A 144,179-nucleotide genomic window follows, 5' to 3' on the forward strand; every position below is an offset into this window, starting at 1 on the left:
GATAAAATGAAACAATGTCAGGTCTGGAATAAAGACTTAAGCTGTAGAAAGAGAAATTGCAACATAACGTAAGTTTGGCTGCTCACTGCTTAACAGCCAGTATACTGAGGTGCAAGCTTCAGTAGAGAAAAAAGGTAATTAATTCAGGAAATCTGGCAATCTGGGGGAGATGGTGGATATCCAGAGACCAACTCTAAAGATTCTGCTCCATCATGACAATTTTTAAAGGAAAAAGGGGAAATAATCTCAGTTAATCATTACGGCAGGAGGACAGATTCTTAATTTTTCCATTGCTTGCAGGCCTAGATGTAATGGTCATCTGAATTAAATTTGCCCCTTCCATTTCATTTTAGTTCACTAATTCCTAAAATGTTGATGATAACTCTTTTCATCTCCTGTTTCAGTTCAGTTTAGTCTCTCAGTTGTGTCCAACTTTTTGCAACCCAATGAATCACAGCACACCAGGCCTCCCTGTCCATCACCAACTCCCGAAGTACTCTTAGATTTATGTCTATCGAGTCGGTGATGTCATCCAGCCATCTCATCCTCTATCATCCCCTTCTCTTCCTGCCCCAAATCCCTCCAAGCATCAGGGTCTTTTCCAATGAGTCAACTCTTCGCATGAGGTGACCAAAGTACTGGAGTTTCAGCTTTAGCATCATTCCTTCCAAAGAAATCCTAGGGCTGATCTTCAGAATGGATTGGTTGGATCTCCTTGCAGTCGAAGGGACTCTCATGAGTCTTCTCCAGTAACACAGTTCAAAAGCATCAATTCTTCGGCGCTCAGCCTTCTTCACAGTCCAACTCTCACATCCATACATGACCACTGGAAAAACCACAGCCTTGACTAGATGGACCTTAGTCGGCAAAGTAATGTCTCTGCTTTTGAATATACTATCTAGGTTGGTCATAACTTTTCTTCCAAGGAGTAAGCGTCTTTTAATTTCATGGCTACAGTCACCATCTGCAGTGATTTTGGAGCCCCCCAAAATAAAGTCTGACACTGTTTCCACTGTTTCCCCATCTATTTCCCATGAACTGATGGGACCAGATGCCATGATCTTTGTTTTCTGAATGTTGAGCTTTAAGGCAACTTTTTCACTCTCCTCTTTCACTTTCAGCAAGAGGCTCTTTAGCTCCTCTTCACTTTCTGCCATAAGGGTGGTGTCATCTGCATATCTGAGGTGATTGATATTTCTCCCGGCAATCTTGATTCCAGCTTGTGTTTCTTCCAGTCCAGCGTTTCTCATGATGTACTCTGCATATAAGTTAAATAAGCAGAGTGACAATATACAGCCTTGACATACTCCTTTTCCTATTTGGAACCAGTCCGTTGTTCCATGTCCAGTTATAACTGTTGCTTCCTGACCTACATACAGATTTCTCAAGAGGCAGGTTAGGTGGTCTGGTATTCCCATCTCTTTCAGAATTTTCCAGTTTATTGTGATCCACACAGTCAAAGGCTTCGGCATAGTCAATAAAGCAGAAATAGGTGTTTTTTCTGGAACTCTCTTGCTTTTTCCATGATCTAGCTGATGTTGGCAGTTTGATCTCTGTTTTTTCTGCCTTTTCTAAAACCATCTTGAACATCAGGGAGTTCATGGTTCATGTATTGCTGAAGCCTGTCTTGGAGAATTTTGAGCATTACTTTACTAGCATGTGAGATGAGTGCAATTGTGCGGTAGTTAGAGAATTCTTTTGCATTGCCTTTCTTTGGTACTGGAATGAAATTCACCTTTTCCAGTCCTGTGGCCACTGCTGAGTTTTCCAAATTTGCCGGCATAATTTTCTGTTGATGGTTGGGTTTATGTTCCCTCCTTATTGTTTTGCCTGAGGCCTAACTATGGTAGGGGTAGTGGCAACCTCCTTCAAAAGGACTTATGTTGATGGTTGTTCAGTGGTTAGTTGCAATTTTGGAGTTCTCACAGAAAAAGATGAGCATGCCACATCTCCCAGGAATGTTGTATTCAATGCCTCTGACCCCACAATAGGTCACTGTCGACCCATGCCTCCAAAAGAGACTCCTGGACACTCACAGGCAAGTCTGGCTCCATCTCTTGTGGGATCACTGATCCTTTCTTCTGGGTTCTGGTGCACACAAGGTCTGGTGCACGCCAAGAATCTGTTTCCCCAGTCATGTGGAAGTTCTGTAATCAAATCCCACTAACCTTTAAATTCAAAGTCCGTGCAGTTTTAGTCCCTATGCATGATATCCAGGTTGGGAAATCTGTTGTGGACCCTAGAACTTTCACAACAGTGAGAGTAGTTCTTTGGTATAATTGTTTTCCAGTTTGTGGGTCATCTGCTCAATGACTCTATAGTGGGGCTAATGGCGACCTACTCCAAGAAGACTTTTGTCTCATGCTGCACCTCTCAGGTCTGCTGCAGCCAGAGCCCCTGTCCCTGCAGCAGGCCACTGTTCACCTGTGCCTCTTCAGGAGACACTCAAATTCTCAAACGCAGGTCTGGTTCAATCTCTTCTGGGGTCCTTGGGTCCTGATGTGCACAAGGTTTTGTTTGAGCCCTCTGAAGTTCTCTGGTGGGTATGAGGTTTGATTCCAAGTGCAATTTCTCTCCTCCTACTGTCTTGCTGGGCTTCTCCCTTTGCCCTTCGATATGGGGTATCTTTTTTTGTGTGTGTGTGGGATCCAACATTCTCTTGTGGATGGTTGTTCAGTAGTTAGTTGCAATATTGGAGTTCTCACAGGAGAAGATGAGTGCACATCCTTCTACTCTGCCATGTTAGCACCACATCGGCTATATATAAAGCTACATATATAAATGAACATAGTTCATTTTCAAAAAGCTACATATATATATATATATAGCTAACCCTAACCCTAACCCATATATATACGTAGCTTTTTGAAAATGAACTATCTTCCTGGGTTACTAAATTATTTCTGATCTTATAAAAATGATATTGATTAGGTAATAATTATATAGGACATGCATTAAGTGAGAGAGTAGGAACAGATTATTTGACAAGAAAAAATAACCTCTTCATAAAGTGAACATCGCTCAGTCATGTCTGACTCTTTGTGACCCCATGAACTATACAGTCTATGGAATTCTCCAGACCAGAATACTGGAGTGGGCAGTCTTCCCTTTCTCCAGGGGATCTTCCCAACCCAGTGATCCAACCCAGGTCTCTGGCATTACAGGCAGATTCTTTACAAGCTGAACCACAAGGGAAGCCCAAGAATACTGAAGTGGGTAGCCTATCCTTTCTCCAGGGAATCTTTCTGACCCAGGAATCAAACCAGAGTCTCCTGCATTACAGGCAGATTTTTTTTTTTTACCAACTGAGCCATCAGGGAAGCCCTAACCTCTTCATACTTAATATTCATTAAAAATTAGTTAATATTAATCATATTTTAAAGAACATACATGTATTTGCAGATTTTGATCAAATTACTATGAATTTTCACTATACTATATCATAAAATACACAAAACACAGAATTTAAAGGTGGTAAAAAGTCCTAAATATATAGCACTAATTAGCAAATTATGTTTTTTTGTTTTGCCTGATAATAATCCTTAATTTAGAAGTTCACCAGTAAACTATACCCTCACACTTTTTTGTATATCCCTACAGCATACTTTTAGTGACTCTATTATCTGCACATTGGCTTGTTTAATAAATTATTTTACGTGATGTTGATGGTCAATCCATTTCATTCTAATGGCTTCTCATTGCTGCCTCATTAAAATATAGCATTACAGATCCATTATATTCCAACGGCCAGTCATTGATTTCCTTCTTTTATTAAAACCACTCAGACTCAACAGGAAGCCTAATCAGTATGAATCATCTTATCCTCTACAAAATGGGATGGAATATTCCTAAATTTATTTTTGCACTTTGAGAACACACTGTACCCTCTAATGGATGTAAAATTTAAAAATATTATAAATAAAAAAGTTTTCTTCTTTTTAAAAATGCATACATCCTGATATGAACAATTTTCCATAATTATGGTTCCTCTTTGTCCCTTATGAAATTGATATGCTATACCAGTGAAAAGAGAGATTGTAGTTTTTACTATTGTGTGTAGAATCTAATTCTTATTTTTGCAGAATTTATTTCATGGTTTATATAATCAAAACATATACTTTGATTTCTTAAATGAGAGTCTACTCTTCTACTAAACATTATATATATCTGCATATTTATACATGTGCCCACAGAACTGCATTACTCTAAAAATAACTTCTTAATTATCATACAGGCTTCATTCATTCTTACTAACATGATTATAAAAGATCAGCTGTGAGTTTTCTGGTCTAATTTTGAAAGCTATTGATAGTGGTACTTCATGTAATCTCTACTATTCCTTCCTAAACTTTAGTCTATAGCCTAAGAAAGTAAAATATATGTAATTTTTTTTTTCATTTAAGAGAAATAGATGACCTGATTATATACTCTTAAATGTGCATTGAGTTTACCTGATTCTTTATTATAAATTCAAGTTATTAAAAAAATCAAATATATTAAAATATGTGAAACTATCAAAAAGTAACAATAATTAAATTCTCAGTACAAACAGGAAGGTTTTCTCCTTATTCTTTTTCCTTTAGCTATTATAAACTAATCCTAATTGTATCTTCAAATTACTATTCAAATTTTTTTTTTCAAATAACCCTTAGCATTATCATATCTAGGCTGGTAACATTCTATGCAACTCAGGCCATTTTGGGACCACCTGTCTTTACAGGGCTTTTTAATATCTGCTTTACTTTTCTATTCAATACCTTAATTTTAGTCATTTCCAGGAGTCAATTCTAATAAATCTGTGACCATAAAATTCTATGAAAAATAAGTAAAATCTGGCCCAATTCTGATGCCCATTCTAACACTAATACCAATATTTGTATTTTTCCACATCACCAAGAGATGAATTCAATTCTGACAGTATCTGGAAATAGCATCTGATCCTAGAGGCTAAGAATTCAGTCCCACAAGACTGAGTCTATAAGAGATATGTTTCTTAATAAAGAGTAGAGTTGGTAAATTGAGAAAATGAAGTCTGTGGACATACCATATAATTTGTACAGTTACTTTATACAGGTACCACAACAGAAATATATTTCAGAATAGAGCCTGAAAGTGAGTAGCCCCTGGGTTTCTTTGTCAGTGCTCTGAAGTCATCTTCAGTCTGTTCGAAAGAGATTCCAAATTGTTCCTGTGTCTCCAGACTTTTGAAGACTGTTCTTGTGTCCATGTTCCATGTGGTAGTCATACATTTAGTCATCCCTATTACTCTCCTAATTAAAATGCTTGTCTTTTCAGCTGTTTATGGACAAAGTCAGATTCTCACCTATTTTCCTCAACTCCCACATGCTTATTTTTGCTCTTGCTTTGCCAATCTATTTTTGAATTCCATGGTAGTAGCTAGCTCACAAACACATCTTGGCTTCTGTTCCTTCCCTCCCCACCTTCCTCACTTCTCTGCCAGTGTCTCCTGCACTTGAAGCATGGTCTACCTGCACTGAGGTACTTGACTCAGAGCTTGCTTCTTATTGTACTGTCTCCTTCAGCCCAGTGGTTGCCTCAGATCTGACCTCACAGGCTGAATTAAGATTTTTGTCCTTTTTGACCTTCAGCCCTGTACCAACTTTAGTTATTTCTTTGTGCATGTGTTTAACTATTTCCCCCATTTTGTGGTTTGAATTTTTTAATTATTACATTGTAAATATCACCATAGATATTTAAATTAACAGTCATAAAGTTGGATAGTATATCAGTCTACCATTAACAATAAAAGGGTTTTAAATAGCTTAGATTTGATCTTTTCTCTCCCAACTGAAATATTATAGCATGGAGATCTCAGTAGTCATACACACACACATTTTTATGGCATACTAAGTCACTTCAGTTGTGTCCAACTTTTTACAACTGTATGGACTGTGTCCTACCAGGCTCCTCTGTCCATAGGATTCTCCAGGCAGGAATACTAGAGTGGGTTACCACACCCTCCTCCAGGGGATCTTCCTGACTCAGGAATTGAACCCACAGCTCTTATGTCTCCTGCACTGGCCAGCAGATTCTTTACCATTGGTGCTGCTTGGGAAGCCCATATACAAAATTAATATTTGATAAATGCAACAATGAAACATTATATATGATTGAAAAAAGTAGTTTACTACAGAAATTAAAATAAAACTAGATGATTAAACAAATTGGAAAAAAAAAAAAAGCAACAGTTCCTGACATTGAAGAGCTACATTTTGGTATTGCTGTGAGCTAGCTTCTCACTCAGGCTTTGGTGTTGATGTTCTGTTGAAAGTAAACAATTAAACAAACAAGTGTCAGGTAAGGCCATTCTGTGATCGTGACAGCTTAAGATAAAAGGAAGATCATGCCATAACCATGTTTCTACACAGATAAATAGATGGACATTGTTTACACCACAAAAGTAATTGACTTCTTCCATTCCTAATTAAAATGGTCCACTGTGTTTTGTATTCCACTTATGGTTTTATCCTCACTTTATTCTTTACAAATTATAGATAAGTTTTGGTGTAATATTCTATCATGGTATCACCCCACCCTCCTAAAAGCACATAATCAAGAGCTTCCCGATCCATTTATACCTTCTTCAAAATCATCTAATATATGCCCAAATCTTATGAGCCCAAAGATCCTTTTATTGGCATGCCCTACTATTTTTCAAAATGAGCTGTCACTTATTTAAGCAACCTGGTACATTATATAAAAGAGATCATTTCTGTTACATTGGTTTTTATTTCTATCTTATCTTCTGTTTCTTTCTTAGAATGTCTATTGTTCATCTGTCTTTATATGTTGCATATTTTCTTCCATTAGTCTTTAACATATTTACCATAGTTATTGTAAATTCCCTTTTTGATAATATCAACATTTTGATTCTTGCTTTGCATCTTCAGATTTCATCTTTAACCACATTGTCATGCCTTAAAATTTTTTGTTGAAAGCTCCACATTTTGTGTCTGGTAATAGGAATTGAGGAGGATATGTATATTTTGTTGTTGATCTGAAATAAATAGTCTCCAGCAAAGAAGAGTTTATTTGGAATCAACTGCTGTTGCTGTTGCTAAGTCGCTTCAGTAGTGTCTGATTCTGTGCGACCCCATAGATGGCAGCCCACCAGGCTCCCCTGCCCCTGGGATTTTCAAGGCAAGAACACTGGAGTGGGTTGCCATTTCCTTCCCCAATGCATGAAAGTGAAAAGTGAAAGTGAAGTTGCTCAGTCATGTTTGACTCTTAGCGACCCCATGGACTAAAGTCTACCAGGCTCTTCCATCCGTGGGATCTTCCAGGCAAGAGTAATAGAGTGGGGTGCCATTTGGAATCAATAGAGAATTGTAATTCAAGATCTGGAACCATGATGCACTACATGCATGTCCCAACACTGCAAAGTAAGGAGAACCCATTCACAGAGGGGAAAAGGAAGTTGACATGGCTATACATTGCATTATTTATAGCAAACATTCACAATAAACTGTGGAAAATTCTGAAAGAGATGGGAATACCAGACTATCTGACCTGCCTCTTGAGAAACTTATATGCATGTCAGGAAGCAACAGTTATAACTGGACATGGAACAACAGACTGGTTCAAAATAGGAAAAGGAGCATGTCAAGGCTGTATATTGTCACTCTGCTTATTTAACTTATATGCAGAGTACATCATGAGAAAAGCTGGGCTGGAAGAAGCACAAGCTGGAATCAAGATTGCTGGGAGAAATATCAATAACCTCAGATATGCAGATGATACCACCCTTATGACAGAAAGTGAAGAGAAACTAAAAAGCCTCTTGATGAAAGTAAAAGTGGAGAGTGAAAATTTGGCTTAAAGCTCAACATTTAGAAAATGAAGATCATGGCATCTGGTCCCATCACTTCATGGGAAATAGATAGGGAAACAGCGGAAACAGTGTCAGAATTTATTTTTTTGGGCTCCAAAATCACTGCAGATGGTGACTGCAGCCATGAAATTAAAAGACACTTACTCCTTGAAAGGAAAATTATGACCAACCTAGATAGCATACTGAAAAACAGAGATGTTACTTTGTCAACAAGTCCATCTAGTCAAGGCTATGGTTTTTCCAGTGGTCATGTATGAATGTGAGAGTTGGACTGTGAAGAAAGTTGAGCACCTAAGAATTGATGCTTTTGAACTGTGGTGTTGAAGAAGACTCTTGAGAATCCCTTGGACTGCAAGGAGTCCAACCAGTCCATTCTGAAGGAGATCAGTCCTGGGTGTTCTTTGGAAGGACTGATGCTAAAGCTGAAACTCCAGTACTTTGGCCACCTCATGTGAAGAGTTGACTCATTGGAGAGTTGACTCATTGGAGAAGACTCTGATGCTGGGAGGGATTGAGGGCAGGAGGAGAACGGGGTGACAGAGGATGAGATGGCTGGATGGCATCACTGACTCGATGGACGTGAGTCTCAGTAAACTCTGGGAGTTGGTGATGGACAGGGAGGCCTGGCGTGCTGCGATTCATGTGGTCACAGAGTCGGACACAACTGAGCGACTGAACTGAACTGAATCGCCAAGAAAGAATCCATGGTTTTTCAATGTCTGAGTCTTTGCCAGAAAGGAAGAGGAGTCTTTCTTTCTGTCAGGTTATGCTATTATAACAGAGCATAAGAACTCCTCCGTCTGGTCTCCCAACTCTATTTGAAGTTTCTTTTATATATATATATATAGTTTTGTTTTTTTCCTTTTACCATTACCCCCTTTGATCTAGATATTTCTCTTAAAGTGTCACTGATCAAGGATCAGATTTTCTAGTTTCAGTGTCTTTTTGTCCTTCTAGCCCAGGAAGAAACTTTCCTGAGTATAGTGTCTCACATTGGAAGGAAAATACACAGACTGGTAATCATGAGGTCACAGTCAAGTATCAATAAGTGGTAGGAGGGAGAATTCACTGATACCTTTTATCTAATATCCATATATTATCAAGATCAAAGATGTTAGGTATCATCATTATGTCATCATCAAATGTCTGGTAACAAACTTCCAACAGACCTGCTCTGGATATCTTGGGAAACTTGTCTCATCAGATGTTGAATGCTTCAATTCTGGGAAATCTTTGATTTAAGGCATATGTCTAGTTAGAATTTGGTGCTTTCTTTAGGTGTGTCATGCGAATCCAAGAGTTTGTTCCCTGGAATTTGGCAATGTGAAGGTGGGTTAGCAGTGTCTGCTAAGGATCCTCCAGGTAGATTGAAAAGGGCTCTTCTATAAGCATCTTTTCTAATAGAATATTCAGGTTGTAAGGTACAATACTTTACATCATTGTCTCCTGAGAGTGCACCATGAAAAGACTGCTCTTGCATGCTGGAGTATCTCTCCTTTCATCAGTTGTAGGTCAAAAGAAGCAGAAGCCAAGTGTTTCTATGGCCTACTGTGACTATTTCAGAGGGTGAGAATTTACGAGATCCAAAAGGAATAGATCTGAGATTTAGAAGGATCAATGAAAGTGCTTGTGGCCAAGGTATTTGCAGAGATTCTGTAAGTTTCCAGTTGAGTCTTAATGCTATCAATTCATTTGACTAAAGCAGAAATTGACAGTGGTAAGTACAGTCAAAATGTAAAACTGATCAAACACTGCATACTTGTCAAACTGCCTAACATTAACATGGGTTTCTTAATCTCTATGAAGCTTGAAAACCATTTCCCAGATAAGGATGATCTTTCATGAAATGAATTTAACCACAGAAGAGATCATAGCCTATCTTCAAAGGAAGGCTTAAAGTCCAATAGGAAAACATACAGACCATGATTAAAACATATGTGCATCCATGAGACAGAAAAAATTATTGAAATCTATTTTCCAGGCCTTAAATTGTCCATTAGGCAGTTTAAAATGTTCAGAAGCACTAAAAACAGGCTTCTCTGTGTGGTACTTCAGATAAGTGGGGAAAATGAGGATGATACTTTTTGAGGCTTTGTTAATGTTTTCTCACCAATATTGAATCATGAGTACAATGATTTTGGCACTAGACCAATAGTTGAATGCACGTACATAGTGAGGAAAGGGAATTTTAGAGTCTCTGATAGGACTGAGTTGTTATTTGGTCCAAAGAAGAACTTTATTTTTTAAACAAACAAATCATTGTATTCTCAGTCTTGTTTTTCTCTGAGCCATTATACCCAGTTTTTTGGCTTTTGCAACCAGATTTTCTAAGATATCATTTGGGAAAATATCCCTTTGGAACATGATAGAGGTTTGGCTGCTGTTGGTTCCTTCAAGGGCAGAATTCTTTGCAGAAATATCAGCAAGGTGATTGGCCCTTTGTTTCCAGAGAGCCAAATTTAGAATACTTGAAAATTTAATAATAGCTAAAGCAGCAGATATACTTATGGCATTTTCAACATATAAGACATTTTAAAATTTATTTTCTCTGGATGTAAGGAACCCATGTGGCTTCTACAACATTCCGAAATCATGAGCTATTCCAGAAACACATCTACGATCAGTATAAATATTGGCAGTTTTTTCTTTGTCTAAACTACAAGCCCATGTAAGAGAACATAATTCAGCCAAAGTAGTCATAGGGCCCAAAGGCCAAAGATAAAACTACAGCCTCAGCGACATCAAAAGGAGTAGCGAAAGAAAATCCAGCACAGTTTTTACCTCTGTCACCTTTAGGTAACAACTATCAGTGAACCATGAGAAATCATCATTACCCAAAGACCTTTCTAGTAGATGACTGAAAGGAGCCAAGAGGTAGTTCGTTAAGCAGTCCTAAAGGACTTTGTCCATGGCAGACAGGAGAAGAGTAGCTTGGTTAAGGTTACTACAACATAGAAGAGTTCTGTGAGGTTCAGTTAACGAAAGGACTTCTTGGCTGTGAGGTGGCTGACTGAGAAATGTTTAGCGTGATGAGAATTTAGGAAAGCATCTACTGCATGAGGTACAAAAGTTGTTAAAGGAGATCTCTTAATGATTTTCCCATTGGCCTCAACCAAAATTACAGTGTCTGCAATGGATCTTAGCCAGAAAGGCCCATTTGCTGGCTATAAACATTCTATGGGTTGCTGCTGGTCTTCATATTTTTGTGAAAGTACTCCAAAGGCATTCTTTTCTCATAAACAAAAAGAGAAAAGCAGTGCCCAAGGACAGGTGGGTTCATCAAACCCTCTCATAAGGCCTTCAAAGCTATTTTTCCAGTTATTCCTATAAAATTGGATAGGGGTTGTTATTATCTAGAACAGAAAAGATTTGGCTGTAAGAGAAATTTAGAATCCACTTTTGGCAATAACTAACTAAGCCAAGAAAATCACACAGTTGACACTTTGTTTAGGGTATTGGAAACTTAGGACACCAGGAACTTTATCTGGATCTACCTTTAGCCCTTGATATAATATTAATACATACCCTAAAAATAGAATTTAGGTTTGGATAAACTGTAATTTTTATCTGGCAAACCTGTATCCCTTTAAAGCTAAAAGGTTAAGCAAGTAGATGCTGACTTTCTGTGAGGAGGCTTGAAAAGGCTTGCCGCATTATTGTAGCAAAATAAAACCTCTTGGGGACATAGATCAGATTCCAGGATTTGTTAGAAATAAGAAGGATTCTCAAAGAGGCACTGAGACATTACTGTCCAAGTGAATTGTTCCTCTCTCCAAGTAAAAGCAAAAAAGTATTGGCTAGCTTCATCAACTTTTATACTAAAGAATGCACCCTATATCAACTACAGTAAAGTATTTGCTTCAGTGGAAATGGACGTTAGTAACTTTTGAGTTTTAAGGGCAACAGGATGTTGAAGTGTAACGACGCCATTTATTTATTTTTGTAAATCTCTTCTTTTATATTTTTAACTGAAAAATAACTGATTTAAAATATTAGTTTCAGATATATAACATAGTGGCTCAGTATATTTATAGATTATATTTTGTTAAGTTATTAAAATAGTGTTTATTTTTCCCTAGCTATACAGTGTATTCTTTTTACTTATTTGTTTTATACATAGTAGTTTGCATCTCTGAATCCCCTACACCTATTTTGCCCTTCCTGCTTTCTGTCTCCCCACTGATAACCGCTAACTTGTTCTTTATACCTATGAGTCTGTTTCTGTTATGTTATAGGCAACTTTGTTTTATTTTTTAGATTACATATATAAGACATAACATGGTGTATCTATCTTTCTCTGCCTGAATTAAATCAATGAGCATACTATACTGTAGATCCTTCCACATTGTTTCAAATGACAGAATTTCATTCTCCTTAATGGCTAAGTAATATTCCATTGAGTATATATATCATATCTTTATTATTTCATCTATTAAGGGACACAGTTTGCTTCGATGTCTTGGCTATTGTAAATAATGTTGCTAAGAACATTGTGATATATGTATCTTTTAAAATTACTTTTTATTCGTTCTTCAGATATATATACAAGAAGTTGGAATGCTGGATCTTATGTTAGTTCTGTTTTTAGTGTTTTGAGGAACTTCCACATTATTCCCATAGTGGTTACACAAATTTACATTCATACCAACATTCTGCTAGTGTTCCCTTTTCTCCACATCCTTGCCAATATTTGTTATTCATAGACATTTGGATGATAGGCATCTTGACAGGTGTAAGGTGATGATCTCTCATTGTGGTTTTGATTTGCATTTCTTTGATGATTACAATTGTACACATCTTTTCATGCACCTGTTGGATTTCTGTGTGTCTTCTTTGGAAAAAAAAATGTCTATTAAGGTCTTCTGCCCATTTTTAATCATTTTTTTAAATATAGAGTTATATAGCTATTTATGTATTTTGGGTAGTAATCCCTTATTGGCCATACAATTTAAAAATATTTAATCTTATTCAGTAGATTGTCTTTTCATTTTGTGGCTGTTTTCTTTGCTGTGCAGAAGCTTTTAAGTTCAGTTAGGACTCGTGCATTTATTTTTGCTTTTGTTTCTTTTTCCTTAGGAGAAATTAAAAAATATACACATATGGCTATAATTCATGTCAGAGTGTTCTGCATATGTTGTGTTCTAAGGACTTTGTACTTTGGCCACCTGATGAGAACTGACTCATTTGAAAAGATCCTGATGATGGGAAAGATTGAAGGCAGGAGGAGAAGGGGATGACAGAGAATGAGATGGTTGGATGGCATCACCGACTCAATGGACATGAGTTTGGGTAAACTCCGGGAGTTGGTGATGGACAGGGAGGCTTGGCATGCTGCAGTTCATAGAGTCACAGAGTTGGACACAACTTAGCAACTGAACTGAACTGAAGGACTTTATGATTTTAGGTTTTGTGTTTTGGTCTTTAATCCATTTTGAGTTTCTTTTTGTGTATGGTATAAGAAAATGTTCTAATTGTACTCCTTTGCATGTAGCTGCCCAATTTTTCCAGCACCAGTTATTTAAGAGACTGTCTTTTCTCCATCATATATTCCTGTCTCCTTTGTGATCAATGAATTGCCTATTAGTGCATGGACTTATTTCTAGGCTCTCTGTTCTGTACAATTGATCTATGTATCTGTTTTTGCACCAGTACCCTTCTGTTTTGAATACTGCAGCTATGAAGTATAGTCTAATGTTGGCGAGTATGATATCTCCAGTTTTGTTTTTTTCCCCCATGTTTGCATTGGCAATTTGGGATCCTCTTGTGGGTCCATATAAATTTTACATTTATTCAGTCCAAGTCTGTGAAATATGTTTTGGATGTTTTGATAAGTGTTGTATTAAGTCTGCAGATTTCTCAGGGTATTATGAACATCTTCACAATATTAATTCTTCCAGTCCATGAACATGAGATATCTTTCCATTATTCTGTGTTATATTAAATTTTCAGTTTTCAGAATATAGGTTTTGCACCTCCTTGATAAAGTTTATTCCTCGGTATTTTATTCATGCTAGTGTGATTTTAAATAAGACTGTTTTCTGACATTCTCTTTCTGATAGTTAATTATGAATGTGTAGAAAAGTGATACATTTCTATATATTAATGTTTTAATCTTTCAATTTTACTGAATTTATTAGTTATAATAGTGTTTTGGGTAAAGAATTTAGGGTTTTCTATATAGAATATCATGACATCTAAAGACAGTGATAGTTTTATTTCTTCCCTTTAAATTATGAATATCTTTTATTTCATTTTCTTCTTTTATTACCATGGCTAAAACTTTCAATCGTATATGAGAAAGAAGTGATGAGAGTGGGCACTGTTGTCCTGTTCTTGATTTCAGATGAAAAGCTTTCAGCTTTTCACCACTGAATATGATATTAACTATGGGTTTGTCATAATGGCCTTTACTATATTGAGATAGGTTCTATACCAACTTTGAGAGTTTTTTTCCTCATAATTGATATTGAATTTTATCAAGTGCTTTTTCTGTGTCTTGAGAGGATTGTGTGACTTTTTATTGTTTCTTTTGTTAATGTGATGTATCACATTGATTAATTAGTGGATTTTGAAACATTCTTGCATTCTGTAATAAATCCCACTTGATCATGGTGTATGATTCTTTTTATATATTATTGAATTTAGTTTGGTAATATTTTTTTGAGAATTTCTGCACCTATATTCTTTGATATTGGCCTGTTACTTAATTTTTTTGTAGTGTCTTTGTCTGGTTTTGGTATCAAGGTAATGGTGGCCTTATTGAATGAGTTTATGAGTGTTCCTTCCTGTTTAATTTTTTGGAATAGTTTTAAAAGGATAGTTATTAACTCTTCTTTAAATGTTAAGTGGAATTCCCCTGCAAAGCTCTCTGGTCCCAGAGTTTTGTTTGCTGGAAGATTTTTTTTTTTTTTTTTTCAACAGACTACTGTTAACATTTCACTACTATTGATTGGTCTGTTCATAATTGCTTATTTCTGCCTGAATCAGTCTTTTACGGTTGTATGGTTCTAGCCCATTTCTTCTAGATTTTCCAGTGTTTTTTTTCTGCAATTATATGTTTTTTTCAGCTGTTATATCTGCACTTTCTTTTCATGTTTTGTTCATAGTCCTCTCTCTTTTTCTTAATATACCTAGCTAAAGATTTATCCAGTCCATTCTAAAGGAGATCAGCCCTGGTGCTGTTTGGAAGGAATGATACTAAAGCTGAAACTCCAGTACTTTGGCCACCTCATGCAAAGAGTTGACTCATTGGAAAAGACTCTGATGCTGGGAGAGATTGGGGGCAGGAGGAAAATGGGATGACAGAAGATGAGATAGCATCACTTACTCGAAAGAGGTGAGTTTGAGTGAACTCCAGGAGATGGTGATGGACAGGGAGGCCTGGGGTGCTGCAATTCATGGGGTTGCAAAGAGTCGGACACGACTGAGTGACTAAACTGAACTGCACTGACTGAAAGATTTATCAGTGTAGTAAATCTTAAAAAAAAAAAACAAAAAACCTCTCGATTTCATTGGTACTTTATTTTTTAATCTCTAGTTTATTTATTTCCTCTCTGATTTTTAATATTTTCTTCCTTATAATGACTTTGTGTTTTGTTTGTTCTTCATTTTCTATTTTCTTTAGATAGTAGATTAGATTGTTTATTTTAGATTTTCTTGGTTCTTGAATTGTCTCTATTACTATAAACCTCCTTCTTAGAACTGCTTTTACTGAATCCAGTTGACTTTAAAAAGTCTTTTATTTTCATTTGTCTTGAGATGTTTTCTAATTTACTTTTTTATTTTTTTATTTCTTCATGGACTCTTGTTTGTTTGTTTTTCTTAAGTAGCATATTATTTATTCTGTGTCTTTTATTGTTGTTATTTGTTTTGTTTTTTGTATTTTTCCATTTTTCATCATATAATTGATTTCTAGTTTGATACCATTGTGGTTCAGGGCGAAAAAAAAGCTTGATATAATTTCTGCTCTCTTAAATTTGTTGAGCTTTGCTTTGTGGCCTAGAATTATTTTGTGATCTATCCTAGAGAACATTCTATTTGCAGTTGAAGAGAATGCATACTCTGCTGTTTTAGGATGTCCTATAAAAATGTATTAATTCCAACTGGTCTCATATTATTTAAGGTTAAAATTTCCTTACTGGCATTCTGCCTGGATGATCTGTTCATTGGTTCCTGTTATTGTTCTACTACTAAAATACTTCCCTATATGTTTATTCACATTCACTTTGTATATTTAGGTGCTTTTGTGTTAGGTGCCTGTATGTTAATGAATACAGTATCCTCTTTTTATATTAATTTTTAAAAAAATCTTTATATAATGCCCTTCTTTGTCTTTTGATAGACTTTATTTTGAAGTCTATTTTTTTCTGATTGGAGTATTGCTTACCCCTACTTTCCTGTTGTTTCTGTTTGCATGAAATTTTTTTCTATTTACTCACTTTCAATATTCATATTTCTTTAGCTCTAAAGTGAATCTTCTGAACAGCATATTAATGGATTCTATTATTTTATCCTATCAGCCACCCTGTGCCTTTTGATTGGATATTAATGTGATTAACATAGGTATGTACTTATTGTCATTTTGTTAATAGTTTTCTGGTTGTTTTTGTTCTTTTCTCTTCATCTTTTAGTTTTTTTTTTCCCCCCATGTAGTTTGATGATTTTAGTAGTATACTGTGTACCTGCCTTTTTAAATATTCAATATGTATTGTAGATCTTTGATTTTCAGTTACCATGGGGTTCATATATGTTCACATATAACTATATATATTTTAAACTGGTAATCATTGAGTTCAGACTCATTCTAAAAGATCTATATTTTTTCCTCTCCTCCTTCATATTTTGCATTTGTGATGTGATTATTTTACATCTTCATGATTTTTATCATGATTTATAGTTGACTTTACAGTCTTTTTGTCTTTTTTTCATATTATCTTTTTAAAATTAGTTTACTCATTTTAATAGGAAGCTAATTACTTTACAATATTGTGGTGGGTTTTTGCCATATATCAACCACCTTTTTAAGTGGTTGATCCTAACCTTTATTATATATTTGCGTTACCAGTAGAATTTTTTCTTTCCTACAGATGCTTACTGTTTATTATGCTTTTTTTCTTTTATCTGGAATCTGAGTACCAAATTTTCTAATTAATGTAATTTTTATTGACAGTTGATTTATAGGGTTGTGTTAGTTTCAGATGTACAGCCAAGTAATTAAGATATATTTATATACAGATATAGATATATTTTTCTTCAGATTATTTTCACTTAAGGTTATTACAAAATAGTGAATCAAGTTCTCTGTGCTGTAAAGTAGGCCCTTGATAGCTATCTTGGTTATCTACTTTGTATTTAGAAGTATGTGTATATGTTACTTCCAAACTCTTAATCTATCCCTCCTCCCATTTCTCTTTTGGTAACCATAAATTTGTCATCCGTCTGTGGGTCCATTTCTGTTTTATGTTAGGTTGGTGCAAACATAATTGCAATTTGGACTATGAATTTTAAATCAATATAACTAGGCTTAAAATCTTAACTAATCAAAATAGGAACCATTCCAATCAATACATTTTGGCCAGTGAGAAATAAGTTTGTTTATTCCTGTAGTATAAAAATCTTCCCTGGGATTTGACAAACTCTTGCAAAGCATTTTCTGCCTTCTGCTGGCTTTGGAAGTATTCTCCCTGTAAAAAGATGTTGAGATGCTTGAAGAAGTGGTAGTAAGTTGGTGAGATGGCAGGCTGAGTATAGCAGATGAGGCAAAACTTTGTAGCTCAATTTGTTCAACTTTTGAAGTATTGGTTGTGTGAGGAGACGTTGGACTTTGTCATGGAGAAAAACTGAGCCCTTTCTGTTGACCAATGCCAGCTGCAGGCATTACACTTTTTAGTGCATCTCATCAATTTGTTGAACATGCTTCTCAGATATGATAATGCCAAGATTCAGAAACCTGCAGTGGATCAAGCTGGCAGCAGACCACCAAACTGACCATGACCTTATTTGGTGCCAGTTTGACTTTGGAAAGGGCTTTGGAGCTTCTTTTCCATCCTACCACTGAGCTGGTCATCCCCAGTTGTTGTATACAATCCACTTTGTGTCGCACTTCAATCCAATTAAAAAAAAAAATGCTTCTTTGTTGTTGCATAGAATAAGAGAACACCATACTTCAAAATGATTATTTTTTTGATTTGTGGTCAGCTCTTGAAATACCCATTTATCAAGCTTTTTCACATTTCCTATTTGCTTCAAGTGCCAAATGGTCATAGAATGATTGACTTTCAGTTTTTTGGCAACTTCTCATATAGTTTTAAAAGGATAAGCTTTGATGATCCTCTCAGATGGTCTTTGTCAACTTCTGTGGCCAGTCATTGTGATTCTCATCCCCAGATCTGTCGATTCCTTCTTAAGACATCTTGAACCACCACTGTTCATTGGCAGTTCCTAGGCCAAAGGTGTTGTTGACATTGTGAGTTGTCTTTGCTGCTTTGTGACCCATTTTGAACTTGAATAAGAAAATTACTCGGATTTGCTTTTTCTCTAACATCATTTCCCATGTATTTGTTGTTCAATCACTAAATCAAGTCTGACTCTTTGCATTGCAGCATGCCAGGCTTCCCTGTCCTTCACTAACTCCCCCAGTTTTTCAATTTCATGTTCATTGAGCTGGTGATGCTATATAACCATCTCATCCTCTGCTGCCCCCTTCTTGTTTTACCTTCAATCTTTCCCAGCATCAAGGTCTTTTCCAAATTATTGAAGCTTCAGCTTTAGCATCAGCCCTTCCAGTGAATATTCAGGGTAAATTTCCTTTCAGATTAACTGGTTTGATCTCCTTTCAGTCCAAGGGATCCTTAGAAGTCTTTTCCAGCACCTCAATTTGAAAGCATCAATTATCCAGCGCTCACCCTACTTTATGGTCCAGCTCTTAGATCCATATGTGACTATTGGAAAAACCATGGCTTTCACTATACAGATCTTTGTCAGCAAAGTAGTGTTTCTGCTTTTTAGCATACTGTCTAAGTTTATCATAACTTTCCTTTCAGGGAGCAGGTGTCTTTTAATTTCATGGCTGCAGTCGCTGTCCGCAGTGATTTTTAGAGACCAAGAAAATAAAATCTGTCACTGCTTCCACTTTTTTCCCTTTTAGTTACCATGAAGTGATGGGACCAGATGCCATGATCATATTTTTTTGAAGGTTGCATTTTAAGACAGGTCTTTTATTCTCTTCTTTCACCCTCATCAAGAGACTTTTTAGTTCCTCTTCACTTTCTGCCATTAGAGTGATATCATCTGCATACCTGACGTTGTTGATATTTCTCTGGGCAGTCATGGTTCTAGCCTGTGATTCATTCAGCCCAGCATTTCACATGATGTATTCTGCATACTAGAGAAGGGCATAACAACCCACTCCTGTATTCATACCTAAAGAATCCCATGAACAAAGTCATATTCCATAAGGCTGCAAAGAGTTGGACATGACTGAAGTGACTTAGCACAGCACATTCTGCATATAAGTTTAATAAGCAGGGAGACAATATACAGGTTTGATGAGCTTCTTTCCCAATTTTGAACCAGTTCAAATTTCCCCTGTCCAGTTCTAACTGTTGCTTTTTGACTTGCATAGAGGTTCCCAAAGAGATAGGTAAGGTGGTATTCCTATCTCTAAGAATTTCCCACAGTTTGTTGTGATCCACACAGTCAAAAGCTTTAGCATAGTCAGTAAAGCAGAAGTAGATGTTTTTCTGGAATTCCCTTGCTTTCTCTATGATCCAATGAATGTTGGTAATCTGTTCTCTGGTTCTTCTGCCTTTCTAAATCTAGTTTGTACATCTGGAAGTTCCTGATTCATGTACTGTTGAAACCTAGTTTGAAAGATTTTGAGAATAACCTTGCTAGCATGTAAAATGAGAACAATTGTAGGTTAGTTTTAACATGCTCTGGCATTACCCCTTTTTGTGATTGGAATGAGAACTGACCTTTACCTGTCCTGTGGCCACTGCTGAGTTTTCCAAATATGCTGAAATATTGAGTGCATTTTAACAGCACCATCTTTTAGGATTTTAAATAGCTCACTTGCTCACTTGGAACTCTATCACTTTCACAAGCTTTGTTCACTGTAATGCTTCCTATAGTCCACTTGACTTCTCTCTTGAAGATGTCTGATTCTAGGTGAGTTATCATTACCATCGCGGTTAGCTGGGTCATTAGGATGTTTTCTGTGTAGTTCTGTGTAGTCTTGCCACCTCTTCTTAATCTCTTCCGCTTCTGCTAGGTCCTTACATTTCTATCCATTATGGTGACCTTCATTGAATGAAATGTTCCCTTGATATCTCTCCTTTTTTGAAGAGATCACTAGTCTTTCACATTATATTGTTTTGCTCTATTTCTTTGCATTGTTCACTTAAGAAGGCCGTCTCATCTCTCCTTGCTATTCTCTGGAACTCTGCACTCAGTTGGCTATTCTTTCCCTTTGCCCCTTGCCTTTTGCTTCTCTTCTTTTCTCAGCTATTTTTAAAGCCTCCTCAGACAATCCACTTTGCCTTCTTGCATTTCTTTTTCTTTGGGATGGTTTCGGTCTGCAGAATTCTCTTTGACATAATAGCAGCAATATCTTTTTGAATTTGTCTCTGAGAGTAATGGAAATAAAAAAAATAATAATAATAAGCAGGGACTTCCCTGGTAGTCAAGTGGTTAGGAGTTCATGTTTCCAATGCAGGGGGTATGATGGTGGCCTCACAGAATGAGTTTGGAAGTGTTCCTTCCTCTGCAATTTTTTGGGATAGTTTCAGAATAGGTGATACTCTTCTCTAAATGTTTTGTCCAAGTTCACTTTGAAGCCCTCTGGTCCTAGACTTTAGTTCGTGGGGAGTTTTCTAATCACAGATTCAATTTCAGTACTTGTAATTGGTCTGTTGTTATTTTTTTTTCCTCCAGGCTAAGTCTTGAGAGATTGTACCTTTATAAGCATTTGTCCATTTCTTCTAGGTTGTCCATTTTATTGGCATATATTAATAGCTGCTTGTAAGAGTCTCTTATAGTCCTTTGTATTTCTGTGTTGTCAGTTTTAACTTCTCCCTTTTCATTTCTAATTTTGGGCCCAAAGACCTAAAACATTTATTTCAGGATGAATTAATTCTGAATAAACTCTTTAAGTTTTTGGTTTTCTGACACTTTGTCTTTCAATTCTAAATGATAATCTTGGTGAGTTGCAGGGTTTTCCTTTTTAGCATTTTGAATATCCTATGCCACTCTCTTCTGGCCGGCAAAGTTTCTGCACAAAAATTGGCTTATAGCCTTTGGACATTCTCTTGCATATGACACTTTATTTTCTCTTGATACCTTTAGAATTCTCTATTTATTTTTAAGTTTGCCATTTTTATCATGATATGTCTTGGATAAAAGTGAATTCCACATCCTCTTATGCTGGATTTGTTTGGGATTATTTTGCTTCAGACCTTCTATGCTTTCTGTACCTGGATTTCTGTTTCTTTTCAGGATTGGGAATTTTTTAGCCACAATTTCATCAAATATGCTTTGAACCCTTTATGTCTACCTTCTCCTTCTGGGACCCCTATAATGCAAATAAATATTGGTATATTTAATATTGTCCCAGAGGTTCCTTAAACTGTTCTCATTTTTTTTAATGTTTTTCTTTTTGTTGATCTGATTAGGAGATTTCCATTATTGTATCTTCAGTATCACTTTTGCATTCTGTATAACCTAGTCTGATGTTAATTTCTTCTAGTGTATTTTCATTTCAGTTCTTGTACTCTTCAGTTCTTGTACCCTTCATAAGGGTTATATATATATATATATATATATATATATATATATATATATATTATAGTTCCTTGTTAAAATTCTCACCATGTTCATCTATTCTTTTCCCTAACTCAGTTAGCCTTCTTAGTACTAATACTTTGAATATCTAGTAAATATTTTGGCTTTATTGTTTGTTTGTTTGTTTGTTTCCCCCACGGGTTTTCTCTGTATATTTCAATTGAAACAGATTCTTGTCTTGTTATTTTAACTTTCCTTTTTTTTCTGAAATTAGGTGGAATAGTTAGTTATTTTTTACTTATGTGGTTTCAAAGGGGTGCCCTTGTGTGGGAACTTCCCAATATAGTCCACTTGTCCCCAGTGGCTTTCTTGGAAGAGCTGGATCTGATGTGAGCATGAGTCATATTTCTCCCAAGGGTATGCTTGCAGTTATCACCTTAGTAGGAGCTGGAGCTGCAGGAGTTAGGGCCAGAGCAAGATGTGCCAGGGTGTCTTCTTTGTTCAGTGGCAGCCACCACCTTATGGGATGGAGTTGGAGCCCAAGATGCTGGAGCAGAAACACTGAGGGTTGGACCTGAGCTACCTTTATTACCTTTAAATGTGTGGTCTCCCTCCTCTCAGAATCAGCAGCTTTATCCTAGAAGGGAGCAGTGTTAGAGCAAGACGGGCTGGTTTGAATACCTGGCCAGGGTCCATGTGCTCTGAACGGGGAATGTGGCAGCCCTAGCTGCAGTCAGAGTACTAGATTTCTTCTAATGTACTGCCTCTGCTTGTTTCATTAATGCCTGCTGCTTCCCCATTCTCAGATGCCACTCTGAGCCAGCTTTCCCCTCACAACTAAGTTCTCCCTTCAGGGCAACCCTTGCCCAGGATGGAGCTGTGTTGTGAAGCAAATGGTTCTTGACTTAGGCTGGGGTGCACATCAGGATGGCTACAGGAAACAGGCCAGTGTCCTTTGAAGTTTCTATCTGTCCTCTATACCCTGTTTCAGGTAAAAACAAACACATGTACACTCCTCAAGAATGTAGTCCAGGCTCTCCACAGCTCTGCTGTTAGTCCCACTGACCCTCCAACCAGCCAAGGGGACTTGTCTTCCCAGTGTTGGACACCACGGCTGGAGCACCTAATATGTGGCTCAAACCACTCACTCTTCAAGGAGAAGTTTAATCCTTTCTTCTTCTGAGACCCCTCTGACGGGCACAAGTTCCATCATGATTGCTTCTTTTCCCTTCCTACCCAATTCCATGTAGATCTTTCTTATAGCCTGGTTAAACAGGAAACTATGCTGGTCTTCAGTTAGTTTTCAGTGAAAATTTCTCCACACATAGATGTATTTTTGATTCATTCATGGGGGAAAGTGAATTTCACATCCTCTTATTCTGCCATCTTGATCTTTTATCTCAACAGTGCTATTTATTGATCAGAGATCCTAGGAAAACCTTCTCTCTTGGCCCTTAGGTTTCCTCACCCATAAAATGGGAGAGTTACAGGAACTAGTACAAGGGATCATGAGTCCTAGAACCCTAAAATCTTCTATCATGAGATTTATATCTTCAAGGCCTTCTTTACTTACATGGCTTTGATTAATTCTGGGAAGATGTTTTGAGGAATCTATGTGAGACTTGATAGGAGGTGCCTTGTAAATTTTACCAGTATCCCCTGGAGAAGGAAATGGCAACCCAACCCAATTATTCTTGTCTGGGAAATCTGATGGACAGAGGAGTGTGGTGGGCTACAGTCCATGGGATCACAAAGAGTCAGCCACAACTTAGTGACTAAAAAGAAGTAGCAGCAAGAGGCACACTGTGAATTTTACCAGTATCAGTTGGAAATTTTGCTCATAAAGAAAGTGGTAGCTGATTCATTAGAGACAAATAATCAATATTTCTAGAATCAGCTCTAGTATCATCAGAAATGGAAACATAGGAGATTCATTTGGTTAGTTACTTTGATGACTACTGTCAAATTCTAAATTTTTTTTTCTCCCTTTTGAGAGAAAGAAATTTTGATACTTCTCTAAGAAGTATACACCTAATTAATGTGTAGGAGCAAAGGAACTAAGGAGAAAAAGCTGTATATCTCTAAACAAAAAGGAAAAGGTGTATTAGAGTTCTCTACTCTAAACTCTTAGTACTTAGGTGCTGTTCAGTCACTCAGTCGTGTATGACTATTTGCAATCCCATGGACAGCAGCGTGCCAGGCTTCCCTGTCCTTCACTGTCTCTAGGAGTTTGCTCAACTAATGTCCATCAAGTCGATGATGTCATCCAACATCCCATCCTCTGTCTCCCCTTTTCTTGCCCTCAATCTTTCCCATCATCGAGGTCTTTTCCAATGAGTTGGCTCTTCTCACGAGGTTGCCAAAGTATTGCAGCTTCAGCTTCAGTATCAGTCTTTCCAATGAATATTCAGGGTTGATTTCCTTTAGGATTGACTGTTTTGATCTCTTTGCTGTCCAAGGGACTCTTAAGAGTCGTCTGCAACACCACAGTTCAAAAGCATCAATTCTTCAGTGCCCAGCCTTCTTTATAGTCTAATTTTCACATCCATACATGACTACTAGAAAAACCAAAGCTTTGACTATATGGACCTTTGTTGTCAAACTGATGTCTCTGCTTTTTAATATGCTGTCTAGGTTTGTCATATCTTTTCTTCCAAGAAACAAGCCCCTTTTAACTTCATGGCTCCAGTCACCATCCACAGTGATTTGGAAGCCCAAGAAAATAAAGTCTGTCATTGTTTCCATTGTTTATCCATCTTTTTGCCATGAAGTGATGTGAATGGATGCCATGATCTTCGTTTTTTGAGTGTGGAGTTTTAAGCCTGCTTTTTCACTTTCCTCTTTCACCTTCATCAAGAGGCTCTTTAGTTCCTCTTTGCTATCTGCCATTAGGGTGATCTTGTCTGCATATCTGAAGTTATCTTGATTCCAGCTTGAGCTTCATCCGGCCTGGCATTTCACGTAATGTACTCTGCATATAAGTTACATAAGCCTTGATGTACTCCTTTCCCAATTCCCAATTAGTACTCAGAAGAGGGTTATTTTATGGTAACAGGGTTGAGGGCAGGGAGTGTTACTCCAGTGTCAATTAGGGCTAGAAGAGATTCATTTCCAATATTGAGAAATGTTTCTCCAAGATAATTAAGAGGACAGACTGGGGGGGAAAAAAAAAAAAAAACATATTTCCTCAAAACACTATCATCAAGTATTTGAAGAACGTTGAGAAAGCTGGTTAAAAGTCTATAGGTTCCTAATATGCTTGAATTTATAATAAGTGCTTTCCCAATGTCCTGCTTTTTTTTGCAAGAATAGCAGAAAGTTTATGAATTCTGACTTCATCTAAGGGCCTTCATTTACTGGATTTGAAGACTGAGAATTGTGGGTACTTGAAGGGTACTTATCTAGAGTGAGAGAGAACTGGTATACCAGATCAACTAAATCTGGAGTGGACGATTCCCCGTCCATATTGGTCCTTTTTACTAGAAGGGAAAAATCCTGGTTCAGATCATTAATAAACATAGAGTTAAAAGCTACCTAGATAGTCAATGCCTGAAGGAGACCCAGAATTTTCTTTAAAAATAACTGGAAGTCACCTGTAATAACCATGAACAGGTTCATCATATTTTTGTGTGCAAGCCTGAATTTTGATTCAATGAAAAGACTTTGAAAAAATGCTAGGAATTGCTTGGTGAAATTACTTGGCTATTGCCCAAGCCTGATCATATGATAAATTAGTAGCTGATCTTCCCTTTACAATACTAGAGACTTTTCAGTATTTTCCCAATTCATAGTTTTCACCCAATGCTGGGCCTGGCTTTCCCTGAAAAGCATATGAACTATATAATGTAAGTCAGAGAAACTAGGTTGATAAGCCTGAATTCCTCAAACTTATGAGAAACTTTGGTTGCTTTGGGAAAAAAAAAAAAAAAAAAAAACTTCAGCAGTGGTTCACTGCTCACCTTTAATCCAGGGAATTAAAAGTTTAGCTTCTGGAACCACAGAAAGTTCAATTTTAAAAGGAAATCTTCTGACAAGTTCAGAGGAAGAGTGGGGAGAGTTTCAAAGAAAAAGAAAGCTCAGCAAGAAAATTAATGTGAGAGAGGGTACAGAGGAGGCAAAGGAAGTGTAGAAGGGAACAAGGAAGATGGTAGTGGAGGTGGTGTCTGGACATGAGGGACCAAAGAGATAGAGACAATATGGTGACAGAGGGGAACCTGAGACAAAAAAGCCAAGGAAGAAGAGCTTGAGACTGGCAGCCATTTAATAATGTGTTTGCCCCATTAATCTTAAAATCTTATTTTGTGGCAAGGCAATTTTAAACTCCAGATAACATAAAGTGAAAGTGAAAATGATATTTGCTCACTTGTGTCTGACTTTGTGACCCCATGGACTCTAGCCCACCAGGCTCCTCTATCCATGGAATTATCCGGGCAAGAATACTGGAATTGGTTGTCATTCTCTTCTTCAGGGCATCTTCCTGGCCCAGGAATCGAACCCAGGTCTCCTGCATTGTGGGCCAATTCTTTACTGTCCCAGCCATCAGGGAATTCCCCTGATAACACAGTGAAGCCTCAAACTATCAATAGAAACAAGTATTGCACTTAAGTCTGGAATTTTTTGCTATTGCTACTCAATTCAGTTTTAAGAAAATTAAGTTTGGGGATTTCAGATGTTCCCTGAAATGGCCATTGATATTCGAAATTATCTTTGATCTGGTCAGTCTGCATAGTTAGAAATGCATACGATTAAGATAAACTTTTGTTTTTTAATGATTTTCTTTCTTCTTCTTCTTTTTTTTTTTTTTTTTTTGGTTAAATTGAAGTATAGTTGATTTACAAATATTGTATTGGTTTCAGGTGTATAACAATGTGGTGCAATTATAGATATTTTTTTTTTCAGATTCTTTTCCATTATAGATTATTACCAGATATTTACTATTCAGTAAATTCTGTTCCTTTTCAATTTTATTTATAGTGGCCTGCATCTGTTAATCCTATATTCCTAGTTTATCCCCCATTTCCCCTTTTGTGACCTTAAGTTTCTTTACTGTGTCTGTGAGTCTGTTTATGTTGTATAAATAAATTAATTTATATTATTTCTAGATTCCACATATATTATATCATATGATACTTGTCTTTCTCTGACTTACTTCACTCAGTCTGATAATCTATCAGTCCATCCATGTTGCTATAAAGGCAATATTTCTTATTTTTATGGCTAAGGAATATTACATTGTGTGTGCGTATATATATGGAGATATATATACAAATAATGTACCCAACATCTTCTTTACTCATTCATCTGCTGATGAACACATATGTTGCTTCCATGTCTTAACTACTGTAAATCGAGTTGCTCTGCACATTTTAATGCAAGTATATTTTCAAAGTAGATTTTTTGTGTTCTTTAGCTATCTATATACCCAGGAATGAAATTGCTGGATCACATGCTAGTTCTATTTTTAGTTTTTTGAGGAACCTCCTTACTGTTTTCCATAATGGCTCCACCAATTTACATTGCCACCAAATGTGTGCAAGGGTTCCCTTTTACGCACACCATCTCCAGCATTTATTATTTGTAGTCTTTTTGATGATGGTCATTCTGATTTGTGAGAGGTGATACCTCTCAAAATTTATGCTTTAAATTTTTAAAAATAACTGGTGATGTTGACTGTCTTCTATGTGTCTGTAAGCTATCTGTCTGCAATTTTGGGAGAAATGTCTATTCAGGTCATCTTTTCATTTTTTTGGTTGGGTTGTTCTTTTGCTACTGAGTTGTATGAGCTGTATATTTTGGAAATTAATTTTTGTCAGTTACATCATTTGCAAATATTTTCTCTGGTCCATGATTATCTTTTCATTTTATTTATGGTTCTCTTTGCTATGCAAAAACATTTTTGGGAGACGGGATAAAGATGGCAGAGGAATAGGACGGGAAGACCACTTTCTCCCTCACAAATTCCTCAAAAGAACATTTCAACGCCGAGCAAACTCCACAAAACAACTTCTGTAGGCTGGCAGAGGTCATCAGGCAACCAGAAAAGCAGACCATTGTCTTCAAAAACAGGTAGGAAAAAATATAAAAGACGAAAAAGGAGACAAAGGAGGTGGGGAGGGAGCTCCGTCCTGGGAAGGGAAGCCCGTCCCGGGAAGGGAATTTTAAGAAGAGAGGTTTCCAAACACCAGGAAACACTCTCCCTGCCGAGTCTGTGGCGAGTCTTGGAAACACAGAGGGCAACATAACAGGAAGGAAAAATAAAGAAATAATTAAAACCAAGAGATTACAAGCCCAACAGTAACTCCCCCAGAGGAAAAGCAGCACAGATGCCTGCATCCGCCATTGGGAAGTGGGGGCAGGGCAGGGACGCGCGGGAGGCGCGGGCTGCAGTGCTTTGTAAGAATCGGGCAGGACCGCCCCACGCGCAACCAGAACGATCTAACTTGCGCTAGCAAACCAGACTGTGGGATAGCTACCGCCCGAAAAGCTCAAACATAAGACACCGCCAGGACCGAGCACAGAACAAAGGAAGGACGGAACGGAAAAAGCCGGCTGCAGACCATCCCCCGCCGGGGACAGGCAGCCAGAGCCTTAAGGACTGGAAAGGGGCAATTGCAGACCGGGAGAGACTTTACTTACCTAACTGCAAGCAGGCCTCTTTGCTAAGACTTCTGGGGGTGCTGGACACTCACAATCTGCCTCACGGGGGACGCCAGCGGTCCACCCAGAAAGCTGAGCAGCAGCGGCAGAAAAGGTGACACTCCGTGGCGATCGCGCTCGCCAAACTCCTGAGCTACTCGGACCTGGGAAGGGCACAAAACGCAGTCCCAGCCGAATCTGTGCCTCTGAGGGCGGCCTGAGCGCCGAACCTGAGCGGCTTGGACCGGGGAAGTGCACGCAGCCTAGGGCCGGCCCCAGACGGTTCCCGGCTGAGCATCGTAGAGCCGGAGCGGTTTGTGCGATGTGAGAAGGGACAGGTCAGGCGGGGCTGAGACACTGTGCACATGACAGTGCTATTTGTTTGCAGCATCACCCCTCCCCACAGGGCGACTGAACTAGTGAGCCTAAAAAACCAGCAAACAGAAGAAGTTAAACAGAGGGAACCACCTTGGAAGTGATCCCACATGGCCCAAAACATCAGAGAAGGGCCAGATATATTTTTAATAATTTTAAAATCATTCCTTTTTTTTTCCTTCTTTTTTTTCCAACTATTTTTTTAATTGTTAAGTCTTCTATTTCTCCTCTAATTTTTATTTCTATAACCTACTATTACTATTTAAAAAAAAAAAGACTTTTTTTTTTTTTTTTTTTAAGGCAAACACATATAGCCTTTGGATGGTTGTTGGTGGTTTTTCGTTTTTTGTTTTGTTTTGTTTTGTTTTTTTGTTTGTTTGTTTTTTTAATAATTCTTGTTTTTTTTTTCTTTCTTTCTTTTTCCTTCTGCTTCTTTTCTTTAATATTGTATTTTTTAAAATCCAACCTCTACTCTAGATTTTTAATCTTTGCTCTTAGGTTTCTGTTGTCAATTTTGTACATTTAAAAACCCAAACTTCACTACCCAAGTTTACCTGAGAGCGAGATTACTAGCTTGACCACTCTCTCCTCCTTTGGACTCTCCTTTTTCTCCACCAGGTGGCCTCTGTCTCTTTTCTCCCCCATCTCTTCTCTATCCAACTCTGTGAATCTCTGTGTGTTCCAGATGGTGGAGAACACCTAAGGAACTGGTTACTGGCAGGATTTGTCTCTCTCCTTCTCATTCCTCTCTCTTATCCTCCTGGTCACCTCTGTCTACTTCCTCCCTCTCCTCTTCCCCGTATAACTCCGTAAATACCTCTGAGCGGTCCAGACTATAGAGCACACATAAGGAAGTGACTACTGGCTAGCTTGCTCTCTCCTCTTTTGATCTCACCGCATCTCATTCCAGTTACCTCTAACTACCCCCTCCCTCTTCTCTTCTCCTTGTAACTCAGTGAACCTCTCTGAGTGTACCTCAATGTGGAGAAACTTTTCATCTTTAACCTAGATGTTTTATCATCGGTGCTGTATAGATGGAGAAGTCTAGAGGCTACTGTAAAAATAAAACTGAAAACCAGAAGCAGGAGGCTTAAATCCAAAGCCTGAAAACATTAGAGAACTCTTGAATTCAGGGAACATTAAGCAATAGGAGCTCATCAAATGCCTTCATACCTACACTGAAACCAAGCTCCACCCAAGGGCCAACAAGTTCCAAAACAAGACATACCACTCAAATTTTCCAGCAACGCAGGAACACTCCCCTGAGCTTCAATATACAGGCAGCTCAAAATTATTCCAAAACCCTTGATGTCTCATAACCCATTACTGGTCACTCCACTGCACTCCAGAGAGAAGAAACCCAGCTCCACACACCAGAACTCCAACACAAGCCTCCCTAACCAGGAAACCTTGACAAGCCACTGATAGAACCCCACCCTCAGTGAGGAAGCTCCATAATAAAGAGAACTCCACAAACTACCAGAATATAGAAAGGCCGCCCCAAACGCAGCAATATAACCAAGATGAAGAGACAGAGGAATACTCAGCAGGTAAAGGAACAGGAGAGTTGCCCACCAAACCAAACAAAAGAGGAAGAGATAGGGAATCTACCTGAGAAGGAATTCTGAATATTGATAGTGAAAATGATCCAAAATCTTGAAATCAAAATGGAATCACAGATAAATAGTCTAGAGACAAGGATTGAGAAGATGCAAGAAAGGTTTAACAAGGACCTAGAAGAAATAAAAAAGAGTCAAAATATAATGAATAACGCAATAAATGAGATCAGAAACACTCTGGAGGCAACAAATAGTAGAATAACGGAGGCAGAAGATAGGATTAGTGAAATAGAAGAATGGTAGAAATAAATGAATCACAGAGGAAACAAGAAAAACGAATTAAAAGAGACGAGGACAATCTCAGAGACTTCCAAGACAATATGAAACGCTCCAACATTCGAATTATAGGAGTCCCAGAAGAAGAAGACAGAAAGAAAGATCATGAGAAAATCCTTGAGGAGATAATAGTTGAAAACTTCCCTAAAGTGGGGAAGGAAATAATCACCCAAGTCCAAGAAACACAGAGAGTTCCAAATAGGATAAACCCAAGGCGAAACACCCCAAGACACATATTAATCAAATTAACAAAAATCAAACACAAAGAACAAATATGAAAAGCAGCAAGGGAAAAACAACAAATAACACACAAGGGGATTCCCATAAGGATAACAGCTGATCTTTCAATAGAAACTCTTCAGGCCAGGAGGGAATGGCAAGACATACTTAAAGTGATGAAAGACAATAACCTACATCCCAGATTACTGTACCCAGCAAGGATCTCATTCAAATATGAAGGAGAAATCAAAAGCTTTACAGACAAGCAAAAGCTGAGAGAATTCAGCACCACCAAACCAGCTCTCCAACAAATTCTAAAGGATATTCTCTAGACAGGAAACACGAAAAGGGTGTATAAACCCGAACCCAAAACAATAAAGTAAATGATAACAGGATCATACTTATCAATAATTACCTTAAACGTAAATGGGTTGAATGCCTGAACCAAAAGGCAAAGACTGGCCAAATGGATACAAAAACAAGACCCCTCTATATGCTGCTTACAAGAGACCCACTTCAAAACAAGGGACACATACAGACTGAAAGTGAAGGGCTGGAAAAAGATATACCATGCAAATAGAGACTAAAAGAAAGCAGGAGTGGCAATACTCATATCCGATAAAATAGACTTTAAAACAAAGGCTGTGAAAGGAGACAAAGAAGGCCACTACATAATGATCAAAGGATCAATCCAAGAAGAAGATATAACAATTATAAATATATATGCACCCAACATAGGAGCACCGCAATATGTAAGACAAATGCTAACAAGTATGAAAGGGGAAATCAACAATAACACAATAATAGTGGGAGACTTTAATACCCCACTCACACCTATGGACAGATCAACTAAACAGAAAATTAACAAAAAACGCAAACTTTAAATGATACATTAGATCAATTAGACCTAATTGATATCTATAGGACATTTCACCCCAAAACAATGAATTTCACCTTTTTTTCAAGTGCTCATGGAACCTTCTCCAGGATAGATCACATCCTGGGCCATAAATCTAAACTTGATGAATTCAAAAAAATCGAAATCATTCCAAGCATCTTTTCTGACCATAATGCATTAAGATTAGATCTCAATTACAGGAGAAAAACTATTAAAAATTCCAACATATGGAGGTTGAACAACACACTTCTGAATAACCAACAAATCACAGAAGAAATCAAAAAAGAAATCAAAATATGCATAGAAACTAATGAAAATGAAAACACAACAACCCAAAACCTGTGGGACACTATAAAAGCAGTGCTAAGAGGAAAGTTCATAGCAATACAGGAATACCTCAAGAAACAAGAAAAAAGTCAAATAAATAACCTAACTCTACAACTAAAGCAACTAGAAAAGGAGAAATGGAGAACCCCAGAGTTAGTAGAAGGAAAGAAATCTTAAAAATTAGGGCAGAAATAAATGCAAAAGAAACAAAAGAGACCATAGCAAAAATCAACAAAGCCAAAAGCTGGTTCTTTGAAAGGATAAATAAAATTGACAAACCACTAGCCAGATTCATCAAGAAGCAAAGAGAGAAAAATCAAATCAATAAAATTAGAAATGAAAATGGAGAGATCACAACAGACAACACAGAAATACAAAGGATCATAAGAGACTACTATCAGCAGTTGTATGCCAATAAAATGGACAACGTGGAAGAAATGGACAAATTCTTAGAAAAGTACAATTTTCCAAAACTGAACCAGGAAGAAATAGAAAATCTTAACAGACCCATCACAAGCACGGAAATTGAAACTGTAATCAGAAATCTTCCAGCAAACAAAAGCCCAGGTCCAGACGGCTTCACAGCTGAATTCTACCAAAAATTTCGAGAAGAGCTAACACCTATCCTACTCAAACTCTTCCAGAAAATTGCAGAGGAAGGTAAACTTCCAAACTCATTCTATGAGGCCACCATCACCCTAATACCAAAACCTGAGAAAGATTTCACAAAAAAAGAAATCTACAGGTCAATATCACTGATGAACATAGATGCAAAAATCCTCAACAAAATTCTAGCAATCAGAATCCAACAACACATTAAAAAGATCATACACCATGACCAAGTGGGCTTTATCCCAGGGATGCAAGGATTCTTCAATATCCGCAAATCAATCAATGTAATTCACCACATTAACAAATTGAAAAATAAAAACCATATGATTATCTCAATAGATGCAGAGAAGGCCTTTGACAAAATTCAACATCCATTTATGATAAAAACTGTCCAGAAAGCAGGAATAGAAGGAACATACCTCAACATAATAAAAGCTATATATGACAAACCCACAGCAAACATTATCCTCAATGGTGAAAAATTGAAAGCATTTCCCCTAAAGTCAGGAACAAGACAAGGGTGTCCACTTTCACCGCTACTATTCAACATAGTTCTGGAAGTTTTGGCCACAGCAATCAGAGCAGAAAAAGAAATAAAAGGAATCCAAATTGGAAAAGAAGAAGTAAAACTCTCACTGTTTGCAGATGACATGATCCTCTACATAGAAAACCCTAAAGACTCCACCAGAAAATTACTAGAGCTAATCAATGAATATAGTAAAGTTGCAGGACATAAAATCAACACACAGAAATCCCTTGCATTCCTATACACCAATAATGAGAAAGTAGAAAAAGAAATTAAGGAAACAATTCCATTCACCATTGCAACGAAAAGAATAAAATACTTAGGAATATATCTACCCAAAGAAACTAAAGACCTATATATAGAAAACTATAAAACACTGATGAAAGAAATCAAAGAGGACACTAATAGATGGAGAAATATACCATGTTCATGGATCGGAAGAATCAATATAGTGAAAATGAGTATACTACCCAAAGCAATTTACAAATTCAATGCAATCCCTATCAAGCTACCAGCCATATTTTTCACAGAACTAGAACAAATAATTTCAAGATTTGTATGGAAATACAAAAAACCTCGAATTGCCAAAGCAATCTTGAGAAAGAAGAATGGAACCGGAGGAATCAACTTGCATGACTTCAGGCTCTACTACAAAGCCACAGTCATCAAAACAGTATGGTACTGGCACAAAGACAGACATATAGATCAAGGGAACAAAATAGAAAGCCCAGAGATAAATCCACACACATATGGACACCTTATCTTTGACAAAGGAGGCAAGAATATACAATGGAGTAAAGACAATCTCTTTAACAAGTGGTGCTGGGAAAACTGGTCAACCACCTGTAAAAGAATGAAACTAGATCACTTTCTAACACCGCACACAAAAATAAACTCAAAATGGATTAAAGATCTAAATGTAAGACCAGAAACTATAAAACTCCTAGAGGAGAACATAGGCAAAACACTCTCAGACATAAATCACAGCAGGATCCTCTATGATTCACCTCCCAGAATTCTGGAAATAAAAGCAAAAATAAACAAATGGGATCTAATTAAAATTAAAAGCTTCTGCACAACAAAGGAAAATATAAGCAAGGTGAAAAGACAGCCTTCTGAATGGGAGAAAATAATAGCAAATGAAGCAACTGACAAACAACTAATCTCAAAAATATACAAGCAAATTATGCAGCTCAATTCCAGAAAAATAAACGACCCAATCAAAAAATGGGCCAAAGAACTAAATAGACATTTCTCAAAAGAAGACATACGGATGGCTAACAAACACATGAAAAGATGCTCAACATCACTCATTATCAGAGAAATGCAAATCAAAACCACAATGAGGTACCACTTCACACCAGTCAGAATGGCTGCGATCCAAAACTCTGCAAGCAATAAATGCTGGAGAGGGTGTGGAGAAAAGGGAACCCTCCTACACTGTTGGTGGGAATGCAAACTAGTACAGCCACTATGGAGAACAGTGTGGAGATTCCTTAAAAAATTGCAAATAGAACTCCCTTATGACCCAGCAATCCCACTGCTGGGCATACACACCGAGGAAACCAGAATTGAAAGAGACACATGTACCGCAATGTTCATCGCAGCACTGTTTATAATAGCCAGGACATGGAAACAACCTAGATGTCCATCAGCAGATGAATGGATAAGAAAGCTGTGGTGCATATACACAATGGAGTATTACTCAGCCGTTAAAAAGAATTCATTTGAATCAGTTCTGATGAGATGGACGAAACTGGAGCCGATTATACAGAGTGAAGTAAGCCAGAAAGAAAAACACCAATACAGTATACTAACACATATATATGGAATTTAGAAAGATGGCAATGACGACCCTGTATGCAAGACAGGAAGAAAGACGCAGCTGTCTATAACGGACTTTTGGACTCAGAGGGAGAGGGAGAGGGTGGGATGATATGGGAGAATGGCATTCTATCATGTATACTATCATGTAAGAATTGAATCGCTAGTCTATGTCTGACGCAGGATACAGCATGCTTGGGGCTTGTGCATGGGGATGACCCACAGAGATGTTATGGGGAGGGAGATGGGAGGGGGGTTCATGTTTGGGAACACATGTAAGAATTAAAGATTTTAAAATTAAAAAAAATAAAAATAAAAATAAAAAATAAAAAAATTAATTAAAAAAAACCACATTTTTGCTATGCATAAAATGTTTGATTATTTACCATCTTTTTAATTTTTGATTTTTTAATTTCTCTTGCCATATATAACTGATCTGAGAGAATTTTACTATGATTTATGACAAAGAATGTTTTCTCTATTCTCTCTTCTAGAAGTTTTATCATGTCAAGCCTTATATTTTGATCTTTTAACAACTTTTGAGTTTATTTTTTTATATAGTTTGAGGGACTGTTCTAACTTCATTGATATATTTGAGGCTGTCCATCTTTCCCAGAACCACTTGCTAAAGCGATTGTTGCCTCCTATATGTACTTTCTTGCCTCCTGTTGAAGGTTAATTGACGGTAGGTTTGTAGGTTTATTTCTGGGTGTTCTGTTCCATTCCATTTATCTATATGACTGTTTCTTTGTCAGTACCATACTGTTTAGATTAGTGCAGCTTTCTAGCAATGTCTGAAGTCTGGGAGAATTATACTTTCATCTTTGTTTATTTTTCTCAGATTTGCTTTGGAAATTCTCTCTTTTGTGGTTCCATACAAATTTCAGGGTTTTTTTTGTTCTAGTTCTGTGAAAATGTTATAGGTAGTTTGCTAGGGATTATATTAAATTTATAGGTTGCTTTCAGTAGAGTGACTGTTTTAACAATATTAATTCTTCCAATCCAAGAGTATAGAATATCTTTCCATTTCTTTGAATCATCTTCACTTTCTTTTTTTAATGTTTTATAATTCTAAGCATATAGATCTTTCATTTTCTTGGTTACATCTATTCCTAGTGGGTTTTTGATGCAATTTTAAATTTGATTTTTTAAAGTTTCTGACACTTCTTAGTGTAGAAAAAGAGCAATAATTTATGTATATTAATACTGTATCCTGCATCCTTGCTGAATTCATTTATTCTAATAGTTTTTGTCTAGAATCTTCAGAATTTTCTATACAGTTTCATGTCATCTGCATAGAATGACAGTTTTACATTTTCCCTTTCAATTTGGATACATTTTGTTTCTTTTTCTTGTCTGACTTCTGTGTCTTGGACTTCCAATGCTAAGTTGAGTAGAGGTGTTGATAGTGGACATCCATATCTTGTTCCAGAATTTAGTGAGAATGCTTTCAGCCTTTAAACATTGAGTATTATGTTTGCTGTGGGCTTGCCATAAACCCTTAAATGGCGTTTATTATGTTGAGATACATTAATTCTGTATCCTCTATGGTGAAGGTTTTCTTTTTCTTAATCATGAATGAATGTTGAATTTTATCAAATGCTTTTTCTGCATCTATTGAAATAATCATGTGGTCTTCATCTGTTCATTTGTTGATATGTTGTATCACATTTATTGTACACATGGAGACTTTTTTTTTTTTAATTCACTTCTGGTGATAAGTCTCTTTAAATTGTCTGTTTCTTTTTGATTCAGCTTTGGCAGACTTATGCTTTCAGAAACTTGCCCGTGGGTAGTCCAACTTGTTGGCATATAACTGTTCATAGTATTTTCTATGATTTTTTTGTACTATTTCTTACTTTGTTCATTTAAGTCTTCTTTTCTGTCTCCTTAATGAGCCTGGCTAGAGGTTTGCTGAGTTTGCTTATCCTCCTGAAAAACCAGCTATTGCTTTTATTAATCTTTTCTATTAGCTTTTTAATCTCTATATTATTTATTTCCACCGTGATCTTTATTACTTCCTTCCTTCTGCTGACTTGGGCTTTGTTTGTTATTTTGCAAATTCTTTTAGGTAGTAGATTAGGTTGTTTACTTGCAATCTTTCTTTTGCTTTGAAGAAGTCCTGTATTCATATGAATTTTCCAGAACAGTCTTTGCTGCATCTCATAGATTTAGTAAGGTTCTGCTTTCGTTGTCATTTGTCTCTAGATATTTTCTGATTTCCTCTTGATTTCAGTGATGATGCATTGGTTTTTTTAGAGAGCAATATGCTGTTTAGTCTCCATATAATCAGTTTTTTCTTGTTTTTCTTTGTGTAGCTGATTTCTAGTTTCTACCATTGTGGTCAGAAAATATGCTTGAAATAATTTCTATTAAATTTATTGAGTCTTTTTCTGTGTCCTTGTATGTGTTCTATCCTAGAGAATGTTCCTTATGCCCTTGAAAAGAATATGTATTCCTTTTTTTTTTTTTTGGATGTGGTTTCCTATAGATATTGATTATATTTACTGTTATATTATATCATTTTAGATTTCTGTTGCCTCATTCATTTTCTGTATGGATGATCTGTCCATTGATGTCAGTGAGAACAAAAGTTTTCTACTATTGTATTACTATCAATTTATTTCTTTATGTTTGTTAGTATTTGCTTTATGTATTTTGGTGTTCCTGTATTGTGTGCATATAGTTTAATGGGTGTAATATCCTTTTCTTATATTGATCCATTTATCTTTGTGTATTGTCCTTTTTCTTTATGGACTTTATTTAAAGTCTATTTTGTCTGATGTGACTATTGTTACTTACTCTTTCTTGTTTTTCCATTTGTATGAAATATATTTTTCCATTCCCTGACTTTCATACTATGTATATCTTTCACTCTAGGCTGGATCTCTTGTAGGCAATATATTGCAGGATCTTTTTCTTTTTAGTTTAACCTGTCACTCTGTCTTTTTTGATTGGAGCACTTTCTCCATTGGCATTCAAAGAAATTATCAATAAGTATGTATTTATTGCCACTTTAAATCTTGTTTCTCAATTGATTTTTTTTAGTTCTTCTTTGTTCCTTGCTTCTACTTTTTGTTTTGTGGTTTGATGATTTTCATTTGTATTTTGCCTGAATTCCTTTCTTTTTGGTTCCTGTGACTCTATGTATGTTTTTGATTTGTTGTTATTCTGCTTTTCAAATGTTAACCATAACTATATGTACTTGCTCTTCATCTGATAATCATGTAAATTCAAACACATTATAAAATATCTACATTTTTAAAACTCCCCTCCTCCAAATTTGTAATTTTAATGTACTATTTTATATTTCCATGTAATCCTGCTGGGTATAATATCCTAAGTTACAGGTTTTTCTCTTTATGGATATTGAATATATTATGCCACTCCCTTCTGGCTTGTAAAGGTTCTGTGGAGAAATCAGCTGATAACATTATGGGGTTCCTTTACAATTTTGATTTTCTTTCTGCCTTTGGAATCCCCTCTTTATCTTTAACTTGTACAATTTTATTTATGATGTCTTGCTATGGGTTTATAGGGTTCATCTTGTTTGAGACTCTCCGGGCTCCCTGTAGCTGGGTATCTATTTAGCTCAATTTTTCTCTCGTCAATTGAATTGACATTTTGATTGATTCCTCTTTATAGTTTCTAGGTCTTTGGTACAGTGATCTGCACTTCCATTGATAACCTTTCTTAATTCCTTTGGCATTTTGGTACCTCCTTTGGAACTAAGGGTCTAGTAGACTGGAGTTGTCTGTTTTGTTTGTTCTTCTAGGGGATTTCTCTTGTTCTTTTAATTGAGAGTGGTTCCTCTAATTTTTCAATTTACTTAAATATCTCTGATTCTATGCATTTAGTAGAAACAGTTATCCACAGTTGTCTTGAAGAGCTGTTTTATTTTTTCTGAAAGCATCCCTGACTAGACTTTGTGAGTCCAATATTTTGGTGCAAGGGCTATTTTAGGTAAGAATGCCTGAAATGTCTTTCTTTTGAATGTGTTGGATGTTTTCCCCTTTATAAGGGGAATGTTTTTGGTGTTGTGATGACCAAAACCTGAACTGGATGTTGGGCAGGGTTTCCTCTTTGTTCTGTGGCTGTCACAGATTTATTGGGAGCAGAGTCTGTGCCTCAGTTACTAGAGTATAAGCCTCCAAGTCTGGTTTTAAGTGCTATAAATGAAGTTCTTTGACTGGAGAGAAGCTGTAGCATATTATTCCTCAGGGTGTGTCCACCAGAGATATGTGATACTATGATGCTACCCACCATTTGCTGTCTGTGCCAAAAATATCCACTGCTGCTGGCTCTGCTTCTGGACCTACCTATGCTGAGGAAGCGCTAATGATGGACTGGAATGTCAGCCCCATCCTCAGCACATGTACAGTCCCAAAGCTGGCTGCCAACAAGCCACATCTCACATGAACAGGGTCACAGTGTGGCTCCTATGGCAGACCTGTGCTCTGTCCTGTGTGTGCCAGTAGTAGTGCCCCTGATCACCAGGTCCTTTGAGCTCTCTTTGCATAGCCAAACTAAGTTTGCTCTCTGGTTTCTGTCCACAGAGCCTGAGCTTCAGTACCCAGCCTCTGCATGTACTAGTAGGCACACATCTCCAACTGAGAAGTGCAGTAATGTGGCACACATCAGCACTGATCCTTCTTTACTCTGCTTGACAGCAAGCCAGAACCTGTACTCTCCCCTTGAGCAAACTCCAGGACATTCTCACACCCTCTCTGTCCTAAAAGACCTCAGGGATTGGGGGTTATAAATATAAAATCAGCCAGACTCCTTGAGTATGTGTGTTTTGGGAGTGGTGCCCTCAAAATATTTAGATAACAGGGATCTTATTCCTCAGAGGTTTTTCTTCCCGAGTAAAATAATAAAAATTTTCAAGTACCTTAAACAGCTTATAGCTCAAACAGCTCAATTCAAACCATTCCCAAGCTAATCCCAGCCTATTCCAAGATAACAGCGTAGTCCTGGAGGAGCCAGGCAAAAGGCTTTTTCAGACAGTTTCAAGAGAACAGCCCCTGTTCAAAGGGATGCATCAAAGACTGAATCAGCACACTTTCAGTAAAGCAACCCCTATTCATGAAGGAGTGGGCCAAATGCAAACCAGATTTTTTGAAATAGCCTGATTTCAAAATCAGGCTGAAGTGCCAAACAAGTACTAGCATATGAAACAAGGTCTTAACCAGAAATCAGGAACTCTATAGTAGATCTCAAATGAAGCCTGCTGCTGCTGCTAAGTCACTTCAATCGTGTCCAACTCTGTGCAACCCCATAGACGGCAGCCCACCAGGCTCCCCCATCCTTGGGATTCTCCAGGCAAGAACACTGGATTGGGTTGCCATTTCCTTCTCCAGTGCATAAAAGTGAAAAGTGAAAATGAAGTTGCTCAGTCGTGTCTGACTCCCAGCGACCCCATGGACTGCAGCCTACCAGGCTCCTCCATCCATGTGATTTTCCAGGCAAGAGTACTGGAGTGGGTTGCCATTGCCTTCTCCACAAATAAAGCCTAGGGAGCTTCAAATGCAAAGAGGGTGTGAGCTCAGATCTAGGATAAAGGTATACCTCCAAACACTAGGGTCAGCAAGAAAAGCATTCAGTAACAGATGACTCATTTGTGGATACTGCACCTTTTGCTTACCAGCCCCAGAGCCTCCGAGAATCTTGTTTACTGTTTCCCTACAGGCCACCAAAATGTTGACCTGAAGTAAATAGATGCCAGGTATTTCTTCTGCAAGGATTTTTTTTTAGAATCAGCAGAGAATTTGAATTCACTGTCTATGCAAATTACATGTATGTCTTCACCCAGCAAGGGAATGAGCATGCCTCTGTAGAGGGGGAAAGGAAATGGGGAGAGCTATAATAAATAAATAGTCCATGACCTTTCAGTGGCTGTGTCCCTGCCAGGAAAGAAGAGGAATCTTTCTTTTCCCTGTTGGGCTCTATATCACTGCAGAATGTGGGAGCCTAATCCAGTCTCCCAACTCTTTAATTGAGGTTTCTATTTATTGTTTGTTTTTACAATATGAATATGCCTGTACTTGAGCTATCTTTAAGTCTGCCCTAGCTACAAGTGCCAGTCTTTAAATTCCTGTAGTGTGAGGAGTGGATTATTTTTATTTCTTCCTCTACTGACTTCTCTGACTGTGCTCTGTCGCTCAGTTGTGTCTGACTCTGTAGCCCCATAGACTGTAGCCCATCAGGCTCCTTTGTCCATGGAATTTTCCAGGCAAGAATATTGGAGTAGTTTGCCATTTTCTGCTCCAGGGGATCTTTCTGACCTAGGGATGGAACCCATGTCTCTTGCATGTCCTGCCTTGGCAGGTGAATTCTTTACTACTGCGCTACCCGGGAAGCCCTCTTCTATTGACTTTGAGCTCTCTTAATTATTGCTCCTAAGAAAGGATCTAGGTTGGACATAGCTTTTCTTCCAAGGAGCATGAGTCCTAATTTCATGGCTGCAGTGACCATCTGCAGTGATAAGTCCAACCTAAACAGTATATTAAAAAGCAGAGACATTACTCTGCCAACAAATGTCCAGCTAGTCAAAGCTATGGTTTTTCCAGTAGTCATATATGGATGTGAGAGCTGGACCATAAAGAAAGCTGAGTGCTGAAGAATTGATGTGTTTGAACTGTGGTGTTGGAGAAGACTCTTGAGAGTCCCTTAGACTGCAAGGAGATCCAACCAGTCAATCTTAAAGGAAATCAGTCCTGTATATTCATTGGAAGTACTGATGTTGAAATTCCAATACTTGGCCACCTGATGCAAAGAACTGACTCATTCAAAAAGACCCTGATGATGGGAAAGATTGAAGACAGGATGAGATGGTTGGATGGCATCACTAACTCAATGGACATGAGTTTGAGTAAACTCCGGGAGTTGGTGATGGACAGGGAAGTCTGGCTTGCTGCAGTCCATGGGCTCACAAAGAGTTGGACATGGCTGAGGGACTGAACTGAGTTGAACTAAACTGAAGAAAGGGTCTGTGTTTTATAATTCTGTCAACTAGAGCTCTGTTGGTATAGTGGAGGGAGAACATTTCATTTCACATTCTTATGATTAAGTGTCCCTGGACTTTGACCTTAATAATGTTCCTTAACTTTCTTTCCTCCATGTCCCTATTGTGAGACAGAAAATGCTGGAAGGGTTGAATTGGAAGTGTTATTATTTCTCCAGGGAGATGGCTCTAGTAAAGTCTTTTCCCCTAGGGAGTAGGCCTTTGTTATGACAACTCCAGTGGATGTATTTTAAAGTGCTTTATTTTCCCCTCCCCCTGCTGGGACTCTAGAGGATATTACTTTGGCTGTTTATTGTGGGAACATGATGAGGTTCTTGGAGGTAAAAAACTATGAGACTGTAGCAGTCCCAGCTAAGACTGGACCCCAGTAATTCCTCGGTCTCATGTGAATCTACACTCAACCTCCAGCAAGTCATTAAAATAATATTTATGTTTTCCTACCAGTTTACAGCTCCAGGGGCTTCTGCTCCAGTAAATAGATTTGGGTTGTGACTCTCAGGATCCACATGTTTGTTCAGATTTTCAAGTGGTTGCTTGCCCTGTGACCTATGTTCTCTGATGAATCAAAAGTCATTAGTGTTCAGTTTTTTTTCCAACTATATTTGGTTGTAAGATTAAGAAAGACAGTTTCAAAGGTCTTTACATGTTGGAGCTAATACTGCAAGTCACATTTGACTACATTGTGAACACCCAATTCTCTCTGTCAAACCCACTTTCTAAAAGTCATTCTGTCTCCTGCAGTTAACCCTAAATAATTAAATAGGTAACTGATATAAACTCTGCAAATATCTAAATGAGAAATGACACTCTTTTTTTTCTTTTCTTCTTTTTTTCTTTTCCTGTTTTTCTGTCATTTTCTATCTTCAGAAAATGGCAGGGTATTCTAAAAAAGAAGTAAAAATATAATTCAGATTTCTTTAGGACTCAAAATATGAAAGGATAAGTATAAGTAAAGAAATAATTATTTTTCATAGTTCTGGTGAATTGTGTGTGTGTGCTCAGTCATGTCTGACTCTTTACAACCCTGTGGACTGTATCCCGCCAAGCTTCTCTGTCTAAGAAATTTTCTGGGAAAGAATACTGGAGTGGGTTGCTATTTCCTTCTCCAGGGTATCTTCCTGACACAGAGATCAAACCTGCATCTCTTGCATCTCCTGTGTAATCAGGCAGATTCTTTACCACTAGTGCCAGTAGTGAAATAATGTGTATGAATTTAATGTTAGTAAAAATAGAACTCAGTGTAATGACTAATATTCTGCAGGAGAAGTACCACCAAATGCGGTGATTTACAAAGGAATGTTTCCTTGCTAATCTGACTACTTCCAGGAATTTTTACATGAGAATATTCAGGTTGCCTCAAAACAGAATTAAAAACACCAGTGCCTATTAAATAATTTTAAAAGCTTGAAGCTTCCTGTAAAACTTCAAGCTAACATTTAGATAAATTAGCATTGCTGAACTTCTGAAGATAAAAATTAGGACCTAGAAACAGTATCTATGATGTAAACAGTAACCATATCTATGATGAATATATGTTTTACTCATTAAAATATGGAGGTAAAATAAATTTTAGAAGGTTACTTTCCTATATTTCTATATAATTAACTTCAGTTATTCAATTGTTTGCTATAATGAAGGAGGAAAGGAACAGGCCAAGCTGACTCCATCTTGAAAAAGAAGGAAACTCAATCTTACATTGCCAGTGAATTTTGGACTATATGTCCGCTTGCACTTTCACTGAACTTTGGACTATGTTCCTGGTAGCCATGGAGACAACATACTTATGGCTGAACTGGCCTCCCAGACTGATAAACACAAGATTCCATACCAAGATTTCCTGTTCCCAAAAAGAATATAATAATTCCCTATGTAGTCAATCACCTTTTTAGTCTTTACTGCACCCATTGGTGTAGGCTACAATGTATAACCAGCTGACCCTTCTGATTATGAATCATGGCTGTAACCTGATTGTATCTCCCTTTAACATTTTCCAGGCTAGGTTTAAAGAATTTGGGGATGTGAGCTTGAGTAGTACACTTAAGGTATATAAGGTTTTCATAAAAATCACTTAGGGTCCCTGGCTAAAGAGGAAACTCTGCCTCAGACCTGCTGGTGTAATAATAAACTGCACTCCACTGTCCACACTGTCCTTCTGAGTGAGTTTGTTTCCTAGAGCGTTTGGCTATAACATTTGGTGAATTGGCCGGGAAACTCATCACTTTGAGGAGACAATTCCCATTTGGGACTACTCTGAGGCCTCATGGCTCAGATCTTCTAGAGGGTGGAAGGTACCTCGCCCTTCTGGAAAGATTCAGTTTCTTGATGCCTGAACCTTCCATCTTAAGTGGCAGTGGATGGCAGCAGGGGAATTGAGTGCTCAGGTAAGGAAGGTTCCCACCCTGTGGGGTGGAAGAGAGGGCCTGATCAACCCCATGGAGTGGAGTAGGGGACTCACAGACTGTAAATGTCACAAGGGAGTTAGTGGAGGTAATGTCTGCATGATCTTGGGCTAAATTTGTCAGGTGGTCGTGAGAGGGCTTTTGGGGAAAGAAATCTGTTCTTTGTGTGCTTGTATTCTGCCCTCCCCTAGGTGAGGTCTCATCTGCTGTGGAATTCTTAATCCCTCTAGAATTGTCAGGCTAGAAGGAGGGGGATACCTAAGTGAATATAAATTGGCTTTTCCAGAGACGACCTGGGACCTGGGATATTTCACCCATCTGTATTTTCATCTGCATCTGATCAAACCCACCAAGGCAAAACAGACTTTAAAAGTCAAGAAACAGTCTTGGACCACATGGTGTTCTAGTTCAGCCATGCCAACTGGCAGGTGAAGATGTGCCAGTCCCCTTTCTCCCTCAGGGATATGGCAGGTAGGGCTCTTCTCACCCCAGTTAAGAAGAAGGTGGAATGGCAATTTAAATGTTTAATTGAGTGGAAATGTCAGAAGCACATAGGGTACGTAGAACTTTGTAGACAAAATAAAAAGGAAAAGTATAAGAAGGTCTGAGAAGATAAGCAAGATGGGAGAAAATAAATCTAAGGCAGATATATTAGAGTGCATGATTAAAATTTTTTAGAAGGAGTTTGGAGGAGATTATGCCTAAATGCCTCTGCGTACTCTGTGAGGTCAAATGGCCCTCTATGGGAGTAGGATGGAGAAGGCAATGGCAACCCGCTCCAGTACTCTTGCCTTGAAAATCCTATGGATGGAGGATCCTGATAGACTCCAGTCCATGAGGTCGCTAAGAGTCAGACATGACTGAGCGGCTTCACTTTCACTTTTGACTTTCATGCACTAGAGAATGAAATGGCAATCCACTCCAGTGTTCTTGCCTGGAGAATCCCAGGGGCGGGGGAGCCTGGTGGGCTGCCATCTCCTGGGTCACACAGAGTCAGAAATGACTGGAGCGACTTAGCAGCAGCAGCAGCAGCATGGGAGTAGAATGACCACCAGAATGTACCATGAACTTAAAATTTCATAATAGTGGAAACAGTCTATATAGTAGTCACTGGAGAGAGAGCTGGGGCCAATATTGTGGCAAGCCCTTTACAAGAAGGCCCAGGGCCACCCTTCAACCAAACCAATGCACCTGATGCTGGGAATTTGGTCATTAGAAAAATGAATGCCCCCCAAATAACAGGGAAAAAAGTTGGCACTGGCTTTTATACGGCTGGCCTGACTAGAGACTGAGTAGGGGTGCCAAGGCTGGAAGACAAAATGTCTCTGAGAGCCCATGGTGAAACTAAAAGCAGGGGACCAAATTATTGACTTTATGGTGGACACTGGGGCAAAATGTCAGTGGTGACTGAATCGGTAGCACCCCTCTCAATAAAGGCCACTGCCATAGAAGATGTAACCGGAGAAAAGCTGATCAGACTATTCTGTTTACGCTGGAAATGCCAAATGGGGGGACATCAAGTGACTCATGAATTCCTGTATATTCCTGAATGCCCAGTACCTCTGTTGGGGAGAGACTTGTCTAAACTGGGGGTACAAGTGACCTTTCCCCCTCAAGAAAGACCCACTCCCCAGGTGGGCTCAACTACCTATTTACTCTCCCTCCTCGTAACCCCTCAAGATTAATGGAGGTTAAGGGACCCTCTGGAAGGAAATCCAGATGGACTAGACAGCTGAGGGAGGGAACTAATCCGATGATTCCCTGAGGTTTGGGCGAAAGATACTCCCTCCATTCTCCCCCCTACCCCCACCCCGGGCTTGTCACACATCAAACTTCAGTGGTAATAGAACTCAAACCCAGTGTCACCCCAGTCAGAAAACGTCAGTACCCACTGCCACTAGAGGCTCAAGTTGGCATTTTGCCACACATAAACAGACTGAAACAGGAAAGTGTCCTGATTGTATGCCAGTCAGTCTGGAACACACCAGTCAAGAAAAAAGGGGAATAGGACTATAGACCTGTTCAGGACCTCAGACTGGTCAACCAGGCCACCGTGACTCTACATCCCACCATTTTCTAATCCCTATGCTTAGTCTCCTCCCACCAAGTGCTAAGATCTATACTTGTTTAGATCTCAAGGATGACTTTTTCTGTATACACTTTGCTCAGGTGTCTCAACCTATTTTTGCTTTGGAATGGGAAGACCCAGCAGGGGGCACCAAACAACAGCTCACCTGGACTCGCCTCCCACAAGGATTTAAGAATTACCCAACCATCTTTGGGGAAGACTTGGCTTCCAACTTGGACTCATTCCAGCCAGAGAAGTTCAGATGCTAGTTGGTATAATACATGGATGACTTGCTGTTGGCTGCTGAGAATGGGGAAGACTGCTGGGAAGGGATCAAGGCTTTGGTAGAACTGTTGATAGAGTCCAGCTCTGAGTCTCAAAAAAGAAGGCATAGATCTGCAAAGAGGAGGTAAAATATTTGGAGTTTTTTATGAGAGGAGGCATGAGGCTGTTAGACCAGTCCAGAAAAAAAGGTCATTTTGAGAACCCCACAACCAATAACCATATGACAGGTATGAGAGTTCTTGGGAGCCACTGGGTTTTGTAGAATTTGGATTCTGGGCTATGCCCAGATGGCCCAGCAGTTATATGAACTCCTAACCAAACAGAAGGAGAACCAGTAAATTGGACTGACAGACATCAACAGGCCTTTGAGGTACTAAAGCTGGCAATTATGTCAGCATCTGCCTTGGGCCTGCCAGACCTTGCTAAGACTCTTAACGTGAAAACGACAAGGTGGCTATGGGAGTGTTGACCCAGACTATGGGGATATGGAACAGACCTGTGGCTTATCTCTCGAAACAGCTGGACAATGTTGCCACCAGGTGGCCAGGACGCTTATGGGCAGTTGCTGTAGTTGCCTTACTGATATGGGAGGCAACCAAGTTGACTTTGGGTCAAGATTTGATCATAAAATTCCCCCATGAGGTTAATACTCTCCTGTGAGGAGACCCTCATAAATGGTTGTCAATATTCTGTACTACTCAATACCAGGGACTGTTATGTGAGAACCCCCATGTTACTATTGAGCCTTGTCAGGCCCTGAATCCACTCTCCTTCCTGTGGGAGAAGGTGGCCCTTCACATGATTCCAAGGAAATCCTAGAAGAAGTTTATGCGAGCAGACCTGACTTGAGAGACCAGTCAATCCCGGACCTGGATTGGTATTGCACACTGATGACACCAGCCTGGTGAAACAAGGACAGCGACTGTCGTGATATGCAGTAGTCGGAAGAATGCACCGTTGAGGCCAATTCTCTGCCATCACACTGGTCTGCTCAATGGGTGAACTATATGCTCTAATTCGGGCCCTCCAACTGTCAAAAGGTAAAAAGACAAACATTTACACAGACTCCCGGTATGCTTTTGCTACTTTACTTGTACATGGGGTTTTATATAGAGAGGTCTTCTGACAGCCAACAGAAAGGACATGAAAAACAAGGAAGAAATCTTAATTCTATTAGATGCTATATGGGAACCTGAAAAGGTAGCAGTGATAAATTGTTGGGGTCATGAAAAGGAAGACAGCCCACAAGCATGGGGAAACTGGCTAGCAGATAAAACCACAAAATATGCGGCTGAGAAATTTGACGCTGCTGGTGGGGGATCTATCAGAACCTTTGTGCTCTCAAAAATGCCTGAGTTAACTTTGACTCTCCCATAGTATGCCCTGGCCCAAGACCAACTGTGAAGCAGAAAGGGCCACCAAAAATGAAAAAGTTTGGTGGAAACTGCTGGATTGCAGGTTACTGGTACCTGAGGCATTAGCCCCCACACTGGTGTCTCAGGTTCACCAGGCAACCCATTTGGAACATGACAAAATGGAAGAATTAATTTGAAAATATTTAATTCCACGACTTTCCCCTTTATGTGGAATGGAATCTTGGAACTGTTCTGCCTGCTCACAGGTCAATACTGCCCCTGGACACAAACAAAAACCTTCAATAATACAGTTAAAAGACACTCTACCTTGTGAACATTTAGGCGTGGGCTTTACTGAGATGAAACCCTGCCGACACTATCTTTATTTACCGGTCATGGTACGTACCTTCTCAAGATGGATTGAGGCCTTCCCCACACGAACTGAAAAAGTAAATGCATTGTCTCACTGTCTGCTTTGAGAAATAATCCCCAGAATCAGGTTCCCAACCAGTATAGGATCAGACAACAGCCCTGCCTTTGTAGCCAACTTAATTCAACAGGTATGTAAAGCTCTAAATACCAAGTGGAAATGACGAACAGCATATAGGCCCCAGAGTTCCAGAATGGTGGAAAGACAACTGAGCTCTTTAGGAGACACTTTCAGAATGGGTCATAAAGACTGATTTTTCATGGGTGGACTTGCTTCCAGCAGCCTTACTCAAATTAAGGGTAATCCCACGTTCCCATGGTTATTCTCCTTATGAAATTGTCTATGGGAAGCCCCCTCCCACAGTAAGACAGATGTGGGCAAATTTGCCACAGGTAAGGGGGGATGGGATTTCACAGCAGATGAAACAGCTGGGTAAGGTAATAAAGCAGGTAACTAAGTTTGTACAAGAAAGGGTGCCATTCCTCCTTGGGGAACAGATTCATAAATTTATACCCAGTGATCAGGTGTGGGACAAGGACTGGAAACATGACTCCTTGGTCCCACATTGTAAGGGTCCTTATACTGTTGTTCTAATCACCCCATGGTAGTTTTAACTGCCATGTTACAGGTGTCACTCCCTGAGTCCACCACATAAGGGTGAAGAGAGCATACCACACAGACACAGAGAACACCAAGTGGATTACACAAAAGGACCCCACTGATCCCTGTGAAATCAAGATCATCTTAAAGAAGAAGTAGAGATGGAGCTCTACAGTCAACTGCTGCTTCAAGGACTTGCCGGTATTCTCTTGAGACTAACTATAGTTTCAGCACAAGACAACATTTTCATTTCATGGCTCACTCCTATGCTGACTGCCATAAAAACATCTAACTGCTGGATATGTGGAGCCATGCCCATGTCTGTCATGGATGGACTCCTGTGGTGGGTATCACCTCTAAGAAGGGGTGATATACCTACTTTATGTGATTTCTTGCATCAAGCAAAACAGCAAAAATAGAGTACAGAAACTGTAATCACAGCAGCCACTACCCATTCGGTTCACCTCAGTTCAGTCACTCAGTGGTGTCTGACTCTCTGCAGCCCCATGAATCGCAGCATGCCAGGCCTCCGTGTCCATCACCAACTCCCAGAGTCCACCCAAACCCATGTCCATTGAGTCAGTGATGCCATCCAGCCATCTCATCCCCTGTTGTCCCTTTCTCCTCCTGCCCTCAATCTTTTCCCGTATCAGGGTCTTTCAAATGAGTCAGCTCTTCAAGTCAGGTGGCCAACGTATTGAAGTTTCAGCTTCAACATCAGTCCTTCCAATGAACACCCAGAACTGATCTCTTTAAGGATGGACTCGTTGGATCTCCTTGCAGTCCAAGGGACTCTCAAGAGTCTTCTACAACACAACAGTTCAAAAGCATCAATTCTTCGGGGCTCAGCTTTCTTTATATTTCAACTCTTAGATCCATAAATGACCACTGAAAAAACCACAGCCTTGACTAGATGGACCTTTGTTGACAAAGTAATATCTCTGCTTTTCAATATGCTGTCTAGGTTGGTCATAACTTTCCTTCTAAGGAGTAAGCATCTTTTAATTTTATGATTGCAGTCACCATCTGCAGTGATTTTGGAGCCCAGAAAAATAGTCAGCCACTGTTTGCACTATTTCCCCATCTATTTGCCATAAAGTGATGGGACTGGATGCCATGATCTTAGTTTTCTGAATGTTGAGCTTTAAGCCAAATTTTTCACTCTCCTCTTTCACTTTTATCAAGAGCCTCTTAAGTTCTTCTTCACTTTCTGCCTTAAGGGTTGTGTCATCTGCATATCTGAGGTTATTGATATTTCTCCAACAATCTTGATTACAGCGTGTGCTTCCTCCAGCCCAGTGTTTCTCATGATGTACTCTGCATAAGTTATATAAGCAAGGTGACAATATATAGCCTTGACGTACTCCTTTTCCTATTTGGAACCAGTCTGTTGTCCTATGCCCAGTTCTAACTGTTGCTTCCTGACCTGCATATAATTTTCCCAAGAGGCAGGTCAGGTTGTCTGGTATTCCCATCACTTTAAGAATTTTCCACAGTTTATTGTGATCCACACAGTCAAAGGCTTTGGCATAGTCAATAAAGCAGAAATAGATGTTTTTCTGGAAATCTCTTGCATTTTTGATGATCCAGCAGATGTTGGCAATTTGATCTCTGATTCTTCTGCCTTTTCTAAACCAACTTGAACATCTGGAAGTTCACGGTTCACATATTGCTGAAGCCTGGCTTGGAGAATTTTGAGCATTACTTTACTAGCGTATAAGATGAGTGCGATTGTGCAGTAGTTTGAGCATTCTTTGGCATTGCCTTTCATTGAAACTGGAATGAAAACTGACCTTTTCCAGTCTTGTGGCCACTGCTGAGTTTTCCAAATTTGTTGGCATGTTGAGTGCAACACTTTCACAGCATCATCTTTCAGGATTTGAAATAGCTCAACTGGAATTCCATCACCTCCACTAGCTTTGTTCGTAGTGATGCTTCCTAAGGCCCATTTGACTTCAAATTTCAGTATGTCTGGCTTTAGGTGAGTGATCACACCATCGTGATTATCTGGGTCATGAAGATCTTTTTTGTACAGTTCTTCTGTGTATTCTTGCCACCTCTTCTTAATATCTTCTGCTTCTGTTAGGTCCATCACATTTCTATTCTTTATTGAGTCCATCTTTGCATGAAATATTCCGTTGGTGTTTATAATTTTCTTGAGGAGATCTCTAGTCTTTCCCATTCTATTGTTTTCCTCTTTTTCTTTGCATTGATCTCTGAGGAAGGCTTTCTTATCTCTCCTTGCTATTCTTTGGAACTTTGCATTCAAATGGATATATCTTTCCTTTTCTCCTTTGCTTTTCACTTCCCTTCTTTTCACAGCTATTTGTAAGGCCTCCTCAGACAGCCATTTTGCTTTTATGCATTTCTTTTTCTTGGGGATAGTCTTGATTCCTGTCTCCTGTACAGTGTCACAAACCTCCGTCCATATTTCATCAGGCACTATGTCTATCAGATTTAGTCCCTTAAATCTATTTTTCAATCCAACTCTATAGTCATAAGGGATTTGATTTAGGTTGTACCTGAATCATCTAGTGTTTTTCTCCACTTTCTTCAATTTCAGTCTGAATTCGGCAATAAGGAATTCATGATCTGAGCCATAGTCAGCTCCCAGTGTTGTTTTTGCTGACTGTATAGAGCTTCTCCATCTTCGGTTGCAAAAAATATAATCAATCTGATTTTGGTTTCAACCATCTGGTGATGTCCACTACCCATTAGTGCGATAAAAATGCCAATGATCTGACAAACAGCCATGGGATACATTTTAATTATACTCTTACATCAGAAGATGCTTATCAATATTATGTGACTGCCAACAAGTCCAAACAATCATAAATTAACTGAAATTTTGACCAATTTTACCAAATATGGGATGAATACATGTGGGTTACTCCAGAAATGGGACAATTTGTTAGGATAGCTGAAATTTAATGGGAACAATATGTACACACTATTAGATATAATAACTGAATGATAAAAATAATTTAAAACCAATGGGATTTCTACAGACAGAACAGTGCCATAAGACCTATAAAGTTACTTCTGATTCCAATCAATCCACCCAAAGGCCTCAGACAGACTGGGGATTCACCCCAGAATCAGGTGGATTGCTCTTAATGGCACCTATTGGTTATGTGGTCTATTTATGGCCTTAGCTGCCCCCAAGATGGATAGGGAATTGTACTTTAGGTGTGAAATTTGCCCATGGAAACATTAGGTCAATGATACAAGAGCCTTTAAATTTACCCATTCTATGGGCCAGATGGTCACAATCAGTTTTCCATTGGTATAATTATTTGGTTGTTATATTTATTTCCTCCTTGGGCACTACGGACATAATGATTAGACTTGAAGCCCTAACTAATTTCACCCAAAGAGCCCTAAATGACAGCCTAAATGCTATTCAAGCACTAAATACTGAATAAATACAAATGAGAAAAGCAGTAATTCTAAATAGAATTACTTAGACATTTAGATGTACTTAACAGTCGCTCAGGGAGGAACCTGTGCTATAATCAAAGCTAAATGTTGTGTATACATTCCTGATTTATCTGGCAATATATCAGCTACTCTAGATAACATGAAAGATCAAGTAAAAGCTATGTCTGATGATAATCTTCCTTTTTTGGACTTCTATCGTGGTCAAAGGGTGATTGGTGGGAAACTATATGAACCATTGTAATAGTTGTTTTGTTGATTCTGTTATGTGGACCCTGTATTTTCCAATGTTTTGTTCACTGTATCACAGAGGCTGACTTCATTTATCCAAATATATAGCAAGAAACCTAAAATCAGTACATCCCAATGAGTGATGCTCGAACTGGAAGTTGAGAGCATCAAGAGTGGGGAATGAAGCAGGAAAGGAATAGGCCGATCTGACTCCATCTTGCAAAAGAAAGAAACTCCATGTTACATTCCCAGAGAACTTTGGACTATATGCTTGCTTGCACTTTCACTGAACTTTGGACTATGTGCTCCATGGAGATAACATACCTAAGGCTGAACTGGCCTTCCAAACTGATAAACACAAGATTTCATAACAAGATTTCCTATCCCCTATTTAGTAATGTAATAATTAATGTAATAATGTAATTATTATTAACTAATTAATGTAATAATCCCCTATTTAGTCAATCACCTTTGTAATCTTTATGGCACCCATTTGTGCAGGCTACAATGTATAACCAGCTGACCCTTCTGATTATGAATCATGGCTGTAATCTGATTGAATCTCCCTTTAACACTTTCCAGGCTAGGTTTAAGGAATTTGGGGATGCAGGCTTCAGCAGTACACTTAAAGTATATAAGGTTTTCACAAAAGTTGGTTGGGATCCCTGGCTAAAGAGGAAACTCTGCTTCAGACCCGCCAGTGTAATAAGCTGCACTCCACTATCCATGCTGTTCTTCTGATTGAGTTTGTTTCCCAGAGCGTTTGGCTATAACAATAACTCAGTGGTTCATAGTATTTACAATTCTGAAGACCTCTTTAAACTTATACATACATTTAAAGGTATCTCAGTATTATGGTTCAAATGATCAGTATCTAAAACAGTGACAGTACACTTAAAGAATCTGTGAATTCAGTAATACCTCTAGATAATTTTGTAATTTCAGCTCAGTTCAGTCACTCAGTCGTATCTGACTCTCTGAGACCCCATGAACTGCAGCATGCCAGGTCTCCGTGTCCATCACCAACTCCCGAAATTTAACCAAACTCATGTCCATTGAGTCGGTGATGCCATCCAACCACCTCATCCTCTGTCATGCCTTCTCATCCTGCTCACAATCTTTCCCAGGATCAGGGTCTTTTCAATGAGTCAGCTCTCTTTGGCCACCATGAGGTGGACAAAGTATTGGAGTTTCAGCTTCGACATCAGTCCTTCCAATGAGCACTCAGGACTGATCTCCTTTAGGATAGACTGATTGGATCTCCTTGCAGTCCAAGGGACTCTCAAGAGTCTTCTCCAACACCACAGTTCAAAAGCATCAATTCTTCAGTGCTTAGCTTTCTTTATAGTCCAACTCTCACATCCATACATGACTACAGGAAAAACCATAGCCTTGGCTAGATGGACCTTTGTTGACAAATAATGTCTATGCTTTATAATATGCTGTCTAGGTTGGTCATAACTGTTCTTCCAAGGAGTATGCATCTTTTAATTTCATGACTGCAATCACCATCTGCAATGGTTTTGGAGCCCAGAAAAATAAAGTCAGCCACTATTTCCACTGTTTCCCCATCTCTTTGTCATGAGGTTATGGGACCGGATGCCATGATCTTAGTTTTCTGAATGTTGAGCTTTCACTTTCATCAAGAGGCTCTTTAGTTCTTCTTCACTTTCTTCCATAAGGGTGGTGTCATCTGCATATCTGAGGTTATTGATATCTCTCCTGGATATCTTGATTACAGCTTGTGTGTCTTCTTTTGTATTTTATTACACCACAATGGGAAGTATATACATTGAAAATGACATCACATAAACAAGTAAGCTGTACTTTTCCTCTTCATGCACAAGCAATGCTGTAATGCTTGTGTATTCATCATAGGGATAATAGGGACAAGTACTACAATTGTTGATAATATCTGTTTCTCTTTTTAATCTTAAAACAGATAATTTATTATATTTTATATGTTAGGAAAACTATTTAAACTTCTTTATAAATGCTTAATGCCTCATTCTACTCATAAGACCTTGGGCAGCTTAATAGCTATTCATAACCATTCATTTAAAAAAAAATATTTTTAAGCTCCTATTATATCTAGCACTATTATAGATGCTGTGAATGCAACAGTATGTTACTAGGTAGAAATTACTACATACAGAGCTTGCATTCCAGAGACAGAAAAACTATGTAAAATAATAAGCATACTATGTTAGAGAATAGTAAGCACAGAGAAAGATCATAAACTGAGAAATAAGATTAGGAAATACTGAAAAGGAGAATAACTTCTAGATAAGATGCTCAAGAAAGACCTTATTAGAGGTTCAGCCTTAAATAAAGTCTTAAAAGAAGTTCGCACATACATCATGCAACTTCTAGGCAGGGGAAAAGTAGTTCAAAGTTCTGAGGCAGAATGTTCCTGGAATGTCCAGGGCATCGATTGCACAGCTGTGGCTTAAGTGGAGAAAAGGAAAGAGAGTAGCAAAATAAGAGATATAAATGGAAAGTGGAAAGCATATCTTCTAGAGGAATACTACTCAGTATGCGGACTTCCAGCCAGTGCTAGTCCATGACCAGTTTGTCACTAGTCATAAAAAAATAAACACAAGAAATTATTGAGAAAATTTTGTAATGATTTGATAGAATAATAAAAAAACTATGTCTAGTAACATAAAAAATATTGGTGCACATGTTCTGTTTTTCTTCAATTTTCTAATAACTCATTTTTAGTTATTTTATAAAATTGAGTGAATATAGAGTGGAAATATAGGGCTTCCCTTGTGGCTCAGCTGGTAAAGAATCCACCTATAATTCAGTAGACCTGGGTTCGACCCCTGGGTTGGGAAGATTCCCCTGGTGAAGGGAAAGGCTACCTGCTCCAGTATTATGGCCTGGAGAATTCCATGGCCTCTATAGTCCATAGGGTCGCAAACAGTCAGACACGACTAAGCAACTTTCCCTTTCACAGTGGAAATAAAAGATAATCAACAACAAAGCCTTCACTACTAGCAGTTTGAGAAGCTATCTCTAATCTAAAGTATTGTGGACATAGTAAGAACATTGGCTTTTATCATGAATGAGATGGGGAGAAATGGAAAGGTTTTGTGTAAGGAGTGGCATGATGAGATCTGACTTTTTAACATGCTCAGCATAAACTAGAGGCAGGGACAGGAGTGAAGAAAACTGTCCAAATATTTTCCAGAAATTGTTAATGAGCTTGACCAGCAATAAATCTCTTTTTGGCTTTTGTCCTACTAGTCATTCTTGGGGGGTGTTGAAGGGTGAAAGTCCATCTTCTGTAACTACTTCCTTTTGATTTGGGATACTGTTTATCCCTGGGTAGAGTTCAGACCGTCTCGTCAGCTACCTTAAGATGTTTAAATGTCACAAGGTTTTATTTCTGTTCGTATCCTTGAGTGACTGCCATTTGTCTAACCTTCTGGAGATGAAGGTCCCCAGACAAGTTAAGATACATGGCCCAAATATAAGGAAGATAATAATGGTCACATGTCAAATTTTTTAAATGAAGGAATCAAGGTTTTTTGCCTATAGGCAAAACTGTGCTCTGGTGTTGAGGCTTATTGCCATGGGGTGAATATCCTTGGTCGCTCTTTTGTTCTTCAGAAGGGAAGCTTCACGTTAGAGAATGGTTCACACAAATAGTCAAGGGGATCGGTTGCCCCAGGTCGTCTCTCTGGAGCTTGGGAAATGTGTGTCCTCTTCATCTGAGTTTGAGGTAGCCACAGAGTTATCTCCTGCAACTTCAGAGTAAAATGGGTGGTTGCATTCACTAGGTGGTGTCTGTTCCAATTAGGAGTGAGTTGATCTGGCAGGCTGTCTTTTAAGAGCACCCAATGTCCTGGCTTGAAGGCCTGTAACCCCAGGTCAGTGGGTACAGACAGCATCTGGTTATCATATTCCAAGAGAGTTTTCACTTACTTGAAAGACATAGTAGAGTTGTGCCATTTCTAGGGGGTTAAGTTGTACTTTCTCTTGGACTTATGGAATGGGTCTATGAAGTGAGTTCAAATCACATAACTTTATCTTATCGCTTAGGGCTAACTGTATGCCAAGCAGGGCAGTCAGAAGCAACTTAACCCATTTCTTGAGTTTCCTGACATAGTTTGGCTAAGGCTTATTTCAAGCTTTGGTTGATGTGTTGTGTTTAGTCACTCAATCATGTACAAATCTTGGCAACCACATGGACTATAGTCTGCCAGGTTCCTCTGTCCATCCAGGTTCTCCAGGCAAGAATACTGGAGTGTGTTGCCATGCCCTCCTCTAGAGGATCTTCACAAGAAAGAGACTGAACCCAGGTCTCCCACATTGTAGGTGGATTCTTTACCATCTGAGCCACTAGGGAAGCCCATGGTTTGGTTGACTCTCTATATTTTGAGATCTCCAGGCTGAGTACAAGATGCATTTTATGTCAAGAATCAATTGTGACACAAATGCTGGATCATTATTACTTTGTAATGATTCTGGGAGCCCAAACCTCCGGATTATTTCTTTTAGTAATGCTTAAAATTCTCCAAGCCAGGCTTCAGCAGTATGTGAACCGTGAACTTCCAGACGTTAAAGCTGGTTGTAGAAAAGGCATAGGAACCAGAGATAAAATTGCTGACATCTGCTGGATCATGGAAAAAGCAGGAGAGTTCCAGAAAAACATCTATTTCTGCTTTATTGACTATGCCAAAGCGTTTGACTGTGTGGATCATAATAAACTGGGAAATTCTTAAAGAGATGGGAATACCAGACCACCTGACCTGCTTCTTGGGAAACCTGTATGTAGGTCAGGAAGCAACAGTTAGAACTGGACATGGAACAACAGACTGGTTCCAAATAGGAAAGGAGTACATCAAAGCTATATATTGTCATATTGTCACCCTGCTTATTTAACTTATATGCAGAGTACATCATGAGAAATGCTGGACTGGAAGAAACACAAGCTGGAATCAAGATTGCTGGGAGAAATATCAATAACTTCAGATATGCAGATGACACCACCCTTATGGCAGAAAGTGAAGCAGAACTAAAGAGCCTCTTGATGAATGTGAAAGAGGAGAGTGAAAAAGTTGGCTTAAAGCTCAACATTCAGAAAACTAAGATCATGGCATCCAGTCCCATCACTTCATGGCAAATAGATGGGTAAACAGAGGGTGACTTTATTTTTCTGGGCTCCAAAATCATTGCAGATGGTAACTGCAGCCATGAAATTTAAAGATGCATACTCCTTGGAAGGACAGTTATGACCAACCTAGATAGCATATTAAAAAGTAGAGACATTAATTATTTTGTCAACAAAGGTCCATCTAGTCAAGGCTATGGTTCTTCCAGTAGTCATGTATGGATGTGAGAGTTGGACTATAAAGAAAGCTAAGTGCCAAATAACTGATGCTTTTGAACTGTGGTGTTGGAGAGGACTCTTGAGAGTCCCTTGTACTGCAAGGAGATCCAACAAGTCCATCCTAAGGGAGATCAGTCCTGGATGTTCATTGGAAGGACTGATGTTGAAGCTGAAACTCCAATACTCTGGCCACCTGATGCCAAGAGCTGACTCACTGGGAAAGACCCTGATGCTGGGGAAGATTGAGGGAAGGAGAAGGAGACAACAGAGGATGAGATGGTTGGAATGCATCAATGACTCTATGGACATGGATTTGTGTGGACTCCAGGAGTTGGTGATGGACAGGGAGGCCTGGAGTGCTGTGCTTCATGAGGTCGCAGTGAATTGGACACGACTGAGTGACTGAACTGAACTGAAGCACTTCAGATTCCATTTCTATTCTAGCAGGAAATGCTTCTATGCACCCAGCAAATGTGTCTCCTGGAATCAAAAGAGAAATTTTCTCATATCTTGTCATGACAGTGAAATCAGTCTGCCAGTCTTCTCCAAGATATGTTCTTCTGGTCTGAATAGGTTCTATTTGAGGGCCTCTGAAGGGTCTGGTGTTGGGGTTGTTCATTGTATAGATGGGGCATGTCTCCAGTATCTGACTGATTACACTTTTCATGCCAGGGAGTACCATGACCTCAATTAACCATTTATATAGGGTTTCTGCCCCTTGGTGAGTACCTTGATGAGCCTTCCTGATGTCTTCACAAGCTGAAGTGTAGGGAAAGAATTGTTACCCATATTCATTGTCACCCATAAACTCCTGGATTTCTTTTGAAACCCCATTTTGTTGTTTTTCTTTGTGTAGGTTGAGGAATAATTGGATCAATCTGGCTTTATGAGAGGTAGTTGCCAAGTTACTGGTTCCAGGACCACCCTTTAGGCACTTGTGTTTACCTGGTTGTTTCCTTTTATTGTCTTTGCATCCTCCTTTTGGTTTTGCCTACAGTGGATCACTGCTACCTTTTTTGGAGGCTGTACTGCTTCTAAGCTTCAGTATGCTTAAACCATGTTTCACCTGTTTATTCTTCACACTAAAGAATACATCTTCCCTTCCAATAGCCCTGCATATTTGCAAGATGTTATATGCATACCAGATATCTGTGTGAATGTTTAAGATCTTCTCTCCTTCAAGCTCTGAGGCACAGCTGAGGTCTGTCAGCTCTGCTTCTGGGCAGAAGTCCTTAAGATAGTCTTGCTTCTGTGACTTGCATCTGAGAGAATATTGCCTATCTTGCCAGTCTTTTTTCCTGTCTCATAAAGCTGCCCCCATCAGTGAACCATTCCTCTTCAGCATTTGGGAAAGTCTCCCTTTCCTGAGTTTGTGTGAATGGAATAGATCCTATCTATGGTTTTTATCGGAGAAGGCTATGGCAACCCACTCCAGTACTCTTGCCTGGAAAATCTCAAGGATGCAGGAGCCTGATGGGCTGCAGTCCATGGGGTCGCTAGGAGTCGGACACAACTGAGCAACTTCACTTTCACTTTTCACTTTATTCCATTGGAGAAGAAGCTGGCAACCCACTCCAGTATTCTTGCCTGGAGAATCCCAAGGACGGGGGAGCCTGGTGGGCTGCTGTCTATGGGGTCGCGCAGAGTCGGACACTACTAAAGCGACTTAGCAGCAACATGGTTTTTATACGGGGCTTCCCTGGTAGCTCAGACAGTAAAGAATCCACTCGTCAATGCAGGACACCCAGATTCAATCCCTTGGCCAGGAAGAGCCCCTGGAGGCTACCCACTCCAGTATTTTTGCCTGGAGGATTCCATGGACAGAGGAGTCTGTGGGCTACAGCCTGTGGGTTGAAAGAGTAGGATGCGACTGAATGACTAACACTCACTCACTTTTACTTTGTTTCTATACAATCATGCAGCAGGGGCCCCATTTCTGTTGGTAGCAGAGTGGCAAGTTTTGGTGTGTGACAGATATTTGTGGTAACCAGTTCATTGTCTAAAAATATAGCCTAAAATAAATTGACCTTCCAGGGATACCCATTCTGTTCCCTTAGAATTTACCAAAGCCTGAACCTGGTGTGGAGTCCATATAGTGATTGGCTGACAAAACAACTTCTTGGCTTCCTTTAGCAAGGTTGCAGTGACTGCTCTTTCCCATAGCAAGGTGACCATCCCTTTGGAGTTGGTCTAATTGTGTACAGAAATGAGGAACCACTAAGTAAGGAGTTCTAGCTTTTGAGCTGTACTAAAAGAATAATCCCCCTTCTCTAATGAATGTAGCTAAATCTGGAAGCATCAAGATATGGCCTGAATTGTTTTTAAATTCTTGAAAGGCCCCTTCACATTCTAAATTACATTCAAAAAGCTCATTATCCTTTCAAATTTTCATATACAGGCCTAGCTATCCAACAATGTTTTGGAGTTTGTGATATATGAACCTTTTTATTGGCTACCTTATCTTCTTTATCAGCTAGGTGATTCAGAATGGCTATGGAACTTTTTCCAGAGGCTTTCTTAGTGCTGGTGGTCAAGAATGTCCTCTACACATAGGTGCAGGGCTTCCTCCTCCAGATATAGATCATTTAGGTTTTTAGCTAAAGTTTTTAGCTAAAGATGGTAGGAGAATTTTTTATTTCTTTGGGCAGGACTGTTGAACAGTAATGTTTGTGTTGCATGTTTGAGTGCTGCCACTGAAAGGCAAAAATTTCTTGTGACCCTAGGGCTCATGGAATGCAGAAGTAATCCTTTACAAAGTTTTACTCTACATATTTTATTTATTTTGATTAATTTTATTTTTAAAATTGAAGTATAGTTGATTTACATTTTTTCAGCTTCAGATGTATAGCAAAGTGATTCTTATATATACATATACAATTTCTATTATTTTTCTCTTATAGGTTATTACAAAATGTTGAGTATAGTTCTCTATGCTATACAGGAGGTCCTTGTTGGTTACTTATTTTATACATAGCAGTATGTATATTTTAATCCCAAATGTCTAATTTGTCCCTCCTCTCACCCTTTTTCTTTTTCATTAATATATCTGTGGGTCTATTTCTGTTTTGTATATATGTTCATTTGTATCATTTAATTTTTTTAAAATTTATATTGGAGTACAGTTTATTAACCATTTGTGTTAGTTTCAGGTATACAGCAGAGTGATTCAGTTTTATATATATATTCACACACACACACACATATATATATACACACACATCTATTATTTTTCAAATTATTTTCCCATTTAGATTATTAAAGAATACTGAGCAGAGCTCCCTGTGCTATACAGTAGGTCCTGTTGATTAGTAGTTTTAAAGATAGCAGTGTGTACATGTCAATCCCAGATTCCCAATCTATCCCTATTCCACTGGTAACCATAGTCTAAGTTTTTTTTTTCTAAGTATGAGAATATTTCTCATTTGTGAGTTCATTTGTATCATTGTTTTTAGATTCCTGATATAAACAATATTAAATATTTGCCTTTCTCTGTCTGACTTGCACTACATTGTATATGTATGACAATCTCCAGGTTTGTTTCCTACAATAAACTCTTTTTGTTTTGTAGATGAGTTAAGTTGTACCATTTTTTTTTTAAGATTGCACATATATCCAGTATCATATGATTTGTCCTTCTCTGACTTATTACACAAGACAAGACTCTACACATGGACATCACCAGATGGTCAACACCGAAATCAGATGGATTATATTCTCTGCAGCAAAAGATGGAGAAGCTCTATACAGTCAACAAAAACAAGACCAGGAGCTGACTGTGGCTCAGATCATGAACTCCTTATTACCAAATTCAGACTTAAATTGAAGAAAGTAGGGAAAACCGCTAGACCATTCAGATATGACCTAAATCAAATTCATTATGATTATACAGTGGAAGTGGGAAATAGATTTAAGGGCCTAGATCTGATACATACAGTGCCTGATGAACTATGGAATGAGGTTTGTGACATTGTACAGGAAACAGGGATCAAGATCATCCATTTGGAAAGGAAATCCAAAAAAGCAAAATGGCTGTCTGAGGAGGCATTAAAAATAGATGTGAAAAGAAGGGAAGTGAAAAGGAAAGGAGAAAAGGAAAGATATAAGCATCTGAATGCAGAGTTCCAAAGAATAGCAAGAAGAGATAAGAAAGCCTTCTTCAGCGATCAATGCAAAGAAATAGAGGAGAAGGAACAGAATGGGAAAGACTAGAGATCCCTTCAAGAAAATTAGAGATACCAAGAAAACATATCATGCAAAGATGGGCTCGATAAAGGACATAAATAATATGGACCTAACAGAAGCAGAAGATATTAAAAAGAGGTGGCAAGAATACACAGAAGAACTATACAAAAAAGATCTTCACTACCCAGATAATCACGATGGTGTGATCACTCATCTAGAGCCAGACATCCTGGATGGTGAAGTCAAGTGGGCCTTAGAAAGCATCACTACGAACAAAGCTAGTGGAGGTGATGGAATTCCAGTTGAACAATTTCAAGTCCTGAAAGATAATGCTGTGAAAGTGCTGCATTCAATATGCCACCCAGTTTGGAAAAGTCAGCAGTGGCCACAGGACTATAAAATGTCAGTTTTCATTCCAATGTCAAAGAAAGGAAATGCCAAAGAATGCTCAAACTACTGCACAATTGCACTCATCTCACATGCTAGTAAAGTAATGTTCAAAATTCCCCAAGCCAGGCTTCAGCAATCCATGAACTGTGAACTTCCTGATGTTCAAGCTGGTTTTAGCAAAGTCAGAGGAAGCAGAGATCAAATTGCCAACATCCGCTGGATCATGGAAAAAGCAAGAGAGTTCCAGAAAAATATCTATTTCTGCTTTATTGACTATGAAAAAGTCTTTGACTGTGTGGATCACAGTAAACTGTGGAAAATTCTGAGAGAGATGGGAATACCAGACCACTTGACCTGCCTCTTGAGAAATCTTTATGCAGGTCAGAAAGCAACAGTTAGAACTGGACATGGAACAACAGACTGGTTCCAAATAGGAAAAGCGTACATCAAGGCTGTATATTGTCACCCTGATTATTTAACTTATATGCAGAGTACATCATGAGAAACGCTGGACTGGAAGAAACACAAGCTGGAATCAAGATTGCCAGGAGAAATATCAATAACCTCAGATATGCAGATGACACCACCCTTATGGCAGAAAGTGAAGAGGAACTAAAAGCTTCTTGATTAAAGTGAAAGAGGAGAGTGAAAAAGTTGGCTTAAAGCTCAACATTCAGAAAACGAAGATCATGGCATCCGGTCCCATCACTTCATGGGAAATAGTTGGGGAAACAGTGTCAGACTTTATTTTTTTGGGCTCCAAAACCATTGCAGATGGTGATTGCATCCATGAAATTAAAAGACACTTACACCTTGGAAGAAAAGTTATGACCAACCTAGATAGTATATTCAAAAGCAGAGATATTACTTTGCCAACTAAGGTCTGTCTAGTCAAGGCTATGGTTTTTCCTGTGGTCATGTATGGATGTGAGATTTGGGTGGTGAAGAAGGCTGAGCACCCGAAGAATTGATGCTTTTGAACTGTGGTGTTGGAGAAGACTCTTGAGATTCCCTTGGACTGCAAGGGGATCCAATCAGTCCATTCTGAAGGAGATCAGCCCTGGGATTTCTTTGGAAGGAATGATGCTAAAGCTGAAACTCCAGTACTTTGGCCACCTCATGCGAAGAGTTGACTCATTGGAAAAGACTCTGATGCTGGGAGGGATTGGGGGCAGGAGGAGAAGGGGGATGACAGAGGATAAGATGGGTGGATGGTATCACTGACTTGATGGAAATGAGTCTGAGTGAACTCTGGGAGTTGGTGATGGACAGGGAGGCCTGGTGTACTGCGATTCATGGGGTCGCAAAGAGTTGGACACAACTGAGCGACTGAACTGAATTGAACTGATGACAATTTCTAGGTCCATCTATGTTAGTGCCAAATGCCATTCTTTCTTTTTTATGGCTGAGTAAAATTCCATGGTATGGGCTTCCCTGGTGCCTCAAATGGTGAAGAATCTGCCTTCAATGCAGGAGATCTGGGTTCAATCCCTGGGTCAGTAAGATCCCCTAGAAAAGTGAATGGTAACCCATTCTAGTATTCTTTCTTCCCTGAAGAATTCTATGGACAGAGGAGTCTGGAAGGCTACATATAGTGCTTGGGGCCTCAGAGTTGGACATAATTGAGGGATTAACACACACACAATATCCCATTGTATATCTGTGTCACATCTTTTTATACATTCCTCTGTTGATTGGTCATTTAGTTTACTTTCAAGTCTGGGCTATTGCAAACAGTGCTGCCTTGAACATACCCAGAAGTGGAATTGCTGGATCATATGATAGCTAACTTTTAGTAACCAGCATACTATTTTCCATAATGGTTGCAATGATTTACATTACCACTAATAGTGTAGGAGGGTTCCTTTTGCTCCTCACCCTCTCTAGCACTCATTATTTATAGAATTTTTGATGATAGCCATTTTTACCACTATGAGGTGATGCTTCATTGTAGTTTGATTTGCATTTCTCTAATAATTATATTCTTTGAAGCCAGAGATGGAGAAGCTCTATACAGTCAGCAAAAATAAGACCAGGATCTGATTGTGGCTCAGATCATGAACACCTTATTGCCAAATTCAGACCAAAATTGAAGAAGGTAGGGAAAATCACTAGACCATTCAGGTATGACCTAAATCAAATCACTTACAATAATTCAGTGGAAGTACAAATAGATTCAAGGGATTAGAACTGATAGACAGAGTGCCTGAAGAACTATGGATGGAGGTTCATGACATTGTACAGGAGGCAGTGACCAAGACCATCCCTAAGAAATGAAATGCAAAAGACAAGTTGGCTGCCTGACAAGGCCTTACAAATAGCTTCAAAAAGAAGAAAAGCTATAGGAAAAGGAGAAAAGGAAAGATATACCCATTTGAATGCACAGTACCAAAGAATAGCAATGAGAGATAAGAAAGCCTTTCCCAGTAAGCAATGCAATGAAATAGAGGAAAATAATAGAACGGGAAAGACTAGATATCTCTTCAAGAAAATTAGAGATACTAAGGGAAAATTTCATGTATAGATGAGTACAATAAAGGACAGAGATGGCATAGACCTAACAAAAGTAGAAGATATTAAGAAAAGGTGGCAACAGTGCACAGAAGAACTATACCAAAAAGATCTTCATGACCGAGATAACCACGATGGTGTGATCACTCACCTAGAGCCAGACATCCTGGAATGCAAACTCAAGTGGGCCTTAGGAAGTATCACTATGAACAAAGCTAGTGGAAGTGATGGGATTCCAGTTGAGCTATTTCAAATCCTGGAAGATGATGCTGTGAAAGTGCTGCACCCAATATGCCAGCAAATCTGTAAAATGAAGCAGTGGTCACAGGACTGGAAAAAGTTAGTTTTCATTCCAATCCGACAAAAAGGCAATGCCAAAGAATATTCAAACAATCTCACAGTTTCACTCATCTCACAAGCTAGCAACGTGATGCACAAGTTTCTCCAAGCCAGGCTTCAATAGTACATGAACTGTGAACATCCAGATGTTCAAGCAGGATTTAGAAAAGGCAGAGGAACCAGAGATCAAATTGCCAATGTCTGCTGGATTATTGAAAAAGGAAGAGAGTTCCAGAAAAACATTTACTTTTGCTCTATCGACTATGCCTAAGCCTTTGACTCTGTGGATCACAACAAACTCTGGAAAATTCTTAAAGAGATGGGAATACCAGATGATTTGACTTGCCTCCTGAGAAATTTGTATGCACACTAAGAAGCAACAGTTAGAACTGTACACGGAACAACAGACTGGTTCCAAATCAGAAAAGGAATATGTCAAGCTGTGTATTTATTGTCACCCTGCTTATTTAACTTTTATGCAGAGTACATCATGAGAAATGCTGGGGTGGATGAAGCACAGGCTGGAATCAAGATTGTCAGGAGAAATATCAATAACCTCAGATATGCAGATGACACCACCCTTATGGCAGAAAGCCAAGAAGAATGAAAGAGCCTCTTGATTAAAGTGAAAGAGGAGAGTGAAAAAGTTGGCTTAAAGCTCAACATTCGGAAAACTAAGATCATGGCATCTGGTCCCATCACTTCATGCCAAATAGATGGGGAAACAGTGACAGACTTTATATTTTTGGACTTCAAAATCACAGCAGATGATGACTGCAGCCATGAAATTAAAAGAAGCTTGCTCCTTGGAAGAAAAGCTATGACCAAACTAGACAGCATATTAGAAAGCAGAGACATTACTTTTCCAACAAAAGTCCATCTAGTCAAAGCTCTGGTTTTTCCAGTTGTCACATATGGATGTGAGAGTTTTACTATAAAGAAAGCCAAGGGCAGAAGAATTGATGCTTTTGAACTGTGGTGTTTCGAGAAGACTCTGGAGAGTCCCTTGAACTGCAAGGAGATTCAACCAGTCTATCCAAAAGGAAATCAGTACGGAATGTCAGGACTGATATTGAAGCTGAAACTCCAATACTTTGGCCACCTGATGTGAAGAACTGATTCATTTGAAAAGACCCTGATACTAGGAAAAATTGAAGGCAGAATGAGAAGGCAGTGACAGAGGATGACATGGTTGGATGACATCACAGATGTAATGGACATTAATTTGAGTAGGCTCCAGTAGTTGGTGATGGACAGGGAGGCCTGGCATACTGCAGTCCATGGGGTTGGAAAAAGTCTAACACAAATGACTGACTGAAGTGAACTGAATAATTAGTGATGTTGAGCATCTTTTTGTGCCTTTTGACCATCTGTATGTCTTTTTTTGAGAAACGTCTATTTTGATCTTTTGTTCATGTTGTGGGTTTTGGTTCTTTGCGTTTTGATACTGTGCATATTGAGTTATTTATACTTTTTTGGAGATTAATTCCTTGTTATTCACACCATTGGAAAATATTTTCTCCCATTTTGTAGGCTGTCTTTTCATTTTTATTATGGTTTCCGTTGATTTGCAAAAAGTTTTAACTTCAATGAGCTACCATTTGTTTATTTTTGTTTCCATTATTTTATGAGATGGTTCAAAAAAGATATTACAGTGATTTATGTCAGGGTATTCAGCATAAGATTATCTCTAGGAACTTTATAATAACAGACGTTTATAATATCTTACATTTAAGTATTTAATCCAGTTTGAGTTTATTTGTGTGTGTGTTGTTAGATAACGTCTAATTACATTCTTTTACATGGAGCTGTCCAGATTTCTGAAGATGACTTATTGGAGAAACCGTCTTTTCTCCATTTGTGTAGTCTTGATTTCTTTGTCATGCATTAACTGAACATATGGGCATAATTGTATGTCTTTGCTTTCTATCCTAGTCTTTTGATCTATATGTCTATTTTTGTGCAAGTACTTTACTGTATTGATCTATATTTCTGGTTTTGTATGTGTACCATACTGTTTTGATGATTGTTATTTTGTAGTATAGTCTGAAGTCAGGAAGCATGATTCCTCTAGCTTGGTTTTTCTTTCTCAACGATTGTTTTGGCTATTTGGGGTCTTTTGTGTCACCATACAATTTTCACAATTTTGTGTTCCAGGGCTGTGAAAAATGCCATTGGCAATTTGATAAAGATTGCATTGACTCTAGATTCCCTTGGGCACTATGGCCATTTTGACAATATTTTCAAATCCAAGAAAATCACATATCTTTCCATCTGTTTCTGTCATATATTTCTTTCAGCAGTCTCAAAGTTTTCAGAGTACAGATCTTTTGCTTCCTTAAGTAGATTTATGCCTAAGTATTTTACCCTTTTTTAATGTGATTATAAATGAGATTGTTAAATTTTCCTTTGGGCTTTCTAGGTGGTGCTAGTGGTAAAGAACCCATCTGCTAATTCAGTGTAAGAGACTTACATGCATGTTCAATCTCTGGGTTGGGAAGATCTCTTGGAGGAGGGCATGGCAGCTCATTCCCGTATTCTTGCCTGGAGAATCTCATGCACAGAGGAGCCTGGTGGTCTACAGTCCATAGGGTTGCAAAGAGTTGGACATGACTGAAGTGAATTGTTATTGAATGCAAATGCAAGTTATTTCTTTGTATTAATTTTATATCTTGGAACTTTACAAAATGTGTTGATGAGGCCTAGCAGTTTTCTGGTAATTAGGAATTTATGTGAATAGTATCCTGTCATCTGCAAGCAATAGCAATTTTAATACTTCTTTTCCAATTTGGATTTCTTTCATTTTTTTCTTTTCTTATCTGATTATTGTGACTAGGACCAAAACTATATTGTATATAAAAGTGACAAGAATGGACATCCTTGCCTTGTTCCTGATCTTAGAGGAAATGCTTTCACCTTTTCACCATTGAATATGATGTTAGCTGTGGGTTTGTCATATATGGCCTTTATTACATTGAGGTATGTTCCCTCTGTGCCAACTTTCTAGAAAGTTTTTATCATAAATGGATATTGAAATTTATCCAAAGTTTTTTCTTCATCTATTGAAATATTCATATAATTTTTAGTCTTCAGTTTATTAATGTGGTATATTGCACTGATTGATTTGCAAATATTGAAATCTCTTTTCATTCCTGGGATAAATCCCACTTGATTATGGTGGACTGTCTTTTTAATATATCATTGGATTTGTTTGCTAGTATTTTGTTGCACACTTTTATGTTTGTGTTAAGTGATATTGTCCTGTAGTTTTCTTTTTTTGTGTGGTATCTTTGATGTCAGGTTAATGGAGGCCTCATAAAATTAGCTTGGAAGTGTTCCTGCCTCTACAGTTTTTTGGAACAGTTTTAGAAATATATATGTTAAACTGTCTTCTAAATGTTTAATAGAATTCAAACATTCAAACCTGTGATGCCATCTGGTTCTGGACTTTCATTTGTTGTGAGTTTTTTAATCACAGATTCAATTTCAGTATTTTTCATTGTTTTCTTCATATTTTCTATTTCTTCCAGCTTCAGTCTTGTGAGATTATACCTTTTGAACAATTTGTTCATTTCTTCTAAGTTGTCCATTGTGTTGGCACATAGTTTTTTATAATAGTCTCTCATGAGGCTTTGTGTTTCTGTGATGTCTGTTGTAACTTCTCCTTTTTCATTTCTAATTTTATTGATATGTGCCCTCTCCCTTTTTTCTTCATGTACCTTGCTGAAGGTTTATCAATTTTGTTTATCTTTTTACAGGACCAGCTTTTAGCTTCATTGATCTTTTCTGTTGTTTTCTTTGTCTTTACTTCATTTATTTCTGCTCTGATCATCACAATTTCTTGCCTTCTAATAACTTTGAATTTTGTTTTTTTCTTCTCTAGTTGCTTTAGGAGTAAGTTTAGGTTGTTTGAGATTTTTCTTATTTCTTGATATAAGCTTGTATCACTGTAAACGTTTTTCAGCCTTCCATGATACCTCCTTAATTTTACAAATATTGTGACCAAGTTTGCCTGATCTGGTGTCCAGAACTAAGTGGCACTGGTGTTGACTAAGAATTTGACAGGTTTTCCACCTATGTCCATCGTTAGCCAGGGCTCAAGAGGGGTCAGTTGGAGTGCCAGCTTAGGAACCCCCTGACCCCTAATTCTTCATTTATTTTGGAGGATCTGCTTTGAGGATAATGGCCAGAATCTGCCATTTCTCTCCTGCTTATGGGGGCAGTGAGAGCATTTTCTCATCGTGTTCATCCTGTTTACATTTGGCACACTGGCCCTGCTTGGGTCCTAGTTTCCTTGGTTTGCTATCCAATAGTGTGGCAGGGGGTCACTCACGATAGTCATTTTGGCACACCTGGTGCCTTTTTCTGAACTCAGCTCAAAGTTCCTTGTTCTGTTTGGACAGGCAGTACTTATTACATGGAGCTTTTTCTGATCTTACCTCTTGGCTCACTGGGTTGGCCACTTTCCTTTATCAAACTGAAAGTAATGATTGGAGGATGCTACTCTTGACCTCTGGATGTGGACAAGAAGGTTAAAGAAAAACCCTGGTGCAATCACTGTTGTCCTTGTACAGGGGTCAAGAGGACAGTACTACTGGGAGACAGTAGCAAGACTACCATGACTCCCTGTCACCCACAGGTCCCCATTGTTCCTTGGTATCTGGCCCCATAAGGGGCAGTGGGCAGATACATGCAAGTTTTAGTCTTTGATCCCCAACAGTGCGATCCCCTCAAGGCAGCACAGTTCATATCACTCTAGGGGCTATACTGTGTTTGCACCACAACCACATATTGGGTTGCTGGGCAGAGTCTCTCTAAATTTAGCTGAAGGTTGTTGCCATTCTGCCACATCAGCGTGAACTCATAGAACAGTTAGTCATCCAAACTTGAACTTCCCAACGCTTTTGCTGTCTCCTCCCACTGAAGTCAGGGTGAACCTGGAACCTAGTGGATGGCTGTAGGCACAAAGGCCACTGTCTGTCCCACCTTTGATGCTGAAATATTATTTCTGAATTTCCTGAATTGGTCTCCAATAAAGACCTCCTGCCCAGGATTGTTTAAGGCTGTAAAAAAGGCCCAAGTTTGGTTCAGAAGCAAAGAAACCTTGATATGAGCTTGTGTTCTAGATTACACACTGTCCTTGACAGGTCTCCAGTGAAGCAGTCCTTACTGTACTGTGAGGAAGACAAAGAGGCAGAGTTCTTACTGGTCAGGCACAGTACCTATTCACATGGCCTGCCACCACTATCCTGAATTGTGTCATATATGGTACTTCTGCATATGGACCACTGAGCTGAGGTATTGAGTGCAGCTGCTTTGCAATGGGGACTCTAGTCTGAAGTACTGGGTGCAAGGCTTCCGCAGGCTGAACCCTATGAGCAAGTGAAACTAAACAAAGTATAAAGATGAAGAAAAACATTTAGATTTACTTTATCTCCAGATTCTATTTTTATTTTCTAAGAATTATTAATGGGTTTTGGCAGTAACAAGAGGAGTGCTACTGGGAAGAGACTTATCTTTTGATCTGTGGTCCCAAAATGAGATCTAAGACTAGACTTGTGTATCACATAACTAAATATATACATTATTTTACTTATTTTCTAGAGGTTCTGAATTTTGTGGTAGTTGTTTTGAGACATAAATCTGAAATTTTCAATTTAAAAATGGCTCATAGTTTTATGATCTTTTATGTTTTGGTGATACACTGACAGATAAATAAACCACTTCCTAAACATTGTCAAATACAGAACAGTAACCCAGACAGACTGTATATTACCTTAAGCATAGCATCTGTATTTTTTTATTTATAAAGAATAATATGAGCTTTCACCTCCACAAACATTACTAGAGCGATCACATCTCTAAATGTTATTTTCAATTTTATAGATTGACTTTACTATAAAATTAGATTATACTATAACTCGAAATCATTATATAATATTGTAACTTCATTGAGTCATTATATAAATTGAGCCAATGTATATAAGTATGTTTATAATAAATGTTCTCTTGAAACTTTTATCTTCAATTTTCTTATCCTATATAACATTTAAGATATTTTTAATAATCAGTTTTCAGAATTCTCCTTTTGCGTCCCTCAAACTTAATTTTACTTTCAACTGTAATTAGCTTTTTTATCTATTTTTGGCCATGCTGGGTCTTCATTGCTGCATGTGGGCTTTTTCTCTAGTTGTGGCAAGCAGGGGCTACTCTCTAGTTGTGGTGTGAGGGCTTCTCATTGTGATAGCTTCTCTTGTCAAGGAGCATGGCATGTGGGCTCAACAGCTGAAGTTCTAGAGCACAGGCTCAGTAGTTGTGGCCCACGGGCTTAGTTGCTCTGTGGTATGTGGGATCTTTTCAGACCAGAGATCGAACCTGTGTCTCCTGCATTGGCAGGTGGATTCTTTACCACTGAGCCACGAGGAAAGCCCTCATAATTAGTTTTAAGTTCTATATAAACTATGCTTTTCCTTCACCTTAAACTAACTAAAAAAATTTAAAGTTTGAATTGCTACACTATTTGTTTCACTTTAATTTTCAATATCATTTGTTAAAAATAATGCAGAATGTCAGGCTTTAAGCAAGGCAGTAAAGAGAATCTTAAAAAAATAACATTTGAACATGGGTTCTTTACATGAGACTTCCGTGGTTTAAATGGAATGAGAGGGAGCAAACCCTTGAAATGATGCGGTATATTTCTCCCCAAAGCTTGGCTAAAGGCCATGGGATGGCACCTCTAACTGCTTAATGGTAGCACGAGTGGCTTCCTGGAGGAGACAGTGTTTAATCTGTAACATGTAGGTTGAGGAGAAATAAGTTTAGAAAAAGCAAAGAAGAATATCACATGCAAAAGAAAAAGTAATAAAGCATGGCTCTTTTTTTGAAATCACAATTTAGATATAGTGTAACACAAGAAACTTTGTGAAGAAATAGGGTTTAAAAAGCTATAATAACTATAATAATGTAGCAAGAAGGGTCATGTGAAGATTTTTCCTTACATTTATATGGAAATAAATATGTTTAGTCAAGACAGACTTTAGATTTGATTTTTGTTCCTGTGAGGTAAGTAACATTTCTATAAACATAATCAACAATATTAGGTTCCATATTGTCAAACCTTATTTTTTTCATAGGAAGAGTAATCTAGTCAGAGCCATTGTGCTAGTCTTTTAAGGAAAAACAGCCTGTACTTTCATGGGTAATAAATTAAAATTATGGTAATTTTTGCAATTGTTTTTTATATGGCTTATTTTCCTTATGACAGATTTCTTGCCAGGATTTTTCAAGTTTCACCCAAATGCATCAGATCAGTGTAGCCTAAAATGCAATAAATGTTAACAAAGGGCATTAGAAAATTGATAGGATAGGATGCAATAATTAAAAAAAAAAATCTAGTTTTTATTCTCATTACATATTCAGCAACCAAAGGGCAGTAATTTTAATCTTGGAATATAGGAACATTGGTCATTTTGATATTCAAATCTATAAATTTTAGTAAAGTTTTTATATTTATTAAATCATACATATTTTCATACCCATGCAAAATTAATAAAACAAAATTGTTAACATATTAGCTATTCATTGACTATTAGTTTTAGGGTAAAAATTACCTCCAAATACATAATGTCAAAATAGGTATCATTAATATGCAAGTAGCAATTAATGAAAATCTTTACTTATGTAGCAGTTAATTCTAAAATATGAAATTATGTTTAAATATTTCTAATAAGCAAATCTAGGGAAACTAATACCATATTTGAAGTCTATAAACATAACAACTCATCTACAATGACATATATAGTACTACTGGTGAGCCTATAATATGGAAAAAAGAAATAGGGAAAATGTACTGACTGGTAATCAATAATTCAACCCAAAACAAATGAAACTTCTTTATACAATAATTATTCAATGAAAGGAAACATATGAAACAATTTAATTGGGCTTTCTAACTATAATACATTCCCCCAGTCCATGGCTTTGTGTGCATGCTTGATGTGAAAACTTTGTTGTAAGTGTGAAAACTCTTTCTTGTAAGTGTGAACACAGACTATTCTCCATATCAGTAAACAAAGGATGCATGATCATCAAGCCTTCAGTCACTGTAGCCTCCCCTGATAGTGTACCCTGAGAGGACTCAGAATGAAGAAAAACAGGATACTGGCCTTAGATAGGCTGCATATCAAAGGAGTGACTTCATTCAGCCGAGACTCTTGCATCTTCCCATACATAGAAAAGCACTAAATTCATTAAGTTTAGCCATGTGGTTGTCTTTAATTGACAGGAATCTTTCAATATTCCACTACGTAGTTTTCATTGCAAAACTTCTCTATATCCTGGTTCCTCCATTATCACTTTGGGACAGTCCCTCAGAGTCATCTGAGAAGCTGTCTTCCTAGGTGAAGTCATCAGCAAGTTTGCTAAATAAAACATAATTCTTAACTTTTAAGTTGTGCTTTTATTTTTTAAGTTAACATTTTTGATGAATGTGAAGAAGTCCAGATCTGAATTCCCTCTTTTTCCTAGAATCTATGAGGACTTGGAGCCTAGTACCATCAGAGGCCTCTTATGTCCATCCACCTCCTTGAGAGTCCAGACAAATTTTGGTGAGTCTCTCCTAGTTCTCAGATCAACCAATTTCTGGTTGATGATCTTGAGTTTTATTTCAGTTCAGTTCAGTTCAGTCGCTCAGTTGTGTCTGACTCTTTGCGACCCCATGAATTGCAGCACGCCAGGCCTCCCTGTCCATCACTATCTCCTGGAGTTCACTCAAACTCATGTCCATCGAGTTGGTGATGCCATCAAGCCATCTCATCCTCTGTTGCCCCTTTTCCTCCTGCCCCTAATCCCTCCCAACATCAGAGCATTTTCCAATGAGTCAACTCTTCACATGAGGTGGCCAAAGTACTGGAATTTCAGCTTTAGCATCATTCCTTCCAAAGAACACCCAGGTCTGATCTCCTTTAGAATGGACTTGTTGGATCTCTTTGCAGTCCAAGGGACTCTCAAGAGTCTTCTCCAACACCACAGTTCAAAAGCATCAATTCTTTGGCACTCAGCTTTCTTCACAGTCCAACTCTCGCATCCATACATATTTGGCAGTATATAATAGGCCCAGTTGAAAGATACAGCCACATCAGGCTCCCCAGCCCAGGAGTCCTGCATCAGTAAGATGAGCCCCCAGAACACCTGGCTTTGAAGGCCAGCAGGGCTTAATGTTGGAAGCTGCACTGGACTGGAGGTAATAGTCTTCACTGTTAAATCTGCTGCTGCTGCTAAGTCGCTTCAGTTGTGTCCGACTCTGTGCAACCCCATAGACGGCAGCCCATCAGGCTCCCCTGTCCCTGGGATTTTCCAGGCAAGAACACTGGAGTGGGTTGCCATTTCCTTCTCCAATGCCTGAAAGTGAAAAGTGAAAGTGAAGTCGCTCAGTTATGTCTGACTCTTAGCAACCCCATGGACTGCAGCCTACCAGGCTCCTCCGTCCACGTGATTTTCCAGGCAAGAGTACTGGAGTGGGGTGCCATTGCCTTCTCCGTCACTGTTAAAGAGTACATATAAAATCTCACATTCATTAGTACTTGGGGCAAAGGCAGAAACTTGATAGCAGATTGGATCAGACCTACCTGCTACTCTTGGAGAGCCTACCATTGAGTAAGGGGGCAGCTGTTGCTCACCCTGGGGATATAGACCCCGGTGGCAGCCATATTTGGGAATATTTTACCTTGTGCATTGCTGCTGTAAGCTGCCAAAGTGGGGTCCTTCCTCTAGGTCATTAGCACCAAAACCTGTTCTCCCACCCCAATAGCCAGGAGGAACCTACTGGGAGGCCACAGGCCAAACAACTAACTTGGAGGGAACACAGCCCACCCATCAGCAGACAGGCTACTTGAAGACTTCGTGAGCCCACAGCCACCCTTGGCATGGCCCTGCCCACCAGAAGGCCAAGACTCAGCTCTAACCACTAGTGGGCAGGTTTCCTTTCCTCCAGGAAACCTGCACTTAGCCACAGTAACAGTCTCCCCTAATGGGGAGGAGACACCAGATGCAAGAAAACCATGATCTTACAGCCTCCAAACACAGACAGATGCTTCCCTGGAACCATCAGGTCCTGAACTTGTCCAATAGCAGGCCAGTGAAGCTTTAGAACACCCTGGACTCCATAGCCAAAGCATCAGGAACCAACCCCCACTGCAGAAAATCTGAAGAGAGAGAAAAAAAAAAAAAAAAAAGCTCGGGAATCGCTAGGTCTTGCAGTCAGACTCCAGGAACTGATTCTGCCTGAAAGTCCAGCAAGCAGCAACCACCAAGGCAGAGACTAACAACCAACCAGGTTAGGGTCTGACCAAGCCTACTAGACCAGTCACCCCAACACAACAGAGGACACATGCAACCCACTTAGGAGGAACCCCTGAAACATATGATTTGGATGACAAGAGGAGATACTGCTGGGAAGCATGAGCCATCACCTACAGAAGGCATTTCTACAAGGTTAATAAAATGTAACTAACCTACCACATACATAAAAGTACAAATAACAACATAGACAGAATGAGGTGGCCTAGGAACATGTTCCAGACAAAGGAACAGGATGAAAGCCCCAAAAGAATAACGAAGTGAAGTGTAGATAGGGAGCTTACCTATGAAAGAGTTAAGAGTCATGATTGTAAAGATGATCCAAGAACTTGGGAGAGGAATAATAGATGCCAAGAGAAGTTCAGAGCTTTTAACAAAAAGTTAGAAAATAAAAAAGCAATAGAGCAAAGACAAAAGAATACAATAATTGAAATGAAAAATACACTAGAAGGAATTAGAAGTACACTGTATAGACTAAATGATTCATTCTTCTGTATCAGTGAGCTGGAAGACAGAATAGTGGAACCCATTGTTACTGAACAGAAAAAAAAAAAAAAAAAACAAGGACAGTTTAAGAGACCTCTGAAACACAATCATGTTTATTAATATTTGCATTATAGGAGTCTCAGAATGAGAAGAGGGAAAGGACCTAAGAAAATATTTGAAGACAAAATAGCTGAAAACTCCCCTACCCTAGGGAAGGAAACAGCCTTCTGCCAACTAAAGAAAGATGTACAACTTGAGAGTTGTGACTTAAGTTTTATTTTTTATTTTTATTTATTTTTTATTTTTTACTTTATGATATTGTATTGGTTTTGCCATACATCAACATGAATCCACCACGGGTGTACACGTGTTCCCAATCCTGAACCCCTCTCCCACCTCCCTCCTCGATGAGTTAAGTTTTATTAGGGGCAAAATGAGGACTGCAGCCTGGGAGGGAGCATCTCAGATAGCTCTGAGAGACTGTTCCAAAGTGGCAGTTGGGGAAAATCAATATATAAGATTTTGGTGAAGGTGGAGTTCAATACCATGAAGCACTTATTTTACAAAAGGTTTTTTGTTAGTCATGAGGAATGATGTCACATGAAGGGATTTAGTGCTTCACTAGATATGAGGAGATGCAAGGATTGAGATCATAAAATCTGTTCCTAAAAATATCCAACTATCTAAAGACCTGTCCCAACAGATTCCCTGGAGAACAGAGTGCCTCACTCCACCCTGAACTCCCTCAGGTGTTGTTGAAGGTCAACAGTTATAGCAGCGTGGGGTTCAGTCTCTCTAGAGGCAGACATCAAAGGCCTTCGTTGTTCAGTCATTGGCGATGATTTTGTTAAGTGCCAATTTGTAGTTGACACTTCCAAGTCCAGGAAGTACAGAGATTCCCACACAGGATTAACCCAAAGAATATACTAAGACACATTATAATGAAAATGAGAAAAATTAAAGACAGAATATCAAAAGCAGTAAGGAAAAAGCAATAAGTTGCATACAAGATAACTCCTATGATTTTATCAGCTGATTCATCAGCAGAAACTCTACACGAAGGGAGTGACATGACATATTCAAAGTAATGAAAGGGACAAAATTACAACTAAGAATACTCTGTCTTGCAAGGGTCTTATTCAAACTTGACAGTTGAATTTAAAATTTTACAGAAAAGCAAACACTAAAAGAATTTAGCAACACCAAAAAAGCTTTACTACAAAAAAAAGGAACTTCTCTAGGGGAAAAAAAGAAGAGGCCAGAGCTAGAAACAGACAAACTTTAAAAGCTGAAATAAAAAAGGTCACTGGTAAAGGCAGACATACAGTAAAGGTAGAAAATCATCCATACACAAAGCTAGTAGGGAGGTTAAAGACAAAAGTAGTAAAATAATCTGTATCTGACTTTTTTCTAGAAACAGGATAGTGAAGTAGAAGGATGTGAGGTCACTTCTCCCATGGAAACACCAAAATTTCAACTAACTGCTGAACAAAGAGCACCAAAAAAAATGCTAGAATTTACCAAACAGATATCCTACATCCAGAGATGAAGAAACCACTATAGATGGTAGGAAGGGTGCAATCGCAGTAAAATCAAATCCCATAACCACTGGGTGAACAACCCACAAACTGGAAAATAATTATATCATAGAGGTTCTCCCACAGAAGCAAGAGTTCTGACCCCGTTGTCAGGCTTCTCATCCTGGGGGTCAGGTAACAAGAGGGAAAGTCCCCGGGCATCTGGCTTTGAAGGCCAGTGGGGTTTGATCACAGGAATTCCACTATAGGATGGCACACACAAACACACCAGGATCCTGGGAAAAGCAGTAACCTCACAAGAGCCTGGGCCAGACAATACCTGCTGGTATTGGAGGGCCTGTGGAGGCAGGGGGCAGCTGTGACTCACAATAGGGACATGAGCTCTCCTGAAGGCCATGATTTTCTCACCAAGATCTGGCCCTACCCAACAGCCTGTGTGTCCCTGTTCTGAGACACCTCAGGCCAAAAAATGAACAGGGCAGGAACACAGCCCCACTCATCAGTTGACAGGCTGCCAAAGTCTTCCTGAAACCACAGTTTCCTATTAAATACATCCCTTGACATGACCCTGCCTGCCAGAGGGACAAAACCTGTGACACAAACTCACTATGTGTGCAGCATCCTCCCAGACCCAATCTTACCTTGCCCCTAAAGGGCAAAGTAAAAGGTAAAGGGCAAGGTAAGTGGAAAGAATCTACCTACAATGCAGGAGACGTGGATTCGATTCCTGGGTCTGGAAGATTCCCTGGAGAAGGAAATGGCAACCCACTCGAGTATTCTTGCCTGGAGAATCCCATGGACAGAGAAGCCTGATGGGCTACAGTTTGTAAGGTTGCAAGGGTCATACACAACTTAGTGACTAAACCACCAACAAAGGACTTGAAGGGTAGTAAGAAACAGTGTGGATGTGTTGCCTACTGTGATGAAAATAATTATTTGCCTTTGTCCCAGTAGTCTCATATGTTTTGCTAATATCTGTGAAATAGGAGCAGGCAAACTTGTGAAGTAAAATTTCAGACCCTTCATTTTTCTTGACATGACTAAGTTTAAGTCTTCATTGGTCTCAAGTGGGAATTTTGCATGTTTAGTAGAGTCCCTCTTCCTGAACTCCAGTGTTTATCCTCTTAGCAATGTGAGACTGCAAAAATTTTGCTCTGCTTTTCACTGACTTTTTGTTTAGCCTCTGACCCTGAGCATCTTAAGAAATCAGCTAACACTTTGAGGGGAGAAACCTGTTGAGGAAGGGTTCCTCTCTTCTCTCTGGGTCTTGTTCCCTCAAGCCTGTTCCCTGATGTCTAGAAAATCCAAATTTTTATTCTATCACTGAGAATGTTCTCAAAGTTCCCTGGGCTTTTCTATCTTTAAAGTGTAACCTTCTGTCTTAATTTTCTAATTTGAGCCTTACCCAAAATTCAGCATAGTCCCTGAGGTTAAAAGTTATTCACAGAAAGTTGTGCTTCCTTCTCTCAGGGCTCTAGGATCTTCAAGTCCTGGTTGCCTTAGCAGCTATGAGGTACTTTCAAAATAATGTTTGTTACTTTTCTTCTTTGCACTTTCCTTCACTTCTTTTATTCTTTCTCTTTCTTTCCTGACCTCCCTCCCTTCTTCTTTATGCCTTACTGCTTTTCATCTGGTTATCACTAGGAGTGTTGTTCTTCCACTGAACTCCAGCAACTGACCAGCTATATAATACTAATCTATCTTATAGATGTTTTAATCAAAATCATATGAAGTGAGCATTTGAAGTACTTTAATCAGTGCTCCTTTGAAAAGCTAATTTCCTATTTCAATAACATAGGCAGAATTTAATACCAATAGACTGTTTCTGCTACATAAATACTTCTTTGTTAAACATGTGAAGTAGATTTGAGATTTTATAGACTATAATAGTGCATATAGCACTATACAGTATGAAATTTTATAAAATTCTGCTCAGTTTATCAACCCCATTTCTGAAGCTTACAGAAATTTGATCTTGTTAATTCAAGGCAATCAATCATTTCAGCTTTAAGATTTAGATTTAGGAATGGCTAAAGGCTTAGTTCCATGTCCAGTTCTAACTGTTGCTTCCTGACCTGCATACAGATTGCTCAAGAGGCAGGTCAGGTGGTCTGGTATTCCCATCTCTCCTAGAATTTTCCACAGTTTATTGGGATCCACACAGCAAAAGGCTTTGGCATAGTCAATAAAACAGAAATAGATGTTTTTATCTCTTGCTTTTTCCATGATCCAGCAGATGTTGGCAATTTGATCTCTGGTTCCTCTGCCTTTTCTAAAACCAACTTGAACATCAGGAAGTTCACGGTTCACCTATTGCTGAAGCCTGGCTTGGAGAATTTTGAGCATTACTTTACTAGCATGTGAGATGAGTGCAATTGCGCAGTAGTTTGAGCATTCTTTGGCACTGGAATGAAAACTGACCTTTTCCAGTCCTGTGGCCACTGCTGAGTTTTCCAAATTTGCTGGTATACTGAGTGCAGCACTTTCACAGCATCATCTTCCAGGATTTGAAATAGCTCAACTGGAATTCCATCACCTCCACTAGCTTTGTTCCTAGTGATGCTTTCTAAGACCCACTTGACTTCACATTCCAAGATGTCTGGCTCTAGATGAGTGATCACACCATCGTGATTATCCGGGTCGTGAAGATCTTTTTGGTACAGTTCTTCTCTGTATTCTTGCCAATGGCATCACTGACTTGATGGATGTGAGTCTGAATGAACTCTGGGAGTTAGTGATGGACAGGGAGGCCTGGCGTGTTGTGATTCATGCGGTCGCAAAGAGTCGGACACGACTGAGCAACTGAACTGAACTAAACTGAAAGGCTTAGTTTGGGAAAGGCAATGGCACCCTACTCCAGTACTCTTGCCTGGAAAATCCCATGGATGAAGGAGCCTGGTAGGCTGTAGTCCATGGTGTTGCTAAGAGTCAGACATGACTGAGCAACTTCACTTTCACTTTCAGGTATTGGAGAAGGAAATGGCAATCTACTCCAGTGTTCTTGCCTGGAGAATCCCAGGGACAGGGGCAGCCTGGTGGGCTGCAGTCTTTGGGGTTGCACAGAGTTGGACAGGACTGAAGCAACTTAGCAGCAGCAGCAGCAAAGGCTTAGTTATGTTCAGATTTCTTTCATTCAGTATTCTCCTTATGTTTTTTCAGTATTCACATATACTGTGCATATATGCACAGACATACATACATACAGCTAGCAAGATGTTCACCACATGGATATAATGTATTAGTGATGATCATATCTCTTTTTTTAGCACAGTCAATTCATGGTGACAAATCTGGGGAGCTGAGAGTGCCATCCCTGCTGACTGATCCTCCAACCTCAACTCATATTATCACTGCTGATCTAAGTCGCAGACTTACTGTTGATCAGTTCCCACTTAGTCCATCTATTTTTACATTCTCAAATCTAGTGTTTCCTTGCCTTTTTCCCCAAAAACTTAGTAGCTCTCAATTCTAAGCAGTCTTTTATGCCCTGGGATGAATGAATATTTGAGGCATTCAATGAAGTTGGCTATATGATTCTCTCTCTACCTACCTATGATAATAGTGTGATGACCCCGTTTTGAATGGGTTATCTGAAATTACCTTCTGTCAGAAACTTAAATTAGTAAAGGGAATACATTTCACTACCCTCATAGTTTCAGAATTACCTGAAGTTTTCTCTTTGATCGGTTTTCTAAAACAGAGGCCAGGCAGAGGGGGTTATCTCTGTTCTCCTTTCCCAGACATATTAACTCTCAGGATAGGTTTCTGCTCTGCAACTGTACAGTGGGAAAAACTCTGTATGCCATTATACATTTTAGTCTGTGTTATATGATATGAGGTTTGTGCTGCAATGCCCTCAAGCTTTGATTTGAATTTGCAAGGACAAGTTTTTGATTGCCAGGTCCCTTTTTCTCTTTCATACTATTGTGTTCTAAAAGAAAAATTGCTTTGATTTTAATCTACAATCCCTGTTAGTAGTCTGAAAAATAATCTCAATATTTAACTGCTTTCTTTTAGACTGTATCTGCCCTCTCTGTAGCAATAAATGCTAATCTGACTTGGCAGTGAACTGTACCAAAATTTATGTGCCAGTGGAGGGCTAAGAGAAAACACCACTGACAAAACCTGCCAGAACTGTGCTGGTGAGCTGGGCAATAGCATTATTGGGAGGGTTGGTGGTTTCTTTCTGCAGAACATGGCTCATGATAAGTAAGCCCATAAATACTAATGGGCTTGGAGAGGCTCCATGTTAGTAGGAAGCAAGTGATAGCATTTAACCATCAGAATGCAGGAGGTCATAATTACCATAACCAAATGAACAAGCAAGAGTGCTTGATCCACACTGAGTTGTGGAGCTGGTTAATAGGGCATGGTGTCTTTGAGACAAGAGAGTAGAGCAGGCAAGAGGATTCTGTGGTGATGGTGGAGTAGGAAGTACAGGAAGTAGGAAGTACCAACTCTGTCTACATCACAATTGTTCTGGCAGAATCTGTCTGATACAACTATTTCAGAACTCTGAAGTTTAACAAAGGTGTGTGACATTCAGGGGAAGTATCACACAGTGATTCATAATTGATTTCAGTCAATTCAGCCCTTAGCTCTTTGACAGCTTGTTGTTGTGAAGTTGCTAAGACATCCCCGAATCTTTTGTGACCCCATGGATTGTAGCCCACTAGGCTCCTCTGTCTATGGGATATCTCAGGAAGAATACTGGAGTGGGTTTCCATTTCCTGCTCCAGGCAATCTTCCTAATTCAGGGATTGAATCCACATCTCCTGCATTGCCAGGTGGATTCTTTACCACTGAGCCATCTGGGAAGCCTCTCCATCGTAGCTACCCATCTCCAGATACCCAGCTCCCTAGCAGGAAGCCTTGCATACATTCCTGGAGCAGCATGCACTCTGATTATGGAAGCTAGTGAGGGCAATAAGAATCCTTTCTTCTGACAATCAGGGATTTATGCTGCAAAGATGCAGACTTAGAAGCAGACAACCAGAGTCCTGAATCTGATTAAGTCCACTGTGAACTCTCCAGAATCTTGGCTAATGTTCAGTCACAATAGGTTTACTGGATCCATGGATCCACACAGTGGTCATTTGCTTATCTCTGAGTATATTTGGTATTTATATACAGTTCATCTGTGTATTCTAGCCACCTATTTTTAATATCTTCTGCTTCTGTTAGGTCCATACCATTTATCTCCTTTATCGAGCCCATCTATGCATGAAATGTTCCCTTGGTATCTCTAATTTTCTTGAAGAAATCTCTGGTCTTTCCCATTTTGTTGTTTTCCTCTATTTTTTTGCATTGATCGCTGAGGAAGGCTTTCTTATCTCTCCTTGCTATTCTTTGGAACTCTACATTCAGATGCTTTTATCTTTCATTTTCTCCTTTGCTTTTTGCTTTTCTTCATTTAACAGCTATTTGAAAGACCTCCTCAGACAGCCATTTCCCTTTTTTGCATTTCTTTTCCATGGGGATATTCTTGATCCCTGTCTCCTGTACAATGTCACAAATCTCCATCCATAGTTCATCAGGCACTCTATCTATCAGATATAGTCTCTTAAATCTATTTCTCACTTACACTGTATAATCATAAGGGATTTGATTTAGGTCATATCTGAATGGTCTAGTGGTATTCCCTACTTTCTTCAATTTAAGACTGAATTTGGCAATAACGAGCTCATGATCTGAGCCACACTCAGCTCCTGGTCTTATTTTTGCTGCCTGTATAGAGCTTCTCCATCTTTGGCTGCAAAGAATATAATCAATCTGATTTCGGTGTTGACCATCTGGTGATGACCATGTGTAGAGTCTTCTCTTGTGTTGTTGGAAGAGGGTGTTTGCTATGACCAGTGCATTCTCTTGGCAAAACTCTATTAGCCTTTGCCATGCTTCATTCCATATTACAAGCTCAAATTTGCCTGTTATTTCAGGTGTTTCTTGACTTTCTACTGTTGCATTCCAGTCCCCTATAATGAAAAGGACATCTTTTTTGGGTGGTAGCTATAAAGGTCTTGTAGGTCTAATAGAACCGTTCAACATCAGCTTCTTAAGTGTTACTGATTGGCGCATAGGCTTGAATCATCATGATATTGAATGGTTTGCCTTGGAAATGAACAGAGATCATTCTGTCAGTTTTGAGACTGCATCCAAGTACTGCATTTTGGACTGTTTTGTTGACCATGATGGCTACTCCATTTCATCTAAGGGATTCCTGCCCACAGTAGTAATTATAATGGTCATCTGAGTTAAAATCACACATTGCAGTCCATTTTAGTTCACTGATTCCTAGAATGTTGATGTTCACTCTTGCCATCTCCTGTTTGACCACTTCCAGTTTGCCTTGATTCATGGACCTGACATTCCAGGTTCCTATGCAAAATTTCTCTTTAGAGCATCAGGCCTTGCTTCTATCACTAGTCACATCCAGAACTGGGTATTGTTTTTGCTTTGGCTCTATCCCTTCATTCTTTCTGGAGTTATTTCTCCGCTGATCTCCAGTAGCATATTGGGCACCTACCAGCCTGGGGAGTTTCTCTTTCAGTATTCTATCATTTTGCCTTTTCATACTGTCCGTGGGGTTCTCAAGGCAAGAATACTGAAGTGGTTTCCCATTCCCTTCTCCAGTGGACCACATTCTGTCAGACCTCTCCACCATGACCCGCCCGTCTTGGGTTGCCCCACAGGCATGGCTTAGTTTCATTGAATTAGACAAGGCTGTGGTCTGTGTGATCAGAATGGCTAGTTTTCTTTGATTATGGTTTCAGTGTGTCTTCCCTCTGATGACCTCTCGCAACAGCTATCATCTCATTCGAGAGTGAAAAAGTTGGCTTAAAGCTCAACATTCAGAAAACTAAGATCATGGCATCTGGTCCCATCACTTCATGGGAAATAGATGGGGAAACATTTGAAACAGTGTCAGACTTTATTTTTTTGGGCTCCAAAATCACTGCAGATGGTGATTGCAGCCATGAAATTAGAAGACGCTTATTCCTTGGAAGGAAAGTTATGACCAACCTAGAGAGCATATTAAAAAATCAGAGACATCACTTTGCCAACAAATGTCCCTCTAGTCAAGGCTATGGCTTTCCCAGTGGTCATGGATGGATGTGAGAGTTGGACTGTGAAGAAAGCTGAGTGATGAAGAATTGATGCTTTTGAACTGTGGTGTTGGAGAAGACTCTTTAGAGTCCCTTGGACTGCAAGAAGATCCATTCAGTCCATCCTAAAGGAGACCAGTCCTGGGTGTTCATTGGAAGGACTGATGCTGAGTCTGAAACTCCAATAATTTGGCCAACTCATGCGAAGAGTTGACTCATTGGAAAATACCCTGATGCTGAGAGGGATTGGCGGCAGGAGGAGAAGGGGACGACAGATGATGAGATGGCTGGATGGCATCACCGACTCAATGGAGATGAGTTTGGGTGAACTCTGGAAGTTGGTGATGGACAGGGAAACCTGCCGCGCTGTTAATCATGGGGTTGCAAAGACTCCAACACGACTTAGTGGCTGAACTGAACTGAATGGCTGATTCATGTTGAGGTTTGACAGGAAAAAAAAAAAAAAAAAGCCACGAAATTCTGTACAGCAATTATCTTTCAATAAAAAAATAAATTAAAAAAAAAAAAAGAATGCTGAAATGTGTTGCCATACCCCCCTCAGGGGACCTTCCTGATGCAGAATTGAATCCATGTCTCATATCTACTGCATTGCTTTACAAGTTCTTTACGACTAGTGCCACCTGAGAAACCCAATAGCTGTCTTTCAGAAGTCAGGAATTAAGAGGTGAGAAAGATATTACAAGTTACACAACTACATTGCAGAAACCAAGATTCATATATCTCTTTCCTTTTTTTTTTTTTTTTTTCTTTTTAACTCTTTCACACTAAAACATCCTCAGCCAGTTGGGAAGTCTAGACTGCATCTCTTGCCAGGAAGTACATGGTAATCTGACATTGACACCAGCCTCCCAGTTGATTGTCAATGAGACCATATCCCTTATCTTTTACCTGCCTCATTAAACATCGTTTGAATAAAATTCACATCCAATGAAATACATGTCTCAAGTCTAATTTAGATACATCTGACTTATACATATCACTATATCATATACTATGGTTTTTCCAGTGGTCATGTATGGATGTGTGAGTTGGACTGTGAAGAAAGCTGAGCACCAAAGAATTGATACTTTTGAACTGTGGTATTGGAGAAGACTCTTGAGAGTCCCTTGGACTTCAGGGAGATCCAACCAGTCCATCCTAAAGGAGATCAGTCCTTCATTGGAAGTACTGATGTTGAAGCTGAAACTCCAATACTTTGGCCATCTCATGCGAAGAGTTGACTCATTGGAAAAGACACTGATGGTGGGAGAGATTGGGGACAGGAGGAGAAGGGGATGACAGAGGATGAGATGTCTGGATGGCATCACCGACTTGATGGACATGAGTCAACTCTGGGAGTTGGTGATGGACAGGGAGGCCTGCCGTGCTGTGATTCATGGGGTCATGAAGAGTGGGACACAACTGAGTGACTGAACTTAACTCATATCATATACCTTAATCAACCCCAGAAAACACTTTATGTGTTTTCTTCTAGAATTTTTATCTCTCATTTTAAATACAAGGCTTTATATTCAGGACTTTAGCCCATTTTGAAGTAACCTTTGCATATGATGCAAGGGAGAGATAAAGTTATTTTTTTGTTCCATCAAAGTAATTGTTTCTTGTTCTTTGTTCTTGAAATTTCTGACAGAATTCCACTACAATTCCAGTCACTCCTTTTCATGGGCTTTAATTGTCATTCTTAAAGATATGAGAATACCAGTTCACCTGACATACCTCTTGAGAAATCTGTACGCAGGTCAAGAAACAATAGTCAAAACTGGACATGGAACAGCAGACTGGTTCCTAATTAGGAAAGGAGTATGTAAAGGCTGTATATTATTAATCTGCTTATTTAACTTATATGCAGAGTAAATCATGAAAAATGCTAGGCTGGATGAAGCACAAGCTGGATTCAAGACTGCTGGGAAGAATATCAATAACCACAGATATGTAGATGATAGCACCCTTATGGCAGAAAGCAAAGAAGAACTAAAGAGTCTCTTGATGAAAGTGAAAGAGGAGAGTGAAAAAGTTGGCTTAAATCTCAACATTCAGAAAGCAAAGACTATGGCATCTGGTCCCATCACTTCATGGCAAATAGATGGCGATACAATGGAAACAGTGACAGACTTTATTTTTTTGAGCTCCAAAATCACTGCAGATGATGACTGTAGCCATGAAATTAAAAGATTCTTGCTCCTTGGAAGAAAAGTTATGAGCAACCTGGACAGCATACTGAAAAGCAGACGTTACTTTGCTAACAAAGGCCTGTCTAGTCTAAGCTATGTTTTTTCCCAGTAATCGTGTATAGTTATGAGAGTTGAAGTATAAAGAAAGCTGAGCACCTGAGAATTGATGCTTTTGAACTGTGGTGTTGGAGAAGACTCTTGAGAGTCCCTTGGACAGCAAGGAGATCCAATCAATCCATTCTAAAGGAACTTAACCCTGAATATTTATTGGAAGGATTGCTACTGAAGCTGAACTTGCAATACTTTGGCTACCTGATGCAAAGAACTGACTCATTTGAAAAAACCCTGATGCTGGGAAAGATTGAAGTTATGAGGAGAAGGGGACAACAGAGGATGCAATAGTTGGATGCCATCACCAACTCAATGGACATGAGTTTCAGCAAACTCCGGGAGTTGGTGATGGACAGGGAGGCTTGGCATTCTGCAGTCCATGGGGTTGCAAAAAGTCAGACACAACTGAGCAACTAAACTGAACTGAGTTGTCATTTTATTATCTCTCTCTATATATAATTTTGTAATTTATGCATATTGGATATAGTTATATAGAATTAAATAACTTTATATAAACAAATAATTATATAATCATATTATCTATTCAATTATGATAATATGTATGTTGATATACATGTAATTGTTTGCACTATATATAATTAAGTACGTATTAATACATATATATAAGCTATTCAAGTTTTTTAACTTTTCAACCAGGAACTATCAACATATTTTTTTTCTGTTCCATTTTTTTCCCTTTTCTTCTTCAGTCACAGGTCTATCACTTGATATATTCCCATAAATCACTGCTCAAGTCTAATAGCATATTTATCATAAGCTCTAAAGCTCCAGTCTGCAAATTGGGACCTATTCTTTTGGTTAAATCTAGGCTCCTTCTCCCCAGAGTTTAGTGACTTCAAGATAACTTTGTCCTCCTTGTGTTTTATTAGCTTTTGTCCTCTAGTATATCTCATGGCACTGTCACTGCCTAAATTTATAACTTTCCCAGTTTCAAATGACATAGGCTGTTGACAATATTGTGGAAATGTCATTTTGGGGCTGAAAGGATTTGACTGAGAAGAAAACTTTACTTCCCTACAATAAAGAATCTGCCTGAAATGCAGGAGATCTAGATTTGATCCCTGGGTCAGGACTATCTCCTGTAGAAGGGAATGGTAACCCACTCCAGCATTCTTGCCTGGAGAATCCCATGGACAGAGAAGCCTATCAGGTCACAAAGATTCGGACATAAGTGAGAGACTAAAAGCACAGACATGCACGTGCACACACACATTATCTCCTGTAGAGCTCCAGGGGAACCTCCTAAAGCCTGATGCTTAGGTAGTTAATACTGATAGTATGTTGCAGTGGTAAACTGGTAAGGTTTCAACCCAAGTTTTTGAGTTACAATAGGGGAGGAGGGACTGGCGTCACCCAATTACGAATGCTGATTTAGAAGGAATGCATAGCTGGAAGCTAAAGACATGTCCATTAACTTCTGTAAATAACACCAATAGAGGTGTGATTGCTTACCTCCCCTATGCAGTTTAAAAGCCCTGCAACTAAAGGGCCAGAATGCCTTTCTTGGATTCCAATGCCTAGTCCTACCAGATCCTGTGCATTGTTGAAGATGTTGAAACACTGCACTTACTTCGTCTCTCCCTTGATAAGGATTTTGTTTTGTTTTGTTTTTGTTTTTGTTTTTACTATTATAAGTGAAAGTTATTTCATTAGATCAGGCAAATAGCTAGATATGATCAGAGAAAAGGGGACATAGGCCAGATGGCAGGAAATCATACAACTTGAGAACAACAGGAATCCCTAGGCATATAAAGAAAAGCAGGAACCTCTGGCCTGACAGGAAACCATATCTTGAGATGATAAGAGTCCTGAGTGAATGAATGCATGTGTGCTCAGTTGTGTCCAACTCTTTGTGACCATGGACTGTAGGCCACCAGGCTCCTTTATCCATGGAACTTTCCAGTCAAGAATATTGGAGTGGGTGACCATTTCCTATTCCAGGTGATCTTAGAAGATCCAGGGATCAAACCCATGTCTCTTCTGTTTCCTGCACTGACAAGCAGATTCTTTACCACTGTGCCACCTGGGTTAGAGTGCTAGAGGCAAAGAAAGGTGGAAAAAGACAGGAATCTCTGGTGTCTGAACCTAACCTTTTGTTCTTTACGTCCTCATTATAGTAAAATTAGCCCTCCATCAGTACCTGTCATGTACTGATGAATTGACACTTCTGATCAAGACTAAAGAAGGACAAAAATCCCACCTCCCCTTGAGAAGGTGGAGCTGGGATAAAAAATCAGGAAATTCCACCTCCAAACCCTCCCTCCTCAATGAACATTCTGTCTACTTTTACTGCTCATATAACCAGCTTGCCAAAGACATTTGGGGTGGCCACTCACCTGAGTCTGCCTGCTCTCCCCTCCACAGTGTGATATTGTTTAATAAATCCTCACTTTACTTTATTGATGAAGAATTGATGCCTTTGAACTGTGGTGTTGGAGAAGACTCTTGAGAGTCCCTTGGACTTCACTGAGATTCAATCAGTCAATCCTAAAGGAAATCAGTCCTGAATATTCATTGGAAGGACTGATGCTGAAGCTGAAACTGACTAACTGGAAAAGACCATGATGCTGGGAAAGATTGAAGGGTGGAGGAGAAGGTGACGACAGAGGATGAGAAGGTCGGATGGCATCACCGATGTGATAGACGTGAGTTTGAGTAGGCTCCAGGAGGTGGTGATGGGCAGGGAAGTCTGGCATGCTGCAGTCCATGGGGTTTCAAAGAGTTGGACATGACTAAGCGATTGAACTAAACTTACTTTACTGACCTCTGTGTCTTATTTCTGATTCTTTTCTGTTACAAGACAAGAATTTACTCTCTGGTAACACTTGGGTATTATTCTCAGATATTCAAAGAAAAACTACCCATTTTCAATTGCTTCATTTCCCCTTCCTCCACTCTTACATAATATTGATGTACATGCTTAAGTAAATGGAAACACGGCACAGAGAAATAGAGTGTAATGCAATATTTAAAATAGTCAAAGTAACAAACTCACCTTTATAGTCCAAAAGCATCCAATAACATTTACAGGGCACCTACTCTATACATCAGGTGAATCCCCAAGGGAGGCATAGCCATTGTTTGAGAGAAAGTGTTTTAAACAAAACTGTTTTTTCCTTTTGTGTGTGTGTGAAAGAGTCATTTATGATACCTGGCAGTCTGTGGTAACCATTAAATTTTATATCATTGAGTATGATTTTATTACATTTTGAAAGAGTATTTGTGTTGAACATAGAGACCAATTTTTTTCTTCTAATGATCATTTTTGCTTGGAGTTAGTCATCACATTTCCTTAAGGAGAATTACCATTTTGTATTCCTTTTCCACACCATAATGGTTGAAAGAAACTGAAATGTCAAGAATATTACAAAAGCACTTCACACTTGTTTTAGTGCAACAGTTAGCTGTTTACATAAATATAATTATAACATAAAATCCTCCATATTTCTTATATAAACTCAGTTCAGTTCAGTCGCTCAGTCGTGTCTGACTCTTTGTGACCCCATGAATCGCAGCATGCCAGGCCTCCCTGTCCATCACTAACTCCCGGAGTTTACTCAAACTCATGTCCATCGAGTTGGTGATGACATCCAGCCATCTCATCCTCTGTTGTCCCCTTTTCCTCCTGCCCCCAATCCCTCCCAGCATCAGAGTCTTTTCCAATGAGTCAACACTTTGCATGAGGTGGCCAAAGTATTGGAGCTTCAGCTTCAGCATCAGTCCTTCCAATGAATACCCAGGTCTGATCTCCTTCAGAATGGACTGGTTGGATCTCCTTGCAGTCCAGGGACTCTCGGGAGTCTTCTCCAACACCAACAATTCAAGAGTATCAATTCTTTGGCACTCAGCTTTCTTCTCAGTCCAACTCTCACATCCATACATGACCGCTGGAAAAACCATAGTCTTGACTAGATGGACCTTTGTTGGCACAGTAATGTATCTGCTTTTTAATATGTTGTCTAGGTTGGTCATAACTTTCCTTCCAAGGAATAAGCGTCTTTTAATTTCATGGCTGCACTCACCATCTGCAGTGATTTTGGAGCCCCCCAACATAAACTCAAGTGTGTAGTAAACTCTTAACAAGTAAGCAGCTTTTCTCTTACAGTGCAGGTTGGAACCCAACCACAAGAATTGTGATTTAATGAGCCTAATAACATAGGTAAAGGTGCATTTTATTTTTACTATGCAATGACTGTGTATCAGAAAACAGTTATAATAATAACAGAGTTATTTTTGTTTTATTTAAGCATATTTCTCCTCATTAAAAGATGACAAAAACAAGTGGAGACAAACAATAGAAAGCAAAGAATGAGCGTGTAGAACAACTCTGAATAATAAATACAATGCAAGTAACTGTGATAATGAAACAGTTGAATACTTATTAAGTTACTGGTAGCTCAGGTGGGAGGGGGTTCAGGATTGGGAACACGTGTACACCTGTGGCAGATTCATGTTGATGTATGGCAAAACCAATACAATATTGTAAAGTAATTAGCCTCCAATTAACATAAATGAATTTAAATTGAAAAAATAAATTAAAAAACTAATAAAATAAAATAAAATAAGAAGAATCTGCCTGCAATGAAGGAGACCTGTGCTCAATCTCTAGGTCGGAAAAATCCCCTAGAGAGGAATAGCTACCCACTCCAGAATTCTTGCCTGAAGAATTCCATGGACAGAGGAACCTGGCAGGCTACATTCCATGGGGCCCCACAATTCGACATAACTGAGCAACTAATGCTAAGAGATTCTGTATGAAGTATATAAAAATGTAGAAAAAGAGAGTAAACCTTGACATGCAAAGGAAATGTTTTTAAGTATCTGTTATTTTCATGTTAAATAGTGTTAAAATATATACATTTTTATGAATTTGGAAAGGAATTTTAAATCACATAACTTTGAGAATTTTGTTCAATGAAACACCAAATTTATTCATACAAATTCTATGTCAGAAATCCCCACTTCTGCAGGTTAGGCTGCAATCACTCCTATATCTACACAGAACTGATTTCTTTTTTAAATCTCCTTTATAAAAACCACAATGTTTCTTTAAAGCAGTAGAAAGAGCTGAACTAAAACGTGTTTAATTCAGAATATAAGTGATTTAACTGAAGTTGGCACTATCTCAATATCTTATTCTTGGGCATAAATGGGAATTCTTACTAAATTTATAATCTATTTCTTTTTCCTAATGACTGCAGTGGGGTTAGCTAGTTTAGAACGTACATGCTGCTGCTGCTGCTCATTTGCTCAGTCGTGTCTAAATCTGTGTGCCCCCATAAACGGCAGCCCACTAGGCTCTTCCCTCCCTAGGATTCTCCAGGCAAGAACACTGGAGTGGGTTGCTATTGCCTTCTCCAGAACATACATATATGCAGATATTTGCATTTACCATAGTACTTAGACATCACAAACCACTTAAACTCATAAAGTCTTTGGCACTCTTTAAACTGGAAAGCCATTTGTCCTTAGCTGCCTCCTTTAGTCCTAGGGCATTGATTTTAAATTAATGAAGAATTATAATTTACTGGTTAGCTTTTACAATTTCCAAACTCGAAAGTACATATACATATAATCCAAGGCCTTTTGATCTTGATCTTTCTGGGAGCAAAGCTGGTATTTAATTATACAGTGGGTCTAAAAGCTTAGAGGTTAACTTATACTATTTTCTTTTGTACCAGTTTATAGATGATTTGATTTACTAGGTACATTTATTTAAAGATTTTTTTAGATTTATTTTATTTTATTCATTAAATTATATTCAAAATTTTCTTAAATTTCTAAAGAACCCAATGATGAGATAATAAAATAAAATAGTTTAATATAAACTATCTTTTGATTAGTTATAAATTTAGTTTCACATTTCTTTTTTTAACTGAAAACACCTATAAAATCAATTCAGTTCAGTTACTCAGTTGTGTCTCTTTGCGACCCCATGGACTGCAGCATACCAGGCTTCCCTGTCCATCACCAACTCCCAGAGTTTGTTTAAACTCATGTCCATCGAGCTGGTGATGCCATTCAACCACCTCATCCTCTGTCATCTCCTTCTCTTCCTAAACTGGAAAGCCTTTTGCCCTTATAAATCATATTATGTTTAGTTTAACTGTGAACTGGTGTTTAAATATATACAATTCCTAGATACAGTATTCTGAAACTTTTCACAAACATCAAAGATATATAAAACAAGACTTTCAATCTAAACCTCTTCTCTTTTAGTTTTTCACATTTCTGTCAGATTTCTCTTTTTTTGAAAGTTACAAACTGGATATTTCCATTGCTTTGAATTCAGTTTTGCCATGGTATAATATAAAGATATCTTGGGGCTTCCCCGGAGCTCAGCTAGTAAAGAGTCTGCCTGCAGTTCAGGAGACCCTGGTTTGATCCTGAGTATGGAAGATCCCCTGGAGGAGGTCATAGCAATTTACTCTGGTATTCTTGACTAGAGAATCCCCGTGGCCAACAGGAGCCTAGCAGGTTACATGGACTTCTAGTCCATGGGGTTGCAAAGAGTCAGACATAACTGAGCTACTAAGCACACAAAGATGTCTTAGCATGACATGTAATATCTTTATTTACTGTCATTACTCAATTTTATCACATAATTCTTCACCTTTTTTCCCATAAATAATTCATAACCTATTTTTTTCTTTTTTCATAGTTCTCCTTACTATTCTCCAAATCAGCAATACCTTCTTATGCCTCTATTAATTTTTTGTGCTCTCTTCCCTTCATGCAATAGACTCTCCCACTATTCTGGTAGTCAGAATTTTACCTTATTAAAAAGGGAATGGAGTATTACTCAGCCATTAAAAAAAATACATTTGAATCAGTTCTAATGAGGTGGATGAAACTGGAGCTGATTATACAGAGTGAAGTAAGCCACAAAGAAAAACACCAATACAGCATACTAATGCATATATATAGAATTTAGAAAGATGGTAACGATAACCCTGTATGCAAGATAGCAAAAGAGACACAGATGTATAGAACAGTCTTTTGGACTCTGTGGGAGAGGGAGAGTGTGGGATGATTTAGGAGAATGGCATTGAAACATGTATAATATCATATAAGAAATGAATCGCCAGTCTAGGTTCCATGCAGGATATAGGATGCTTGCGGCTGGTGCACTGGGATGACCCAGAGAGATGATATGGGGAGGGAGAGGGGAGGGGCATTCAGGATTGGGAACATGTGTACACCCGTGGCAGATTCAAGTTGATGTATGGCAAAACCAATATATTACTATAAATTAAATTAAAGTAAAATTGAAAAAAGGGGAATTGAAAAAAAATTTAGAAGCTTTCTGTTCTTATCTTTAAAATTATTTACTCTCTCTTCTACTCTTTTTATCTAGACAACATTTATCACATTATAATTTCCTATACATGCATTTGTCTATTCTTTCACAATATTTTCTGGAAAATGTGATATTATACATACCACTGTCATCTGAATCATTTGATTATGTAACAAATACAGATGTAGAAACCTCACTCCAGAGAACTACCCTCATCCAAAGGTGGTGGTGGGTAATAACTGAATTGTAAGTAACTACTCCAGGTTATTCTTACATACGTTCAAAACTGAGAACCACTGCCCTAGATATTGTGCTGCTTGAGAGCAGAACAGTTGTTTGGTTCTTTGTTTACCTCTAATAATTTACCTCTATAGAGGTAATAACCTAGAGAAAATAACAATTAGGTTGTATAGGAAAAAACCTCACTCTTTCCCCTGTGTCTCCTTTACTCCCACCCTACAGCTATACTTAACAACACTTTTACTATTTTTTAAATTTAAGGATAATTTCTTTATAGTATCTTGTGGTCTTCTGTCATATATCAACAAGAATCAGTCATGGGTAAACCCACGTCCACTTCTTCCCACCTCCCTCCCCACCATACTCTTCTAGATTTTCACAGAGCCCCTGTTTGAGCTCCCTGAGTCATACAGCAAATTCCCATTGGCTATCTATTTTACATATGGTAGTGTAAATGTCCATGTTACTCTCTCCATACATCTCACCCTCTCCCTCCTGCCATCCCCCTGTGCCCATAGGTCTGTTCTCTGTGTCCATTTCTCCATTGCTACCCTGTAAATAAATTCATCAGTACCATCTTTTTGGATTCCTTGTATATGAGTCAGTATATGATATTTATGTTTTTCTTTCTGACTTACTTCACTCTGTGTAATAGGCTCTAGGTTCATCTATCTCATTAGAAATAACTCAGACACATTTCTTTTTATGGCTGAGTGGTATTCCATTGTATATGTGTACCACAGCTTCTTTATCCATTCATCTGTCAATGGACATCTAGGTTGCTTCCAGTTCCAGCTGTTATAAATAGTGCTGTAATGAATATTGTGGTACATGTGTTTTTTTCAGTTTTTGTTTCCTCAGGGTATATGCCTAAATGTGGGATTGCTGGGTCATATGGTGGTTTTATTCGTGGTTTTTAAGGAATCTCCATACCATCTTTCATAGCTGTAATTGATCGTGGCTGTAATAATTTACATTCCCACCAGCAATGTAAGAGTGTTCCCTTTTCTCCACACCCTCTCCAGCTTTTATTGTTCTCACTGCACTTCTGATATCAAATGTGTGTGAGGTTTCACATGCCAAGCAATTCTGTGACACTAGCTGGGTACTAACAATGTAACTCATTTCTGACACTATCTACCTGGAGATAGTTTCAGATCCCACAGGTTAAGGGCTCAGGCCCACAGATTGCTCCACCTCAAACTCAGATGCCAATTGCAATTTCCAGTTGTCAATTATGATTCTCACTTACAGGTGGGAGTTCCCATGACCTGCACCTTAGGTTCAATTAATTTGCAAAAGCCACTCTCAGAACACAGGTAAACAGTTTTCTGATTGTCTATGATTATATGCAAATGAACATCCATATGGAACAGATGAGTGGGATAAGTTATGTGGGAAGGGCTTCATGGTTCCCTTTGCACACACCAGCTCCTCAGTAACCTGGAAGCTCTCCGATCCCTATACTTTGGGGATTTATATGGAGGTTTCATGTATAAGAATGTTTCAACATTAACTCCATTTCTAGTCCCTCTCCCCTGACTGGATAATAGAAGGTGGGGCTGAAAGTTCCAAACTTCTGGTGACTTGGTCTTTCTGATGACTGGCCCCATTCAGGAGCCTGCCCAGAGTTGCCTCCTTAGAGCAAAAGGCACACTCTATTACCCAGGAAATACAAGGGTTTTAGGAGGTCTGTGCCAGGAATTGGGAATATATATAATATATACATAGGTGTGATAAACTCTCAATATGTCATCCCTGAATGATTAGGATTATAATACCATAAAAACAATGTCACATAACCCTTTTCAGTTCAGTTCAGTTGCTCAGTCATGTCCAACTCTTTGCAACCCCATGAATTGCAGCATGCCAGGCCTCCCTGTCCATCACCAACTCCCAGAGTTCACTCAGACTCATGTCCATCGAGTCAGTGATGCCATACAGCCATCTCATCCTCTGTCGTCCCCTTCTCCTCCTGCCCCCAATCCTTCCCAGCATCAGAGTCTTTTCCAATGAGTCAGCTCTTCGCATGAGGTGGCCAGAGTACTGGAGTTTCAGCTTTAGCATCATTCCTTCCAAAGAGATCCCAAGGCTGATCTCCTTCAGAATGGACTGGTTGGATCTCCTTGCAGTCCAAGGGACTCTCGAGAGTCTTCTCCAACACCACAGTTCAAAAGCATCAATTCTTCCGCGCTCAGCCTTCTTCACAGTCCAACTCTCACATCCATACATGACTACTGGAAAAACCATAGCCGTGACTAGATGGACCTTAGTGGGCAAAGTAATGTCTCTGCTTTTGAATATGCTGTCTAGGTTGGTCATAACATTTCTTCCAAGGAGTAAGCGTCTTCTAATTTCATGGCTGCAGTCACCATCTGCAGTCATTTTGGAGCCCCCCTAAAATAAAGTCTGACACTGTTTCCACTGTTTCCCCATCGATTTCCCATGAAGTGATGGGACCAGATGCCATGATCTTCGTTTTCTGAATGTTGAGCTTTCAGCCAACTTTTTCACTCTCCTCTTTCACTTTCAACAATAGGCTTTTCTGCCATAAGGGTGGTGTGATCTGCATATCTGAGGTTATTGATATTTCTCCTGGCAATCTTGATTCCAGCTTGTGTTTCTTCCAGCCCAGCGTTTCTCATGATGTACTCTGCATAGAAGTTAAATAAGCAGGGTGATAATATACAGCCTTGATGTACTCCTTTTCCTATTTGGAACCAGTCTGTTGTTCCATGTCCAGTTCTAACTGTTGCTTCCTGGCCTGTATACAGATTTCTCATTAGGCAGGTCAAGTGGTCTGGTATTTCCATTTCTTTCAGAATTTTCCACAGTTTACTGTGATCCACACAGTCAAAGGCTTTAGCTTAGTCAATAAAGCAGAAATAGATATGTTTCTGGAACCCTCTTGCTTTTTCCATGATCCAGCAGATGTTGGCAATTTGATCTCTGGTTCCTAAGCCTTTTCTAAAACCAGCTTGAACATCTGGAAGTTCACGGTTCACATATTGCTGAAGCCTGGCTTGGAGAATTTTGAGCATTACTTTACTAGCATGTAAGATGAGTGCAATTGTATGGTAGTTTGAGCATTCTTTGTCATTGCCTTTCTTTGGTATTGGAATGAAAACTGACCTTTTCCAGTCCTGTGGCCACTGCTGAGTTTTCCAAATGTGCTGGCATATTGAGTGCAGCACTTTCACAGCATCATCTTTCAGGATTTTAAATAGCTCAACTGAAGTTCCATCACCTCCACTAGCTTTGTTCGTAGTGATGCTTTCTTAGGCCCACTTGACTTCACATTCCAGGATGTCTGGGTCTAGATGAGTGATCACACCATAGTGATTATCCGGGTCGTGAAGATCTTTTTTGTACAGTTCTTCTGTGTATTCTTGCTAATAAAAGGCATTTAGCAGTAAACTAGGAATTTATTTTTATGTATTCATTATAGCATTCATCAGTGATCTTCAGGTCTCTTTGTTGTTGTGAAGGCCTTTGAATTAAAGAGAATTGGAGAACAGATAGATGTTGATTCACTTGGTCAGAACTCTCTTCCTGTTATCCCTCCATGGAACCCCTGGAATACCTTGGAGGCCAAATGAGACATAATGCATAGATTCAGATATTAATTGAGAACTCTTGAACAGTAAAGATTTCAGTGAATCATCAAGCTTATGTTTAGTTTACAGACACATTTTGTCTAACAAAAATGGAGTAAAAATAATCCAATATTTTTAGACCATGCATTTGAATATTTTTAAAATGTGTTTTTCAGGTTTGAGTGATTATACAACTATAAACAACAGTCTCAGCTTCTTTACTTCCTTCATCCCAGCCTTGTCCCAGTAGTTATTTTGCTTCATTGCAGTCTAGCAACTTTGTAACACTAAGGGGAGCTGTTCCTCCTACTTTCTAAGCACAATTTGACAAATAAGATGAACAAAGATATAAGGAAGGGCATGACCAGTTTACTACTTGACCATAGTTCATGATTTCCTATACTTTTTTTTTTTTTTTGATTCTTAAGTTAAAGCCTTGCTCTGACTGCTAGATTTTAGCTCCAAGATGGGAAAACATACCATCTGCCAAGATATTGATTTCTTGTTGTAGCATGGCTTTGTAAATTCAAAAGTAAACAAAGTATATTTTTCAAGATTCTTGGATTTGTATCCTAAACTCTTAATCATTCAATCTTGAGAACCATAAACAGTTAAACATAAACTTTGAAACTATGTTATAGTTTAAAGTTAGAGTTTCAGGGAATAAAGTATTGAATCAGTAATTTCAAATATATGTATCTTTTTGTGTGAAGTGTTTAAAATTGATTTTTTTTTTTACACATTGGTTTATTCTAGGAATATATAATTCTACTGATCCTGAACACCCTCACAGCAATTGTCTCAGGATACCTCTTCCTATCTTCTTATTTTTTCCCTTAATTTTCCATTTCCCAAAATATGAAATGCAAGGATGAAATTAGCCAAGGGAAGTGTTTGTGGAATTTGGATTTGGTATTTACTTTAAAAGATGTCTGAAGTGAATGCTAAGATTGGAAAAATAAGTAGAGTGGATGGGAGCTATTCCAAACAAAATGTCAAAAATGAATCTTAGACTTTATTAAGTATGCTAAGACGGAGGGGACAGTGACCTTCTTTATTAATCAAAACAGGATTTATGTTAAAGACTAGTGAGGCATAAGACATAGATATATGTGGTACAAGATCAGGTAGATTTGGGCATAGAACTTTATATATGGTATGAAAGTGAAAATATAGGCTCTAAAAGAGGTAGGGGTAATTGTTGGATGTAGGTGTGAAATTGAAAGCTGAGACTCCAAGTATTACGTCACTTGTCTAAAGGTCTGTGATCATCGTTTCTGTGCTGCACACTCTCCCGTGCTACATCATGGGGAAGAAGAGGGATAGAGAGAAGTACCTGCCTGGTTAAACAATCCAGATTTGAACATTCTAGTATTTTAATTTTGGAAGGTCAATATGTTGACTCATAGTCTCCTCAGTAAAAAAGTTTTATGCTCTCCATTCCTATGATTGTCTTGTGATTAGCATTCAAGAATTTCTTTCTCAGAGCTAGGTATATAAATAGAATCCTATGATGATAAACTATTGTCCCTGAGAGGTAGATATTCTGCTGTTCTGTCATATAATATCCTCAACTTTATCTTAGACTTTTGGGTTTCTCACAAAGTCATATATTTATTTATTTCAACCAAAATAGAGTAATTAGTATTATAATACGTGGCATTTTACTTTAATAGATTCCAGCAATAGTAACTTGTTTGATAGTAAATTTATGATTATAAATTTTTATTCCTCAAATCTGATATTGAACTTGGAAAACATAAAATCTCAAATATTTTTAAGATAGAAGGCATAGTGTTTATATTTGAATCTTTAGCATTTACTATATTTGGTGCTCAGTAAAAAAATTGATGACTGAATGAATGATAGCATGAGTGAAATTATAGTTTGGTTTCCTGCTCTGAATGGTTAGACCTAAAAGGTGTGGATAAATCAGAGTAAAAAACTTTGATTTGCTTTCACTATCCTTTTTTGTTTACTTTTTAAATACATGAACTTAATATTATAGCAATTATGAATAATTGCAAACCTTACAAACATCTGAAATTTAATTTGTTCAACACTGAACTCTGACTTCTAAACTCAACATTATATCTGTTCTTCTGTCCATTTTCCACTTGACAGCAAATGGCTTCTCTGTGTGTACTGCTGTTTAAGTCACATCCCTGAATGCTGGACATGGGCAAGGAAGGGGAGTTAGAGATAAATACCAATCGACTTCTAAATTTTGTCAGTTTTATAAAGATGTAACTGTCATTTGGTACTTTTCCATTTCCTTTTCTTTATCCTTTAAAAGTCACTCTGGTCCCTACCAGGCTTTCTTGCTGATACCTCTACTCTCTACATTGCCTCCAGATGACCATCATCTTCAATCTGTTTTTCCACACTGATATTTTCAAGTGACAAATCTCAACATGCCACTTATATAGTTAGGTTCTTTCAACTATTTCTCATTGCTGTTATGAAAGGATCCTTGACATATAAGAAATAAGGAAAGAAAGGAAGGGAGAGAGGGAAGGAGGGAGAGAAAAAGAAGGTAAGGATGAAGCAAGGCAGAGAGGATGGAGGGGGGTGAAAAGAAAGGGAGGAAAGAAGCAAGGGAGCTAGGAGAGGGTTTACATGAATTTGACTTTAGTGACCAAAACAATCCCATCTTCTATACATCTCACTTCTCATTATGTCTAAGTTACATTGGCTTTATATCTAATTTCTTCTTCATTATCTTCTAAATTTGAAGTGTTCTTTATTACTCTTCTTTTCAACTGGATTGCTTTTACTTTCTCAGAACATTTTGCTTCCTTCGAAAGGTCTACTTACCCTTTCAAATCTTACCCCTTTATGCAACTTCAAGTGTCATAAATACTTATCTTCCACAGCACTTATCACAATTATATTTTAAGTGAAGTGCATGATTATCTGATTAAATGTGTTTCTGACACAAGACTGTAAACTGATATATACACTCCCATGTGTCAAATAGATAGCCAGTGGGAAGCTGCTATATAACAGAGAGAATAGTGTTCAGTGATGACCTAGAGGGATGAATGTGGGGAGGGTGGTTGGGAGGGAGGCTCATGTGCGAAGGGATGTATATGTATAATTATGGCTGATTCACACTGTTGTACAGCAGAAACCAACACAACATTGTAAAGCAATTGTCCTTCAATAAATAAAAAATAATTGTAAAAAGATTGAAAACTGTATGAAGACAGATACACTATGCATTTGCCATTATTTTCTCCAAATTTTTACTGATGCCTCACACATAATAGCCTTTGAATAAATATAATTATTGTTTTCTTTAGAAAAGGTGTTAGTGATTGCAGCCACAGTGGTTGGCAATAGTAAGGTTAAGGATATAGAACTAAACTGGAAAAAAGGTAGTAAAGTGGCAGAGATGTCCCGATCCAAGCTTATTTTTCTATCTATAAGTCAAGAGATAATATCAAATGCTGGTATCATTTACTACACAGTAAAGTTCCCCAAAGTAATACCAGGGAATGATTTAACATGCCTTAAAAGTATACACTCTAAAGACAGACTAAGCAATGAGCATTCCTGAAATAAAAATCTTAATATCAAAATATGATATATGCAACATATCATGCCTTATGACAGTGTTTCTTAGATTGTGGTTTCTACCACCTGAAGAAGGACTAACTACAGTTCTTGATAAAATATAGATATGTGTCCTGCCATGAACATACTTGATGGGATGTTCATGGAGGAGAGAGCAAGCACAGTTTTTGGAAGTATCACAGATGATTCTTACATTTGCAATACTTGAGAAAAAGCAGTTGCTTACAATAGTTGAAAACTGACCCATTAGGAAATCTAGCTAACACATTATAAATAACTACTAGTTAATGAAAACTTGAATTCTGAACTCCTTAGTAATTATCCCATAAAAGAATGGAAACAACACAGACTGATTAAAAAAAGAAATTAGAGAATGCCATCATATCATAAATGCAAGCACTGTGGTAGAAAAGTGATTATAAAATATTGATGAACTATTGACCAGTCATAAAGAGGAAGATAAAAGCAAAGTATCTAAACATGGAGAAGTGCCTGTCTGCGTGTCAAGGAAAAGAGCTTCAATATTGACAACATTAATGAGTTACCATCAACTAAAATGCCTTTTTCTTTTTTACTATATCAAAATTATATTCACTGCAATTTCAGAGAAAAGAAACAGGTTTATTTTTCTGCTTTCATAATTATATTTTCTAAAGAGCAAAAAAGTACACTTTAGCAAGGTGATTCTAAATATAGATTTTGTGATCATTAAAGGCTAGGGTACTGTGGCCACCTGCACGAGGCCACCAAAAGTAGAGTTGTTTGGGAACTCACTTGTTTGGGGTCTGAATTTCATGTCGTTGAAGGTTTCCCCACACAACTATTATTTATGATGAAATAATTTTGGAAAAATGTGATATTTCCATTCTAGACTCTTTTACTTGGTAGTTGAGTCTTGCTAGAGAAAATTACACTGGAATGAAAATTGGTGGCATGACAAATTTATGTTTTCCAACTTAAGGTAGACTCCAAGAGTGTTCAGCAATCTATTATCATGGCATTTCACACCATAAAAAGGGAACAACAAGATAAATCAAAAAATGAACAAAAAAAAAAAGATGTGTTTATATCCACAAAACTTCTCTTAATTAAAGCTTGTTTATCTAATTTCTCTAACCCAGATATATATGTGTATATATATATATATATATATATATATATATTTTTTTTTTTTTTTCTCTCAAGATAAAGCTCAAATAGTGTGTTCAGTGAAACTTATTTTGATTTTTCCACTCTGTCTCCAGGCCTTAAGTTACGAAGCTCAGAAAGTTCAATGTCTGACTTAATATCTTTATGGAAAAGAGATTAAGTAAATGTCAATTAAAAATACAGTAAATATTCAATATAAGCATACCAAGGCAAGTTTAAGTCATGTTAAAATTGTAAAGAAAATAAAATTGGGTGAGATTAAATAATTATAGACAGCCTGGGTACTTATTATGCTTATACCATACATTGACTTCTCTTGTAATTTTCTGATTTAAAATATTCTTGTATCTATGCTGAAGAAGAAGAGTGAAGTTGCCCAGTTGTGTCCGACTCTTTGTGACCCATGGACTGTAGCCTACTAGCCATGAGGCTCCTCCATCCATCTAGGCTGAGGTTTTTAATAAGAGAGTGCTATATTGGGGCTTTTTTCAGGAAAATTTCTCTGTCTCTGAATTGAGTATTATCCTAACAGAAAATACATAATTTGACAGATAATTATATCTTAAAGTATATTTATAAAATGCATGCCTGGAAAAAATCTTAATACTTCTTTATAATAGAATTTGAGAAAAATTATAAAGAAAATGTACATTTTCATCATAATTTCAACTATGCTTTGCATATGCTTTGTTTAGGGCTTAATTGTGAAAGTGATGAAACTATAATAATAACTTGAATGAAAATCTCCCCCTTAATGGAGCACAGCCTTGTCATGGTGACGAGCCTTGCATAACTCAGTGATGCTATAAGCCATGCCATGGAGGACCATCCAAGACAGATGGGTCATAGTGAAGAGTTCTGACAGAACATGGTCCACTGGAGGAGAGAATGGCAAACACCTATTGAAGAGTCCCTTGGACAGCAAGGAGATCAAACCATTCAGTCCAAACAGAAATCAACCCTGAATATTCATTGGAAGGACTGATGCTGAAGCTGAAGGTCCAGTACCTTGGCCACCTAATGCAAAGAGCTGACTCATTAAGAAAGACCCTGATGCTGGGAAAGATTGAAGGAAAAAGGAGAAGAGGGTTAGCAGAGGATGAGATGGTTACATGGCATCACTGACTCAATGGACATGAATTTCAACAAACTGAAATGGAGATGGTGAAGGACAGAGGAGGTTGGTATTCTGCAGTCAATAGGCTTGCAGAGTCAGACAAGACATGGCAACTGAACAACAACAATAACAATGAAAATTTAATCAGCAGAAAGTATTGGTTAAACAAATTTGTGGCAGGATGTTTAGTGTTTAAAAATGAAAATCAATGTTTGTGATTTATTTACTAGTATTATAAGACAAATGTCCAGAATCATATAATTTACTTTTAAAAATGAAATTTATTAAATCACTTGTGAGAAAAGCAAAACTTTAAAAAAAGAGGGGGGCTGGACATATTGCTTTTGACTCCACTTAAATCAACTTAAACATTTTACAGACATATCTGCATAATTTTCTGTAACATGTGATGACATTCATATGATCTATTCTTTAAAATATATGTGTGTTCATAACACACATGCACATACAAAGATGCACACACATATATATTTATAGATAGAATCAGCAACATTTAACAGTATATTTCATTAAATTTTGTCATGTAAATTCCCTAACTCTTCATAAAAATGATCTATTTTGCTTCAGTTGCAGAAGTTTTGGAGCTTTTATTAAGTTACAAATACGTGTTGGTTATATCCAAACTTATGCATCATTATTTTTGAATAAAAAATGCTAACTTCTATCTCTCTGATAATTTTCTTTGCTTCTCTGGATTGTTTCAAGGCATAACTTATATTCACTTCCAGTATTAGTACATTTTGTTTTCCCTGATATAATCCAATTTGTTTTGAAATACTTTTTATTTTTATTTTTTTATTTATGTTTGTTAATTTTAATTTTTACTTTATTTTGCTTTACAATACTATATTGGTTTTGCCATATATTAACATGAATCAGCCACGGGTGTACATGAGTTCCCAATCTTGAACCCCCCTCCCACCTCCCACCCCATATCATCTCTCTGGATCATCCCCATGATAGATAATTCTCTTTGCTAGTACTTGAGTCAGTTTTAACATTGCAAATTTAGTGGGGTATCTACAGGTGAATGTTACAGAGTGAAAGAATAATATCTTAGAAAAGTATAAATATCAGGAAAAAGGTATCTATGAGCAGGAATATGCCCAGCATAGCGACAGCTGTCACTAAACAAAGAGAATGATTATTTTGATTTGATCCATAGATAAACAGATACTAACACAATCAAAATATTTGGCAAGAAATAACTTGGGAACTCCTTTTCAGCTGACTGATTTAGAGAGGGCCCAAGGAAGGGGATTTATAAGCCTGGGGACAAATTGATCAAGGTCTGGATTATTTTGTACTATAGAAGAAAAATACCAGTCAGCTAGGCCTTAATTAGGGAAGACAGTACACAGCACTAGGGGTAGGTACCTAATCTTCATAACTCATCTTCCTTGCCCTGATCCTATGCTGGTCACCCTATGATTTTGAATCCATGCTGAATTGGATGTATTGATATAAATATAAAACTGCTACACTACTCAAGGAAATTTTTAGGCTCTGTTTATTTTCTACATCCACAGTAGAGAGCAAAATGCATTGCTATTTTAGCAGACTTTTCCCAGTTTCCACCTCTTCATGTCATCTTTGTTATTCCACTCCCCTCTCCCCCTGTATCTACTCCCATTATGGAGATAATTCATTTACTAATATAACTCTAGCATATGAAAAGCTGCTTTCAATAGCTACTTTATAAATATTGCCATTACTTTATAAAAGTAAAATAAAAGTTACTTTATTAATATTGCTGACTTCATCAACAGTTTTAGCAATAACTTTTACATTAGAATTACAGCTGCCACAATATACAGTGTTTGTTGTGTCTTGTCACCAAAGAAAATTCTTGATGACACTTGCACCTGCTATAAAAGGTATTCTGAAGTACGTCATAGTCAGTGAAGCAAATAAGCAAAAGGGGTCAATTACAGTTGTCTCTTAAAATTATATACTTTATAATAATAGTAAATGTGTTTTTTTTTAATTTTACCAGTAGTTAATATTTAAGAAAGGGACTCTCAAGTCTATTATCTTCTTTACTTCCTAGAGCCATACACATTCTACTTCTTTAAAAGTCATGTAAGTGGCTAGATCTCTCAGGTAGTTGCCTGGAAAGTTAATGCAGCTAGTTTCCTAGATCACCTCAGCAAAGAAGGTGATGAGAAAGAGTCCAACATCCAGAATAGTGAAGGAAACCATCAAGAGCAACCAAGAAATTAGTGCACTTTGTGTTCATAAAATAGTAAGAGACCCTCAGAGATCATGGGATATGCTAGAAAACAAAACGAGATAAATTAGCATCAGAAGATAAAAAGATGATTCAGAAAAAAGACTAGAATTAAAGAAATTAAACTTTCTCTGTGACACTTTAATTTCCAGGGTATGTAATAAGATAGATAAGAGTAATTTGACTTTCCTTTAAGTGCTATATTTTTGGTTCTTCTAATATTTATGACTTCCTGGGCTGGTTCTATCTTCTAGGTCTCATTTTTTTCCATACTTGCACATTTTTTCTTTTTCTTTTTTTTTTTTTTTTTATAACTGTCCTTTAACTTATAGATTATTTCTTAGGTTGTACCTTGTGGTTTTCAATAGATTGCATCCTTCTTTATTTAAGCAATTAGGATTTTTTTAACTTCTCAGAACTCTTTCTCTTCTCTGGTTGCTCACATTTTTCATACAGTTTTGTTCTTGGTTTATGCATGAGATATTTATGTTGTTTATATTCTGAAAATTTCTTGGCCTTAATGAAATATGTTTCTCTTATCCAAATTGCTTATATTTTTTCTAGCATTATTTAAAAAAATATATTTCACTTAGATGGCTTTTATTTAGTTCTCATGTTTCTGATGATCTTGTAATGATTTTATATTAAGGAACTACACAGACTTTCCTAGTTGCTTCATCTACTGTGAGTTTACTCATCTATCAGTTCTATGGTTGTTGTGTCTTTGTCAATCACCTTGTCCTCTGAAGAGGAAATCTGAAAGATTTGTGGCATAGGACATGTGTATTAACTGGCAGGATTTGATTTAGCATAATTAAGAGATAAAGTGGCTATAAGACCAAGGGATTCTTAACCTATGAAACTGATAAGGGATCTTTGTCAGTCTCACAATGCAGTAGAAATAAAAACAAAGAAACGGGACCTAATCAAACTTACAAACTTTTGCACAGCAAAGGAAGCAATGGAAAAAACTAAAAAGACAATCTACAAAATGGGAGAAAGTATTTGCAAATGATATGGTAGACTAGGGCTTAATCTCTAAATATACAAACAGCTCATACAACTCAACATCAACAATAAAACAACTCAATCAAAAAATGGGCAAACGACCTTAATACACATTTTTCAAAGAAGACAGGCAGATGGCCAATAGGCACATGAAAAGAAGTTCAACATTACTAATTATTAGAGAAATGAGAATCAAAACTACAATGAGGTACTAGCTCACATCAGTCAAAATGGCCATCATTAAAAAGTCCACAATAAATGTTAGAGAGGGTATAGAGAGAAGGGAAACTTCTTACACTATTGATGGGAATATAAGTTGGTACTGCCACTATGGAAAATGGCATGGAGGTTCCTCAGAAAACTAAAAATAGAATTAACATGTGATCCAGGAATCCCATTCCTGGGCATGTACTCAGACAAAAGTGTAATTCAAAAAGATACATGCACCCCTATGTTCATAGCAGCACTGTTCACAATAGTCAAAACATGAAAACTACCTAAATGCCCATCAACAGATGAATGGATAAAGAAAATGTGGTACATTTATACAGTGGAATACTACTCAGGCATTAAAAAGAACAGAATAAAGACATTTGCAGCAACATAGATGAAACTAGAGATTATCATACTAAGTAAGCCAAAAAGAGAAAGACAAATACCATATGATATTTATATTCCACATTTATATGTGGAATCTACAACATGGCACAAATAAACCTATCTACAAAAGAGAAACAGACTCATAGACATAGAGAACAGACTTGTGGTTGCCAAGGGAGAAGGGAAGGGGGAAGGAGAAGGATGAACTGGGAGTCTGGGGTTGGTAAGTGGAAACTATTATATTTAGAATGGGTAAATATCTGTATAGCACAGGGAACTATACTTAATATACTGTGATAAACTATAATAGAAAAGAATATTTAAGAAGATGTATTTATGTGTATAACTGAGTCATTTTGCTGTACAACAGAGCTTGGTACAACATTATAAACCAACTATACTTCAATTTTAAAAAAAGAAAAAAAGACGGGAAATTTGTGCTACTCCATTTTATAACAGACTTGAGTATTCATGGACTGTCGTATTCACAGGTGTCCTAGGACCAATCTCTTATGGTTACTGAGGGAAGATTGTATTTTCTAGTGACAGAAATTTATTTCCACTCAGCAATATCCATCAACTTCATTTCTACCCCCAATAAGTCAAATTCACTTTCTCTGGAATTTGGCCTTTGTTCAATCAATAATTTGATTTTTTCTTTATGACTAAACTTCACACTGTATGACACTCTAGGTCCATCCACATTTCTAACACAACATTATGAAGCAATTACACTCCAATAATTAAAAATAATGTGATTGGTGCAGCTAACACACAGCAAAATTTTAAAACAAACCCCATCTGATTCTTAATTTCCATTTCAGACCTTGATCTTTGATCCTCTATGAGGTCACACCTGTCACATCATTCACCTCTTTAACTGTAGACTCTGCAATAGCCAGTGAGTATTTTAACTAACTCCACATTCTTAATCTCACAATATATTTCCAGTGCTTCTCCATCTTCCAGTACGCAGCACTAAAACCCCTGTGCTATGAAATCCTATTCTTGTTAGGGCCATAGTTTTGTTCTAATGTTTTAAGATATTTGTGTGGCAGTTTCAGTAAGATAACTGTGAAGCACAGGGAAACCTGGTGTGCTGCAGTTCACGGAGTAGCAAATAGTATGACACGACTTTGCAACTGAACAACAGCAATAGTGAAAAGGAGAAGCAAACACATATTCTTGGTTCACCAGCATTAGGGGAACTCAGTTATAAAGGAGAACCATTTCTTTCACAACACTTAGATATTTTTACATTAGAATATAAAGACTAAAAATCTATTAAAATCTTGGCTTGATACAAAGAAAAAATTGTCAAAGCAAGTGGAAAGGGGCAGGAACATTTTAAAATTGTACAGCAGAATTAAGCCAATTAGAAATTAACAACATTCAATAATTAACAATAATATTGTAACACTTGTTAATATTGTTAATTTTGGTATCATTAATATTGTTAACAATATTAACAATAATAAGAAATTAACAAATGAAATTAACAATAAGAAAAATGTAAAACAGATATTATGGTCTACAGATTCTGCCCCCCTCTTTTTTTCCCTTAGAAGATTTAAAAGTAAACTTTAGACCTTTATTGGAAAACAGTTTGGTTTCTTGTATATCAATTTATGCTTAAGATTAAACAAATTTTAATTTCTCTCATTCTATGTTTTTAGTATATTTTGTTTCTAACTTCAAGTTCTTGATATCTTTGCCAAGTCTTGAGTTAAATAATTCCTTAGAAACTAGATTTAGATTGACCATATGGATTGAGTGGTTCTTTTCAGAGCATTAAAGATTTTTACTCCTAGTTTGGAAACATAGGTTATAAATATTCTTTATAGAAAATTGTATAAACAGGGATTAGTCCAATCATGGTATGTTGCATTTTATCAAAAAATCTTGCAAAATTTCTTGCAAGAGTTTAGCATGTAGTTATCTATTATTAATTAATTATTCCATTCTCATTTTTAGTAAGAGGTTAATAGTTAAGAAAATAAAATTATTCTATGTATATAACATAAACACTCATAATATCTGATTTTTATTAATTTTCACTATCAGTTCAGTTCAGTCACTCAGTTGTGTCCTACTCTTAGCGAACCCATGGACTGCAGCACGCCAGGTTTCCCTGTCCATCTCCAACTCCTGGAGCTTGCTTACACTCATGTCCATTGCGTTGGTGATCACATCCAACCATCTCATCCTCTGTTATCCCCTTCTTCTCCTACCTTCAATCTTTCCCAGCAAAACTGCCTCTTTTACAAATATTTTTAATATATGTAGATTACAAGCTATATTTCATGTTACTTTAAAAGATTTATTACAGTTGCAGTATTTGATACTGAATCAAGTAGTCAGCATCAATGCATTAAGAAATGGACTTAATAATCAAATAGATTTTATTAGGTAAGAAATCATAGCAATGAATATAAATTCTCCTTAAAAAGAGTTATAAAATGATACTAGTGTAATAATACAAGCAAAAATAAGAAGCTCTGAATAGTATGTATTGCTTGGGATTGGCTAGTAATTTAGTATGGCAACTGTATAGAATACATTAAAATTTTAAATGCTTTTTAAGTCAGTCTTGAATTACAACAATTTGAAATTAATTCATCTTGAGACTACTTTTTTGCCTAATAGGTAATGTCCATATTCGTCTTCAAGCTTATTTCTCAATATTCAGTCAGCCAACAAATAATCACATATTTATTAATCATCAACTATATGCAATAAAACCTTAAGTGCATGATGCTGAAAAATGTAGTCTAGTGTTTGACACTGAAATGAATCATAACTGTTTTTGTACAACATCTAATGCTCAAAATAAGTAAGTTCAGGATGCTATTAGATGTCCCAGGAAGAGCCCTTCTCAGACTCAGAGAGTTTTTCTGAAGTACCTTCAGAGAACAGGTAAGACCTAAGATGATTTCTGAGTAGTAATTAGGTGCCATCCAATTTAGGATGCATTTGGCTGGGGCTGGAACTATCTGATAGGAGGTAGACAGATGAGTGAAAGATGACAAACTTTAAATGCATTTATATAAGTTTCATGCTGAAGTATAGTGTATTCCTGAGATTGTAATAGCATGAGAGGAAGAGGGAAATATTAAAAGCTGAATCTAGAGAGGTAAGAAAAAAAAAAAGAGGATTTTTGTATGTTATATCAATTTTATAGCAGTTCAAGATAGTTTTTCTGAGAGAAATTAAGAGCCCAGTAAGTTTTAAATATGCAGTAATCATATTTAAACAATCTTTTAAAACAATGTAGGTGTATTATAAATAAATTTGAAGAGAAACTATACTTGAAGAGCTACCAGTTATGAGACTGTTCCATAAATCAAGTGAGAGAGAATGTCAAACAGAACAAAGATAATGGCAGTGAGATGGGGAAAACAAAAAAAGACAGCCAGGCAGACGAGAAATATCAAAGAAGAAAAATCAATAAGCCCTAATGGTTGATTCAATATGGTGTGGAAGTAGAGGTGATAGTGGTGACTGGATATGAAATACAGAAAAGTCAAAAATATCTGCATTAGCAAAACTGTTCACCAAGGTAAATAGGAGGGTGAAAAGCTGAGTTTGAATAGGTTGGACTGGAACTACCTCTAGGGTATCTAATTTGAGCGTTCCTCTAGGCAGAAGGCAATGGCACCCTACTCCACTACCCTTGCCTGGAGAATCCCATGGACGGAGAAGCCTGGTGGGCTACAGTTCATGGGGTCACTAAGAGTTGGACACGACTGAGTGAGTTTACTTTCACTTTTCACTTTCATGCATGGGAGAAGGTTACTCCAGTGTTCTTACCTGGAGAATTCCAGGGACGGCGGAGCCTGGTGGGCTGCCATCTATGGGGTTGCACAGAGTTGGACACGACTGAAGCAACTTAGCAGCAGCAGCAGCTAGGCAGTTAATTACATGTGTCTGGAATTTGAGAGTGATCAGAGCTGTAAATATAGATGTGGAGGACAGCAGCACATACATGGTTTTTGAACATATGGGAATTGATGATATTACCTTGGGATAGATAATGAGTAAATTATGTTTGTTAAAAAATCCTGAAGAACACTCACCTTTGTGAGAGAAAGGAAGAGTGTGAATCGGAAAAGGAGGCTGAACAGAGGTAGCCAGGTAGGTAGGAGGAAACTCAGGAGGGTGCATGTCACAGAAGTCACAAATGAGAGTCATAAACATAATCAATGTTATTATTAGAGGTCACTTAGGTGATAATAAGGACATCCTTGGTAGCTCAAATGATAAAGAATCTGCCTGAAATACAGGAGACCTGGCTTTGATCCCTGGGTGGGGAAGATCTTCAAGAAAGGGAAATGGCAACCCACTCCAATATTCTTGCCTAGAGAATTCCATGGACAGAGGAACCTGGTGGGCTACAGTCCATGGGGTCACAAAGAGTCGGATGTAGCTGAGCAACTAACACTTTCACTTTCAAGTAAAAATAATAAACTGAAAACTGCCCATGCAAGTCAAAGACTTAGGGTTATTATAACAGTGGGATTAAATGCTTACAATAAGATGTTAGAACTCACAGTGAGATATATGGCAGAGGAAATGGAGAAAGAGGGCCAGAGAGGACCAGCTTAATCACCTCTTTGAAGTCAGTGCTGTGGTGGTCTATTATTCATTATGGAAATTACATTCTTTATGCCACCTGCCTTGCATGGGATAGCTAGACTATTTACTCTTTGGCATCTTGTTAGAATCAGTTAAGTCCCATAGCCTCCTTAACTTTTCCCTGATTCCTATGCTTATGCTACTATTTCTTTTTTGAAATGCTATATAATTTACCTCTTTGTTTAAAAGCTGAAAGTATAGGGCAAGATTAGTAGTCTTAAACAACAGATTATGACTCTAGCTTATTTGAGCAGGGAAAGGGAATTTATTGAGAGAATATAGATGTGAAGACTGGCATATCAGAATGAGATAAAGGAATAAAAACAAATAGATTAAAGTAAGAAAGCAATGCAGCCAAAAGCCACCAAGAAAAATATTAATATCTGTCTAGCACTAGTGGTCACACTTCCACCAGCACCATTGTGTCTGGATGTTTTTGTTGATGACAGCAGTTCAGGTATCCCTGGAAGCACCACCCTTTCTACCAGATAAATTTATTTATTCTCCCTTCTTTTGTTCAAGCACTGGTCCAAATTCAAAATTCCTAACATCCTTTCCCATCCCTACCCACTGCCAATGGTTGAGCACAGATCTTATGACAAGGTCATAAATCCTAGGGAAATGAGAAAAAGTCTGGTATTTTCAGCTTCTATACTGGGAGGCATGTTCTGCCTCCCACTGAGTCTTAGTTTACATAAAAATCTGTGTAGATAGTCCTCAAAAGTAAGATGAATAACCAAAACAGAAATCTCATTTACACAATAATGATTAATTTATCTTTTTTACCCTGCAAGATATTTGTTATCCACCTAAGGAGACTATAAACACTTTTGGCATATTAACCTTGTCTTCAGTTTGTTATCTTCCCCTTGTTGCTAAGTTGCTTCAGTCCTGTCCAACTCTGTGAGACCCCATAGACAGTAGCCCACTAGGCTCCCCCGTCCCTGGGATTCTCCAGGCAAGAACACTGGAGTGGGTTGCCATTTCTTTCTCTAATGCAGGAAAGTGAAAAGTGAAAGTAAAGTCACTCAGTTGTGTCCGACTCTTTGACCCCATGGACTGCAGCCTACCAGGCTCCTCCGCCCATGGGATTTTCCAGGCAAGAGTACTGGAGTGGGGTGCTATTGCCTTCTCCCATCTTCCCCTTAAGTTAGCGCAATTCTTAGAACATGAGCATTTGATAAATACTCAATGTTGGTTGACCACATTATTAAGCTCACCTCTTCACTCCTTCATAATTCCATATTCCTTGTCAAGTGATTTTTTAATTTCTCTCATTAAAGGATAGAGTCTATTTCCCTGGGCTTTGACTTTGGCTTTATCATGTAGTTTATTTAACAAGTGAAGTCAAGTTGAAGTAACTGTGCACAAGCGTTAAGCCTGGACTTTAACAAGAGGCCTTGTCCATTTCCCCTTGTGTCTTGTGTTCCTCCCATTGCTGTGAAGTCAATGTACTGGGACTAAACATTGTTCCCCGGTTGGGCAAGAAAACTACAAAGAGAAACTTCAGCAGGCAAACCCCATACATGACATCAGATCCAAATGAATGTGAGCTAAGTATACACTAATTGTCACATGTTGATGAATTTTGGTGGAATTTGTTATGCAGAGGTAACTAACTGATACAAATCTTTGGGAGACATTTTTTTCCCATATTAAGACAAAAGCTGCATAAAAATGGCAATTTCATTTTTTAGATTACTTCCACTGAAGAAGAGCGAACATATTCCCACATATATATACATATATATATATATATATATATATAAAATATATATAACTTTTCAAAGTCTGTTTTTAAATGGCACTTTATCTATATTCAGTATCTCTGTCTCAGTGCCCTTTTATGTAGAAAATTTAAAGAGACTTCCTTTTTAAGTGTTCTTAATCCTAACAAGCTCAATATACCTGTTACATACTCACTTGCGAAGGTCACAGCTCAAGGTTATCATTGAGTTAATCACATGAAAGGAAAAGAAATCTCCAAATCAAACTATATTTGAACTTGCAGTATCTATCCAACTGTGGATGTGAAGAATATTGAACTAAATCACAATCATCTTTTGCTCAAAGTCATATGAGTAAGTCTATACACCTTATAGTCCCTTGGAGTAGGGTATCTCGAGAACTATTGCACCAAGTGACAGAGAAACAATTAAGAAAACAAACGTTTAAATATTTAAATCAAGCTGTTATTTTCCTTTTTCCTTATTAAAAACTTGTATGACATACTGATATGGATTCAGGCATGTAGTAATCGCCAACAAATAAGCATATTTCATAATTCAATACCCAAAAAGACAGAAGTCACATCAAGATAAAATGTGAAAAAATACTATATTAAACAAAAATTAGTAATAAAAAATAGAAATGTCAGAGATAAACGTGGGAAGTACCATTATTATATGTTCAGTTTATTGTAGGGAGATAATGTGTTTTAAACGCTACATGATACATAATTGGAACTGGAATAGTTATGTAATTAAGATAGCTTGCTGCTTTCTATTATAATCTCCACCCACTAGAGAGATGACAGATGGATAATTTTAAGCTTTTAGCTGCAGAGAGGGAATGGGCTTATTGCTTCATCTGTCAGGTAAGCCACTTTGCAGTCATCTTCAACTTCATTAAAGCTTTCCTATCTTAGAAGAAACACATTTCAATATGGAAAATAGGTTGTTTGGGGATATTTATGCTTCACCTCTCTCACTGCTTCAGCTGTCCTTTGTCACATTTGTACTCAGAACTCTTCTACAAAGTCAATGCTAAATTTGGCAGTATTCCTGCAACCCACAGAAACAAGATAATTAAGGCCGGAACTTCAACTAGCTCACCATATCTAAACATTTTCTTTTCTTTCACGCTAACTATAAACAAAATTCAAATTAATGTTTTTACCCTCTTCCTCCTTTCATTAACTGACAATTAGCTTTCTCTTCTCTAATATTATATCATATATTGGTTGATTGTGCTATAAGTTTAAGACTAGCACACTGGGCACTGAGTGCAATGTCACAGTCCTATCTTTCAGAGGATGACAATTTTACTCAAGTTTAAAGAGTAATTAACTATAAGGCACCATATCTTGTTTTTAACTTCCTTCACACTGGAAAGCACTGACAAAATAGATAATTTCAATACTTTTAAAAAGTTGAAGCATACCATACAGATAAGACAATAATAAATGTAGAACAATATTAGGGTTAAACTAGAGGAGATACTTCTGCAACCATCACATGCCAAAAAGTCCATTTATTCAGTTGGCAAATGGAATAAATCTTATGAAAAGCCCCATGATAGTTTGTTTCTTTGTTTAAGAGGAATTAGCTATGGGCCATGCTTAGTGACCAGTTGTATTAAAGCAGTCTAGTTAGGTGAGAGTATCTCAGTACGTTTTATATATCGCTAAACATGGCAAGTAATTATGAAAATCTGTCAGCAAATAGTTTTATGAGAAGTTTCCTGATGTGCTTGCTATTTAATGTATCACAATTTAAAAATTTACCAAACATTATTAAAATGATATAGGGTCTACCTCTTAAATTAAAGTGGACTAACATCCGCTGGATCATGGAAAAAGCAAGAGAGTACCAGAAAAACATCTATTTCTGCTTTATTGACTATACCAAAGACTTCAACTGTGTGGATCACAATAAACTGTGGAAAATTCTGAGAGAGATGGGAATACCAGACCACCTGACCTGCCTCTTGAGAAATCTGTATGAAGGTCAGGAAGCAACAGTTAGAACTGGACATGGAACAACAGACTGGTTCCAAATAGGAAAAGGAGTATGTCAAGGCTGTATATTGTCACCCTGCTTATTTAACTTATATGCAGAGTACATCATGAGAAACGCTGGACTGGAAGAAACACAAGCTGGAATCAAGATTGCCGGGAGAAATATCAATAACCTCAGATATGCAGATGACACCACCCTTATGGCAGAAAGTGAAGAGGAACTAAAAAGCCTCTTAATGAAAGTGAAAGAGGAGGGCGAAAAAGTTGGCTTAAAGCTCAGCATTCAGAAAACAAAGATCATGGCATCCGGTCCCATCACTTCATGGGAAATAGATGGGGAAACAGTGGAAACAGTGTCAGACTTTACTTTGGGGGGGCTCCAAAATGACTGCAGATGGTGACTGCAGCCATGAAATTAAAAGACGCTTACTCCTTGGAAGAAAAGTTATGACTAACCTAGATAGCATATTCAAAAACAGAGATATTACTTTGCCAACTAAGGTCCATCTAGTCAAGGCTATGGTTTTTCCAGTAGTCATGTATGGGTGTGAGAGTTGGACTGTGAAGAAGGCTGGGCACTGAAGAACTGATGCTTTTGAACTGTGGTGTTGGAGAAGACTCTTGAGAGTCCCTTGGACTGCAAGGAGATCCAACCAGTCCATTCTGGAGGAGATCAACCCTGGGATTTCCTTGGAAGGAATGATGCTAAAGCTGAAACTCCAGTACTTTGGCCACCTCATGTGAAGAGTTGACTCATTGGAAGAGACTCTGATGCTGGGAGAGATTGGGGGCAGGAGGAGAACGGGACGACAGGGGATGAAATGGCTGGATCGCATCACTGACTCGATGGACGTGAGTTTGAGTGAACCTCGGGAGTTGGTGATGGACAGGGAGGCCTGGCATGCTGCGATTCATGGGGTCACAGAGTCGGACACAACTGAGCGACTGAACTGAACAATGTTGTTCCATCTTTTATTTCATTTAGATAAGGTATAACAGGAAGTTCCTACTTTCAATTGCTATTAGAGTATCTGTAAAAACAACCTGCATGTATGTGTGTCTGATTGTCCTACTCTTTGCAATCCTATGGAATATAGCCTTCCAGGCTCCTCTGTCCATGGGATTCTCCACGCAAGAAAACTGGACTGGGTAAAAACAACCTAGACCCACACAAAACCAAAGCTGTAGTTTTCACATTTTTATATGTTTACATTTTTATGTTTGTTTTTACACTTTATATCAAATCCATATTCTGAACTGTCAGTAATTTTAATCTTAACAATGAAGTGATTATATTTGAATAGATGTGTACCAGAAATGGAATATCCTTACTGAAAATTATTTATGTGTTTATTTTGTATTCTATTCATATTTTTAGACTAATTTAAATTTTATTATTATAATGTGATTCTGGCATGCCTAACATTTTTTAAAGAGAGCAGATTTTTGGCTTAATTATTAATAAAGTAAAAATAAAAAGCAATGAGTAACAAATTAATCATTATACAAAGGAAATTGCTTTTTTTCTCTCAAATGAACTAGAAAGTGGAGATGAAACCAGAGACTTGATAGTATTTCCCTGAATTTAATTTGGTAAAGTGTACTTTGTGTAATAATTGGAAGAAACTTGTTTGCTAATTCTCAATTTAAAGAGTCACAATACCAAAAAGGACATCCTCCTAATTATTTAATTTATCTTTGATCCATTATATTAAAGAAAACACTGAATTAAGATACTGATTACAAAGCAAAATTATTATATCTTATTTGCTATTCTATTCAGAGAATATGGACTTCCCAGGTGATGCAGTAGTAAAGAATTTGCCTGCCAACAAAGGAGATGCAGTTTCAATCCCTAGGCTGGGAAGATCCCTTTGAGAAGGAAATGGCAACCCACTCTGGTATTCTTGCCTGAAGAATTTCATAGATAGAGGAGTATAGTGGGCTAGTGTCCATAGGGTCACAAAAATTTGGACACACCTGAGAGAGTGAGCACACATACACATACACACATTCGTAGCAAATACCATAGCTCCTGAAATGAATTAAGTTTAATTGTGCATAAGAGGTAAAAAAGTTACGGAAACATCAGTATTTTAAAATTATTATGTAATCCTTCACACCAAAAGTAAAAAGAATTACAAAAAAAAAATTTTAATGTGCTTAAAATATGACTAACCTAGATAGCATATTCAAAAGTAGAGACATTACTTTGCCGACTAAGGTCTGTCTAGTCAAGGCTATGGTTTTTCCTGTGATCATGTATGGATGTGAGAGTTGGACTGTGAAGAAGGCTGAGTGCTGAAGAACTGATGCTTTTGAACTGTGGTGTTGGAGAAGGCTCTTGAGAGTCCCTTGGACTGCAAGGAGATCCAACCAGTCCATTCTGAAAATCAGCCCTGGGATTTCTTTGGAAGGACTGATGCTAAAGCTGAAACTCCAGTACTTTGGCCACCTCATGCGAACAGTTGACTCATTGGAAAAGACTCTGATGATGGGAGGGATTGGGGGCAGGAGGAGAAGAGGATGACCGAGGATGAAATGGCTGGATGGCATCACTGACTCGATGGACGCAAGTCGGAGTGAATTCCGGGAGTTGGTGATTGACAGGGAGGCCTGGCGTGCTGCGATTCATGGGGTCGCAAAGAGTCGGACACGACTAAGCGACTGAACTGAACTGAACTGAGAATAGGAAGTGAAGTGAAGTGAATTTGCTCAGTCGTGTCTTACTCTTTGTGACCCCATGGACTGTAGCCTTCCAGGCTCCTCTGTCCATGGGATTCTCTAAGCAAGAATACTGGAGAGGTTAGCCATGCCCTCCTGCAGGGTATTTTCCCAGTCCAGGAATAGAACCTGCTTCTCTTATGTCTCCTGTTTTTGCAGGAGGGTTCTTTACCACTAGCAGCACCTGGGAAGCCCATATACATGTATATTTATATATAAATGCAAATATAAGCATATTAATACTTTAGGACATTTATTTGAAGTGTATATTTTATGTTTTATATACAAATACAGAGTAGATATATATATACTTAATATGTATATATTAGGTTACATATATGTTTATAATTACATATGCACACACACACACACACACACACACACACACACACACACACTTTGTTTCTTTAATTTGTCATACTATTAAGAAAAACAGACCTCTGAAGGAAACTGAGACTCAGAAATGAACAAAATAAAAATATTTCAGTTCAGTTCAGTTCAGTTCAGTTCAGCCCCTCAGTCGTGTCCGACTCCTTGTGACCCCATGATTGCAGCACACCAGGCCTCCCTGTCCATCACCATCTCCCAGAGTTCACTCAGACTCATATCCATCGAGTCCATGATGCCATCGAGCCACCTCATCCTCGGTCGTCCCCTTCTTCTCCTGCCCCCAATCCCTCCCAGCATCAGAATCTTTTCCAGTGAGTCAACACTTCACATGAAGTGGCCAAAGTACTAGAGCTTCAGCTTTAGCATCATTCCTTCCAAAGAAATCTCAGGGTTGATCTCCTTCAGAATGGACTGGTTGGATCTCCTTGCAGCCCACTGAACCATAAACAAAAAGCCCACATATCAGTCTAATAATCAGCAATGGAATAAGATCAAGAAAAATTGTATAGTCTCAAAAACAGCATCTTTTTCCAATAGAGAAGGCCAGATCTTTACAATCTAGTAAACTATAGTAGAGCAGGTATTCAAAGAAGCAAAAGTTTGGAAAATACTTCCAAAATTAGAGGCTCACTGTTAATCTGTATCTATTTTTCTCTGAGAACTAAGGAGATTAATAGGAAAGGTTCTATCATAATTTTCTAAAGAGACTATTTTCTAAGAAAACAGGGAAACAATTCTACTTAAAGTTTATTTTTCATCTCATAGGCACAAATTAGCCATGCAAAGTAAGTAGTAATTTCCTCAGACCCAAGAAAAAATTCTAATGACCAACACTTACACACTCCTATTAAGAAGAAAAGATATAAGGACGTAAAAGAAAAAGGACATACTTTTAAAAACGCAAATTCATATAAAATCAAGGAAGAGTAAAACTTAATATTATTGACAATTATAGAAGAAAATTAAGCAAACAAAGAATTTAATAAAATAAAAAGTTTAGAAGTTTAAAACTAGCTAAGTTGAAGCAAGAAAAGTTAAATAAGAAAAAAACTGTATCACTGGAAAACCTAAAATCAAATAGGTGGAAAAAAAATCAGATTTGGACTTTTCTCATTTCAAATAATTGCTATGGAACAAGGTATAAGAACTTATGGTTTATGCATGGACATTAAAGTTTAAATTTTATATATTTTAAAAAAAAATCCAGCTAGTTAGCACTAAGGATACTGCAAAAAGTACCTTATAGGACATCCTGTCCTGTCTAAAACATCTACAATATATTTGGCCCCATGCCAAGGGGACCTTAAAATTTGGTCTTATCCAAATATCCATGAGCACATCAGATTCATGACAAGTGATAAGACCTGGATAAGACCTTTTGTCATGAACCACTGTCTCCCTGGATGTTTTGAGTCATAAAAATATGACCAAATATTAAGGACTCTTTGGCATGGAGCAAACATCTTACAGATATTTTGAACAGGACTAAATATCAGGGACATGGGCCTATGGATGTGGACCAAATGTCTTACCAATATTTGCACAGGACCAAATGTCTGCTCACCCAAGAAGTTCAATCTGCCCTGGACCAGGGATGTTATGTGGGATGAACCTATTCTACTGAAAAGAGCAATAAAATCTGTGTAATATGTAGGAATGGCCATTTAAAAGAATTTCAGAGACATCAATAGAGGAAACTCTAGAGAGACTACTATTGCAAAGAGAATGAAATCACAAGTGAATATCATCTTATCATAGAATTTTTCCTGAGATAATTTATCAACTCCTACTGTTGTAAAACTCAGACTCCCTTCCTGGCTCAAAGGTTAAAGCTTCTGCCTGGAACACAGGAGACCCGGGTTCAATCCCTGCATCGGGAAGACCCCCTGGAGAAGGAAATGGCAACCACTCCAGTATTCTTGCCTGGAGAATCCTATGGAGGGAGGAGCCTGGTGGGCTACATTCCCACCAGGTCTGTTTGGTGGTGTCACCAAGAGTTGGACACGACTGACTGACTTCACTTTCACTTTCACTTTTGTAAAACAGGACTTGGCAGAATACACAGTCACACTGGACTGAGAAAACAGAAATTGGATGGAAATGGGAAGAAATGTCTGAAGAAAAGAGAAAGTCATGGGAGTAACCACAGAAATCTATAAGTAATCTTTTCAAGCACTTATCTGCTACTAATTTCATCATATACTGGATAAGACTAATAAGTCTGGCATAAACCTGAAGTAGACAGACTAAAGAGCTAAGTTCAGATTTTAGCAGATAGAGTTTAATGCCAGTGCAAAGTGGTTTGTTCAATACCCTAGGCTTTTAGTTGAGACTCCAGAGGCCATGCAACTAGATATAAAGAAACACGAATAGTAACAAAGCACAAAAAGCAACCTTTTATAGAATTGAGATAATCTGCTTGTATCCTATATTCCTTACGTAAGAAAACTTAAACCTCACAGGAGGATGGAAATATAGATTTAAATTTCTACAGTTTTAATATGTGATGTCTAATATCCAATTTAAAAAAAAAGACTTCATAAGGTATCTATCTATAAAGCAAAATCAATTGATTAAAACCAATATATAAAGGCTCACTATGGAAAATGAGATATAACTTGAATTTTGGCAAATCAGATTGAATTCTTTGACTGAAATATTTTAAATAGCTATGTTAATTATGCTAGAACAAATTAAGCAAAATATGAAAAAAGAAAAAAAATTGAATCTTTCAAAAGGAATCTAATGAAAGCACTAAAAGAAGAAAAGGAGAAAGTGCTATTATTGAAATGTATAGAGATGTAATTAATAACAGATTAGACACAAAATAAAAGTTATTAGTGAAATACAGAGTAAGTAAGTAGGAAATATCCAGATTGAAGCCAAAACATAAAAGAAAAAAAATGTGAAAATACAGAAATGACCATCAAAGACATGTAAAATAGTGCCAAAGTCTAGTATAATTGTGATTTGAGTTCAGGAGGAGAGGAGAGAGTATAAGTTAGAAAAATATAGTAGAAGAAATTTTGGCTAAAATTATTCAAACTGACCAAAGATATTGAACCATATAAATGCTTTTATTATATTAAAAGCTCAGCAAAAGCTGCATAAAAATTGTACAGAAGCTCATACCTAGGTACACTACAGTAAAACTATATTTAAAAAATGAAAATAAAAAAAATTAATGGCAACCAGAGAAAGAAAGTGCATTATTTTCTGAGAAGCAACAAAAGTTCAGAATTTTTCCAGAGAAGTCATGGAAACAAAAGGCAAATGAAAGAAAATCTTTAAAATGCTGAAATAAGAAAAGAATGCCAACCCAGAATTCTATGAACAGATAAAATATTCTTCAAAATAGTGGAATAAATTTTAGACATTAGCTGAGAGAGTTCAGAATCAGCAGATCTGCATTAAAAGAACATACCAAATGTGACTGGAAACAAAGAATGAAGAGTAGTAAAGTAAATAATCAAATTGCATATAAATATTCATCATTTAATTATAACGACAATATAAAAATACTGGGTTCAAAAAACATGTAGAAATCACATATACGATGAGCTCAGTGAATGACATTAAATACATATAGTTTTCACATAGTTGCAGAAATGGTAAAAATACTAATTTAAAGAGAATCATAAAATATTTAGTAATTAAACATACACTTTTAAATAGCCCCAAGTTAAATATAAAAAAGACACAGTGGAAAATATTTCTGAGCTGAAAGTTAACAAAAATGTGACTTAAAATTAGTTCATTTTAACTAAAGCTTAAAGTAAAGGAATATTTGCATGTTTAAATGCATGTATTAAAAAAGACAGGGCTTCCCTGGTGACTCAGAGGTTAAAGCATCTGCCTATGATGTGGGAGACCTGGGTTCAATTCCTCGGTCAGGAAGATCCCCTGGAGAAGGAAATGGCAACCCACTCCAGTACTCTTGCCTGGAGAATCCCATGGACGGAGGAGCCTGATGGACTACAGTCCACGGGGTCACAAAGAGTTGGACACGACTGAGCAACTACACCTCACCTCATTAAAAAAGACTATCAATAATCTAAGGGTCCATGTTAAAATAAGAACAACAAAATAAATCTAAAGACCAAAAAAGAAAATAAAATTGAGTGAGATAGCCACAATGTTGGTAAAAGTCAGTAAATTTCCCCAAAGTTGCTTCAAATCAATTACAAATCATAAAGCCTTATCTACTAAAAATAAACTTCATGATGAAAATAAATTTTCTGAGGAAAATAAGATTTTAGATGAAAAGTACATTAAACTTGGAAGATGCTCTACTTGGTAATTATGTCAATTATTACAAATAAGAGAAAATCAGATCATGGGCTTTTGAGGCAGCAGTATGCTATCCTGCTTCACCTGGAGATTGGGTGGGAAAGGGGAGAATAGGTTCTTTTGACTCTGCCTACCTCCCGACATAAAGCCAGAGGAGAAGAATGAGAAACACCATCATCAGCCTGCCTCAGCATGCCTACACCAACCACACAGGAACGGATCCTGACTGGGATCTGGGTATGGAGAACCAGCACTGGCTGCGGCAGAGCTTTTTAACAGGGGCTGGAGGGATAGGTGGTGTATGGTAGCAAATCGTGACTCAAATATCATAGACTTTTGCTTTGTTACCAACATCAATTATATTTCCTTAAATGAAACATATCCTATTTGCTGCTGCTGCTGCTACTGCTAAGTTGCTCCAGTTGTGTCCGACTCTGGGCGACCCCATAGACGGTAGCCCAGCAGGCTCCCCCATCTCTGGGATTCTCCAGGCAAGAACACTGGGGTGGGTTGCCATTTCCTTCTCCAGTGCATAAAAGTGAAAAGTGAAAGTGAAGTCGCTCAGTCATGTCCGACTTCTAGCGACCCCATGGACTGCAGCCTACCAGGCTCCTCCATCCATGGGATTTGCCAGGCAAGAGAACTGGAGTGGGTTGCCATTGCATTCTCCATATATGCCCTTAAAAGAGTTTCCAAAGAATTTAAACAACTGAAAAATAATAATATTCACCAATTAAACTGTTGTGATCAGGAGAGAACCCATTGAACTTCTTACCCACCTGGAATCCACCTCTTGAAATTTATTATAAGACTTTACTATGACACTTGAACAGTTCAGTTCAATTCGGTTGCTCAGTCATGTCCGACTCTGTGACCCCATGGACTACAGCACACCAGGCCTCCCTGTCCATCACCAACTCCCGGAGTTTATTCAAACTCATGTCTATTGAGTCAGTGATGCCATCCAACCATCTCATCCTCTGTTGTCCCCTTCTCTTCCTGCCTTCAATCTTTCCCAGCATCAGGGTCTACTCAAATGAATCAGCTCTTCACATCAGGTGGCCAAAGTACTGGAGTTTCACCTTCATCATCAGTCCTTCCAATGAACATTCAGGACTGATTTCCTTTGGGATGGGCTGGTTGGATCTCCTTGCAGTCCAAGGGACTCTCAAGAGTCTTATGAAACAATACAATTTAAAACATCAGTTCTTTGGTGCTCAGCTTTCTTTATAGTCCAGCTCCATACATGATTACTAGAATAACCATAGCTTTGATTAGATGGATCATTGTTGGCAAAGTAATGTCTCTGCTTTTAATATGCTGTCTCGGTTGGTCATAGCTTTTCTTTCAAGGAGTAAGTGTCTTTATTTCATGGCTGCAGTCACCATCTGCAGTGATTTTGGAGCCCCAAAAATTAAGTCAGCCACTGTTTCTCCATCTATTTGCCATGAAGTGATAGGACCAGATGTCATGAACTTTGTTTTCTGAATGTTGACCTTTAAGCCAACTTTTCCACTCTCCTGTTTCATTTTCATTAAGAGGCTGTTTAGCTCTTCTTCACTTTCTGCCACAAGGGTGGTGTCATCCGCATATATGAGGTTATTGATATTTCTCCTGGCAATCTTGATTCCAGCTTGTGCTTCCTCCAGCCCAGCATTTCTCATGATGTACTCTGCATATAAGTTAAATAAGTAGGGTGAAAATATCCAGCCTTGATGTACTCTTTTTCCTATTTGGAACCAGTCTATTGTTCTATTTCCAGTTCTACCTGTTGCTGCCTGACCTGCATATAGGTTTTTCCAGAGGGAGGTCAGGTGGTCTGGTATTCCCATCTCTTTCAGAATTTTCCAGTTTTTTGTGATCCACACAGTCAAAGGCTTTGAACTCTCTTGCTTTAGAACTCTATTCCCTTTTGCTTTTGCCCAAAATGACATTTGATACTTCCATTTAAACACTTGACATAGAAAGACTAATGAACCAAACAGAATAATCAAATTAAATTAAAAAAATAAGAATTCTGTGTATGATCATGACATTACAAGTCAGTGAAAATTTAATTATAAAAATTTGGTTTTAGTAATAAAAATAAAAACAACTCATTTTTCTTTACCTTACTCATGAACACAAATTCCAGATTAGATATTGGCCCCCTGTGAATTAAGTGACAGTCAATAATGAATTAAAATCAAAACAAACAAAAGTACCATATTGTGAGATATATGTTGCTTTACCTTCATCAGTTGATCCAGTGGAGGACTTTGAACTTCTAAGCCAAGGCAGATCCATTGATAGAAGGAGTCTGTGTTTATGGAGGTCTGCATGGACCAGAGGCCTCCAAATACTTCTCAAATAACTGTAATGTAAGAGATTAAAAAACAAACAAACAAACAAACAAAAAAAAAACTATTGCTGTACTGAGCAAATAACAGAGAAACACAACTTATAATTCACTTCAAAAACAGTGATATCTAATATCCATAGGCAATAACTACATTATCCATGATCATGCCACGTTTGGGTTTGGCTGTGATTCTGACTTTCAGGCATTGCCTTCTCCTGATATTTTTCTGTGAGATTTTTGAGATCATAATCTTCTCTAAGTAAATTTTATTCTAAGTTACACAGAAATGGTTGCTATGGTTTGTATTTAAGGACCAGAACAGCTACATCTTTTTTAATTTAAAAGTATTCTTATAAATTAATGAAGAAGAATAAATGACTTGATAAAATTGTAAAGTATATGTATTAAGTTCCTTTGATGTTCAAAATCTTTCAAAATAGAGTAGAAACAAAAAGAAATGTAAGAGAAACTAGGATAAAAATTAAAAGTAAGAAAATTTTATGTCAAATTTCCCCCCAGAGAAGTGAATTTCAAGAAGAAAGTCATGCTCACACATGATAAAGTTGCAAACACAATAAAGGTAAAACTTTTAAAAATATTATTTGGATTTTGGCAAGAAAGCATCATTAGTAAACATTTGAGAAGACTTTATATGAAGTAGATAATATATTCAGTAAAGAATTAGCTATATATTTGGTTATAATTTTTTAAACATTATCAGTAAATATTAAATTGCAGGAAGATTCATCAAACACAAATCTACTGTAATAGAGATGATTGAAATTTAATATCCATTTCCTATTGGGCTTCCCTGGTTGTTCAGATGGTAAAGAATCTGCCTGCAGTTTGGGAGACCCAGGTTTCATCTCTGGGAGGGGAAGATCCCTGGAGACAGAAATGGCAACCTACTCCAGTATTCTTGCCTAGAGAATTCCATGGACAGAGAAGTTTGGTGGGCTATAGTTCATAGGGTCACAAACAGTTGGACATGCCTGAGCAACTTTCACTTTTTTTCATGCTTATATAAGGTCTGGTAGCAGATGGACAGGCTCAACATATTTTTGAAGTGTTGAACATATATGTTGGGAGGGAGTTTTTAAAAAATTTTATCATGCAAAGTACTTACTTTTGAGGACTAGTTCCCTGAGTGTTCTATGAAACCAAATACTTGGGGCATAATTGGAGTGCCTACTCTGGACTGTAATATTAATGGAATTGTCCTTTGGTAGAAAAACTCTTCCTTCCAGGCAAAACTGATATTAGGATTGGGATAAAAAATCAAGTTAAACCTTTCTTGTGGCTGAATGAAGAATACTAAAGACTGAAGATTTTGTTCTGTGAGGAGACATCTTCATTTTTTCAGTAAATAGGCTGACTGCTTGGTTTGTTTTCTGTATTCAGAATCAGTTTAACTCTAGTAGTGAGAGATTTCAGAGAAAACTAATCTATATATGACAATTTAATGTTAGAGTTGTAAGGCCTTCTTGAAAAGTTGATGTCACTGAGAAAGTAGAAGAAAAGCAGGTTAGCCTTCCATACAAACATATTAAAAACATTTTTTTTGAGGGTTACCTGGGTGTAGAGTTCAGTTCAGTTCAGTTCAGTCTCTCAGTCGTGTCCAACTCTTCGGGACCCCATGAATCGCAGCATGCCAGGCCTCCCTGTTCATCACCATCTCCCGGAGTTCATTCAGACTCATGTCCATCAAGTCAGTGATGCTATCCAGCCATCTCATCCTCTGTCGTCCCCTTCTCCTCCTGCCCCCAATCCCTCCCAGCATCAGAGTTTTTTCCAATGAGTCAACTCTTCGCATGAGGTGGCCAAAGTACTGGAGTTTCAGCTTTAGCATGTTTTCTTCCAAAGAAATCCCAGGGTTGATCTCCTTCAGAATGGACTGGTTGGATCTCCTTGCAGTCCCAGAAACTCTCAAGAGTCTTCTCCAACACCACAGTCCAAAGCATCAATTCTTCGGTGCTCAGCATGCTTCACAGTCCAACTCTCACATCCGTACATGACCACAGGAAAAACCATAGCCTTGACTAGATGGACCTTAGTCGGCAAAGTAATGTCTCTGCTTTTGAATATGCTATCTAGGTTGCTCATAACGTTTCTTCCAAAGAGTAAGCGTCTTTTAATTTCATGGCTGCAGTCACCATCTGCAGTGATTCTGGAGCCCAAAAAAATAAAGTCTGACACTGTTTCCACTGTTTCCCCATCTATTTCCCATGAAGTGATGGGACCAGATGCCATGATCTTCGTTTTCTGAATGTTGAGCTTTAAGCCAACTTTTTCGCTCTCCTCTTTCACTTTCATCAAGAGGCTTTTTAGCTCCTCTTCACTTTCTGCCATAAGGGTGGTGTCATCTGCATATCTGAGGTTATTGATATTTCTCCTGGCAATCTTGATTCCAGCTTGTGTTTCTTCCAGCCCAGCGTTTCTCATGATGTACTCTGCATATAAGTTAAACAAGCAGGATGACAATATACAGCCTTGATGTACTTTTCCTGTTTGGAACCAGTCTGTTGTTCCATGTCCAGTTCTAACTGTTGCTTTCTGACCTGCATACAGGTTTCTCAAGAGGCAGGTCAGGTGGTCTGGTATGCCCATCTCTTTCAGAATTTTCCACAGTTTATTGTGATCCACACAGTCAAAGGCTTTAGCATAGTCAATAAAGCAGAAATAGATGTTTTTATGGAACTCTCTTGCTTTTTCCATGATCCAGCGGATATTGGCAATTTGATCTCTGGTTCCTCTGCCTTTTCTAAAACCAGCTTGAACATCTGGGAGTTTACGGTTCATGTATTGCTGAAGCCTGGCTTGGAGAATTTTGAGCATTACTTTACTAGCATGTGAGATGAGTGCAACTGTGCGGTAGTTTGAGCATTCTTTGTCATTGCCTTTCTTTGGGATTGGAATGAAAACTAACCTTTTCCAGTCCTATGGCCACTGCTGAGTTTTCCAAATTTGCTGGCATATTGAGTGCAGCACTTTCACAGCATCATCTTTCAGGATTTGAAGCAGCTCATTTGGAATTCCATCACCTCCACTAGCTTTGTTCATAGTGATGCTTTCTAAGGCCCACTTGACTTCACATTCCAAGATGTCTGGTTCTAGGTTAGTGATCACATCATCATGACTATCCGGGTGTAGAGTTCACTGATCAGAAAATATATCAGGAAGTGCCAATAGTAAGCACCATAATTCAAGGAACAACTGCTCACAGAAAAACATTCCTTTATTTAATAATCATCATAAACACTAGTTCTGTACAACCTCTGTGATTCAGAGAGAGTGTACTCACTTAGGTCCAAGGAGGGAAAATGATGTATGAATAATTAACACCATGGTAGGTAAAGGATTTAGGTTCAAAATTAGGCTAAGCTAAATTTTTATTATTTAGAGTTTTGATTTAGATTATAACATTAAAAGTCAAGCTAACAATCATCTTTGAGAGTAGGAAGAGGGTTTATTTGATTAAAAAGAGTCCAGGAGCTTTCATGTGTATGGTGATTTCCTGATCTAGACCTGGAGAGTAATTAGATGGTTGTTCATTTTCTAATTTTTAGATATTTATGGATGTGTCCCTTTTTCTCTGTGTATCCTCTTTGACAACATGAAATTTAAAAAGAAAAAATATTTTGGGGACATTATTATGTTGCTACTGCATGGTCACTAAAGGGTTTTACGCAGAGAATAATATTTGTTTTGTGAAAGATCACTCTGGCTGTAGCATAAGGAATAAATAGAAAGGGCCAAACAGGAAGAAAAGGAGACAATATAACAGTGACAGTGGAGATCCAATTTATAGGAAGATTAGAAAGATATTTTAGAAATGAAATCTGCAGAAGTAATGATTTAACTTCTTAGATGTCAACGTGAGAAGTGTCAAGAAAATTTTGAGAAACTAGGTTTAATGTAGGCTTAAACTAGGCACCTAGCTGTTCCTAGAAGAGACAGAAGCATTGTGTCAGGGAAAGAGGATTATGAGTTCGTTTTGACGTGAACTTTATTTGAAATGTTTGTGATCTTTTCTGGATGCTCAGTATAGGGTTTGATGAATAGAATAAAAATTTCAGCTAAAAGGTATATTTGGGCAGTGCCCAATATGGCAATTGAAATCAAAGAGAATAGATGAGATTAACTAGATAACATACAAGGAGAATATAAGATAAAAGGCTATAATATAAATCACTTTGTATACAGACACTCAAGAAATCTAGATGAAAATGAGACTCCAAAGTTACCTGATGAAAAATATTCAGAGTGATAAGGGGAATATTAGAGAATAGTGGTGACATTCAGGATCATTTTGTGGCATTACCTCACCAAGATATAGTCATGTAAAGAGTAGATAACAGATAGATTGATAGACAGATGTACTTATAGTCACATAGTTATAAAAAGGATTGTGTGCAAACTGAAGAAAATCCTTGTTTATCTTCCAGCTTTTCTAGCTGCATTGTCTGCTACTCTTACATGTCTTTTAATCTAAGGCTAGCACATCACTTACAGATTTTAAATATCAATCATTTTCTGGGCTTTATGCTATACCTTTTATCTAAAATATCTTCATTTATTTCATATCATTAAGTTTTAATTATATTATAATTTTATCTTAATGGTAAATACTTTCAGAAACATTTTCTGACCCTGCAAAGTGATTTACTTTATTCTGTATTATGTTTCTTGGGATTTATCCATGTTTTTTTCTTATCTTATATACTATATACAATGATAGCCTTGTAAAGCCCCTTCAATAAGGAAGTTTTCAGTGTAAAAGTACAGGTCCTCCTTACCTTACTTGCTTTTACATCATTGGGACACACTAGGCATTCAAAAAATATTTATTAATTACTAAATTTTAGCATTTTTAAAAGAAAGATTATATCCCATATTATTCCTGAAGTTTAGAAATAATATACTTTCAACCAAGGGAAATTACATAATTTTGGATTTATAATGCTGAATTGAGAATCAAGATGTATATATTTGAGTTTTTTTTTTTTTTTTAAATCTATACCTGAACTAAAAATACAAATATCACCAAAACTTAACTACAGATAAAGTTCATAGAAATTTCCGGGAAAACTTTTACTCCACATTAATTGTAGAATTTATCTTAATTATCTGAATGGATTTCAAAGTTTAGTAGATTATATCTATATTGAAAGGAAATTAATTGAATGTTGTTCAAATATGCATATGCATTAAAGAAAATGCAGTTTTAAAACATTTAATAATTTATAGCAAGATTAATACATACCATTTGATCCATTAGTATAATAAAGCTAAAATCAGTATTTGTCCCAATTTGTGTTCAAAAGGTTTTCTTCTATCTATGCAAAATTACTATAATGTAATAACATTTATGCTGCTGCTAAGTTGCTTCAGTCGTGTCCGACACTGTGTGACCCCATAGACGGCAGCCTACCAGGCTCCCCCATCCCTGGGATTCTCCAGGCAAGAACACAGGAGTGGGTTTCTATTTCCTTCTCCAATGCAAGAAAGTGAAAAGTGAAAGTGAAGTCGTTCAGTCGTGTCTGACTCCTAGGGACCCCAGGGACTGCAGCCCACCAGGCTCCTCTGTCCATGGGATTTTCCAGGCAAGAGGACTGGAGTGGGGTGACATTGCCTTCTCCAAATAATATTTATGAGCTATGTACAAATGGTAATATGTTGTGGTTATTTAGTTATTTGTTCTTGTGGCTGCATATGAAACTAGACAAGAACGAGCCCCCTCTTTCCTGTTATCTGCTTTTCTGAATAGCCACAGGCAAACATCATCAGTTTCAAGACAATGAAAGATTCCACTGAGTGCTAAAGTGATTTGAAATTCAGAAATGTGCAAGTTTCCAGTACCCATCAGTCACCACTTTACTCACCAAATTGATAGGATCAGCAATTCCAACATACCTATTCTTAACAATTAAAGATTCCAAAGTCTATACTTTGCCATTTAAAATTAATGATGGCCCCACCCTGGTGAAGACAGAATTATTTTCTAAGTTTTTTTTTTTTTTTAATTTTGGTATTGCTTTCATAGAAAATAAAATCTTTTATTTTGCTTTATTCAATGTATAGCATAGAGTTCTAATTTATTGTTATAGTATGATAAATGGAAACAAGTAACTATTATCAATATATTTACTAGTCATTCTCAACAATTGAAAGAAAATATACAAAAAGATGTTTGGTGAATATGAAATCAGAAGAAGAAAACTAGTCTGGTTATTTTAATTTTATAACTATAATGTCTTGATGAGAAGTCTTGAGTATGAATCATCTCTTACCTACTTTCCAAGAATTGGGGCAGAAAACTGGACAAAATGATCTAAGTTATTGCTGAGCAGTGATGGCATGCCAAAGTGAGCATGTTGCCTGAAGTGAGAACCATAGCTGATATATAAAACAAGAGAGAAAAGTGTAAGATAAAAGCAGATGTAAACAGGTGAAAATGATGTTTGTCAGAGAATACGGATGTTAATGCATATTGAAAGGTCAGTCCTCATCCCAATTCCCAAAAACGGTAGTACTAAAGAATGTGAATGGTAGTACTAAAGAATGTGCTAACCATCGGACAATTGCACTCATCTTCATTGCTAGTAAGAAATTGAAAGTGAAAGTCTCTCAGCCATGTCCAACTCTTTGTGACCCCATGGACTATAATGTCCGTGGAAGTCTCCAGGTCAGAATACTGGAATGGGTAGCCTTTCCCTTCTGCAGGGTATCTTCCCAATTCAGGGATTGAAGCCAGGTCTCCTGCATTGCAGGCAGATTCTTTACCAGTTGAGCCGCAATGGAAGCCCATTGTTAGTAAGGTCATGCTTAAAATTTTATTTGCTAGGATTCAGCATTATGTGAACCATGAACTTCTAGATGTCCAAGCTGGGTTTAAAAAAGGAAGAGGTACCAAAGTTCAAATTGCTGACATTTGCTGGATCACAGAGAAACTAGGAAATTCCAGAAAAATATTGACTTCTATTTCATTGACTATACCAAAGGTTTGACTGTGTGGATCATAATAAACTGTGGAGCTCTGCTGCTGCTTCTGCTTCTGCTGCTAAGTCGCTTCAGTCATGTCCAACTCCGTGCGACTCCATAGACGGCAGCCTACCAGGCTCCCCCGTCCCTGGGATTCTCCAGGCAAGACTACTGGAGTGGGTTGCCATTTCCTTCTCCAATGCATGAAAACGAAAAGTGAAAGTGAAGCCACTCAGTCGTGTCTGACTCTTAGCGACCCCATGGACTGCAGCCCACCAGGCTCCTCCGTCCATGGGATTTTCCAGGCAAGAGTACTGGAGTGGGGTGTCATTGCCTTCCCCTGTGGAGCTCTTAAAGAGATGGGAATATGAGACCATCTTATCTGTCTCCTGAGAAACCTGTATGCGGGTCAAGAAGTAACAGTTAGAAGCCAGTATGGAACAACTGATTGATTCAAGATTGAGAAACGAGTAAGACAGGATTGTCTGCTGTCACCCTATTTGTTTAGTCTATACCCTGAGCACATCATGAGAAATGATAGGCTGGCTGAGTTACAAGCTGGAATCAAGGTAGGCGGGAGAAACATCAACAATCTCAGATATGCAGAAGATACAGTCTAATGGCAGAAAGTGAAGAGAAACTAAAAAGCTTGTTTACAAGGGTAAAGAAGGAGAGTGAAATAGCTGGCTTAAAACTATATATAAAAATAAACTAAGATCATGGTATCCAGCCCACTGTATTGTGCTGTGTTTATTCATTCAATCATGTCCAACTCTTTGCGACACCATGGACTGTAACCCATCAGGCTACTCTGTCCATGGAGATTCTCCAGGTAAGAATACTGGAGTGGGTTGCCATGCCCTCCTCCAGGAGATCTTCCCAACCCAGGGATTGTACCGAGGTCTCCTGCATGGCAGGTGAATTCTTTACAGTCTGAGCCACCAGAGAAGTCCAATTGCTTCATGGCAGATAGAGGGAGAAAAGGTAGAAGTAATGACAAATTTCCTCTACTTGGGCTCTAAAATTATTGTGGATGGTTACTGCAGTCATGAAGTCAGAATATTTTTGCTTCTTGGCAGGAAAGCTAACTGTGTTGAAAAGCAGAGACATTACTCTGATGACAAAGGTGCATATAGTCAAGGCCAGGGTCTTCCCAGTGATAATGTACAGTTGTGAAAGCCAGACTGTAAAGAAGATAGAGTGCCAAAGAAATAATGCCTTTGAACTGTGGTGTTCGAGAAGATTCCTGAGAGTCTCTTGGACAGCAAGATCATCAAATTAGTCAATGTTAAGGGAAATCAACCCTGAATACTCATTGGAAGGACTGATGCTGAACCTGGAATGTCAGTATTTTTCATCATCTGATGAGAACAACTGACTCATTGGAAGAATCCCTGACTCATTGGAAAAATTTCCAATGCTGGAAAGATTGAGGGCAGAAGGAGAAGAGGGCCTCAGTAGATGAGATGTCTGGATAACATCATTGATGCTATGGACATGAACTTGGGAACCTTTGCAAGACTGTGAAGGACAGGGAGGCCTGGTGTGCAGCCATCCATTGAGTTGCAAAGAGTTGTACATGACTGGGCAACAACTGAACAATAACAACAGTGCATCTTAATACAAATAGCACTAAAATGGGGAGAAGGGGATGCTGAAGAATTCTAAATGGATGAAAATGAAACATATTTAGAAAATATAAATTGAGATTCTATAATAGATAAAAGCATACCATTCCCTATATTTAATAACCAAGCAATGCCTAATAAAATTTGTTTAAGTCTTGACCAGTTAATTTTTCTAATCCTTTAGTAAATATACAAAGGATTATTTGAGGATGATCAACTTCATGTTAAGAAATGAGAATTATTAATTATGCCACCCACCCCCCCCGCAAAAACAAACAAACAAACAAACAAACAAAAAACCTTTCCTTTCTGAGAAAAACTATGAAACTCTTTCCTCAGATAGGGAGTTCAGCATAAGCTTTTCACCTGAGTGATTCTTTTCTGCTTTGTGTAGCCCTAGACCTGCATATATTATTCTCCTGGTCCACTCCTAGTCTGAGCTGGGCAGTTGTTTAGTCTCCCAAACCCAGTCTTATTACTTTCTCTTTCAAAGACATTTGCAATTTTATCAAGTTATTTCATTGTAATGTGCTCTGGCTCAGGTCCTGTTCTGGTTGAGTCTCAGAGTCAGGTGGAGCTAATGAATAGGCAGTATCAGACTGTGCCTGGGCTTTAATCCTAGTTCCTTTCCTCAGTTGCTTTGTGACTTGGGAAAATTATTTAATCTCTGTAATTCAGTGTCTTCATCTAAAACAGGAATAATTACAGTATCTACCTTATGAATTTGTTTTAAGGAAAATATGAATTAATGCTTGTACTGTTTCAGAAACATCCTGGCATATAATAAGATATTGTTGGCCATTTCTTGTATATTTCCACATAGCACAATGGTCAACCTATGCAATTATTTACATTAAAAATATGATAATGTATACCTAAGTTGTCATTAAAGCTTAAATATGCTTTAATGTATAAGCTTTTACAGAAATTGCAACCATTGTATTTAGATAACTATGTGTCAGCCTCATATTTGCTTAAATGTAATGGGACTAAACTTATACTTTGTAAATTTCATAAGGAAAAAAGACTATCACTTCATGAAATTTTATAAATGACAAATTTCAATCCTAATGTTACCAACTCTATCAGTAAGACTCCAAAATTGACATATTTTTAAACATTTGAAATACAAACTGTATAAATCAACTCAGGACAGGCAAAGTGACAGTGCCTGTGGAATTCACTGCCTGTCTTCCCTTGGTAATGAGACTGACTGATAATTCTTCTATGCTCTAAATAACTAAACTTCACTAATGTGAACCCAAGTCTGTAAATTATATTTTACACGTAGCTCACTGGTAAGCAAATTTGATTTCATGCAAATATTTTGATGTGGATTAGTTGATGGAGAAGCCACATCTGAATGCTAATAACATCCCTCTATATATACACAGGATGAAAACTTCAATCCACAGAAAAGTGTCAGCATTAATAAAGCAATGTCATGCTATACCTCCCCCATAGCTGGCCTATATTGACATGAAAAATTATAATGGTAGAAATACAGAATGTTTCAGATATAAATAACCTTACTCTGTTATGAAATTTTTATCAGGAAGGGATAATTTAAGAGAAGGAAAAATCAGCTGCAAAGAATATCATTGCCATCTATTGACAATGAATTTTGTGATTAAAATGGAAAATAAATTTTTGTTATCTAATTTGGATGTCCTATTTATTAACTAATCATACATCAGTGTGCAGAAAAATAATTCTGATTTAGAAGATATAGATTTAGGGATAACAAATGGATATTTATACCATCTCTTTATCAGTTTAAAAGCTCTAGAATGTAATTCTATAGTGACACATATCGTACTTTGACATTTTGCAGCATAAATGATTAAGACTTTTAGAAAGGGGCTGACTTTTCTTGTTGAAGTTACTGTTCACATCTTTAAACACTATCATAATTCCCTTCTTAGAGTAGTTACTAGGTAGATAGTAGTATTTTATTAATGTTTGTTGACTTTGTAAGATACTTCTCTTTTATAAACTAAATGATTTGATTTTAAGTCAATGTTGTAAATATAAAATATATGTGCACACATATGTATGATTCTGTGTACAGGTGAAGTAATTCTACAAAAAGGATAACAAAAATGTAAACCTTGTAAAGGGTCTTTCAGGGATTGAGACTATTAAAATTGAATGCATCAATCTACTTAATCTAGCTAAAAATAATCTACTCTATCTAAGAGAAATGTTTTAAAACTGTGCTCAGTCACCTATCTTTGCTTTGGCATGCTCTTACTTTATATTGCATCAGCTCCAGTGCCATCTTCAATTGAACTTTAATTTTTTTACCTACATCATAATATAAATGTACTAAAATATCTGCCTATAAGACACAGACATGCCCATAAACAAAATTATCAGTTCAGTTCAGTCGGTAAGTCATGACCGACTCTTTGCAACCCCATGAATGCAGCACACAAGGCCTCCCTATCCATCACCAACTCCCGGATTTCATTCAAACTCATGAGCATCGAATCGGTGATGCCATCCAGCCATCTCATCCTCTGTCATCCCCTTCTCCTCATACTCTCAATCCCTCCCAGCATCAGAGTCTTTTCCAATGTGCCAACTCTTCGCATCAGGTGGCCAAAGCATTGGAGCTTCAGCTTTAGCATCATTCCTTCCAAAGAACACTAGGACTTATCTCCTTTAGAATGGACTGGTTGAATCTCTTTGCAGTCTAAGGGACTCTCAAGAATCTTCTCCAAAACCACAGTTCAAAAGCATCAATTCTTCTGCACTCAGCTTTCTTCACAGTCCAACTCTCACATCCACACATGACCACTGGAAAAACCATAGCCTTGACTAGACGGACCTTTGTTGGCAAAGTAATGTCTCTGCTTCTAAATATGCTCTCTAGGTTGGTCATAACTTTCCTTCCAAGGAATAAGCATCTTTTAATTTCATGGCTGAAGTCACCATCTGCAGTGATTTTGGAGCCCAGAAAAATGAAGCCTGCTATGGTTTCCACTGTTTCCCCGTCTATTTCCCATGAAGTGATGGGACCAGATGCCATGATCTTAGTTTTCTGAATGTTGAGCTTTAAGCCAACTTTTTCACTCTCCTCTTTCACTTTCATCAAGAGGCTCTTTCATTCTTCTTGGCTTTCTGCCATAAGGGTGGTGTCATCTGCATATCTGAGGTTATTGATATTTCTCCCGGCAATCTTGATTCCAGCTTTTGCTTCTTCCAGCCCAGCATTTCTCATGATATACTCTGCATATAACTTAAATAAGCAGGGTGGCAATATACAGCCTTGACATACTCCTTTTCCTGTTTGGAACCAGTCTGTTGTTCCATGTCCAGTTCTAACTGTTGCTGCCTGACCTGCATATGGGTTTCTCAAGACGCAGGTCAGGTGGTCTGGTATTCCCATCTCTTTCAGAATTTCCACAGCTTATTGTGATCCACACAATCAAAGACTTTGGCATAGTCAATAAAGCAGAAATAGATGTTTTTCTGGAAATCTGTTGCTTTTTTGATGATCCAGAAGATGTTGGCAATTTGATCTGTGGTTCCTCTGTCTGTTAAAACCAGCTTGAACATCTGAAAGTTCATGGTTCACGTATTGCTGAAGTCTGGATGGGAGAAATTTGAGCATTACTTTACTAGTGTGTGAGAGGAGTGCAATTGTGTGGTAGCTTGAGCATTCTTTGGCATTGCCTTTCTTTGGCATTGGAATGAAAACTGACCTTTCCAGTCCTGTGACCACTGCTGTTTTCCAAATTTGCTGGCATATTGAGTGCAGCACTTTCACAGCATCATCTTTCAGGATTTGAAATAACTCAACTGGAAATCCATCACCTCTCTTAGCTTTGTTCATATTGACACTTTCTAAGGCCCACTTGACTTCACCTTCCAGTATGTCTAGCTCTAGGTGAGTGATCACACCATGGTAATTATCTTCATTGTGAAGATCTTTTTTGTACAGTTCTTCTGTGTATTCTTGCCACCTCTTCTTAATACTTTCTGCTTCTGTTAGGTCCATACCATTCCTGTCCTTTCTCGAGCCCATCTTTGCATGAAATGTTCCCTTGGTATCTCTAATTTTCTTGAAGCAATCTCTAGTCTTTACCATTCTGTTCTTTTCCTCTATTTCTTTGCATTGATTGCTGAGGAAGGCTTTCTTATCTCTTCTTGCAATTCTTTGGAACTCTGCATTCAGATGCTTATATCTTTCCTTTTCTCCTTTGCTTTTCACTTCCCTTCTTTTCACAGCTATTTGTAAGGCTTCCCCATACAGCCATTTTGCTTTTTTGCATTTCTTTTCCATGGGGATGGTCTTGATCCCTGTCTCCTGTACAATGTCATGAACCTCCATCCATAGTTCATCAGGCACTCTATCAGACCTAGTCCCTTAAATCTATTTCTCACTTCCACTGTATAATCATAAGGGATTTGATTTAGGCCATACCTGAATGGTCTAGTGGTTTTCCCTACTGTCTTCAATTTAAATCTGAATTTGGCAATAAGGAGCTCATGTTCTGAGCCACCGTCAGATCCTGGTCTTTTTTTTTGCTGACTGTATAGAGCTTCTCCATCTTTGACTGCAAAGAATATAATCAATCTGATTTCGGTGTTGACCATCTGGTGATGTCCATGTGTAGAGTTTTCTCTTGTGTTGTTGGAAGAGGGTGTTTGCTATGAACAGTGCATTCTCTTGGCAAAACTCTATTAGCCTTTGCCATGTTTCATTCTATACCAAGACCATATTTGCCTGTTACTCCAGGTGTTTCTTAACTTCGTGCTTTTGCATTCTAGTCCCCTATAATGAAAAGGAATCTTTTTTGGGTGTTAGTTCTAGAAGGTCTTGGAAGTCTTCATAGAATGTTCAACTTCAGCTTCTTCAGCATTACTGTTTGGGATATAGACTTGGATTACTGTAGTATTGAATGGTTTGCCTTGGAAATGAACAGAGATCATTTTGTCATTTTTGAGAGTACATCTAAGTACTGCATTTTGTAGAAGGCAATGGCACCCCACTCCAGTACTCTTGCCTGGAAAATCCCATGGATGGAGGAGCCTGGTGGGCTGCAGTGCATGGGGTCGCTAAGAGTCAGACACGACTGACCGACTTCACTTTTCACTTTCATGCATTGGAGAAGGAAATGGCAACCCACTCCAGTATTCTTGCCTGGAGAATCCCATGGATGGGGCAGCCTGGTGGGCTGCCATCTAAGGGGTCGCACAGAGGCGGACATGACTGAAGCGACTTAGCAGCAGCAGCAACTGCATTTTGGACTCTTTGCATTTCTTTTCCATGGGGATGGTCTTCCATAGAGTGGCTACTCCATTTCTTCTAAGGGAATCCTGCCTGCAGTAGTAGATATAATGGTCATCTGAGTTAAATTCATCCATTCCAGTCCATTTTAGTTCACTGATTCCTAGAATGTCGATGTTCACTCCTGCCATCTTCCGTTTGACCACTTCCAATTTGCCTTGATTCATGGACCTAACATTCCAGGTTCCTATGCAATATTGCTGTTTATAGCATCGGACCTTGCTTCTATCACCAGTCACATCCAAAACTGGGTATTGTTTTTGCTTTGGCTCCATCCCTTCATTCTTTCTGGAATTATTTCTCCACTGATCTCCAGTAGCCTATTGGGCACCTACCGACCTGGGGAGTTCCTCTTTTGGTATCATATAATTTTGCTTTTTCATACTATTCATGGGATTCTCAAGGCAAGAATACTGAAGTGGTTTCCCATTCCCTTCTCCAATGGACCACATTCTGTCAGACCTCTGGACCGTGACCCGCCCATCTTGGGTGGCCCCACAGGGCATGGATTAGTTTCATTGAGTTAGACAAGGCTGTGGTCCATGTGATTAGACGGACTAGTTTACTCTGATTATTGTTTCAGTTTGTTTGCCCTCTGATGCCCTCTCGCAACCCCTACTGTCTTACTTGAGTTTCTCTTACCTTTGATGTGGGGTATCTCTTCATGGTTGCTCCAGCAAAGCACAGCCGCTGCTCCTTACCTTCAACAAGGGTATCTCCACAATAGGGAATAAAAAAGATTTTGATAAATTAGCTTTATACAAAATATTATTTTTTTGGTCTGCTTGAATACTTTAAAACCCTGGGCACATAGCCATGTTTTTGTACCTACTCTAAAGAACTAAGACAGAACACGTTGCTCTAGGATCCTTGCTTCTTCCAAATATGTACATGTATGGGAAAGGAACTAGCTTTACCCATTTTTCAAGCTTATTACAAGTTTCTAGAACAACAAGGGAAAACAATTAAATACATTGAATTATTCTAATGTGGAGGGACTGCTACTGAGAACAATGGACTTAGTCCTTTCACAAAACGTGTGTATATTGCCCTCCTCTACTTCAGTTTCAGAGACAGTACTAGTTTCCTGTACATTGTGATATGTTCCATTATGCTGTTAAGGAAGCTATAGTCCCATCACTTCACGGGAAATAAATGGGGAAATAGTGGAAACAGTGTCAGACTTCTTTGTTTTATTTTTATTTTTTTTGGGGGGGGGCTCCAAAATCACTGCAGATGGTGATTGCAGCCATGAAATTAAAAGGCGCTTACTCCTTGGAAGAAAAGTTATGACCAACCTAGATAGCATATTCAAAAGCAGAGACATTACTTTGCCAACAAAGGTCTGTCTAGTCAAGGCTATTGTTTTTCCTCTGGTCATGTACGGATGCGAGAGTTGGACTGTGAAGAAAGCTGCACGCTGAAGAATTGATGCTTCTGAACTGTGGTGTTGGAGAAGACTCTTGAAAGTTCCTTGGACTGCAAGGAGAGCCAACAAGTCCATTCTAAAGGAGATCAACCGTGGGATTTCTTTGGAAGGAATGATGCTAAAGCTGAAACTCCAGTACTTTGGCCACCTCATGTGAAGACTTGACTCGTTGGAAAAGACTCTGATGCTGGGAGGGATTGTAGGTAGGAAGAGAAGGGGATGACAGAGGATGGGATGGCCGGATGGCACCACCAACTTGATGCTCTTGAGTTTGAGTGAACTCTGGGAGTTGGTGATGGATAGGGAGACCTGGCATGCTGCAATTCATGGGGTCGCAAAGATTCGGACATGACTGAGCGACTGAACTAAACTCAACTTAACTGAATTGTTAACTTAAGTTAAAAGATGAGTAATAGTGGAAACTATGATGATTGTAAGCCATTCTAAACCTATTACAACAAAGACATTATAAGTAATCTCTAGCAATCCTCAGACCTTTGTTAAGACCAAGGCAAAGAAAAGCAATTAAAACTGTACCTATCTTGTAACTGGATGAGTTCAAAGTAGAAACTACAAATAGAGTTATCATTGCAGTAGAAGATTTTTGCTTTGTTTCTGATACATCTTGTAAAATTATTCAATTACTGTTTTTACTAATTTGAAATTCTACACTTTTTGTAAATTTAATTAACATTTTAATTAAATAAAACTAAATAACAACAAATTCATTTTTTGTGGCAGCTGACTTGATCTACAGAAGAAAAGACAGTTATATGTGTACGTGTGTGTCTGTGTAAGTGTGTATTGTATGTATTCTGGTATCAGCTTTCTTCCAAGTATAGAAAGTAAAAGGTTTTATGAGGTCTTCTCATCAGATGGAAAAGGAATATATTGCTTTATTCATCACATTAAATGTGCTCCATTCACAGTCAATAGGTGCATTTCCAGCCTCTGAGATTTCATCTATGCTTCAAGGGCCCAAATAACTTCCAAACATCCTCCCTTTTGTCTGCCAAAATATATGAAAAATAAATATTACTTTTGACATTATTTATATTTTAAAAAATTTTATTAGTCTTTTGTTTGTTTTACAATATTACATTAGTTTCTGCTGTCCAACAAAATGTACCTTGTTTTATACACACACACACACACACACACACACACATCCACTAGGGCATGGCAACCCACTCCAGTATTCTTGCTTGGAGAATATCATGGACAGAGGAGCGTAGCAGGCTACCGTATGTGGGTTCTTAAAGAGTCAGACACCACTGAAGGGATTTAGTGTGCACAAACCCAGAAAGGTCACTACAGAGTTTTGAGTAGAGTTCCCTGCGTTGTATAGTAGATCCTAATTAGTTATCTATTTTATATATAGTAGTGTATATATGTCAGTCCCAGTCTTAAATAGATTGTGAATATATTATTTGAAACATCAGCAAAGGATATTACACTATTTCTTTATGAGTCTTTGAATGTTGGCAATGACAAGAATATAAATAGAATAAGACTTATTTCTTTGCCTTAATGGAGCTTAAAATTTAGTATGGGAAATTCTGGAAAGCTACAAATAAATATGCATATACAATTTTTAGAGATAGCATTATGTATTAGGTGTCAGCAATGTGCCAGAAACTGTCATAAGCATGAAAATATAGGATAAAGATTCTACAGAGAAAGAACATAAAGTTCACAAATATGGAGTAACTTGACCAAAAACAATGTACAAAAGAGAACCTAATACTCATACTCAACCTAAATTAGTTGATTACAAATTTGCATAATGGCGTGCTGTGATTCATGGGGTCGCAAAGAGTCGGACACAACTGAGCGACTGAACTGAACTGAACTACTAGGCTACTCTGCCTATGAGGTATTTCAGATAAGAAGGACATACTCAGGGTTATCAAGCCTGTCAGCAACATGCTATTTGTAACAAGAAGTCAAAGTCAGATTCTTGGAGGAAGTGCAATTTACATATTTGCATGCTAAATCACTTCAGTCATCTCCAACTCTTTGGGATCATACAAACTGTAGCCCATCAGGCTCCTCTGTCCATGGGATTATTCAGGCAAGAATACTGGAGTGGGTTGCCGTGCTCTCCTCCAGGGATCTTTCCAACCCAGGCTTGAACCTGCCTCTCTTACATCTTCTGCATTGGCAGGTGAGTTCTTTACCACTAGCATCACCAGAAAAGTCCTAATCTCTACATGGAGGCCAAGAAAAGCTGCAGACAGCAGAAAGCAGAAGGATCTTAGTGAACAATGGTACAGCTTTTACACAAGGCATGGTAGATTCAGAAAAAAATCAATGTCCAATTTCAGCAACTTGAGTTAATAAATATCTGTAGTTACAGGCACCTTTATACAAATGGCTTGACCAAAGTGTTGAAACTAAATAATTTCACTAGAATATTGGGCATTATTCTGTATACAAAGAAGGTGTATGGAACATGTTTAAATGTCAGTTAAAATTGTCCTTGGCAAGATTAATTTCTCAACAATATGTAAGATGATACTTGGAAAGGACAACATAAA

Source organism: Budorcas taxicolor, chromosome 1 (genome assembly GCF_023091745.1).
Source record: "Budorcas taxicolor isolate Tak-1 chromosome 1, Takin1.1, whole genome shotgun sequence".
Classification (NCBI taxonomy): Eukaryota; Metazoa; Chordata; class Mammalia; order Artiodactyla; family Bovidae; genus Budorcas; species Budorcas taxicolor.